General features: G+C 50.6%; 7 protein-coding genes and 1 long non-coding RNA gene across 29 annotated transcripts in view; 3 read left to right on the plus strand and 5 right to left on the minus strand.

Annotated features, from left to right (window-relative positions):
- Nucleotides 1-2286: 2286 nt before the first annotated feature.
- Nucleotides 2287-7053, plus strand: LOC102945470 (natriuretic peptides A). The gene is made up of 3 exons (XM_007053694.3): nucleotides 2287-2514; nucleotides 4350-4635; nucleotides 6881-7053. Exons 1-3 carry the CDS (start codon nucleotides 2395-2397, stop codon nucleotides 6895-6897), a joined length of 423 nt encoding a protein of 140 aa, XP_007053756.1. The 5' UTR covers nucleotides 2287-2394; the 3' UTR covers nucleotides 6898-7053.
- Nucleotides 7054-15468: 8415 nt separating this feature from the next.
- LOC102934895 (natriuretic peptides A) lies at nucleotides 15469-18568 on the plus strand. Its single transcript, XM_037881468.2, has 3 exons — nucleotides 15469-15829; nucleotides 15977-16306; nucleotides 18278-18568. The coding sequence occupies exons 1-3, from the start codon at nucleotides 15704-15706 to the stop codon at nucleotides 18281-18283; spliced, it is 462 nt and encodes a 153-aa protein (XP_037737396.1). The 5' UTR covers nucleotides 15469-15703; the 3' UTR covers nucleotides 18284-18568.
- A 1971-nt stretch (nucleotides 18569-20539) lies between these two features.
- CLCN6 (chloride voltage-gated channel 6) lies at nucleotides 20540-45846 on the minus strand. Of its 3 annotated transcripts, none has more exons than XM_037880977.2 (23): nucleotides 45599-45846; nucleotides 43453-43512; nucleotides 41835-41900; nucleotides 41388-41453; nucleotides 40513-40579; nucleotides 39515-39621; nucleotides 39140-39266; nucleotides 38411-38478; nucleotides 37412-37470; nucleotides 36810-36942; nucleotides 35786-35899; nucleotides 35281-35447; nucleotides 33981-34107; nucleotides 33450-33579; nucleotides 32974-33127; nucleotides 32717-32876; nucleotides 32438-32544; nucleotides 30848-31034; nucleotides 30039-30196; nucleotides 28961-29117; nucleotides 28133-28240; nucleotides 27441-27566; nucleotides 20540-24976 (listed from the first exon to the last, which is right to left on the minus strand). In XM_037880977.2, exons 1-23 carry the CDS (start codon nucleotides 45677-45679, stop codon nucleotides 24896-24898), a joined length of 2610 nt encoding a protein of 869 aa, XP_037736905.1. In that variant the 5' UTR covers nucleotides 45680-45846; the 3' UTR covers nucleotides 20540-24895. The 3 variants fall into 3 exon arrangements, with proteins under 3 accessions (XP_037736905.1, XP_043387827.1, XP_043387828.1); XM_043531892.1 differs by having other exon boundaries at nucleotides 20540-25081; nucleotides 45599-45796; XM_043531893.1 differs by lacking the exons at nucleotides 32974-33127; nucleotides 33450-33579; nucleotides 33981-34107 and having other exon boundaries at nucleotides 45599-45826.
- MTHFR (methylenetetrahydrofolate reductase) lies at nucleotides 45804-62083 on the plus strand. Of its 4 annotated transcripts, none has more exons than XM_037880980.2 (12): nucleotides 45804-45947; nucleotides 50925-51158; nucleotides 52523-52761; nucleotides 53165-53275; nucleotides 53473-53666; nucleotides 54467-54717; nucleotides 55612-55746; nucleotides 56174-56354; nucleotides 57126-57308; nucleotides 60205-60312; nucleotides 60636-60755; nucleotides 61294-62083. In XM_037880980.2, the coding sequence occupies exons 2-12, from the start codon at nucleotides 50935-50937 to the stop codon at nucleotides 61489-61491; spliced, it is 1944 nt and encodes a 647-aa protein (XP_037736908.1). In that variant the 5' UTR covers nucleotides 45804-45947; nucleotides 50925-50934; the 3' UTR covers nucleotides 61492-62083. The 4 variants fall into 4 exon arrangements, with proteins under 4 accessions (XP_037736908.1, XP_037736909.1, XP_043387829.1 ...); XM_037880981.2 differs by having other exon boundaries at nucleotides 45889-46002; XM_043531894.1 differs by lacking the exon at nucleotides 45804-45947 and adding an exon at nucleotides 46514-47172.
- Nucleotides 52205-55612, minus strand: LOC122463289. Its single transcript, XR_006286490.1, has 3 exons — nucleotides 55274-55612; nucleotides 54473-54782; nucleotides 52205-53823 (listed from the first exon to the last, which is right to left on the minus strand). It is a non-coding gene; the product is annotated as an uncharacterized LOC122463289 (long non-coding RNA).
- Nucleotides 62084-64079: 1996 nt separating the features above from the next.
- C18H1orf167 (chromosome 18 C1orf167 homolog) lies at nucleotides 64080-95098 on the minus strand. Of its 14 annotated transcripts, none has more exons than XM_037881367.2 (22): nucleotides 94233-95098; nucleotides 90644-90862; nucleotides 85120-87074; nucleotides 84422-84465; nucleotides 83586-83805; nucleotides 83214-83389; nucleotides 82572-82669; nucleotides 81953-82136; nucleotides 80520-80701; nucleotides 79922-80108; nucleotides 78772-78982; nucleotides 77532-77713; nucleotides 77254-77377; nucleotides 76771-76925; nucleotides 75321-75529; nucleotides 74299-74443; nucleotides 69731-69998; nucleotides 68326-68434; nucleotides 67840-68077; nucleotides 66806-66941; nucleotides 65837-65947; nucleotides 64080-64630 (listed from the first exon to the last, which is right to left on the minus strand). In XM_037881367.2, the coding sequence occupies exons 2-22, from the start codon at nucleotides 90771-90773 to the stop codon at nucleotides 64571-64573; spliced, it is 5124 nt and encodes a 1707-aa protein (XP_037737295.1). In that variant the 5' UTR covers nucleotides 90774-90862; nucleotides 94233-95098; the 3' UTR covers nucleotides 64080-64570. The 14 variants fall into 14 exon arrangements, 11 of the variants coding, with proteins under 11 accessions (XP_037737295.1, XP_037737294.1, XP_043387817.1 ...); XM_037881366.2 differs by having other exon boundaries at nucleotides 81953-82139; XM_043531882.1 differs by lacking the exon at nucleotides 94233-95098 and adding an exon at nucleotides 91643-91747 and having other exon boundaries at nucleotides 81953-82139.
- Nucleotides 95099-96835: 1737 nt separating this feature from the next.
- On the minus strand, nucleotides 96836-117687 carry LOC102945926 (angiotensin II receptor associated protein). 3 transcript variants are annotated; one of them, XM_037881161.2, is made up of 7 exons: nucleotides 117473-117553; nucleotides 113220-113411; nucleotides 111073-111107; nucleotides 103625-103730; nucleotides 100762-100960; nucleotides 100489-100527; nucleotides 96836-97786 (listed from the first exon to the last, which is right to left on the minus strand). In XM_037881161.2, the coding sequence occupies exons 2-7, from the start codon at nucleotides 113241-113243 to the stop codon at nucleotides 97677-97679; spliced, it is 513 nt and encodes a 170-aa protein (XP_037737089.1). In that variant the 5' UTR covers nucleotides 113244-113411; nucleotides 117473-117553; the 3' UTR covers nucleotides 96836-97676. The 3 variants fall into 3 exon arrangements, with proteins under 3 accessions (XP_037737089.1, XP_027682481.2, XP_007053758.3); XM_027826680.3 differs by lacking the exon at nucleotides 113220-113411 and having other exon boundaries at nucleotides 117473-117687; XM_007053696.4 differs by lacking the exons at nucleotides 100489-100527; nucleotides 113220-113411 and having other exon boundaries at nucleotides 117473-117599.
- Nucleotides 117688-128657: 10970 nt separating this feature from the next.
- The window catches only part of DRAXIN (dorsal inhibitory axon guidance protein), a 19465-nt gene continuing 9055 nt past the window's right edge, over nucleotides 128658-139067 (minus strand). For both annotated transcript variants that reach the window (XM_043531706.1, XM_037881268.2), the window contains exons 2-7: nucleotides 137800-138281; nucleotides 135765-135952; nucleotides 134826-134937; nucleotides 133684-133773; nucleotides 133269-133358; nucleotides 128658-130485 (exon numbers count right to left, since the gene is read on the minus strand). In XM_043531706.1, coding sequence (XP_043387641.1) covers nucleotides 130373-130485; nucleotides 133269-133358; nucleotides 133684-133773; nucleotides 134826-134937; nucleotides 135765-135952; nucleotides 137800-138259 — 1053 coding nt within the window. In that variant the 5' untranslated portion in view covers nucleotides 138260-138281 and the 3' untranslated portion in view covers nucleotides 128658-130372. The remainder of the gene's footprint in view (nucleotides 130486-133268; nucleotides 133359-133683; nucleotides 133774-134825; nucleotides 134938-135764; nucleotides 135953-137799; nucleotides 138282-139067) is intronic.

Raw genomic sequence — 139067 nt, forward strand, 5'->3', positions numbered from 1 at the left:
TACATTTGAATGATACAAAAGTAGGGTGAAAATCGGGAAAAACTGAATAATGCTTTTCGTAAAACCGGGAAATTTTTTGGTAAAAAAATGGTTTAAACTGAAAACAAAGGGGCTTATGCATTAAATAAGAGAATCAGGTCTGAGGCATCTCAAATTGGGCACCCAAAATTAGTGGATACTTTGGACCTTAATCTCTGTCTCAGCTCCCCCACCTGTAAACCAGGAATAATACCCCTTCAACTCACAAGGGTGCTGTGAAAATAAATGCATTAGCATTTGTGACGCACTCAGATACCATAGTGATGAGTGTCACAGAAAAGCCCACGAGGGCATTAATAATTCTTCAGAACAGGGTTTGATCTGTGTGGAGCAAATAAGGCCCAGGGCCACACACTGAAGAATGAGGAGGGAAACTATTGAATAGCTGCTCATTAAGTGAGCACCCGCCATCCTGTGCACAGAATGAAGGAGAGGGTTCGGGGGGCGGGGGGAGAAATAGTCTTTAATTACACTCTCACCTACTATCATAAAGCACAGCACAAGGGGGCTAATTTAAAGGTGGACAGTCACCCTTAATTCTGGCATTTCCTAACTTTTGAGGGCTTGGCTTTGTAATTTTAATGAAGTTCATATATATATATATTTTATTACACACACATACAAATATATTTATGCATTGTTAAATACACACACTTTGTGTGTGTATGTATACAACTACATTATACACACACTAACAAATAACAGTGATAATTATGTAAATATTTATAAATATATACATAATTTGTAGGGAGATTCTTTTCAATCATTGATTGTCTTTTTAATATGATGAAACAAATTCATTTTAGATTAGGCTGGGAAATCCAATTCCCTCAGAAATCCACTCCCCTGCTCCAGCTTTATCTGTTCCACAAGAACCCACTCAGTAAGATTAGAAGAGAACGTTGTGTGTCGGCGCTTAGCTCTCTCCTGCAAATCTGTAAATGGAGTAATTTTTATGGGCTCTTGTGTTGTATGCACAAGGCTGAAGGGTGAATTCATGATAAAGCAGTATTTTCCTAAGGCATCTAATTTGACAATCATACTTAAGTATTCTGGCTTTTAATGAAAATTGAAAACTTAAGATCTCTAAGAAAAATCATGCCACTAGTCTAAGAAAAAAACAAACAAATGTTTTATACCATATATATGCTTGTGTGTGCACCCCACACATTTTCTTAGGGCCAGAGTCGGATGCCCTGACCCATGCTGAGCAGCACCTGTCACCATAGCAGTTACACGGAAATCAGTGCGACTACTTGTGGAATGGGGTGCTATTCTGCACAAGGGCATCAGAATCTGGCCCTCAGAGAAGACTATTCCTGAACCTGTGATTGCTTATCATGCTGTAGCCAAATTTATTTAGGGCCAAACCCTGCAATTCATGCTTAGACAAGATACCCGCTGACTTTAAAATGTGGCCCTTGATACATATTATACACAGAGAGAGAGAGCGAGAGAGAGAGAGAGATTTTATAGCTATCTAGACTAGTGGCATGATTTTCAAAATGTGCCAAGTACCCACAATTGCCGCTGAAGTAAAGGGGACCTGGGGGTACTCAGCACCTCTGAAACATCCGCTTAAAGATTCCATTTGTGTTGCAACGGAGGGGAAAAAGGAGGAGGAAAGAGGGATTAGGGTCCCTTTGTGGTAGGGGCTGTGCAAACTAACAAAGACAATCCCAACAGTGAGATTCCACTCTAAAGCTACTGAGAAGAGAAAAGCCCCAGGTCTGGGATTTTCAGCACAAGCCATGGTATGCAGCAGCTGCAGATATTCCATATATAGAAGGGAAGATTGTCCAGCACTTCAAATTTACTTTTAGGAGCTCTGTCTTCTTCAGATTCTACCTCCCCAACGCCTGGGCCTGGGATTTTTTCCTTTCCCTGTACAAGGTGATTTCCCTCCGGAAAGCTCCTGATTAAGAGGCGTTCAGAGCAGTTTCAGGGCTGTTTCCCCCATTTCCATGAATCTGACCACAGGGGTCTCTCACAACAAAATTGCTAAGAATTTCCAACTGGACTATGTAATCTCAGCGCCTGGTATCAAGGGGGCGGGGGGGAGAGTGACATGAAATCACTGACTTGTGACATACATTCCTCAGCAGCAGCAGCTGCCTCCTAATGACAGCTAATAAAGGGAATCTTCTCCTGACAGAGCTGCATGCCTGCCATGGGACTGGAATGTGCCCCCGATAAATCCACAGATAACCTAGGAAGCAGGGATCACACCCAAATGGTATAAAAGACCAGCCAGGGGAGGGAGAAAACAGGACAAGGAAAAGAGAGAAAGAGAGACCTGAAGGGACATCTCAGAAGAAGCTTGAACTTTCCCATCGTCCAAACCAATCCAGAGGGATGGACACTAAAGGTTCATTTTCCTGCGGGATCCTGTTGCTGCTGCTCATCCAGTTCCAGTCCAGCAGAACCAACCCCATCTACGGCCTCAGCCCTGCCAAAGAACTGGCCAGCATGGAGGTGAGGACCCTTTGCTTTGTGTTGTTAGACTTTCTAGAGTTCAGCCGAGCGCGGTGTGGTGCCAACACCATTCTCCAGTGCAGTAGTGTAGCTAGCATAGACTCACAGGGGACAAGCCAACTTAAGACGGTTTGCACAGTCAGCTCTAAACCATATGAAGACGGGGCTCTCACTTCAGAGAACCCAGAACCGTTGAGGGACTGATCCCTTCAGCTAGTGGGTTCATCTGGTGATCCTTGGTTGTGGCAGGGAAGAAGAGGGTCCTGAGGCTATGGAACATCTGCCTCTTCAATACAGAAACCGTCTCTCCTTAAGGCTCTAATAGAACTTAGGGACATTCCTCTAGAAGGAATTATAAAGGGATCAGTGTAGCTTTATAAGGGGAGACAATAGGTTTTTTGAGATGAGGTCCCTCATATGATTTCTTTTGCTAAGGTACAGGTGCACCGAAGCAGAAGACAGTGTGTGCATTCACATTTGGGAAACACGAGGAAAGACCCAGGGCTTGCATGGGCAGGAGATGAGCAGGGGATTGGGGCAGATGGGTGGGAACTTTTAGAAGATCCATTACTTTTAAAAAATGAATGGTTTGATCACAGAGCTGGACTCCCTCAGAAAAGCCCCCAGATCTGGGGAACTATTATGCACCTGTGGGATTTATAGTGTCCATTGCCATAGCAACCAACATTCAGGTTCCATCCTGCATGATGAAGGATCCCAGTGACTTCAATAGGATTATACATTTGCTTAAAGTCAAGCATGTGCTTAAGTGCTTTGCTGGATTGGGACCAGCATGAGCAGCCCTGCACCGGTCCAAGCCCTTAAAGAACAAGCTCCCTAAAAGTATTAGAATAACCCCCCAGAATAAAACAGGCAAATGTTAAGCCAAACTGCTAAATTTTGCATGGAGCCTCGTAGCTAGGTTCTGGCTCCCACAAAGTGCCCAGAGGAGAGAATCCCACAGACAGCACCCTCCAGAAGGTAGCGGCTCCTGCAGGGGGTTGAACCCTAGGAAGGGATAGCAAGAGGCTCTGAGCTGTTCTGAGCTGCCCTGAAAGTGAAACCTGATTCCACGTTATTCAGGGCTTTAAAACTCATCTTGAGTGATGAGTGACCCTCAGAAGTGAGCAGGAAGCCAGTGCAAAGACTTGCGTGCAGGCTTTCTAGGTATGTGCACCCCATGCTACCGTAGGGGGGAGCAACACTGTTCGACACCAAGGGCAGCTTCTGGGGGAGATCAAGAGTTTCTCTCCGTAAAGCCCCTCGCAATAGCCTGGCAGGTGACAGCTGTGGGTGAGCCCTTCTGAGGTCTGCAAAAGAATGGGAAAGCAGGCAGCTTTTTGGCCAGCTACAGAGGACCACTGCAGGTCACTGCTGCTAGCTAAGAAGCTAAGAACTTGGAGCAGAGATGGACCCAAAGGGACATAGAGGCAGTGAACCACCCCTTCCATCTTAGGGGATGTCTACACAGCACCGGGGAGGGTGCTTCTCAGCGGGGGTAGACAGAGATGTGCTAGCTCTACTCAAGCCAGGATGCTAAAAATAGCAGTGTGGCTGGGGTGGGGAAGGGGGGCTCAGGCTAGCCACCCAAGCACAACCCTGCCCAACCCCCTGGGTATGTGCTCACACAGGGGCAGAGTGACAAGACTGCAGGGTCTGGGTTGGACAAAGAGGACAGAGGTGACCCTACAGCCCAGCCTTGCACACAGTCTCCCCAGGCCCTGTGGCAATGGGATGACTGCTATTTTCAGAGGTTAGGCAAAGGTTGAGTGGGTAGGAAGGCAAGGGGGAAATCCACAGGGACGGCTGTTTCAGTCTGTGCCCTTCTCTCGCAGGCTCTATTGGAGAGGCTGGAGGACAAATTCTCACTGATGGAGGCCCTGGAGTCCAACCCTGATCTTCAGGAGCCCGAAGCTCAGCAAGAGACTTCACCAGAACTCTTCGATGACAGCAGTGACCAGCAGCCTGAGCCCAGGCCAGCCCCCAGCGCCCCTCTGTCCTATAGGGACCCCATCCTCAAGCAACTGAGGGGGCTAAAAGCTCCCAAGATGATGAGAGACTCAGGCTGCTTTGGGAGAAGAATTGACAGGATCGGCTCTCTGAGCGGAATGGGCTGCAATGGTGAGTCCCTCCTAACCCAACTCATTATAAATGGATTATTATTTATGTGGGTTACCGTAGCTCCTAGGAGGCCTAGTCATGGACCAGCCCCCCAGTTGTGTTAGGTGCTGTACAAACTCAGAACAAAAAGATGATATCTGAATGGACCTTACAGCCTAGAGACAACCCAATGGACATCCCTGTCCTGTCAGACCACCCTGTCATCTGTTCTCATTCCCATTCCCCTCCTTCCTGCTCATTACACATCTCACTCCTTTTGCCTGAGCCGCTCTTCCTGTCTTTTCCCAGCTCTTGTCTTTGGGCCTTTTACCATCTACCCCTAGGTCTAGAACAGCCCCCTTGCACCAGGCTCCCTTTTCCAAATCCAGCCTTGAAACCCACCTCACCCTCCTTCTCCTGAACTGGCAGCCTGTGTCCTGCCCAAAGTTTATCTCACCTTATCGAGACTCTATGCAGTGAGGACCTTCTTGTCTATGGCTCTGATCGTGCTGTTCAGCTGAGAGCTGCATGGGCACAAGGGACCATATGCAGGATCGCAGCCTATTTTTGCACATCATCATGCAAATTAGTACCACTATGTACACTTATTTAAATAGTGATATTAATAGCATAGGGACATGGCAAGGTGCTTGGATACCACGGTGATAGGCACAGCATAAAAACCTGGATAGAGAGATGCTTCTGCTACCAAAGACGTCTTGCTTTTAAAGAAATGATGCACATTAGCGTAGGCCTGAATTAGGCTTTTGCTTTTAAAAAATAAAAATTAAAAAAAAAGGAAAACATTTACAATAAAAGTGTTCTAGTGACATTTGTTTAGAAGAATCTCAGTATAAGTGTTTGGTTTGGATGTAACGGTGATTGCAAACGAGTCATTGCAGCATTAAGCTAGGGCACGAGAACCTGAGAAAATTAGACGAACTGGTCTGTTTTCATTGACTGGTCTGAGCGAAGTACGAAGTGTAAACCCAACCACAGAAATGGGGAGAAGTAATTTAGTAATTCTGGTCACACTACAGACTTCCGCTGGCATGGCTGTGTCGCTCAGGGCGGGATGAGGTATGATTTGTGACCGACCGAGTTGTGCCAGAAAAGGCCACTGGTACAGATGCAGTTATCTCAGCGAAGCTGTGCTTTTACAGGTAGAGCTTGTTTTGCTCAGGACGGAGAGGAGGAACGGGTTGGAATAAATTATGCCGGCAAAAGCCCAGCACTTTACTGGTACAGGAAAATACCAGTATACTATACAGACGAAGCACTCCTGGGGAGGACATGGCCTAAGATTTTTACAGTTTTCAGAGGCAGATCCTCAGCTGGTGTAAACTGGCTTCATTAACTCAACAGAGCCACGCTGATTAACAGCAGCTGAGGATCTATTTTTAATAATCTATGGTGGTTATAAGTAACAAAATAAGTTTATTTGCAAGTTTGTTTTATTATAATTAGGCTTGGCAGAATTTGATATTCTCAGTTGGAATTCTAAAAAAATATAGATGTTTATTTTTAAGCATTTTTATCCTTTCAATTTTAAGTGGCAGGAAATTAACAGGGGGAGGGGACAGACAATTTATGACAGCAGACACGGAGATTCAAAAGTTAAAGTTTTGTAACTGTCAGGAACACAAGTTGTCAACATCACATGTCAAAACATATCAAGTAAATATCCTTAAATCAAACTCCAGTAAGTTCTCAAGTAGCATCTTACTTTGCTTAGCTGTAAATTTCAATGATTAATCCATGGCAGTATTTTTTGTTTGTTTGTGCGTACGGTGAAACTGCCATCTACCGACATTTACCGATAAAAATCTAATCCTTCCAAGCCTAGCTATAATTTTTAAACTGACATTGTCCTTTAAAAGCAGCCCTGGTAATGATTTCTGACACCATCACAGAGAAGCATCTTTCTTTAAACCCTCCTTTCCCCAGACAATTTATATTAACCCAGGATTTAACAATACTGCTCAGCTCTGATTTCGTGATTTTCATCCATAGATCTTAATGTGCTTTACAATAAAGTCTCATTCCATTCCCATGGGAAAACTGAGGTACAGCAAGGCAAAGTGGTTTGCCAAAGGTCACCCAACAAAACCACCTTCTGTGTTTTAATAAAAGGACGCAGCTTGGGGATTTGATTTTCAAAGCACAGACCTAGGATGGGAATGGCAAACACTGCAAGACAGAGCAAAGTGCATTCAAAGTCTCTCCATTTTCCTGCCATAACTCTTATTTTGTGACTTGCTTGCAGGTTTCAGGAAGAATTAAGGTGACTCTCCAGTGCTGCTGTCTCCCAGGACGCTTTCCATATGCTTTCTAAACTCTTATGGAGAAGTTATTCCTATTTATTTATATTTATTTATTTATTTATTTGATGTTTTATAAGAACATTTCTTACTTTAGCACCAAAAAAAATCATGTTCAAATAAAACTAGCACATTAGTCTTTTATGTTGAATTTTTTTTCCTGTCTGTTGCATTAAAAAAAATCCATGTATTTCCTGAATTCAAACGCTTACATTTTATTAGGTGCACTGCCACCGGTGAGGCAGGATCTCACAGTTTAGAGACTCCAAAGCAATATGCTTGGGAGAGACGGGACAGAGATTTTCTATCACTAGGAGTCAGTTTGTAAAATACTTAGGGGTGGTGGAGGATGGATAATTGCTTGTGTTTAACTGTGCGGACCAAATTAAGGCTCTAAGCACCAAGGGAGAAATCCATTATCAGCTGCTTTTAGATTCACAGCCCAAGTGTGGCATTTGCAGCATTAACACATTCGGTTTGAGGCAGGACTTTTGGGACTTTACACCAGAGTTTCCAGGGTCTGGGGGCAAGGTTTCTGAACTCGGCAGGTTCGATTACCATGATTCTGCAGCCGTTTCTGTTTAACGTTGGCCAGCTTCAGTGGACACCCCCTTGCCCATAATCACTGCCATATGCATACTGTGGGCTTGATCCTGATTTCATTTACACTCATGTAGTTGCTGTCCTCAATGGATTTAACTCCTGATTTACACCCATGATCTGAATCAGGCCCAGCCCAAGATTTTTTTTTTAAAAAAAAAGCTATCTAAAATTAGGCCCCTAAGTCCATGGTTAGGCACCTAAATCAAGCTCATAGGCTAAGTAAGTAGCTTGATTTGCTAAAGTGCCTAATGGGTTCCACGCACTTTTGGAAATAAGGCTACTTATTTGGGTGCCAAACTTTAGGCACCAATTTCTGAAAATCTTGGCCCCAGCATCTTTTCCTCACAACACACCCCAAGGACAGTTCTGGCTAATGGAACAGGAAGATATTGGTCTCTGCACTGCTGCTGAAATATATTTGGCCCAGCAGGTCTAACCATGATCTCCAACGCACCAGTGGAAAACAGGAGTAACCCCACTGAAGGTGATAGAGTTATGCTGGGGAAAGTCAAGCTACCTGGGAATTATACTTGCTCACACTGAGATTAAAGGTGGCCGAAAGGGTGCAACCACAAATGAAAGGATGTGGATGCGTTTGCTTTGTCTCACACCCTCCTGCTAGCTGCTTTTCCTGCTACACTTCACCATCCCCCTTCTTCTCAGCCTGCGCGTTTCACACATCTTCAGCATGGCAGATCCGTAGGAGTTATGCTACCCAGCCAGCTACACCGGGGTTCTGACCAGCTGTCCCCGATGTTCAACTGACACCCTTTATATTACTGCTTACATTGGCACAGAGATTACCACTTGACTTGCACCCACTACCCCCGGCTGCATTTGGCCTAGTGACTCGTACCAGGGGGCAAGATCAGTAACATGCTGCCCAATGATACATTGCCCCAGTTCAACAACAACCCTAGAGCGATGTGATTTGTGTGTTAGGAAGAGCTGCTTCTTCCCACCGACAATCCACGCTGGTAACATCACCCCCAACACAAGGCCACGAACAGAAAAGACCCAGGAACACAACGTAACAGTATCAAAGCAGGGGTCTTTGTCCATACCATGGTCCGGGACTAGCCGGGGCCGTTACTTCGCGGTAGCTCTGAACTGAAGAGCTGTGGGCTCGGGAATTCATTTCCTTTCTATTAAACAGAGGAGGTTTCACCATTTACCTCCTTAGGGTGCGTCTACCCAGCAGCGACACAGTGTCTGTCCACCCGCTAAAACTAGCTGTGCAGGCAGCAGCTTGGGCTCGCCACTCCTGCACGTACTTGGGGGGCGGGCAAGCCACCACCCATGCCGCAGCCACACTGCCATTTTCAGCACGCTAACCTGAGCTGAGGAAGAGCCTCTGTCTACCTGCACTGGGAAGCATGCTCCTGGCTGCTGGGTAGACGTACTCTTATCTGACGTCAATGTCCCTCTGTTTACACAGAGGAAGCAATGCCAACTATCCAGTGCCCCTGGTAACCGGATCTCTCTCACCTGTTTCTTAGCCCCGATGAGGGTCCTGTCAGGAAGCGAGCACAACTCTGGTCTATGGTTCTAGCCCATGCTCTTCCCGCCAATGATGTAAGGCCTTTTCCAACTCTGCCTACCCTTGTGCCACTACTCCAGTGGTCCTACGGGTGGGGCACTGACAACCCCGCTGCAATAAATACTCAAAGGGGTAACAGAGGATGGGGTGACCTGGGGTTTTCATAATGGGCTGCGGAGTTCTGTTTCCACATCTAGGCCCGTCGCTCAAATCCCGCACAGGGCAGAAGCAACAGAAGCTGTAAGCGCATGACCTGCCCAATGGCTTGCCTGAAGTGAGCTGTTGGTCTCACTTCATTTCCTAACTGCGCAATGCATCACAACGACTGGCGCAATTACCGGCTGGCTGCAAAACGCAAGAGCCTCTCCTTACTGAACTAGGCTCCTGGCTATGCTACAGCAGCTTAGCTGGGGCCCTGCCGCTGGAGCATAAATGCATCCTACGGTGACAGAAGGCATTTCTCCATTGCTGCAGGTAATCCACCTCTCTGAGCAGCTGTACCCTTGTCAACAAGCCTAGCCAGGTCTACAGCAGGGCATAGCTTACAGCTGCCTGGCAGGGGTGTGAACTTGTCTCACCTCTGAGTGCCATAGCTAGGGGAACCTAACTTTTAAGTGTAAACCAGGCCTTTTACATTGGGACATTTACTTGGGTTTAAAGTCTTGCTAGAATAATAGTATCCAGAAACTGCCCGGATGAGAGGGGTTGGGAGATATGGGACGGAGAACTCGGGTCACCGCCAATACACATGCAGGCGTAAGGAGAAGGGGTATCCTGTTCTACCCTCCCTTACCAGCCAGCAATTTTTTCCTTTTAAGCTGGTGTGACCCCAGCTAACCCAGACAGAGAATACATTGGGGAAAGATAGATATTTACACCAATGCATATTGAGATGCTTTGAGTACCAAAGGCATTAATGCTGGGAAGAGTAAATATGAGACCAGCTACACGAGCTGCCCCCCCCCCCCATTAATTGTCAAGAAAGTACCTTGTTGTGTTGGTAAAGCTGATTACGTGACTGATTGTGCCATGGGATGATCAGAGACAGCTGGAGCAATGTTGCTTCATTGCCTCACTATCATTGTGGTAGCAGAAACACCCTGTAATGGAGTTACATACAGAGGCTGGAGCTTTTATACTTGGAAAGGAGTATGTGAACTCTGACCCTTGGCCACTGGCATTCTGGGAAATGAAGTTTAAAAGCTAGGTGGACATTTTGTTCTGGGCACGTCAGTTAAAGAAGATTCTTATAAGAATTAGATTGTTCATGCAAACAGAATGATGAGTCACCTGGTCCCAGACCCTCAAAGGTATTTGGGTGCCTAATGCCCATAGCTCTGCTCAGTTTGTATCACAGATGAGTATTTGGTTTTCAATGAAAGCTTTTAATGCTTTTCTGCTGGGGTCAAATTGGACTGGCTCACAGTGGCAGAACAGCCAGGTTTCTTTGGTGGGGTGAAGGGACGATATTGCCATCTTGTGATCCAGAATCTGTGGTTTCATTTTAAAACCCCAGCTTGGGAACTGAGTGTAGCTGAAGCCATGATGTCTGCCTGAGTCTGCTCACAGCCAGCGCAATAGCTCTGAACTGCCCCCCATTCACAGAATCATAGAATATCAGGGTTGGAAGGGACCTCAGGAGGTCATCTAGTCCCACCCCCTGCTCAAAGCATTGATCTGAATGGAGCATTAACTTTGCATCCTGGCGATGAGGAGGATAATTCAAATGTCGCTGGAACAACTTTGCTGCTGCTGAAAGCATTCTCGGCAGAAAGACAGCTGTGTTATGCACAATCTACTGTGAGTGGTGTCACCAGTGGGTGGAGTTTGGTTTGGGGGCACGCAGAGCTTGGGGGAGACCCCCCCACCCCTGAACTATTCTATCCTATGAAGTGGTTTTATACTCCCAGTCCCTGCTTCCTTACTGAGACAGCCTGGCCTCCCACCTCTCTCGTTAGCAATCTCAGTGGAGATGACAAGCATAGATGGATCAGTAAACTCCATTTTCATCCCTAGAGGTGGTTCCTCCTGGAGGGTCAGCATGGAGTACGCTGGCCCTGCTGCACCAGCCCCGGGGACTTCATTTTCTGGTGCAATCATGAGGCACCTTTTCATGACTATCACACTATCACTGGGCCCATTGGAGTGAATGGGTATTCTGCCATTGTCTTCAACGGGCACAAAAGCAATACACCACACGAGGCCTACCTGATGTTTCTCTCAGAGGAGGGCATTTCATAAACAGCCCTATCCTACCCATCCACCTCCCCGACGGTAGCGAGACAGGCGGAAGCTGCCAGAAACCAGCCCCACGCCCCAGAGTGACCCCACGTGAGGTGCTCCAGGGGAAGGGAAGGTAATAACAATCCCAGCTCTAGCAATCAATCCCGTCCTCGCTGGATCTGCATGTCACCCAGTCAAGCAAAACCTATGGAGACACATCGAGGCTTTGAAAATTATTCCTCCCCATTCAGCCCCTCCCAGGGGCAAAATACTAATAAAGTCAGTGGAATGTGCTAAATATGGAAGGAAGAGTCTGGGAGAACCAGACTGCAGGAGGAGGCTGTCTAGGAAAAGCATCTTGCTGGGGCTGGGTTTTTATTGCTACACATATAAACACACCGAACTGCAAAACTCCCCCGGGGACATGTCAGAGCCAGGTCTGAGAGGAGATAGTCTGGGAGATATAAATCAGGAAAACCTTTAGCATTGATGGGTTCTACACGACAAAGGCATTATCCCCTAAAGTACTTGGCAACCGCCAAACTGCTCGACGGAGTCCATTGGGGTGTCACCGACGCAGTGACCAGACCCAGACAGGTCACGGTCCGCTCTGTAGAAGATCAGCCCCAGAGAGGCAATGCTGTGTAGTGGTTAGGGCTCTCAAACCCATTCCCACATGTGTTTTGGGTAAGTCACTTCCCTGCTCTGTGCATCAGTTTCCTCACCTAACGGTAGGTACACTAATACTTTCCTACCTGAAAGGAGGGTTTGTGAGGCAGAATTAACCAAGTTCAGAGAGTTGGGTGAAAGGTACTATAGAGAGTAGACCAGTGTTACTAGGTTTGCAGCATATTTGAAAATATAGATAGTCCCTCGTTACTCTGGAGGGTTTTTTCGTTTTGTTTTTTTCAGCTCTCTTCACTGCACTTTTCCAACCCTTTAATCCACTTCACTGATACCCATAAACAAAATCCCAGCCACTTATGCAGCTGCAATTCACTGTGACTCTAATTCCTTCCCACCAAGGTCTCTGCTCTGTCCTGAGTTGCACTTTGTGCTCATCACCACAAATTTAAACTGTATGGCAAGATCTTAAATTGCCTCCTGACTCTCTGCTTTTCTTTGTCTAAAAGATCCTTTATGTAAGTTAGGGACAACAAGGTCTAGTTTTAAAATCCTTATAGGAAACTTCAGAGTTCCAGGGCCCTGGATCTAGCCTAGCTGAAACGTACTACCTCCCTGATGGTTGTTCTGGGCCTGCATATAATAATAATCATCAGACCGAGCTCTTACATGACTTCAAACAAAGTCCCCATCATGCAAGGGATTGAGGAAGATGATCTGGAGAAGAGCTCTGTGTAAGCGTGAAAGCTTGTCTCTCTTACCAACAGAAGTTGTTCTAATGAAAGACATTACCTCTCCCATCTTGTCTTGCTAATACTTAGGGTCACCATTTTCAATCCTGGCTGCCTGAAGCCTGGTTCCTAAAACTATATTTGGGCACTTAAATATTAATGGCCTAATTTCCAAAGGCACTGAGCTTCCAGCAGCCTCCACTGACCTCAGGGGGATTACAAAGAGCTCAAGCACCTCTGATAATCAGGCCAGTTTTAGTCTATGGGATTTAGGAGCTTGGCTTTAGGCACCCAGCATTGAAAATTGTAACCTCTCTCTCTGCTGGCGTTAGCTAGCAGAACTCTTCCTTCAGCATCACGAGCACAGCACATCTCTTGCCCAGATTCTAGGACCAGCGCCAGCCTCTCTGCAGGACAGCTACCCACCACGCTGATGGGTACCTAGCTAGCTAGAGAATGCAGTCACACATGTAACGAGGCCCCCTTCATTCGGCAATTCCCCATCTTGAAGCCCCGCAAAAGTACCCCCATGGTTTCCAATGCAATCGTGTTAGAGACCAACCTTTGTTATTAATTTATATTGAGAGTGACGTAGGTCCCAGAGGTCCAGGAAGGAGCAGGGCCCCATAGTTCTAGGTGCCGCACATACACATATGCAGGCCCAGTCCCTGCTCCAAAGAGCTTACACTCTGAGAAGGTGATTGAGACACAAAAAGTAAAAAAGAGAGAGAGACACACACACAAAGAGCTTCAAACAGACATGATTTTACAGCCCAGTGCCTCTATTTAAATTGTGTGTCTCACGGGGAGGCCCACACTGCCTCTCAGTCTAGCCCTGCTAGGTGGCTGATTTCTTACAGGCATCATGGCAGAGGTGTGTGATGATGGGAGACTGGAAACAGCACAGGGCAGGGTCCTTATGGATCCGTTCAGGGGGGATGTTCCACGCATAAGGGCTCTTGGATAGACTTCCACTGTGGTTTAGCACGGGGCTTGCATTGCCTCTACTTAAGAAGTACGGTGCACGTATGCATAGAAAAACCCATTGCCCCCAGCTGCCCTTTCCATGGCACATGGTCTTTTGGTTGGGAGCTGGAGTCCTTGCTCTGGGCTAGGAGGGAAATATAAGCCCTTGTGCAGCATACATTAAAGTCTTTGCTGCTTAGACTCACTCCACGGGCAGAGTGTGGGCCCCACCATAAGCACCGAGTCCTATTCGTCACCCCACATGGGCTTATTAGTTAACTAGCAGAGGTGCGGGTGCATGGTGGAAGCTGCTGGCGCCTGGAGATTCAGGAGACTGCTCACCTGGCACCTTTCAGAGACAGTTAGGGGAAGGGATGGAGTGAATGAAGGGCTGAAATCGCTGGAGAGATTCTGTTGGGCACAGCATGGGCACTGGAGCGGAGCAAAGTCCCCCCCCCCACACACACCCCACTTCTCCCACACTCTAAAGAGACCCCCTCAAGGGGAAGACTGAGGTGGCAGTATTGGTTGGGGATTAAAACTACAGTTAAAGACCAGGCGTGGGTAGTCAGGCAATTGAGCCAGTACCACTCCTCCTCTGCAAAGTGTTCAGGTGGAGAGCACTGCAAGGCGATGCAGAGGGGAGAGGGGGACTCGGCCTAGCTTGGAATGGCAAACACCCTGCAGACTGTCTAGCCCAGGCTGCCCTTGGGGCAAACAGCTACCCCAGCAAATCAAGGGCTGATGTAAAAACCAGCGACCCTGGATTTGATTCCAAGTAACAATTCAGCCCAGACACGGAAGCAGCTTAATATCTCCGAAAATATCTCCCCTTCCTCACCCGAGACTCTTTGTACGCATTATAAACAGCAGTTAAAGCTCACAACACCCCAGGAGGGAGAGAAGTGTTATCACCGCCATTACCAAAAGGGGGAGATTGAGGCAGAGAGATCCCATTACTTGACTAAGGTCCCCTAGGGAGCCAGAGGCAGCTGGCCAGAGAGCCCAGGCCTACAGAATCCCCCGTGCCTTATCCTAATGACACCTGACTCTTCCTTAAATGCGACAGTAACATCGCCAGAATCACTTGCTAATGTATTCTAGTGGTAAACGTGAAAGGACATTCAAAATCCAACAGTGTCTTGTCCTTCCATTTACAGAGTCCAGTTACAAGACACGGGTCTGAAATACAAAATTACCCTGGCACCCTACACACCTCTCTCCCCCCCGGGCTGCAGTCTTTGCTCAAAAAAGGAGGCTGGATCTTTTCGAAAAAAGCGTCTGAAGAATTTTTTCTCCTCCCGCACACTTGACTACCCCTTTCCGGCTCCCTTCCTGGCACCATTCTTGAATGAAATCCCAGGCCTCCGGAAGTAGGAGCTGGAAGTGCTGTCATCACACTGACAGGAGTGTTAAACGGTTCTGGGTCTGCAAGGAATGGGACAGATTCTCAGCTGGTGCAGGAATTAATGGAGCTCAGTCAAGCTATATAGATCTGGCCCCAGAGATTTACACTAGCTGAGGATCTGGCCCCAGTGTCTAGGTCATTGGCTTTAATGGTAGCTCTGCAGCCAATTCTCCTCCATCCTTTCTCAGTGCCTCCCTCACATATCGGGACACCACCACGATGCCCATGCGAGGCTTGCTGGCCAGTTGTCCAACACTTGCCTCACTGTTTCCATCGTTAAGGAACAAGAATCCAGAGGCACTGCTGAGAGATAAAGGGGGATGTTTTTCGGTGCTTCTCTCACACCTTTGAAGTGTGAAACCTCTTGAGACAAATCAACAGGAATGCGGCCCTCGCAGCCACAGTCCTCGCACTGTCATTCCCGCTGGAGCTGATGAGCCTTCGCCACCCCAGAGACGGCCAGGAAGGGGATAGATAACTTTAAAAGGGAATCTTCTGCCAGCTCCGGTCTCAGATCCTTTATCGCGGGCAAGTGACAGAATGCGGCGGGCTTCATTCCTTGGGCGTTACTCCTTCTGACTCTGCGCGTATAAAAAGGGAGGGGTCAAGATCACAGCCCATAAGCGAGAGGGGGCAAACCCTCTGGAGGCAAGAGAAGAACTTGGACTACAACATGGGCTCGTTGACTGCTGCTGCCCTCCAGTTCCTGCTGCTGCTGCTCACCATGAAGCCCCAAGGAAGAGCCAAAGCTCATCCCATGTACGGCTCGGCCTCCGCTGCTGAACTGGCTGACTTCAAGGTAAGGCAGCAGGCATCACTGGCAGAACACAATGCAACCAAGGGCTGGGGGAGCAGGGAAGGTGTGCACTGCTTTGCCATTCACTCCATCCCCTAGGGTGATTCTAGGGTAACGCTATCTCCCGCGCTCCCTCTCTCTGCATTTCAGACTCTGCTGGACCGCCTGGAGGACAAGCTCCCATCAGAAGAAGCAGAAGCAGGTCTGTCCCAAGAAATGAATGAGCAGAATGAGGAAGCCCCAGGAGATGCCTCACGTCCCCTCGTTCCCTGGAACAGTGAATACATTAGACCCCAAAGAGAAGGCCTTGCCTATGGGCGCAACAGCTGGGAGCTGCCCGAGAAACCTCCATCCGCCCAGAGGAGCAAACTACGAGCTCTGATGAACTCGCCACGCAGCATGAGAAGGTTCTCGGATTGCTTTGGCCAACGGATAGATAGAATAGGAGCCCAGAGCGGACTTGGATGCAACAACTACAGGGTAAGAGGGAGAGGGAATGGCTGAACTACTCAAGCACAGCTGGGGCACTGGATACAAACTAGAGTAAGGACGAAGCAATGCTATGCTCTGGGCAGAGTTCCTGGGAAGTCACAGATGGACTGACTGGTCTAGGTTAAAAGCTGGACGATGGATTTTGAGGGGTCTCCTACCCCAACTCTCTTGTTCTTGTGCTGCAGTGTCCAGGTGGATAATTTAGAAAAAACAGTGGGACTTAAAATGGGTTGGGAGCTCCAGCTCCAGTGCATTGGGTGACACTCTCTCTTAACATGTCTTTTCTGAACTTTTAGGAAATTTTCATTTTTAGAAACAATAATGAAGACTGCGTCCTTTTCTGGCTGAGTCCCGAGAAGTCAGTTCCCTAATTTAACATAAAGGGCTGCAGTGAGAACACATAACCCTAGTGGAATGGTGCACTCAGACACCAGCCATAAAACCCACCCTAGACAGAATCCTTTCAAGAGCGATGCATTTGATTCCAGAGCAATGGAATTTTCCACGGTGAGGACCATAAAAATCAGAGCCCATCTCTTGGGGGTCAGTGCAGCATTGTCCCCCTTCAACATCTAGCATTCTGCTCAGTCTAATTTTTACAATCCAAACTGAGGGGGTTTCTACCTCTTCTTCCCATGGGAGATTCGTCTGCTATTTAAAGGTATCATTGTCAGTCAGTTTCCCTCACTATTCAGACTCAAATGCGGCCTTTTCTTAATTTCAGCACATTGTTCACAGGGCATGTCCTCAATGCAAAATTTTACTGGGTTAGAAAGTAAAGGATCGAAGGATCAACCAGCATGAGGCTGACAACTTTGCAGTCAGCATAGACCAGGGCAAGCCCTGTACAGCATCATGTTCCTTAGTCCTGGTTACACCCCAGTCCCATAACCTTAAGCCAGCATGGCACCGAACACAACTGTCTTCATCTACACTGACTGCACAGTCATCACGGTAGCTAATTCGCGTCTTCAGGGTCCTGGTCTCACCTGGTAACACTTTGTAATGATGAAAAAGCCCGTGGTTAGCCCCCTGTGAAACACACTGAACAATTCCAGTGCCTCATGGCTCTTTATGTGATGCAAGGATTTAAACATTTATGGCTTAACCGCCACATCTTACTCCTGTCTTAGCCAAGCTCCATCTGTTCAGCTCATGTAGCCATGCTCTGGCATTGTTCAGGATCACGTGCAGACGACAGTCTGATGTGTTACCTTCCCACCACTTTAAGATCCCAGCTAGTCACAAACCATGGGAAGGCTCCTCTCAAAGCTTAAAAGGAAACAGCATCCATCCTCTCTTGTGATGAGTTCAGGACAGAGGGCCCCAAATATTTAACACTGCAGAAGGCCAGCTGGAGGATAGAGGAAAAGGGATCTGGAGGGGAAAAAAAAAAAAGGGATGCTGGTGGACTTCTCAAGGGGAAGGGGCTGCTGATGCACCAGTAGCTGGTTAAGTTGGTCCTGTCTTTATCCACCCTTTAAAACCATGCCTTGCATTTGTTCTGATTCACCTGATTTTAAGAACAAGGATTGTTGAGTGGTGGGACTCAGGAGATCGAGGATCAAATCCTGGCTCTGCCACAGATTTCCTGTGTGACCTTGGGCAAGTTTCTTCCTCTCTTTGTAACCCAACTCCCCTTCTGTTAAAAAGGGATAATAATTCTCCCACTCTCCAGCTGCCTTGTCTGTCATCTCTTGTGTTCGTCTATAGTACCTAGCGCACCAAGATCCCGCTCTCCATACCTTTAGGAGCTATTGTGATGGCCGTTGTTTTAAGCAACACACCGGTGACTGAACCAGGGACCCTTAGAGCTAAAAGCATAAGCTGATATGCTTGAGCTAAAGCTCTGTACCTGTAACAAGCTCACCAGCAGGTTATGCTCTGATAGTACAAACAACCCTCCAAAGAATAAAGAAATTTACCACCCCTACATTTACTTGTCTTTTTCTCCTTCAGTTTTGAAGCTCTACGTGGAGATGGGGGCAATCCTGATCTTCTTCCTCAGAGTCCTGGACATCAAAGCTCTTCCAAAGTCAACTGCATCTTCTTAGCTCCTCGCTGGTAACTTATGTTGCAGCAGGGACAGTAGGCAAAACTCAGCTGCCATCTGTCTTCACCCATTTGCAAACAATTCCCCCCCCCCCCAGCACCATGAGTCAAACAATGTACAGGCTTTCTCCCTGAAGTGTAAGGGAGAAGGGATAATTTTAGTCCATTGTCACTGAAAAGAATTCCAGCCTAGATTTCAGCACCTTGGACAGAAAGTGCAGGTCTGTTTCTTTCATCAAATAAATGAGTGCAATAAAAGGCTATGGTTAATTTTTCCATACCCTGCATGACCTGTCTGTGTGTGTAAAAATGTAGCTCATATGTAGTTAAGAGAACCATAGCAAAACCGCACTGGCCTGCACTAATGCACCTGGTAAATATAATCAATTTAAGGGTACTGGGGGTCTCCTAACAAGTGCTCTGATTTAATGGGCCTGTAAACCCCATTTAAGTCTGAGTACAGGCACTGGGCTGCTTTAAGTGTAACCGTATTATAGCTGCTGTATTAACTCAATTGTGCTTAGTATAAAACCAAAGACCAAGAGCTATCTATAACCAGCTTACTCCTTTCTTCTCCAAGCAAGACACTTGCTGTTTCTGTCCTATGACAAAATACACCTCCACATACATACAGTCCTGATGTTACATACATACATACATACACACACACACACACACCTGAGTCCATACATACACCTCAGCACAGTCCCTAAGCTGACAAGGCTGTAGCCAAGCGTCTGGCATCTGTTTCACACCTGCTGGGGATGTTTTTAAACTGCAGATGCACTGAGCTGTCAAGTGATGTCCCATCGCACAGGGCTGCCTCGCTCCCTTTTAAGAGAAGTAGATCCTGTTTCCTCATTTTTTACATTACATCTGAGAGAGAAATTGAAAAAGAGGCAGCTCCCATTCCTGCCTCCATCCCCACGCCAGTGCATTTGGGAAAAGGAAGAGGAATAAGTGTAGATTGAGTAAAGGAGTTTTCCTCCCAGCCAGCACGTCTTCCCCGTCTCCGGAAGCGCAAGAGACTAGGACCAGATTTAGCCCACAGCCACTACATCAAATTTTGAATTTCCCCGCTCCCGGGGGGGGGGGAGAGGGGGGCGGTGCAGGTGGGGGGGTAGGTGTGTCCCTGTCAGTCCCTCGGGCCCAACCACTGCAGATACTCCCTGCCAAAGGATGCTTGGTGCCAATTTCCAGCCAGCCTACCCAGGAGAAGCGCTCGCTCTTGGCTTCACTGAAGCGTAGGTTGGTGACTCAGCAGGAGGCAGAGGGCGGCATCTGCACACAGTTGAAGGATAAAATAAATCCTCGCACAGCAATCGTGTCACACAGGATGCAGAGAACGAAGAGGCTGTTACTACCGTTGTCATGCTATAGCTCACATGCCAAGGGGGGGAGGGGGCTGCACTTGCTACTGCCCCCTCCACAAATTACATTTTAGGACCTGCCTTACGGCAGCTACTGCTGGGACTAGGGCTAAACGGTTTTGTTTCAGCTCGTGTTTTCTATTGGACAGAGACAGTAGCACAGCTAAGCCAGCCCCAGCCTCCCTACAAGCACTAAGGATGAAGTTAGGGCACCAGCAACACCCAAACCTACCTTCGCTGGATACTTACTGCCGTACAAATCCTTTTATAAGCTTACTGGGGTGGGGGAGGGAGGCCACCTAAGAAAGCAGAATATCATCTCCACTGCAGTAGGGACCATCTCTAAACCATGGGGGACCAAGCCTGTTGCCATCCAAGTCAATGACAAAGCTCTCCCCGAAGCCACCGAGTATGGAATTGGGTCTCTGAGTGGAGGTATCATCCTGCTGAAATTAATATATTTGGCATAAACTTAGCAAGGATTTCAAAAAGGGATCAGGCACTGGAATAGGTAGTTAAAACCTCCAGAATTACCCAAACCAAATTCTGATCTCTGGGGCAGAGGGGCGGCAGGGTGAGGAGGCAAAGGTTGCCTGGGGGCAGGTGTCCTCCTTTCTTATAAGCAGCTGGAACTGGCCACTGTCAGAGATGGACCCAGACTGACCATTTATCTGAATCAGGAGGGTGGTGGCTAGTTGTAGCATGCCTTCCAATACAAACAACCAAGGGCCCTAGCCTAGAACCCTTATAGCAAACAGTGTTCATAGCTCCCTACCTTGAAAACATAGGTGCTTGGATCTAAGGCTGTTAGACCATTTTTATTATTGGGATGAAAAAAGTCAAAAATAAAATTTAAACAAACCATACAACGGGGAGGAAGAAGATCACAGAGCCCAGCAGGTGCAGAAGGACACACAATGACATTTTACTCTCAGACATGTTATGGTTACAGGATGACATCCCAAGTGCCAAAGTTCAAATAAAAAATATATTCATACAAATTTAACAAAAATACAGTTTATATACAACGTGGAATTAGCTTACATCATCTCATAACAAAACAGTGCAAAAAACAAAACAAAAAGAAAATAAGTGGCTGCCCTGGCATGGCTCATAGTACAGAGAAGTTAAGACTTGCTACCCGGTGTTAACACTGCACAGGAACCCAGGAAGCAGGAGACAGCCCCCTCTACTATCCTGAGCTTTTGACATCAATACTGATCCACTACGTGGACTCTCTCCCTTAGTGTTACTCTGATAAGAATTACAGGCACCTGTATAGTTTCTTTGTCAGCTGTTTAGCAATCGGTGCCAGACCAGAAGCAGTTAAGGTTTGCGAGAAGGGAGTTCAGTGGTCGGCTGTCTGAGCAGTCTTGGCTGAGAAGAGGATCCGGGATCCTTTGCACCCCTCGTAAGTGGCACACGCGAGAGCCCCTGGCTGTGTTGGATGCTCTTCTCTGAGTGGGGTTCTGAGATGCATGAACCCCTTCATTTCTGAAAGAGGAACTTGCCCTGCTCTGGGCCATATGCAATACTGTTGAGCACACCTGGTGAGTCCATTTGTAGATTTCCCTTTAAAGAGGCTGGCAGAGTGCCACAGTGGCCAGTTATGTTCTCCTGGCTGCAGCAGTGAAAGGAACTGCTTTCCTCGAGCTCTAGGTTTTTAGTAAGATGGATGCTTAGGCAGAGCAGGTGCGGCTGAGCACGGGGTGGAGTCCGGCAGCCTTTGCAAGGTAAGGCATGGCTAGTGCCCAGACATACCTGGGCAAGATGTTTCAGCTCGGCTTGCCTGGGGCTCCCAGCTCTATGACTCATTAATGAGGCCAAGATATGGTGTGGCAAAATATACTGCCATGACTTATGTACTGAATAAACAGGACATGACGGGCAAAGGCGACCGACACAGAGTTAAGAAGCCCTATTTTAGTGGGTGGGGGGAGGTAAGTGAACTCTCATATAGCAACTGAGTAGAGCGGCAGGGACCGGATCTCTCACTGGGCTTATGAAGAGATAGAGGGAGTACATGGCTGCTGCATCTTGTGGTTTGTGCCTTAAATGCCTGAACTCTAAGGTAACCCTAATGAAGTGTGATTGTTTTACTGCACATTGGGACTGTCCAGGTGCCAGAACCCTTTGGAATGGAAGCTAGTGCAACACAAGTATATTTCAAACTTCCAGTTCATCTTGGGGGAGAATGGGGGAGGGGATATGTCCTGGAGTTTCTTGGACCAGTTCAGTCTCTTTCCAGCCATGGAAACCAGTGCTCCTCCTGCCCCAAAGCATAGGGAAAGCGAGTTACTAACAAGCCCGCTCTAGATATGGGTGAAACAGGCTGAAGACCCTTAGTCCGCTTATGTAGAGCAAGGCGCCCCCTAAAAGTCAAAAGCACAAGCCAAAGTCAACCCACTTGACAGTCATTTAGACTCCGTTAACCAAAGATCTCCCTGAAGAACTGCACGGGCAGCTGGGACTGAGCCATCTTTCCGACAGGCTCAGAGAAGTACGAGCGTGCCACTCCCACCACAGCTGTGGAGCCCAAGTGGAAGGAGTACAAGATAGGTGCTGGCCCTGGGAAGATGCCTTTACTTCGCTCTGGGGAGCTGAAGGATCAACACCCACCATTCGGGCTACCCTGGAAGGTTCTCCTGAGCACACATGCTATTTGGAATGGTGGAGGAGACTGAACAGCTGACGCAAGCTGGGGGGGAAGGTGTGAGGAACGTGTTCCATGCATGCTGGTCACACAGGACACCACCCGGGCTGGAATGCAGAACTTGGATGCTATAACCAGATGGACCCAGGAGGGTGAAAGTCACTTGCTGAAGGGAAGTTTTGCACTACATGTAGCAAGGCTCCTCCCTCTCCACTTAGCAGGATAGGCAAGGAGGGCCAAGACCTCTGCTCCAGACTCAGGGAGGAGCAGGGCTTCACAGGAAGTCTGCTGCCAGTCTCGTAAGAGGAGGGGGAAAGACGAGGCCCAGGGAAGGGTTTGCGAAATTTCACTGGAAGTGACTAAAGAAAATCTCCAAAGTGAATAAACCAATATGCAGCTGAGCCCTGCCCTATATGCGGGGGGGCCTTTCTCCACTATATATGTCAGAACAGAGTCAGGGGACCTTCTTTCATCCTTTGGCCGGTTACAGGCTGTAATGCAGATACGACAGAATTATCTCCTATCTACAACACAAACTCCTATGATCTGGTTCTTTGTATGGTGTAGATACCCCCAGAGACTGGATCTCCCTGTACCAACTCAGCCCCCCGCAACCTGGGCTGCAGGGGAAAGCTTCACCAATTACCAAAAGAGACTTGCCTAATGAAGGGTACAGTGTGCGGCACTTGTGTTCTGTGCACGCTACCTGTTACCTTAGAGAAGTCAGAGCACAGCAACCTCGGCCACAGCCCAGCATGGGAACACACAGCTTCCCCAGACAAACTCAGCTTGCAGATCACGGACTCTGCAACGGACATGTGAAAACACAGGTTTTGCAATCCCTCTATGCTTGGAAAGAAGAGCCCTCAAGATGGCTCAGTTTTAAAATAAAACAGACTCCTAAAACAGCAGCTCCTGTCACGGCTAGCTAAAGCCCGGTATGGCGTGGAACAGGTTAACCGAAGGGCTGGTAAGAGGGCTGTGGGGAACCTTTCCTGGGATGCATTCCACAGGTTAGCTGGGCCAGTCTCAGAGGAAGCAAGAATGCTCTGTGCTTTATCAAGCCAATCAGTTCTGTAGCCCCTGAAGGCATGAAGCTGGCTTCCCACAGTTATCTGAATGCAAAACCCACAAGGGCAGGAGCCTGCTGGAATGACACAGGTGCTGCCAGGATGGTACCTGCCAGAGCACCAGACTGGCTGTGACTGGCTCCTAAATGCTGACTTTTCCCTGCAGGTGGATTCTGCGGTTGCAACAAACATCCCAAGTGCTCTTAGAGCTGCCAAAAGCCCTTCCACTAACTGCTCTGCGGAGCGCTGGCTGGCAGTCTCAACCTCCCAGAGCCCCTTCTGGCTGGCCGCAGCATGAATCGCACCTTCTCTTTCCGTGAAGCCAACAGAAGCCAACCCTGCTGCTGTCGCTGCTGAATCGGAGCTGGAGGAGTAACGCTCATGCTCTTCCCCGTAGTGAGCTCGGGGCTTGCCGGGCTGAGAAAAGAGATTTCCTCCATCTCCACAGCCCTGACTGTAAAGATGCCCCTGGAATCCAGAACCCCCGAGTGAAACCAGGCTCTTATCACTGGATCTCTGCGGGAGGGCACTACATAATGCTCCAAAGAGGTGCAACATAGCATTACAAGGAAGGGACAAGAGTGTCTTATAAAAGACTTCTCTTCTAAGGGGAATCATTGGCAACAGCTGATGAGGTTGACGGGATTTCTCTCTTCCGAGTTGTTTTGTGGGGGCATTAAGGGTTTCTAATCCAGAACAGTAATTAGAACCAAGCTGTTTTGGATTCTTGACTTGCCCAGATGCTCTCAGCAGCCAGCTGCTGTCAGACTAATCCATAGCAGGGATTCCGGCACCGAAGGACATTAAGAAATTAGGAGCTTTAAGAACTGAACTGAAAAACATGAAGCCAGAGTGAAAAACCTGGACAATTAAGAGTTCCTGATGGCAGAAAATTCCCCACGCCCCCCAAGGAGGTGTAGTTTTAATGCCACTGAGAATAACCAGCAATTTAGTGTTTGAGGATATTAGCAAATTGCAGGGGGTGCTCTCAGCTTTGACAATGACCCCTTCTCGTGCGAGTAAGGCAACTACTTCAGCAGAACTGGGAAGGGAAAAGAAATCAACAAGAGAAGGGAGGGGAAATTTGCTGCACTCCTCCACGTGGGACATGGCGTAGCTGGCGATATTGTTACCCTCCAAACTGCAGGCATTTCTATAGGAAGAGCAGCATCAGGGCAACTTCTGATGAAAGGAGACGGCAGGAGAGAAGAGAGCATTCTGGCCAAGAGCAGTCAAAGCAGCACCTCTCTGGGGCTGGCCAGAAGCTCTGGACTCAGATAGCTCCTCTACTCTCTGCCAGCGAGATGTTCTCTGGTCCCCAGACTGCGTGGGAGAGAAGCCATCCGTCATGTCCTTGGTCATGGGGCATCCAAGCAGAAAGCGAGGGCATGTGCAGGCTTGGAGGAAGGAGGGAGCCATACCGACAGCAGGCTCAGATGGTTTGGTAGTGCTGTCTCAGTCTTGCCTGCAGAAATTCATGAGTCAGGTTGTGTCGAGTTATTATTCCAACAATCTGGTGAGGGGAGAGAGGAAACCATACAAGTCAGTCTCACCGACTCATGTTAGGAGACACGGGCTTGGTGGAGGAGAGGAGGCAGTAGTGTTTCTTCTGGCTGACCTGAAAAAACCAGGTGAGAAGGCTTGGGCAATTCTCCGAGAGGCTTGGTCTAGACACAGGGCTGGGAGCGGGTTCAAGTTCTAATCCCTGCTCTGACAGGATTCTCTTTCTTAGGGTTTGTCTACACACACAAGTCACGCCAATGTATACTGGTATAATGGTAGCACAACCCTACCATGGATGTAGTAATAGCAGTATGAAGGTACTTTATAACCATGTGGAAAGGGGAATAAGCTGTACTGGTATAAGGCAATTTTATATCCATGGGGCTGTTCCTACATCTGTAGGAAAAATCAGACTGCTAACCAAAATAGTTACATTGGTACAAAATCTGCATCTAGTCGAGACCACAGACAAGTCACCAACCTCAGACTTCCTCCATCTGAAACTGGTTTAATACTGCCCATATGGGGTGGTGTTGCTTCGTGCGCTATATAATGATGTGCATCGAGTTGGGCACCTCTGCGGCTGGAATGTCGGAGGTGCTGAGTGTATCACTGGGAGCAGCAGGCGCTCAGCACCGTGGGAAAGAAAGGATGCTTAAAGTGAAGCAGCTAAAAGGAACGCTTTGGGCCAATGTGTTAATGATCTCCAGTCTCCGCGGAAAAGAGTGAAACCGTCTCTAGATCAGTTTCTTTCAACTCACCTTCCGTAGGGTCCAAGTAGCCAGGTTTCTAGTCACCCCCTCTATAATATCATGCATAATCTGCTTCATCTATTTTCAGCCGTTTCTAGATTGTGCTAGTTACATCTCAGAGTACCATGTCGGAAAGAAACTCCTCTGTCCCGTATGTTAGCTTGCTTTTGGACACCCACTCTTCCGAAACTGCCTGTCTGGTCACGGCCCAGCTGTATGTGACCGGGTCCCCAGCACCCTCTTTCCTCACCCCCGGGAACAGCTCCATGCTCAGAATAGGAAATCTGAGGGAGGGAGGAACACAGCCAGGGAATACTACAGACTACAGCTTCAAAGGCAGCTAAAGCCAGGATCTCCCCACACTTCTACCCAGCTTAACTTTTACTGTAAGGGCCAATAAAAGGGCTGACTCAGGCCCGGAGATGTGCTGGACTCTCCTCATGAGCCAGCAGCATTCGGCACTTCTGTATCAAGACATTTTAGCTAATTTTGTTAATTGCCTTTTTAGCCTCAGAGTCCATCCGCTGGCTCCTCTGGCCAGCAGAACCCTCGTATGGGTGTACTAGAGAGACACGCCCATGAACCCCGTGGTGGGACATCACATGGGAGACTTACGGTAGCAGCAATGCATTCTAGCCAACCCAGGAGAGCTAGCGGACTACGACTAAACAAGGTAAAGTGCTGGCTGCTTCCTGGTCTCAGAGAGAAGCCACCACCGCCCTCTCCTACAGCGCTGCTCGGGGAAGATTTAAATCTCGTGAAGTGCGGTCAGTGGCAGAAACACCAGGTGGTGTTCAGCAGAATGGGAATGCATTTAAAGATTAGCGCTAGGATCCTTTCATATACTCTGTAGGGTCACAGTAGAAAATGCATAACCGCTCAATAGCCCTTGCTTGCAACGTTTGCTTTCCACTAGCAGGCTCAGTGGGGCAAACATCGTAAATCCTGACATTCAGAGAAAGCTTCTGCAGCCTCATCCTTGCCTACCACATCAGTTATGTCCCTGAAATACACCTGAGCTAATTCTAGGCGTTAGATAAGAGGATGACATGTATAATCTCTGGGGCAACTTGGCTTCATGTCACATGATAAACCCTGTCAAGAGACCCACCAGTGCAACAGCTCACCCAATACATGAGCAAGACCCTCTCCCGCACACATTCTGCGGTTAGTCCTGGTATGCTTTCCGGATTTTCTTATCCGGCTCCAGCACTAGTGAGGGGATGCTGACTCTTTACTATGTTTATGGGAAGCTGAGGACACCTGCTGGGCACTTTGGGGCACTGCAAAATGCCACAACAGTTCTGGATAATTGGATTGGTTCTATACTTGACTGTCTCAGCTCTTACGAAGACAATGTAAATTCCTGTTTAATAGACGGATGTGCCCAACCTGGACAGATCGCTCCCAGGGGCTTTCAGTCTTCTTTGGCTGCAGAAGCTGCCAAAACAGGGGGCAATTAGTGCCATTTGTGGTGCGTTTTGTCAAGTGGACCCTGGCCCACTGGAAAGTGGACTAAGACCCCTGCGCTGGATCCAGACTCGGGACAGGTGAAGGTTTCAACTTTATTACCAGAGAGAGAGGTTTCTCCAACCCCTGAAAGTCACATTCTGCTCGCTGTCAGAATGGGTTTGTTCAACATCAATCTGGGACTGAAATGGAGCATGGGGCAGGCCCCATAATGCCCCACCCAGCCAGGACATGGCCGCAGTATGGACTCACCTCTCCCACTGCATTCACCACTGGTAAGTGCCTGAGCCCCATTGTCCTAAACAGGTTGAAGACTTGCGAGGCATGGGTGTTAGGAGAGACCGTGAAGGGAGATGGGTTCATGTAAGGGGTGACATCCTGGGGAGAGTCAAGAAGAAAACACCAAGGTCATTTCTACCAGGTAGTTTCCAAGTGAATGTCCATTCTCCTGGAAGCGAGGGGATGATAAGGGTGCTTTAGCCCTGTAGACTCCATGAGTCTTGGGCCCTTTCAGGCATGCTGGCTGAGCCTGCTGGTCCAATCCAACGGCAGGGAGATTTTGAACAGGTACAAGTGAGATCCATATTCACTTAAACCAAGAGTCAAGTCTAGTGAGAACAGGAGCTGTTGTCCCACTAACATTCAATTGATTTCTTAAATCCAGGCAGCTAGGAAGTGGTCGGAAGAGTAGTTCAGACAGAGATGTCAGAGGTGCAGGATTTTTAGTCACTGTCACCCGGAGTGGATTTGAACCTGGGCTCACCCTAAAGCAGCAGCCTGGGGAGACCAGAATTGGAATTTGGGAGTAAGATTAGGTATAAAGTGTCTCCATAACCCCAGGCCAGGGAAGCATTTTTAAGAGGTCTTTGGAGCATTCCTGAGAATGTGCATCAGGGAGAAAGGGCACCACAACACGGCAACAGGGTCCCCTCAGCATCTCTTACCACTATCATGCGGGGGTTCAGCAGCGTGAGGTCCAGGTCATGAATATCGGGGTAACGGGGGTAATCCTCAGCCATCTCGGCATACGACAGTCGAGGCTGGCTGGTGCTCTGCAGTTGAAAAATGAAAAAGCCTCGCTGAGGAGAAGCATCGCCCTTCCTAAAGCAGATGAATGGCTGAAGCCACACAAGGGCATAGCTGAGACTGGTGCTCTCAGCAACCCTCCCAGTCCCGCCGACAAGCTCAGGGAGTTACACACGTCTGGAGAGGGATTCTTGGCAACAATTCACAATGGCACAGGGCACATTTAAACAATACAAGGAGTCACGCTTTTGGCAGAGGAGAGGAAAGGACTGATTTGTTCTCCAATCCCATGGAGGGTCTATTCCCACCTTTGGAAGGCGGCACCAGGATACTTTGTGGGAGTTGGGCACCAAACAGGCTGGATCATTTCTCTTGCTACACGCCTGGAGATACCTCTGTCCAGCAAACCACTGAGATGCAGAGACACGGGGGACAATAACACCATGCTGATGGGTGCACTATGGGTAGTCAGACCTCTCCCCTCCCACAAGGGGATGTCACCTCTATGCAATACACCGGGTATATTCATAGACAAGCTGCTATTGTTTGGTAGCTGCGCCTTCCCCTGTGCTTGCACAGTTACATAACAGGAATAGTTCTCACTTTGCAGACAAAAGGGAGGATTCACTGTTCTACGGGGACGATGGAGTTTAAAATACTGCATGCCAGCCCCTGGGGATGCCGTCTTCCCAATTCCTCCCTGCCCACAGAGAATCCTCATCTGCCCCAGAATCTGCAAGACCCACCGACTGACTCTCAGAGTAACAGACTCCTCGGACGAGCAGGGTAACCAGCTGCGAGCGTAAGATCAGGCCGTGGAACGTCAGAGGTCGGAAGCGTTCCTCCATGGTCCACTCTTCACTCGGGGACTGGTCTGGGTACAGGTTGGGGTAGGGAGTGTATCTATGACAGATTTCACACCACTTGTTACAATGGGTACTGCTTGGAAGTACTTAAAGTAACAATGGCAGAGGAACAGAACCACCAGAATAGATACTGTCTGACAGCTGTGAAGTGCTTGGTCCACACTGAGTGCCTTTCATGCAAGCATTTCAAAGCACGTCACAATGGAGAAAACACTTGCCCATCTCTCGTACAGATCAGGAAACCGAGGCAAAGAGGTTAAGTGACTTGCCCCAACACAGCAACTCAGTGGCAGAAGCAGACCAGAAACCAGCCTTCCCAACCCAGAGCCCCTGCTCGGACCATTAAACCACGCATGTGTGTGAAAATCAGCTGGGGGTCCCAGCCCAGGTCCCAGCAGGCTGCTGTCCACATTGTGAAACCAGACCAGCGCAGTAGGACACTGGCTGCAAGCTCAGCAGGGATCACCCAGGCCGGGCGAGGCACACGAGGGGGGAAAACTTTGCACTGCCACCGCCCATGCTGCAGATACAGCTGGCTGGCTGGCCTCACATGCACCACGTCCCCTTATGAAAGAGGGGGAGATGCTGCTAGGAGACTCCCAGGTACACCAGGCCCAGCAGGAGCCCGGAGGGAAATCTAGAGGAGGAATGGAGAGGATGGGGCTGGAGTACAGTAAAGAGAGAGGAAGAATGGTTCAGTGGCTAAGGCACCAGCCCTACAACTTGGGAGACCTGGGTTCAAGTCCCTGCTCTGCTGCAGACTCCCTGAGTCACTTAGTCTCTCTCAGCTCCCCGTCTGTACAATGGGGCTAACGGCCCGGCCCTGCCTCACAGTGCGTTGTGAGGATAACGACAGTAAAGATGTGAGGTGCTCAGTTACTATGGTAACGGGGACCACATAAGCACCACAGGTAAACCCCACTGTATTTCCAGCCATCGTCACCTCCAAGGGTCTCACCGTCTCTCCAGCATCTGCTGCAGCAGATCCTCCTTCTCAGGCGGCTCCTCTGGTGCGATGTGCTCATCACACATGTTGCGCAGCTCGCTTGAGGGGTAAGATTTCATGGACTGGCTCCGCTTGCGCTGCTCTCCAGCTCTGGTGAGGATGCTGGATTTCTGCGGGGGGGTGGAGGGGTGGTGTGAGCAGAACCTTTAGACAAGGGACATGGGTCTCGTGCAAAACAGGGGGTCAGGAACCACATAAAGTGCAGAACATCTGAGTGCTCTAGGCACGGAGTGCAAGAATTAACCCTTTCTGATCTCAGTTGCCAGCAAAGGACCATCTGCTCTAAAGCTCTCCCAGGAATGGTATTTGTAGAATTGCCAGGACTGCAGGATCCACTCTCTTAAAAATGAGAGAATCTAGAGCTGGAACAGGCCTGGGGCTGCTCAGCTAGTCCAGCTTCTTACTAGCTCAGGAGTGCTCCATACGGCACATTCACGAGCATTCCACACCCTCCCGCCCACCCCTGCCCGGTGGTAAGTGTCCCAAAAGAACGAGTTTCCACCACTGCCCTTGGGAGAGAATTCCTCATGGAGCATGATGGCTTCACTCCATCCCTCCTGCCACATATTTAGAATATTAGGAAACTTCCTGACAGCAAAATGTATTCGGCTGCAGAACAAAGTCATGGACAAGCTGCAGACGGAGGCAAGCATGAAGCATGCACCAGCCACAGCCAGGATGACACAGGAAGCTGCCTCCCTCCAGGATCAGAGAAAAGCCCCTTATCCCTGAGGTTACTGGGCAGCCACCTCCCTCCTTACCTTGAATCTAATGTTGTTGCTGATCAGCTGGTTCCCCTTCATGAACTCCTTCTCGTTCCCCCGGTTCTCTGTCACCACAGGGAAGGCGTGATGGACCGTCGTGCGGAGGATACTGACCAGCGACTGGATCCGGGTGTGGGGATACACGTACGTCAGGTTGGGCTCCATGATATCGCTGGCTCTCAGCCTGAGGCAATGAAGAAAATGCACTGCTGTAGGTGCCAACATACTCGCTGCAAACAAGCATGGTGCAGAACCAGCACCAGAGAGAACCCCAAGGAACCTATTCCACATTAGTGCTGCCTTTGCCCTTCCTACAAACCCTGTTTGCAGAGAACAGCTGTAAGATTACTGAGGCAGCAACATTATCTACATAGCATCACAGGAATTGACAAGATGACAAAGGCTCCTGTCCTAAAGAGCTTACCATCTAACTTAGACAGACAACGTGAGGATTTCTTCACCACCACCACCAGGAAAGGGAAAACCAATGAAGAGACACTTCACATGAAACAGCAACTGTGTACTGCCTCAATGTTTTCACCAAGCCCTTCGTTGCTGTGTTCTGTCGCAACCTCTAGGCTTTGCGGTTTGACAGGAAGCAAAGTGTACGAGTACATGGGGAAGCACCCATAGGACAGTGATTTTCTAGCAATGTCAGACAGAGCCTGCCCCTGCTACCTCCCTTCACTACAAGAACAATAGGTTCTTTAGCTGGACATAAGAGTGGCCATATTGGGTCAGACCAAAGGTCCATCTAGCCCAGGATCCTGTTTTCCGACAGTAGCCAATGTCAGGTGCCCCAGAGGGAATGAACAGAATAGGTTATCATCAAGTGATCCATCCCCTGTCACCCATTCCCAGCTTCTGGCAAACAGAGGCTAGGGACACCATCCCTGCCCATCCTGGCTAATAGCCACTGATGGATCTATCCTCCAGGAACTTATCTCCTTCTTTTTTGAACCCTGTTATAGTCTTGATCTTCACAACATCCTCTGGCAAAGAGTGCCACAGGTTGACTGTGCGTTGTGTGAAAAAATACTTCCTTGTGTTTGTTTTAAACCTGCTACCTATTCATTTCATTTGATGACGCCTAGTTCTTGTGTTATGTGAAGGAGTAAATAACACTTCCTTATTTACTTTCTCCACACCAGTCATGATTTTATAGACCTCTAAAATATCCCCTCTTAGTTGTCTCTTTTCCAAGCTGAAAAGTCCCAGTCTCATTAATTAACGATGCATTTCAATCAACCAACCAACCCTGGTGAGATATTAGCCCACTTTAAAGATGGGAAAAGGGAGGTCCAGAGAGATTAGGTGACTTTCCCAGTCCACAGTGGCAGAGAAAGGGATAGCACTCAGGAGTGCCTTTACTCTGATCACTCTGCCATCCACCTTTCTCAAGAAAAGCCCCAGGCTTCACACCCTACTGGGGGCTTTATGCCCAATCTCAAGCTACTTCCCCAACGCTTCCATGAAGTCCTGTAGGGAGGGAGGAAGGGGTGTCCCACCCCCAGGAGCATTTACCACCAGGCCAGAGAACCATAATCAGTTCTCAAACACAGGTACAGTCAAGAGCATTGTCCTTACTTGTCCATTTCCACCTCCGTCTCCCACTCCAGCAGCGGCACCCCTCGCAGGGTCACATGGATGTCATAGATGCCCTTATTAAAGAAATCCCCTGTCCATTTGGCTACCTAGGAAGACAGAAAAGCACCAGTTCAACCGCTTTCCAAGCACAGGACTCCTGGTCCTCAAACCTGAGAGGAGGTGGATAGGATGGACATGCATAGGAGCCTCCCTCAGCCAAGCAGAGAACAGCCAAAGTCCGGCCAGGAACCAAGAGAGGGGTGTAGACATGGTGCTCACCATCAGGGTGATCATTATCGGAAGCCCATACGTGATCTCATTGGTGGATTCTATCAGGATAACGGTGAGGCTAATCGTCATGCGGACTACGCCTCCCAGGAACGCCGCCGCACCAATCAGCGCAAAGGTCCCCGAGTAGATGTGGTCCAGCCCAATGTAGCTAGGGAGGAAGCACACACAGCTCTGGCATCAGGACCAAGCTGCTCAAGTGTCTAGCCAGCTTCGGCAGCGTTCTACAGCACACGCACGCAATGCACCTTTTGAGGAGGTTGGCGACCAGGCGTCCGAAGGCAGCCCCACAAAGCAGCGACGGTACAAAGAGACCACTGGGCACAGAGCTCCCATACGTCCAGCAGGACAGTAAGAAATAGAGAAGGAAGAACAGGGAGAGTGTGACTGGGCTGAAAGTACCTGCAACACAAGAAGAGTTATGACCCAGGGGGCACAAGCCTCCTGGGACCTCACAGCGTCCTCCCTTGGGATCAGAGCAGACTCTCCTCTCCACCTCAAAGCAACTCCTTAGTCTCAGAGTCCCAATGAGCACTAGTGAGGATGACGAGACAGAGCGAGGGGGAAGCTAGGACCGCAGGCTCTATTCTCAGCAGGCCCTGAAAGCTGCAGGAATTTGAAGACGCTTTTAGTTCTCAGATTCCCGTGGAAGCACAGGTAAGGCTTAGACCAGACTCTGATGATGCTGGTGGGGACCTGAGCACGACATCTCCTGGACACTCACCATCCTGGTGGAAGAGCTGCAGGATGGCTGACTCCTGGGGGTTGAAGAAGAGCGTTGCCATGTCGTTGTAGGTTTCATTAGGGCAGAAGAAAGTCTTGATGCTTGAATTCACGTCCTCCGATGAAGAGCCCTAACCAACAGCAATCAGACATTATGTTAATTTATAATCTGGTCACGCTGCACTGGGAGTTGCCAATAGGACCGGAGTAAAAAACACACACCCCTTTCAGCATTGCCTTTGGGGAAATCTCATCCAGACAGAGGACACAGGACTTGAAATGAGCCCAGATACACAACTGCCACCACTTTGCCCCAGGGGGGCAATATTCTCTCATGCATCCAGCTTTCATCAGCACATGCAGGCCTATCGGCAGGTGATGGAGTCTGTTAGTGAAGCTCCGTGGGTACGTCTATGAAGGGTGTATATTAACGTAAGCGAGGTTGCGTTACATGGGCACACTTTACAGATGCATGTTTCCTGGGCCGGTGGAGACTGTGCAGGAATGTGCCCCTCTGTAGGACGAGTGTTACCTGTAGGCTCAGAGTGCTGTTTCCACTAGGATTGGTGGAAGACATCTGCCGGCATTCTCCTAGAATCATGGACGCTACGAACACCACAACGGTGGTTGTTAGACACACCAGCAGGCTCTCCAAGACTCTGCAAGCACAAAGCAGAAACCATGCAGGGACAACCATGCTCAGAGTAATCGAGCCCTTGGTCTTTGCACACAGCCCTGCATCCCAACGTTGCTCTGAAAAAGCGACAGTAACCAGCAATTTGGGGCTCCACTTAGCAGACAGCAGGTCATTTTAGGTTCTGTAAGACAGGCTGTCCAGTGATCATGTTCATTCCGACCAGCCACACTGGCTGGGCAAAGGGATCCATCCAATCAGGAGTAAAAAAGCCAGTGCAGGCCAGGAGGCCACTCCTCTGATATGGGATGACAGGCTTTGAAAACTCTTTGGCTGGTGAGAGTATTTGGACACAGTGTCATTTAACTCTGCACTGGGCTTGCACTGTATAGACCCTCTCTGCCATCACATCAATCCAAGAGGCCCACACTAGGATCTGAGAGATGTTGTTACAGCCTTTCCTCCAATTTCAGTCACTGCTCCTCCTTATCCACATGCCCCCTCGGGTAGGGCTCTTGGCCCGTACAGCACATGGCGAGGCTACATCCATAGCAATGTCTGACAGACAAGCTTTTAGCTGCCTTCCATGGGCTTTTCTGGATCATTCAGAATTGGTCTCTTCCTTGTTAGCTACATGGTAATTTCCTGTAACCAGAGCTTGAATTATGCACTGATTTCCTGCACCAATGGAGCGGACAGTTTGACTTCAGATGTTCTGATCAAATGAACTGATTAAGTAAAGGGCACTGTGGTATAATCAGCTGTTCCTGTCACGACTACTTCACCCGAGCCAAGACCTAGGGAGACCCCCAGTGGTGACACAAAGGCAGCACAAGCTATATTGTTAGTCTAGGAACTGAAGAGATCTACAGGGTCTGTCCGTACAGCAGCCTCAAAGAACCCCCTTCGTACTCATCATAAAGGTATCCTGGCTCCTGTATACCACAAGGGTCATTACAGGGACGTAGTGGGATTGTAGCAGCTGAGGTTAGCTTAGTGTTTTGTGAAAATGCTATACGGTTTGCCAGGTTTTGTTATTTCACTGGGATGGATTTGCCTCCTCTCACCTAGTTCCAATTTTTCAGTATTTTAGCCTACGTGGCTCTTACTCTTTGAGGCGCTGTGGACAGACAGACAGCAGGGACAGGCAGCCACACACAGAGATGACACCAAGGCAGGTGGAAAGGAGCACTGATACCTGACTAGCTTCGGCTTTGGATGTACGTTCCGCATGCGGTATTTCGCCAGCCTCTTATTCAGGCAGTTGAAGGTGGCTCCAAGAAGGCCGCCGACAATCCCCATCATAATGAAGAACCCCAAGTCCATGGCCGTCCAGAGGTGGCATTTTTTATCAGAGTCAGAACACTGGGGAGGGAGGACAGGGGAGGGAAGAGAGAGGGAGAAATGCAGGAATGAGACCAGGCAGCAAAAGAGCAGATGGAGACCTACCAAAGCAGGCACCCAACACCGCGGCCACTTCTACCTCAGGCAGGAAACATTTAACAGCACCGATCACAGAACAGGATTCATTCCCTTTGTCAGACCAGAGCAGTAATTTTCCCCTTTCTCCAGGGAGCAGCTAAGGCATTCCAGCCAGAGCACCTCTGCTGGATTTCAACTAACAGTGCTGATTCGTTTCACACAGCAAGCCAGGAGCTACAACCAGGGGCGACTGGAGAGGCAGTAAAGCAAGCACAACGCACCTTGAACTCCCCAAAGTTTAGCAGCCCAGGTAGCTGGAAAGATCCCCAACTTCCGAACTGAATCCCGGAGCGGAAGAAGTTCAGAGTGAAAGTGGCAGCCATGGAACAAAAGAGCTGGAGAAGGAGAGAGGCAGGAAGAAAAACACCCAGGTCAGTGGCGACAAGGCCAGTCTCTCCACACAAATCATGTCTGGGGAAGGGAGCTTGCAACCTACTGGCACTTCCAAAATTTAATCTTTTTACTGTGTTCAGAAAATAAGGCCACAAGAGACCATTGTGATCCCCTATTCTGACCTCTTGCATAACACAGCTCCATAGAATTTAGCTCAGTAATTCCTGCAACAAGCCCCTCATTCTGGTTATGGGCACTGAGCTGCAGCAGCTAGAATCAATTACAGGGCACGTACACAGCTTGTTGGTGTGTGTAATTTATAAATTGAGGCCTAAATTGGCTCTGGATTGGATTACAATCTTGGGGAAGCCCTCTGCTCTTTTAATCCACTCTGGAGATGGGAGTCTGCCACTGCTTCCAAGACGCGCAAAGTGTTTGGCAAAAAAAAAAAAAAAAAAAAAAGGCCAAGTCACAACACCAAAGATTGCTATTCTAGTGCAATCTGATGTGTTCTGAGAACTCTGCCAACTCCAGCCCAATGCAGCAATTTGAGTCAGAGAATTTCTCCAACCCTAAGGCAAAGCAAAGGCTCTTTCTCACAGCACATGGGGACGCAGGGATCGAACCTCCGCCTACTGTACTCCCACTGCCTGGAAGAAACACAGGAGCAAAGCCATTTCTCAGAGCTGCCCCAACAATGTGGAACAATTCCTTCCCGACTGCATTCCTGGGAAGCACCACTGGCCCCCAGCTATAATTCTCTAGCATCGACACTGCAAGCAGTTCACATTGTGCCAGGAGAGCTCAGCTTGAGAGATTCAAGAATCTCAGGTTCTTCACAGCCGAGCTCTCTGGCTTCCAGCTCGAGTCCCTCTCACGGGGAAGGGGAACCCAAAGAGCCAAAGTTCTCACCACTTTCCACGTGAGCCCCTGGTTCCAGAAGGAGGAACCTTCTTCCAAGCTAAACAGAGTGCCCCCGATTGGGGCCCCAAAGGCTGCAGCAACCCCCGCAGCGGCCCCTGCAGATACAAAGTCCCTTTTGTCCCTAAGCACAGAGAGAAACAATGCGAGTTTATCAAGGCAGAATCCGGAAGGAACTCGGAAAAGGGGAATCAAGCCTGGGACTAAACTAATTTCTTGATGGGGGCAGGAAGGAGTCTTATTGTTGCAGCCAGCTGTGCCCAGTGGGCAGCATGATGCAGTTAGCTAGCTGCTGTCGGGTTTATCATCCCTCCCGAAAGTAGAAAATACTGGCCACAGCCAGACGTACAATATGGGATTGAAGGGACCAGTGGTCTGATACATTATGACAAACCTTGTGTCCCCAACACCTTTTGGAGGGGGCTGCGCACCAAGAGGATTGTGGGGGAGGCCAGGTGCCGCAGGAAGGAGTCTCACCTGGAAATACAACTATGTACCCTCTCTCCATTGGGCTAACAGGCTCCAACTGACTGACCCACCCAATCTAGCACCCCCTCCCCACCCTACCAGGCCCCCCCTCTCGGGTACAGTACCTGTCACTTCGGAAATAGGGAAAGTTAAACTGGATCTTCCTAAAGGAGATGCTCTGGAACTGAAAAACAAAAGGACAGAGTCAAAACTGACACAGTGATGAACCAAGGCAGCCCCTCTCTCCCACAACACCCCTTTGGGAGCAGCCAAAGCTTGGGAAACACTGCACTTTTCTGCCTACATCTTGTTACTCCAACTGTACGCCCTGGCGGAGGGAAAGCGGACAAGGAAATGTACTTTACGATAAGGTACTGGTTCCTCTTCTAGCAGATCCTATTTACAGAGCTCATCGCATGCTGGGAGCTTTGTCCCGGGAGGGTTTCTGCAAAGTACACACTACCTGCTTCTGCTGACCAGTCTTCGGGGTTTTCTCTCCTCTCACCGTGAGAGAGAGGAACGTCCAATGCTCCCTTCCCTTCCTGCAACATCTTGGCCTAAACAAGCACTGCATCCCATTGGGGATTAGAGTTTGTTTCCTTTTCGTCTCTCAGCACGAACAGAGAGGCTCTCCAGACACCCCAGCACTGGGGTCATGAAGCCAGCATTCACACGCCAGAGGCTGCGAGGCCGAGCCAGGAGGCAATGTCTGCCCTCAGGAGAAAGGACTCTTCCGTTTGTCAGCTGTTCTGGCAGAGTGCGAACAGCTACACTGTGCTGCTGTTTGCCTTATTCACACGCCTAGGAGGAGCCACTGCCCGGAAAGGGGATCCCATCTTTATCCCTGCTCAGTGCTGGGTTCCTCCTGAGCCTGTTGCAGCCCTCACCAGGTGGTTGAGGGAGGAGGTTATGGCGCTTATACGGATTTAAGATGGCCCAAACTTGTGACCTAGAAACGCACAGCGGAGAGGGTGCAGAACGGGGCCAACTCAGCCCCATCCCTCCATCATTACTTTAGCTTCTAAGAGAACACATCTAACAGACACGACACCTGAACTTAACCAAGGGGCTGAGAGGGGCAGAGCCCAAGTCGCAGAGCGTCTCAGAGCATTTCCAGCACTAACCTGAGGCAAGCCAGCCCCCACAATAGCGCCACTGTGTATCATGGGGCCCTCCTTCCCTACAAAGAGACCTGAAAAACAGAAAGCGTTCTCATTGCAGAAGTTCGACGTTTGCAGACAAACCCAGCATGCTCCGTCCTGTTCTGCAGTACTAGGAGAGGGGGCCATCACTGCTTTGCCATGGGACACAGAAACCAGTCACCCCCGTGCCTGTGTAGAACTAGTTTCCAACATGGAGGCTGACTGCAGACCCCCCAAAGTAGGAGCACTGCCTGCTCCTGGAGACGTGATCAAAGGGAGAAATTCAGGAGCAGCATGACTCCAGGATGTCAATATTCCAGGCAGCGTCAGGCAGGCATGGCCCAGCGGGGGGGCATATGTGTTTGTGCCAACACATGCTTCTGCACAGTGAGGACATCAGCCATGCACCTGAGGCTTGGCACTGGGAGTGCACTAAATACACCCATCAAAGAGGGCTGTTATCCCCAGGTGTCTGCTCTCTCCCAAGGCATAGTGGGTGAAATGCTTCCTGCTGCTTGTTCAGGTAGCTCTAGGCAGCGTATTCCTGGCACTCAGACAGCATTTACCGACCAGAGTCTCTGTTCTCCTTCTCATCACTGGCTATAAAGGTGCAGAGCCACTACTGACCTGCCCACCTCGAGATTTTCAGTCAAACTCTGTTCCCCATTATCACACACTTAGTCCATGATGCATCTGTCAGCTTCCTCTTACCTCCGGCTACGCTGAAGAGTACTCCCAGAGCTTTGCACACCAGTGTCCGGAGACGGACTATCCCTGGCACCTTCACTCCGTTCAGGTAACATTTAATCTCCGGAATTCCAGAGCCAGCTGCTACGGGCTGTGAGGAGGACACATTAAACACCACGCTGTGTCAGCACCTCAGCAGACTGATGAGCCCCCACCAATGAATGCAGAAAGGGACTATGGGAAACAGCGCATCGAGAGGCTGAATTCATTAGTCTTTGTAAAATGCTCTGAAATCTTGGGTCGGAAGGTGCTGCAGGAGGGCAACAGACTTCATGGGCATTACCTGTTTGATAGCAGGGACAGAGAGGGGAGGAAAGGGTATATTAAAAGCAGTCTCACCTCGATCAGGACAAGAAGGCTGGCAAGGAAGATGAAGGTCAGGTTAAATCCCAGCAGCTCCAGCAGGGACATGGCAAGGCAGCCCTTCTCACTGCACTCCTCCACCGCTGCAAGGAGGGAGTCAAGGCAACAGGAACACACACACCTCAGCCAGCACACTCTGTAGGGCCCATTAACAGGACCCAAGGCTGAATCTCCTATTCCAGCCACCTGCCTTCAGAAAGCAGGCTCCCATCACAGCCCCCTGACCAAGCTGGTCTAAGCCTAAGATGCCCAAACCACAAGCCAGCAAGAGCATCTGACAGGCCCATGATGTTCTTTCATGGATTGGTGTTTCCCAGAAAATGGCAGCCCACTCCGTGGTTACTACACCTAGCAACCACAAAGTGGTCTTGACTTCCATCTTCACTGCGAACACCTTATGCTTTCCCCTTTTACGTGCTGTCCAACTGGACAATTCACAGGGCCCACAGAGAGGGACAAGGAGAAATGCTGATGGCACCTTCTGTGCACGAAGTATAAGGCAGCTCCTCTGAGAAGGAGCCAGGGAAGCATGAGGATTAGAGAGCCACAGGGTGGGTCTAACAGACAATGCTGACGATTTCACGTCAAATCATTCTGAAGGCACTGCAGAGACCCTCCATGGCAAGGATTTTTTACAGCATTTACTGGGGCCGGTTCCTCTTCCAGAATCCAGCTCTTGGTCCCAGTGATTCAACGCCCAGATCCGGGTGAACGGAGTTTTGCCAATGGCTTCAGTGGTAGGAAGACTGGGCCGGAGAGTACCCGTAAACCATGCTACTCATGGTCTGTCACCTCTGCCAGGGGGACTTTCCCAGCTACTGAGCTGAATCCACAGTAGGAAGTTTAGTGGTTAACAAACCCCTCCGCCCAGGAGAGTCCTTTAGTGGAACTAACCCTTTCAAGACCAGGCTCTGGTTTTAAAAGAAAGAGGCCACCTGAGTCCAACAATAAGACAGGAACCACATAAAGGATACAGGTTTGTACCACATGGAATTTGAGTTGGGAAAAGAGTCGCACAAAGAAATCCACAAATAGACCCACCTGTGAAAGAGAGAGAAGAGGAGAGACCTGGCATCAGAGATCAATTACTTGCAAATGCCAACAGATCACCCCACTGAGACAGCTGCAGTCTGACAGAACACTGGTAATGCAGCAATTATGCATGACAGCTCCTGTACAGGCTGCTACATCCCACAAGTGGGGAAGGAGAGTCAAGGCAAAGTAACTCCAGGTACTCAGACTCACTCCCTGCTATGCTCTTCTCAGACACATCCACCCCCATCCTATAGCCAAGATGAGGCAATGAGCTTTCCATATGACTGCCTGGGCAAATTGTTAAGAGCTAGGAAAGAGATACTCCCATGTGAGCATATCAGCAGTAGGAGCAAGCTGCAGCTGAATCCATCAGCTTTGTCAACAGAGTCCAGGTCTTGACAGTCTGTATTAAACCTGAGACGTGCACGAACCACCCCCAACTTCACAGGCACCCCAGAAGACCCAAACACGTACACAGTGAAGCTAATATTCACAGTACATCTGAGGATACAATTCTGTCCTATTTGATCGTTCCATTAAGTGGTTTCTTAAGGCAGGTTTCACTGCAAGCAGACTATTAGCTTTTGGGGATCTGCAAGGTAAACCTTGTAAGGAAAACACACCGAGATGACTTATAGCAAAAAAAACCCTGCCCTTTAGAAAGAAGATAATTCAGATGCATTCCGTTGTGATACTCAGAAAGGCCCAGCACCAGCCACAGACAAAGCAATCTTCTTAATGAAACACTAGGCACTCTCCTAATGGGTCTTTGGTTCTAATAATTTCCCTGCTTCCCACCCAATAGGCTCCTTACCAGTCCAGTGCAGACTCCAATGGCGAAAACCATCACCCACTTCACCGCTTCATACCTCCGGCCTTTCTGTTTAGGGCAAGGCAATATAAGCAAGTCAAAGTATACACAAATGGGGACCAGAGAAATGTGACATCAGTCACCAGCTGGGACAGAACTGGAGAGATAAAACAGTGGGCACAGACAAGTATCCTGAGGAGCATCAGAGGACTGGGGAGAGAGAGTTTGAATGATAAATATATCACATTAAACCCGAGGCTCAGGGAAGGTCCTGGGTGCTGTGGGAGCCTATTTCTGCCCTTTTGATATAAAAGCTGAGCAGAGCACAAGGGTAAACAATACTTCTCCCATGGGAATGGGGGTCAGCCAAACCTGACTGCAGTGGAGGATATTTCTATGGATTTAGCTCTCTTAAACCAACAAAATGGGAGAGAGAGAACAGGCTCCTACCTTGTTGTCCATGCTTTCCAGTACTTCCAAGTAGGGGTCATTGATACACCGGTCATAATCCAAGCTCTGGCAAAGAACACCACAGGGTTAATGGGAGATAAGCAGCTGAAACTGATCATGCTGAGGCTTATCTAGAACTAGGAGGCTCACAGCAGGGGATGGGGAAGCACCTTAAGGGTCACTGCAATAGTTCAGGCCCTATATGTAGGCTTGGCAGACCCCACTAAGAATACAAGTGTTTGGGAGCAATTTCAATTAAAACAGAGGTTTTGAGAGATTGAAACATTACCCCTGTAGGGCTGGAAACCCAAACCCTACAGCATTATTAGGGCATGTGAACCAGGAACGGAAACAAGCCAATCTAGTTTACTGCCCAAACTGTGTGAAATACAAAACTAACCAAGCATAGGAAATGGAAAGCAACTGAAATTTTCAATCCGGTTTTCATCTAAAGTAGTCGTAACACACATGATTTAAACAGGATTTTTAGCTTGACAGAGACTCCAATTTCACAGCGCTATGGACTGCATCAAAATGATATACCTAATCCTTCTCCCCCTAAAAGCTATGTATTACATGAAGGGTTCTACAGGGCCCAGCCTCTCTCCCACTCCTCAACCCCCCAGAAATATGAACTGCTTGAGACAAAGGTCACCAGCTGAGAAATCCCTCTCCAGGCAATTGGAGAGATTCCAGGAGAGATGACAGGCCCATGACGTGCAGGATACAATGCACAGGGTCTTAACCATATACTATAAGAGATGCAAAGCAACATAGAGCAGTATCATGGCTGGAGTGCTACACTTGCAAAGCACAACTCGTCTCAGATGTCTGTTTGCAGCATCTTCACCTTTACAAGCCAAATGGTGACAGGATGCCCTGGTGTCAACCCAGCTGACAGCAACAGCTACCATGTTCGCACCCTTCCCCTGCCACACTAAGGGAAAATGAAAGGCTCCCCTAGGAATCAGAACCTGATGAGTAGAAGGGGCTGCTCCTGGCCAGGATGCTCCCAGACATTTCAACGAGGCAGCTATGGCCAACTTTCAATATATGCAGCCTACAACTACTAGGAAATAAACAATAAGACACTGAACTACGGGCTCAAGTGAATATAACTTTGGTGAAAGGGGGACAGTGTGGTGGTCCTGGGACCCTGACCTCAGAATGGTTCCCGCCTAGATGGCAGCTGTACAGTCTTCCCTCAAACCATCAGACCTGAACCCTGGCCTAGCAAAACCATGTGTAGTAGCGAGAGGCAGTTCTCCATACCCACCCAATCCTTGGCATCTGTGATGGTGGTTTGGTGCTTGTGCCACTACAAAAGGAAAGAGACCCAATCTCCCCCCACCTCTTCCCACACACATTTCACAAGCTAAAAGAAAAGGAGGACTAGTGGCACCTTAGAAACTAACCAATTTATCTGAGCATAAGCTTTCGTGAGCTACAGCTCAGCATTCCGATGAAGTGAGCTGTAGCTCGTGAAAGCTTATGCTCAGATAAATTGGTTAGTCTCTAAGGTGCCACTAGTACTCCTTTTCTTTTTGCGAATACAGACTAACACGGCTGCTACTCTGAAATCTGTCATTTCACAAGCTGCGACTATTTAGTTTCTCACCTCATAGTCCTTGCGTGGAAGAATTTCGTCATCTTCTTCCTGTGTTTCCCCGAGGATAGTCTATGAAACAAACCCCAGAGGTAGGAGGAGAATTATCAGGAGAGCTAATGTACAGGCACCAGATATTGTGCACTGACTGGTGTTTGTTATCATTGCACTGGTTAATCCAGGTCCCCAGGTTGTAGGGGGCCTAGTGCAGGGAAGTGCTCCCAAATGCTGGAGAGGGGAGTTGCCACTTCCCCAGGTCCTATTGCTGGAGAGAACAGTAGAGCCAGCTGTGTGAGGCAGAACTAGCATGGCACGCCAAGCAGCAGGTGAAGCGTAATTCACATTCTTGCACTCCCTAAAGCTAGCACAAATGAAAAATGGCCTCCCCATGCCGCTCTGCAAGGGTAGCCAACCCTCAATCCAAGAACATAATGGGAAGAAGGATATTCCAGCTTGTAGACAGCCCAAAGAAAGCAGAATCTGGAGCTAGACTGACATATTCAAACCCAGCATCATAGTAATGAGCCACACTTATAACGCACCTTATCAAAGTGCTTGACAAACATTAACTAACCCATACAAAGCACCTCAAGGCAGGAAAGTATTACCTCTTTTTTAGAGATGGGGAAACAAACACAAGAGTTATAGGACTTGCCCAGATAAACATCGGCACAGCCAACACTATAACTCAGGAGTTCCTTACTCTCAGGGCATGTCTACACAGCAGCTGGGAGGTATGATTCCCAGCTCAGGTGGACATACCTGCACTAGCACTGCTCAAGCTAGCATCTACAAATAGCAGTGGCTGCTCAAACTACCTGCCTGAGCACAATCCCTACCAACCCCAGGGTACGTACTTGGGTGGCTGGCCCCCAGAGCCGTAGCCACACAATTTTTTGCTGCTCGCTCAAGCAGAGCTAGCAGACGTCTGTCCACCCCAGCTGGGAATTACACCTCCCAGCTACTGTATAGACATGTACCCTTCATCTCGTGTTCAATTCCATAGAAACGTATTCCACTTTAGCTGTGATGAATTTCTGCTCTCACCTGCCTGTGTTATTTTAGATTTCGATACCTGCAGTATGAGTGGGGCAGAAAGAATAAAGGAAAGGGATCTACAGTATGAACACCAGAGGTGTCAAGCCAGGAACACAGTACAAACAAAGACAGCTGAAGGCAGATAGGACAGAGCCACGCGCGTCTGTTTAGAGGGGGGATGATTTTGCATGGCACACAGGTGAAAGGTTAGCAAGAGAAACTGAGGCCAGGGAATGGCTCCTTTTCCCCTAACCCATTTAACTCCGACCCTTTTGTCTCATTTCAAACTCCCGCGCCCCTTCCCACCGGCTTGCTCTACTGCAGCGGAGAGCGATGAAGAGACAAGACGAGTTAACGGAACGGGCAGCCCCAACCCTGAGTTGTACGTGAGACAAAGAGACATCACAGCCAGGCTGAGGCAGGGAGGAGGTGGGAGAAGCAGGGGAAAGCCAAGGGCAGACAAAGAGCCATGGTGAATGCAAAGGACTCCCGGGCGGGAGGGGTTAGGAGGGGCAGGGGGCGGGGCGGGAGGACTCCGCCTGCCCTCGCTGCCAAGGAGACAGAAAGCCTCATACAAGTGTCTGGGGCTATCTGCATAAAGGAAAAGGGGCCGCTGCGCTCTGCTCCAGACACCCCCCGGCCCCTGCCCTGCAGCGGCTCCCCCACGCCGAGCCCCGCCCCGCTCCCAGCGGCTCCCCCCCCCCCGCTCCAAGCCCAGTCCCACGCCCAGCCCCCCCCCGCCCCACGCCCAGCCCCCCCGCTCCCAGCGGCTCCCCCCCGGGCCCCACGCCCAGCCCCCCCCCCCGCTCCCAGCGGCTCCCCCCCAGCCCCGCCCCCTCGGCTCCCAGCGGCTCGCTCCCAGCGGCTCCCCCCCCAGCCCCGCCCCCTCCCGCGCCCCCCCAGCCCAGCCCCCTCCCGCTCCCAGCGGCTCCTCCCCAGCCCCGCCCCCTCCCGCGCCCCCTCCCGCTCCCAGCGGCTCCTCCCCAGCCCAGCCCCCTCCTGCTCCCAGCGGCTCCCCCACAGCCCAGCCCCCTCCCGCGCTCCCCCAGCCCAGCGGCTCCCCCCACGCCCAGCCCCCTCCCGCTCCCAGCGGCTCCCCTCCTGCCCCCCAGCCGCCTACCAGCTCCTCCGGGGTGCGGCTCTCCCTCTCCCCGCAGCACGGGCAGCAGCAGCACCACCAGGGGGCCCCGCACCCCGCCATCTTCCTCCGCCGGCCGCCGCCCACCCACCCACCCTCTCCTCACGTGACCCCGGAGCAATCACGTGATGTCTCCCTCGTCCCCGCCGGGTCTCGCCCCACGTGCGAGGAGACGCGTGAGGTGGGCGGGGGGAATGGCGGGTTCTGGGCCACGTGACGAGAGGGAGTCCGGCTGGGCGACTCCTCCCCCCGGGAGAGGAATTTAACGCGCGCTCCCGTGGCAACGGGCACGCGCAGGAACTTGGTGGAGCTGAGACAGCTGGAGGCCGGGGTACGTGCGGGGGGAGCCCGGATCCGGGGCGGCGCGGCCTGGCTCCTCCCTCTGGGTACGGGGTCCGCGCGTGGGGGGAGACCCCGGATCAGCCCCCCCCCCATCCCCGGGCCGGGTGCGCGCCTGGGGGGGGAGACCTCCGATCAGCCCCCCCCATCCCCGGGCCGGGTGCGCGCCTGGGGGGGAGACCCCGATCAGCCCCCCCATCCCCGGGCCAGGTGCGCGCCTGGGGAGGAGACCTCCGATCAACCCCCCCCCCCCCCAATCCCCGGGCTGGGTGCGTGTGTGGGGGAGAGACTCCGGATCAGCCCCCCCATCGCCGGCCCGGGTGCGCGCCTAGGGGGGGAGACCCCGGATCAGCCCCCCCATCCCCGGCCCGGGTGCGCGCCTGGGGAGGAGACCTCCGATCGGCCCCCCCATCCCCGGGCCGGGTGCGCGCCGGGGGGGGGGAGACCCCGGATCAGCCCCCCCTCCCACCCCCAATCCCCGGGCTGGGAGCGTGCGTGGGGGAGAGACCCCGGATCAGGCCCCCATCCCTGGGCAGGCTCGGTGGGGGAGCTCAGATGCATTGCAGGGGTGGAGCTGAAAGAATAGGGGACACACAGAATAGGCTCGGGGACACACAGTGAGCACCCAGATCCCGAGGGAGCCCCGAGGCAGGACAGCGCGGAACCGGGAAGGGGGAGATTTAGGGGAAAAGAGAGGGAGACTCCTGCCTTGAGCTGGGTGGGAAACTTGTTGTTCCGTCCAGAGGAAAGGTTTGAGATTTCAAAAACGTCCCCTGTGCAGGACTGGCACAAAACGGTGAAAACCTGACAATTTTCACTGAACTGAAATTTCATGTTTTGTTTTGGAAACTGAACCGGGGTGTTTCCCAAATGAAATGTGCTCCCAGGCTGGCTCCATTGGACCAAGCCCTGACTGACTTCCAAGCAGGTTGGCAAGGAACCCAGCCTGGGAGCTGACAAGAAGCCTATGCAGGTTGCCTACGAACTGTCCAGACAGTGGTAACTGAACTGTTCCTGTAAAATGGCTCAATTGATGAATCAGCAGATTCTGAAACACCCCCTCCCCAGCTTCCCCCAAAATGTTTAGTTTTTTTTATTTTAGGGAATCTTTCTGACCAGCTGTACTCCAGCCCTTATGGGGATATCTTCATCCTGGAGTATGGGCAAAGGGGCATGGACCCAGCCTCCCTAGGCTGGCAGCAGCTGCCTGTTTGGAAGTAGGGGAAAGGGGCTTGTGCACTGATAGAGATGGACAATACCCCCCACCCCCATTATTAGAAATAATATTAGTCCCATTTTACAGATGGGGAAACAGAGGGATCACATTCAGTGGGAGAGCCGAGATTAGAACCCTGGAGTCCTAGCCTCCCCTTCTTTAATCTGTACAGTACTCGCAGCCTTTCCAGACTCCTGTCCCCTTTTCAGGAGTCTGATTTGTCTTGCATACCCCCAAGTTTCCCCTCACTTAAAAATCGCTTGCTTACAAAAATCAGACATAAAAATACAAAAAAGTGTCACAGCACATTATTACTAAAAAATTGCTTTTACTTTCTCATTTTTACAATATAATTACAAAATAAATCAGAATATAAATATTGTACTTATATTTCAGTATAAAGTCATTGTCTGTATTAAACTTTAGTTTGTACAGACTTCGCTACACTTTTTATGTAGCATGTTGTAAAACTAGGCAAATCTCTAGATGAGTTGATGTACCCACTGGAAGACCTCTGCATACCCCCAGGGATATAAGTACCCCTGGTTGAGAACCACTGTGTTAGGCTGCCTGGCTTAAGATGCACAGGGGAGAGGTGCACCTGGCTCAGGAGACCTGGGAGAGTGGACTGCTCCCCCAGGGTCAGGGGAATGTGGGACCCAGCCAGGATGCCTGCTATACCTCCCATCCCAAAGCTGGGAAGTAATGTCCATCACAAGCCCTGCCTGGCAGCACCCTGTTTTGGTTGTTGGTTCTGCTCTGCTTTAGGGAGGGACAATCTGTCTGAGCAGCTAGGCATGTACTCATATGCTCCTTCCTGTACTTGCCTTGGGGGTTATTTAAGGTGAATAACTGATTAGTGTGGCCGGGGGCCAAGCTGTCCTGATCCAGTCCTTGGAAGAAAAGCCACGTTATCTCCTCTTTCACCACCACGGGATCTAGCTCTGAAGCCTGGGCGAAGATTTTTGCCTCTCTGAAACTTTTCACCTCCTGACTTCAGAGAGCAGCAAGTCCCAGCCTCAGGGCCTTCTATCTCCAGCCCCCTTTCCCCTTGTAACTCCATTAGTTACTCAGGCTGTGTGAGCTATTATCCTCTCTCCTGCTAATGCTTTTGCTCTCCAACCTCTCCTTGCTGTCTCGGCTGCGGCTGTGCAAGCCCAAGCAATCACGTCCATAACAGCCAGTGGATACAGGGAATGAACTAAACCTACGGTGAAGGCAGAGGCTGGATAGATGATTGTCTCTCACCTGTTACCGGCCCTTGTCTGGCTTCTCTTGCCAATAAGCCCTTATTGAATCTGAGGATGAGGGCGTGGCCTGGCATATTGCTGGTGGAGATACCTTATCTGCAGGCTCCTTTTCCAGGCTTACAATAATCAATTGTCCTCCTCTTGCCCCTTTCATCAGAGGGCCTCAAAGCACAATACAGACCCTAATGAATGAAGCCTCAACCCTTCCCTGGAGGTGGAGATATAATCCCAGATAGGGAAACTGAGGCACATATGTGACTTGCCCAAGGAACTGCAGCAACTCGGTAACAGAGCTGGGAAGAGAACCCATGAGTTAGGATTCCCAGTCAGTACCTTTGGTCTAACCCAGTGGTTCTCAACCTATTTACCATTGTGGACTGCATCCAATACGACCTATATTGGCCCCTGCGGATGTTGCATGGGCCGCAGCTGTGCTGATTGGGCTGCGGGTTGAGAACCACTGGGCTAACCACTAACACCCACTTCTGTGCTGTGGGTTAGAACAATGATGGTGGGAGTGGAGAGGATCAGGCTTCACTTCTCAGTTACTGAACGCCAGGCTCAGAGTTTTTATGCTGCTTTTGGTTGTTTCTGCTCCAGTTGTAATTGTTACTGTGACTGCTCTGTACACACATCTGGTCTGTATGCACACAAGAGATTGGAGGCCCAGGTCCCTCTTGGCATCAGCAGCCTCCCTGCTCCTTTTTCACAACTCCTGCCAGCTGGATGGGTCCCCAGAGGCGAGGCTAAGCCTTTCTCCTGATCCTTTCAGCCTGAGCCCTCATGCAAGCAGCAAAGGAGGAGCAAAGTCCGCCTGCCGGTGGCTGGTTTGGGTGACACGGACAGGTTGTGCCATAAGTACAGGATTTGTGCTGTCTCTTCCTCCAAACAGAAGTTAAAGCAGCCTGTCCTGGGATGAGCTGGACTGTGTGCTCCTTCTTTCCAAAGCACTGTGTGGAGAGCAGCTGAGAGGAGACACTTATCAAGGCACCTCTAAGCCAGGGAGCCATGCTCCGAATTGGGAGTTAAGAGGCCTGGAGTCTGTTCCCAGCTCTGCCACTGACTTGCTGTGTGTCTTTGGGCATGTCACTTCATCTCCCTGCATCTCTGCGTCGCCATCTGTAAAGCAAGTGTAAAGTGCTGATCTTGCTACAAGACCAGCAGCAGGCCAGGCTGTTTTCATTCCCGGGCTCAGGTTAGACTTGCCAATCAGTCAGTTCATCCCCATTTTGAAGGGGGCTGATTGGCAGCTTGTCCCCCAAGGAATAACTACATTCCCTTTGGCCGCCCTGGCAGACAAGAGGACTTTTCCTAGCTTGCATCCAGGCATTCCAGCATGGTGTTTTGGGAAGAGGTTCTCAAGGGACGGGAATGCTGAGTGCATGGACAAGGAGGCTGTGTGTAGAGGGGAATGCGGGATGGGGAGAATCTCATTCGAAAGGAATGCTGGGTGATGGGAGAGTTCTCAGCTGAAGGCAGATTCTTGTGATGCCAGACTGGACACAGCACTAGGTAACAGACAGTAGGGAACACACATGGCACATGTCAGGCCGTTGTGACTAGCTGACCGTGCTGGACTTTTCCATCTGACTTCTGACAGAGGAGAAGGCTATGGGCTTGAGGGCAGGGTTCTGAGGGTAGCGATCCAGCCTCTCTCCCCAAGCTATTTTAAGAAACATTGCTGTTTGGGAATAAACAGAAGAGAGACAGCATGGCCCTGCTGTGGGCACATCTTGTGCTAGAGAGGTGGGCTGGACGCAGCCCACTCTGGACAGAGCTGCTGGCAACCCCAGTCCCTGTCCAGAAGGTCAGACTGACCTTCACGAGCTGCACGAGGACGCTGCGGTAAATAAATTGTAAAGCATTCAAAAGTTCAGAAAGAAACTCTTAAACCTACTGATTCCGATGAGGGACAAAATCACTCCTGGTTTAACTTTAGGCTTTAGCAGAGTTACACCAGAGGTGAATAAGGTCCACTGGCTGCTCTCCATCACTGCATACTCAGGCTGATCTCCACGCGCAGCTGCTAAGTAGGGCTGACTAGGTCTTGAAGGAGCTAGCTTGGAGGCAGGGACTGCCGTACCTGCCAGAACTCCTTGGGAGCATTAGCAGGCACCAAGGTCATTCAGCTGGCCCTGCTGTTCTGGTGAGGGCTCAGGACCCATTGCTGCTCCTCAGATCTTATCACTGCTCAGTGGGATTTCTGTACTGTTAAAAACCATTGAGCAGACATGGACGGTGAGTTCAGGGAAGGGAGGGTGTGGAGTGAACAACAACCCCTGAGTCTCCTTCCAGCCCCACTGAAATCTCCAAGTGTGGTGGATCGTTGACAACAGGGAGGCAACATGCATTCCTCCTACATCCTGTGCCCTGTGATCCCCTTGTCTTCCGGCACCCTCTTCCAGCTCCTGCTTGGAGCAGCCTCCCATAAACTGCATTCCTAGTCACCCCACAAAAGGCCCTAGGCAGTGACACCCACCCTCCTCCCCTCGCCCCCTCCCAGAGAGCGCATCATGGTCAACGAGGCCCACAGTGCCAGTTCCAGGTCGGAGGGCAGCAGCAGCGGCAGTGAGAGCTCCAAGGACAGCTCGCGATGCTCCACCCCTGTCCTGGATGCTGAGCGCCACGAGCGGCTGCGGGAGAAGATGCGCCGGCGATATGACTCCGGGGACAAGTGGTTCTCCTTGGAGTTCTTCCCCCCGCGGACGGCCAATGGTGCGGTCAATCTGATCTCCAGGTGAGCCCTGTGGGGTGGGGGGAACGGGGAGGAGGTGTGATGGCTTTGACTGGGGGACAGCCTGATAGAGCCGGTTCAGGCCTGTGCTCTGTCTCCCTTCCAGGTGAAGAAGCAGGTAATGGGTCTGTGCTTCCCTGCTGAGAAGGGTGATGGACTCCAGGTAATTCATCTTTGCATCCCTGTAGAGTTAAACACCATGGTGAGATTACTAAGGGGGCTGGATCATTTTGTATGCGAACATATTCCTGCTAAAGGTGAATCCACTCTCATGCTTTAGAGTCTGAGCTGATCACGGTGGGGTCAGGCAGGGGGGCAGAAAGGAATCCTCCACTTGCTTAGTGTGCGCGATCCGGTAGGTGCATTGGTGGGGTGTGTATGGGTGTCTCTCCAGGAAGCATCGTGTATTAGTTTTTGCCCCTGGCAATGAGCAAACTAGATGGACCAGTGGCTGGTCTAGTCTTGCGGGGCCCATGGCCTTGGCAACGTGAATCCTGCTTGCTTTCCGGTCATCTAGATGCTTTGCTTTAGGCCCCTGTCTTTTCCCCATCCTGGTGGGAGTCTCTCCCTGCGTGTCCAGGCCAAACCCCTGCAGTGCTGTGTAACGTGAACACTCTGCCTCTTGTGCCCAGCCCGTGCAGAAAGGGCCTCTCTGGTCACAAATCACCGTGGCAACATCGAAAGGGAAAGGTGTGGTTTGAAAACCTCCGTGCTGTGCTAATGAAATAGCAGGGCCCCGCTTTCCATGCCGTGGCCAGGTTCCAGCCTGGGGTAAGCAGGTGCAGCAGCGCTGAAGGCAGGGGAGTCTCTGGCATCTGGAGCAGGCCTCTGTTTGGAATCTGGACTTGGATTAGACCTATTAGTTCCCCTCCCAATGGCCCCAGCAGCGCCTGCTTATTCCCAGTAGTCCCCATTGTACCCTATTCCCTAGGTGTGTATCATAGCCACGGGCCTGCCACCTTCTCCTTTGGAAGATGATGCCACAGCCTCCTAGATGTGGCTGGGAGGAAGCTTCTGGTAGATCCAGCCTAGAATTCCCCCTCTTTTTAAAAAAAAAAATATCTTGCCCAAACTGCTAGTTCCACCTGTTTGGATATCCCTGAACATGGTCTCGCCTCTGTGGTGTTGATCTGCCAGTGGCCCTTAGTGGTTCCTTCACCAACCTGGAGCGAGTTAGCTCTTGGTCTCTTCTCCTGAGGTGGCTGCTCCAGCCCGGTAATTGTTCTTGCTGCTCTGATCCAAATTCCCTCCCATCTGCCACATGCTGTCTGGTAGTGAGGTGCCCGGCGCTGAGTGCGATATCCCAGGCGTGCGGGTGGCAGCACCCCCATAGGCTAGCAATAAACTGCTTCTGTTCTAATCTGCAGGTTCGACCGCATGGGGATGGGCGGCCCCCTCTTCATTGATGTGACTTGGCACCCGGCAGGGGACCCAGGCTCCGACAAGGAGACCTCCTCCATGATCATCGCCAACACGGCCGTCAACTACTGTGGCCTGGAGACCGTCTTGCACATGACATGTTGCAACCAGACCAAGGAGGAGATCACAGGGCACCTGCAGAAGGCCAAGCGTCTGGGGCTGAAGAACATCATGGCGCTGCGAGGAGGTGAGCATTCCTCTCTGCCCTGGGGATAATGCCAGAGTTACCCTCACCTCCAGTGAGCGACTCCTCTGTGGGAGGAGCCGGAATGAACCAACCTGGCGATCTAACATCCCTCCCAGTTCTGGGGCGATGTGGTTAAGCATCTGTCTGAATCTGTTCTCCCTGTTGCCTCAGGCCTCTGAATTAGGGCTGAGAGGAGTTAACCTTGACCCAGAAGGCGTGGTGTCTCCATCTCGGGGGCAGGGGCGGGGAGGTGAAGGGCCCATGGGTGGAACCAAGTAAGGAAGCCAGTGAACTTGGAGACTCCATTTCCTCTTCCTCTCTAATGGGCGGCCCATCTAGCGCTGGTTGAGCTTTGCTATACGCAGGCCTTGGATCAGACCCATCTCCATGTCTCCTCACTCAGACCCCATTGGCGAGGAGTGGGAGGAAGAGGTGGAAGGCTTCAACTACGCCGTCGACTTGGTGAAGCACATTCGCTGCGAGTTCGATGACTATTTTGACATCTGCGTGGCAGGTAAACGCATCTTTTTATGGGCCAGCTGTGGTGGGGTTTGCCTCTGACCGTGGGGATCGGCAGACTGTGCTGGCAGGACTCTGAGCGACGGCTTGTGGGTGCTGGACGGTTCAGACATTTGATGCCCCAGCGTGACTGAGGCTCTGGAAGAGTGAGCAGGCTGCCTCCTGGCTCAGCTCCTCCTCTTCTCTCTGAAGGTTACCCCAAGGGCCACCCTGAAGCCGAGAGCTACGAAGCTGACCTGAGGCACCTGAAGGAGAAAGTCTCTGCTGGGGCTGACTTCATCATCACGCAGCTCTTCTTCAGGTCCGAGACCTTCCTCGCGTTCATGAAGGACTGTCAGGCCATTGGCATCACCTGCCCCATCGTACCTGGCATCTTTCCCATACAGGTGAGATCCCCAGCCCTTGCCAGGAGGGCGAAGTGAGCAGCCAGGAGGGGTTCATGGCTGGATTTTTGAGCTAAATGCTGCCAGCTCCCAAGCACTCTCCACTAAAGCTCTAAGTCACTGGGAGATGAGGGTGCTGAGTGTTGTCTGACTCGTGTCCCTGCAAAGCAAAAACATAGCAGAACAAAGTAATGGAAGGATGGTGGGAGCCACCTTTCCAGGAGGTCTTCATTAGGCATGTCAATAAGCATGCATAGCACGATGCAATGGGTAAACTGGAGCCATTGGCTGAACAGTGCCAAGCCAATAACCACATGTCTCTTCCCTGAAGAGTTTTACAGTCTAAAGACACCAGCCGGGATGCTACAGTACAGAACAGCGACTTGGAGCTTTGCATTCCTCTTTACGCTTCCGCCTTGCCTGCGGAGATCTCGAGTGCTTTTCAGACATGAATTAACCCTCGCTCTCGCTCCCGCCCCCCCAATTGCCTGCCCCCTTTGAAGGGGGTAAATACTTCCCCCTTTTTAAAGATTGGGGACAGGGGGAATGGAGTGCAGACAGGTTAAAGTGATTTGTCTGAGGCTGCACTAAAAGTCAGTGATAAAGATGGGAATAGAACCCAGGAGTCCTGATTCAAAGTCTCCTGTTTTGACTACTATAAAAACTCTTTCCTGGTACAGATGTTACCTTGTCAACTGGCTGGGGAGCAGAAATAGGTCTGAAAATTGAGAGACCTCGTTAGCCGCCTTGACCCTTTCCTTTGGGTATTACCCTTCCCTGTTCCCCTTGTATCCCATGCCCAGGGTTACCATTCTCTGCGCCAGCTCGTGAAGCTCTCCAAACTCGAGGTGCCGCAGGAGATCAAAGAAGTGATCGAGCCCATCAAGGACAACGACGCAGCCATCCGGAACTACGGGGTGGAGTTGGCGGCGTCCATGTGCCGGGAGCTGCTGGACAGCGGCATGGTGTCCGGCCTGCATTTCTACACCCTCAACAGAGAAGTGGCCACCACTGAAATCCTCAAACGTCTGGGCATTTGGAAAGAGGACCCCAGGTGAGCAGAAAGCTACTCCTGGGGCATCTTCCTCCTGTCACAGCTGCACCTTCAATAGATATGACCTGTAAAGGAAAGAAAAAGAGCTGGTGGCTTTCTGCCCGCACACCGCCACCCTCTCCTTCTGTTTGTATCGATACATTAGAAATTTCGGTCCGGCCTTCCCTGGAGTACTCTGTGGGAGACTGGAGAGCTGGGAGGATTGTGACCTCTAAGTACCAAGGGGGTGAGAGTTGCAGCAACTGAGGGGAAGGTGGTTTGTAGTTGGACTGGTTAAACCTATTGGCAGGGTTTTGTTTTATGGTGTATGTGTGGGTTTGTTGTGGCTTTGTTTGTTTGGGGTTTTTTGGACTAACGCTTAACGCAAATGCCTGACGAGCAGCCAGGAGACAAGAACTTTTCATCTTCCCTGCCCGTTGGTGTTAAGTGCTGAGTAAGGTCCTACTGTGATCTCCGGCAGCAGTAGGGAAAATGTTCAATAGTCGAGCAGGGGGCTGCCCAGCAAGGGTGGGAGACACAAACATTGGGGTCTTTTTTTTCTTTAAAAATAGCCAACCTTTCAGGCCTGTCTAGCCCCCAGAAAAGGGCAAGTGCCCATCCTGTGTATTTCATCTTTAACAAACTGCCCAGCTGCCTGGGAGCATACGCGAGAGGGGGATAATGAATGCCTTGGAATGAGCCGCCATCTCCTGAATAGGGGAGAGGTGTCCGCTCTGGAGGGAAGTGCCTCTCTGGATGCAGCGACGTCTCTCAATTCTGCTTCAGCCCTTGCCGGTCAGCCTGCCCCAGAACCCTACCTCTCCCGCAAAACGCATTTACTCGCGGTGCTTTCAGTCCCAAAGCAGGGAGTCCGTTACAGAGAAGCCATCCTAATAATCTCTATTTTCCCCCAAGGCGGCCTCTGCCCTGGGCAGTCAGCGCCCACCCCAAGAGAAGAGTCGAAGACGTCCGGCCTATTTTCTGGGCCTCCAGGCCAAAGAGCTACATTCACCGAACTCAGGAATGGGATGATTTCCCCAATGGCCGCTGGTGAGTCTCTGGCCTAGGCCAAAGGGGGCTGGAGCCAGTGGGGAGTGGAGCAGGAAGCCATTTGAGTAATGGGACCATCCGCTCCGACATCACTTGAAATTGAAGGCGTCTCTGTAGGACAGGCAGAGGCTGCTGGACTCGTTTCAAGACCCTTCTGGAGTCCCGTCATTAGACCATCTGGTGATACTTTGCTAGGAGAACCTCTGGTGGTGCCCAGTAGCTCAGAGCTGCATGAGGGGGTGAGCTGCTGGGTGGGGTTGAGTGGGTGGCCCCAATGTGGTGGGGGTGCAGATCTCTGGTTGATCGTATTTGCGACTCTCCCCCCCACCTTCGGGGGTGGCTTTTTCCCCACCCGCTGGAACAGTCAAGCAGGTCACATTCCACCACAGACAGCACGTACACCTTGTCTCTCTGCGCCATCCCGCAGGGGGAACTCTTCCTCGCCAGCCTTTGGCGAGCTGAAGGACTATTACCTCTTCTACCTGAAGAGCAAGTCGCCGCGGGAGGAGCTCCTGAAGATGTGGGGGGAGGAGCTGACGAGTGAGGAGAGCGTCTTCGAGGTGTTCACCTGTTACATCTCCAGAGAGCCCAACAGGGAGGGGCACAAGGTGAGTGAAGGCCTGGGGCTGAGAACAGAGAGGGAGGCTCATTGGAGAGGAGGGCAGTGCAGCACCCAACAAGGACTGGCTCAGAGAGAGACAATGGTGCTTATCTCAAAGGTGTCAAGCACCCTGTGACATTCCTTTACACAGGGAGTCAGGGCATTCCTCTGCCAAACCCACTCTGTGACCGTGGGGGAGGGACTCTCAGCACGGGGGAGCTAGGAACAAGCCTGGATAAAGATGTCCCTGTGCTGTGAAAGGGCCAAGATCAGAGTAGTGGTGCACCTGGTAAGATGGGACAACCCCCATGAGTTCAGCCCTGGGGACCGCAAGCTGGAAAGACCCCTGGTTTGAAAGGGGTCTCAGACAGGGTGCCCTAGACCAGGGATCCTCAATGTGGCACCTGCCAGGGCATTTTTGTGCGCCCGTAGGACACCCCACTGCCGAAATGCCGCCGAAAAGTGTTGCCGTTTCTCGGCAGCACTTCGGCGGTGGGGTGTCTGGCGCCTGCCCAGTATGCTATTCCCACAAGAAAGGTTGGGGACCACTGTCCTAGACCATGTAGGGCTTTAAAGAAGCTGTCTGGGATTTTGACTTGCACCCAGAAGGGAGCTGTCAGCCTTGTACAAGGTAAGAGCACTTGTGGGATGTGCTCTCACTAGCTCATCTGCCCTATGAGGTGGGCAGCCATGTCCCCACCCACTGGAGTCTTGTTTGAGGAGGCATTGCCTGGTGCTGTGAGGTTATGGTAATGGATAGCCTCTTTCCTTCCTGCAGGTGACCTGCCTGCCCTGGAACGACGACCCTCTCGCTGCTGAAACTAACCTCTTGAAGGAGCAGCTGGACAAGGTGAACAGAAGAGGAATCCTGACCATCAACTCCCAGCCAAACATCAATGGCAGACCGTCCACTGACCCCATCGTGGGCTGGGGGCCCAGTGGGGGCTATGTCTTCCAGAAGGTACCAAACCATAGATGCGTACGGCTAGAAAGGACCCTTAGCATCTAGTCTGGTCTCTTACGCAGGAGATCAAAGAACGTTGTTCGATTTCTGCATCCAGCCCGGTATCAGCTGGTTGAGCTAGAAGCACCTGTGTAGAAAGAGATCCAGCCTAGATTTTTGAAGCTTCACATGATGACCCCATCTCTAGATAATTCATTCCAGCAGCTAATTACCCTCACTGTTAAAATATGGGACTTGATTTCTAGTCTGAATTTGTCTAGCTTCAGCTTCCAGCCATTGGATCTTGTGACGCCTTTGCCTGCTAAGATTGAAGAGCCCTTTATCATCAGGAATCTTCTCCTCCTAGGCACTTCTAGACCATGGTCCAGTCACCTGTCAATCTCCTCTTGGATAGATAGATAAAGCCTCTCACTGGAAGGCAGGCTTTTGCCATCTGGGGAGTCCTACCCCAATGCCTGTGTCCCAAGGCTGCTGTACCAGCCTCTTCCATTCACCCCTCTTTTCCAAAGCTACTTATTTCAGAGCTGGGGTTTGTTGGGCTAAGGACACATCTAGTTTAAATTCCCTGAGCTCCCTCCCAGACCTTTCTGCTCGTTGCTTTCCAAAAACCTGCACCACAGGAAGTGATAGCATCTGGCTATATCCCCAATAAGGGAATTTTCTGCCAGCTTGCTGTGACTCTGCCGTCTTGTGCAAGAGCAGGCAGGGAGATTGGGACTGTACTTCTGGCTCTTCCACTGACTTGTTGTGTTGCCTTGGGCAAGCCAGTTAACCTACGAACCTCTATTTCCCCATCTGTAAAATACGGACAGTGCCACTTACCGGCCTTTGAAGTGTTTCACATCTGGGGATGGAGAGTGCTACTTATGTTTTCCTGGGATGCCTCCCATCCACTCATGAACCAGGCCCCACTTTAAGTGCTGCCTGCAGGGGTATCCAGGAGGTGGCGCTCTTCCCTCCGAGCCAGTCCTGACCCAGTGCCTCACATGGTGGCGCAGGAAGTGCTGTCCTTTGGATGAAATAGAACACTGAGAAGGTCATGGGGATCTTTAATGACCTTAAACCCAGTGTCCTGGTCAGCTTCCAGCGTGTGTCTTGGTATTCTGCTTCTCTGAACTCTCCCTGCAGTTTTACTCAGAGGGATGCCTCACTCTTACATAGCATATCTCATCAGATCTCAAGGCGCTTTACAAAGGCTGATTATCCCCTTTTTACAGATGGGGAAACTGAGGCACGGAGAGGGGAAAAAGTTTGTCCAAGATTACCCAGCTGACTAGTGACAGAGCCAGGAAGAGAACCCAGGTCTCTGGCCTCCCAGATCAGCGCTCTGTCCCCTGACCAGGGGCGGGCAAACTTTTTGGTCTGAAGGCTGCATCGGGTTTCTGAAATTGTATGGAGGGCTGGTTAGGGGAGGCTGTGCCTCCCCAAACAGCAAGGCATGGCCCGCCCCCGCCCCATCCGATCCCCCCCTACTTCTTGCCCCATCCAACCCCCCCTGCTCTCGGTCCCCTGACCGGCCCCGGACCCTTCACTCCTGACTGCCCCCCCTGGGACCCCTGACCCATCCACCCCCCCATCCCCTGACGGCCTCCCACCGCCCCATCCAATCCCTCCTCTCCTTCCTGACTGCCCCTCTGGGACTCCTGCTCCCATTCAACCCCCGTTCCCCACCCTCTGACCCTATCCACGCCCCTGCACACCCCCTGAACTCCCCTGCCCTCTATCCAACCCCCCCTGCTCCCTGCCCCCTTACTGCGCTGCCTGGAGCACCAGTGTCTGGCAGGACGGCTGCACCAAGACGGGCAGCCGCACCGCGCAGCAGAGCACTGGGTCAAGCTGGGCTCTGCAGCCCCGCCGCCCAGAGCATTGTGCCGCATGGCTGCAGGGGAAGGGGGACAGCAGGGGAAGGTCCAGGGATGAGCCTCCCGGGCCAGGAGCTCAGGGGCCGGGCAGGATGGTCCTGTGGGCCGGATCATTATTATGATTATTGTGGGGTCCCCCATAATCAAGGTAAACAGTGGGAGCAGAGCACATGGTGGGGAACAATACAAACTAATTCAAAGGGATTTGGATTGTTAAAGCCGCTGAGCCAGCAGATGGCAAATACAGTTGAGTGGAGAAAGATTCCCCAGGAGCAAGGAAATCAATCATCCAACACAATGGCCAGGAAACCGAGCTAGTGCTGTTAGGAGAGAGGCAGTTGCTGAATCCAGCCCAGAGCAGCAGCCAACGGGGAAAACGAGGAATTAGGCTGTGTTAGGCACACGCAGAGGACACCAGACAAAAGAGGTGCTGCTGTGAACGACCAGGCCCCCATTAGAGCCCAGCTGGGATAACCCTCTGCGGCCTCGCTCACCGGACCACGGGGGTGAAATTGCCAACGAGGGCGCAGCACAGAACAAAGATATCGAGCCTGAGTCTCGTAGAAACAGCCAGCACTTGCTGCTTTATGGGCGCCTGGAATGACAGGTGCGGAGGCTGTGGCTTAGCTACCTGGGTGCATCCCCTACTGTAGAGCCTACAGGGAGACTTGATTTTGGACCCCTTCGCTCTGAAGGACCGAAGCTAGGAGGATGGGTAAGAGGCTGCCTGCAAAGGATTATTAATACATTGGGCTTGTGCCCTGTGGTACCCCTGTGTGCTGGGCACTTTGTTTCTTTGGCCATTCCCAGCTCTACCACGGACTTGCCTCCATTTCCCCATCTATAAAACGGGGATAGTATGGGCCTGTCTCGAGGGGTGGGATGGATGGATTCTTCTTAGTACCTCCCCCATGTTAGTTACTGGGGCTTCAGAAAACTGGATGAGTCCTCAACAGCTGGGTTTCCCCACTGGTTCCTCCCTTCCCTGCACTGCACTGAGTTTTGGCTTCTGTTTCCTCCCGCCCACGCAGGCATACCTGGAATTCTTCACCTCCAGCGAGAACATCACCGCGCTGCTTAAAGTGCTGAAGATGAAGAAGTACGAGCTCCGAGTGAATTACCACATTGTCAACGTCCGGGTAAGAGCGTGCTTAGCCGACGCTTCCCTCCCGCCACGTCATGGAGACGCAGGCGGCCTAAGTCCTAAGGAGAGAGGGCGAGTCTGCCAGCAGGGCAGGAAGATGGGAGTTGGTAATGGGGCAGGGCGAAGCAGCACTAGCTATTCCCTGCAGCTCCTTCCTGAGCCGTTGGCTTTTCACCGTTTGGTTGATGGAGGGTAGTTTAATTTCAGGGAAGTAGTGCCCATAAAAGCACCTTTGCACCAGGTCCACTGCATCCACTTCCCACTCAGGACCATCTTGCTCTAGAAGGCGCTTCCAATGTCCTGTCCTCCTCCTGGCAGGGTGAAAACATCACCAACGCTCCTGATCTGCAGCCCAACGCCGTGACCTGGGGCATCTTCCCAGGCAGAGAGATCATTCAGCCGACGGTTGTGGATCCAGTTAGCTTCATGTACTGGAAGGTAAGAGCATCACGCCAGCTGACCTTGAACTTATCCCCACCCGGTGGTTAGAGAGAGGCTGGGTTTAGGGGTTTTTGTCTCTTCTTTATCAAGACCCACTGGAAGGTCACAGGGCCACATTAGTGCCTAGATGGAATCCATCCTGAACTCTTTAGTCCTTATGCAGTGGGAGCTTTGCCTGAGTGAGGACTGCAAGATTTTCCCCCTCCTCCCCTGTTATGTATTTGTTATCTATATGAAGTGGGTGACGTGAGTGCCAGCCCCAGTATTTCTGGGCCAGTTCCCACAGCAGCTGAGGCTGAGGCAGTATTGAGCAGCACTGGTGAAAGAATACGCACGCACATGGTTTCTAGAAAGCAGGAGGATGCATTGGTTTACTGCCCAGCTCCTCAGCTGTGGGGTGGGGCAGATGCGAAGCCATACGCACTCTCTTCCCCTCCCAAGACTAGCTGCCCTAGACGACATTGTAGGAGTCGCAGCTAACGTAACGAACGTGCGTGGGGTGACTGTACCATGCTCTCTGCCTTTGTCCCGGCAGGATGAGGCCTTCGCTTTGTGGATTGAGCAGTGGGCTAAGCTGTATGAAGAGGAGTCTCCCTCTCGCATGATTATCCAGTACATCCACGACAACTACTACTTGGTCAACCTGGTGGACAACGAGTTCCCGCTGGAGAACTGCCTGTGGCAGGTCGTGGAGGACACTTTCGAGCTCTTGAACTGTCCCACGGAGCAGTGAGTCACAGCCGCTCACTCCGTCCATCCACCCACTCACTGCAGGCAGCACAACTGCCAGGGGGCAAGAGGAGCCCGGCTCGGCATGACATGGAGCCAGACACTCCGCCCAAGGGCCACGTCCACTCTGCTCTCGCCTCCTCATTGAGCCACGTTCTCTCGCCTGCTCTGCCCGAGGCACATGCTCGTCTCTCCCAGAGCGAGACTCCATCAGGGGCTTCCCAACACCCCTCTCTGTTACAAACGAAACGTGTCCCACTGTCTGTTTTCATATGCTAATGGCAGCTAGAACCACCTGAACCTCCTAGCAGAGCTGTAGGCTGCATTCTAAGAAACGATCGAGCTGCTTTTTCAGTGTCCTCTTCAGGGTTTGTTTCAATGTGATCCTAGTGGAGACTCACCCACTCACTGCAGCAGAGACAGCGTGCTGGGGTAGTTGGACACTACATGGTCTAAAAGACTTGGTCAAGTTTTCTCCCAACCCCCCCCCCCCCTTTTGTTTTTTAAAGGAACGGGAATAAGGGAATTCTCCAGGTCAGTTTAATCTTTAGTTTGGTGATTAGGAATTAATTAATAAATAGCAGACACTAGGCATGCCTCATTTCTGGATCAATAAGATGGGGTGCACACTCTCTGCACTGGATTTGTATTTTAGCTCAGTTCAGCTCTACCATAGCTGAAAGTGGTTTTTAGACTCATGCCAACATCCTCTCCGTGCTCAAGGATGACAGTGAGATTGCTTATAGGGAGCAGTGTTTACCGTGAAGGGTGGGGCTAGCCAAGCCAAGCTGCTAGGAGTTTGTAGCATTGGGGCTAGTGTGTTTCATGCACCAGCTGCTTGGGGCCTGGATTTTACAGCCCATGGTCTCCACTGGTACAGGTGCAGATTGGGGTGTGCGCACAACCTACCACTGGGGCTGGGCTACAGAGCTGGTTGAGCCTGCTACAGTCTGGCCAACAGAGCTGGGGATTTTACCCTCCGGCAGTGGATACTCATGCTTTATAGTAATTCAGGGGAAACCTTAAAAGTGTCACAACATGATGCACGGTTGGTGTGTGAGCTTTTTCCTTTTCCCGACAGCTCAGGCCAGGATGAACTATTCCTAATCCCTGCACTGTAGAGGTACCTGGGTAAACACTCTAAGTCTCACAGAGTTAAAACATGGTTCACTTTTGCAACGCTGCTGGGACTGTACCATCTATTGTACCATTCTGTACCAGTCTGATCATGTTCCTCGGTTGTGCAGTGTTGTCTTCTGTGCTGCAAGATCAGGCCAAACCATGTTGTAACTGTCTCTCCAAGCCGGAGTGGGAGTCCAGCCTGGCAGAGTCATTCTGATGTGCTGCATGCACATCCTTGAACACAGCTGATGCTGGCAGGGGGGCCAGCCGTGGGTCCCTGAGCACCACAAGCAGGGACTTTGTCTCAAACTGCTGTACACTTGCAGCTAGGGGGAGGCTTGAGCACAGCACTAGCTCAAAAAATAAACAGCCCTCAGGCAGCAGCAGTTGTATTTAAACTTAGCAGCTCATGCGGTCAAGGATTCAGTCCCCCCAGGGCCTAGCTAGGCAGTGGGAAAGGCCCATTCTGTACAAGTGCTTGTCCCCAGCATTACTACTGGGGGGCGGGGGGGGGGCCATGAAGCTAAATGAGACTTTTGGCCAAACCTCAAACCACGCTGCAGAGTTGATGTGTCATGTCCCCTATGCCACAGTGCATTGGGGGTGTGGGGGAGGAGAAAGATGCCTTCACCAGAACACGGCACTGACAGTTCAAGGCCCCATCACGCAGGGGGATGTGTCTGAAACAAGCACCTAAGGGAGCAGCAAGAGTCAGTTGCCTGCTTCAGCGACACCAAACGTTGGACAAACCAGGGTTGCAAAGCTTGGGCCGATGACCTACTGCCATCAAAGACAAGCAAGCTCAGGGCAGCTTCTGGAGGGATTTCAAAATCCCTGCCCAGCTGGGTGAATGCTTTTTGCCATGAGCACTGGGCAGAAGTAGTTTCTGCATCCTTCTGTCCCTCTAATTTTAGCCTCGTGGGGAATGGCTGATGCCCTGTAATCACCCTTGATAGATCAATCACTGCAGGATCTAATGAGGGGCAGGGGCAGCAATGATTGGGGGCAGACGTGCCCACCTGGCCTCAGCAAAGCTTTTTGATGCTCAGCTGTTCCCAGCAGGTTTCTTCATCACAGACCCATTCAGCAGAAAAAGGACCCTGCGGGAGGCAGAGGGTCAGAGGTTGGCCACCCACCGAAGGGCTTAATGAGGAGCTGATGGACGGGAACACATGCAGGAGCTGAGGGCTGCACAAGAATCCCCAGTGGGAAGAGGCAGATCTAAAAATAAAGCCCCTGTTCAAGCCAGCTTGGGCTGCCCCTAGCCAAGTATCTGACGCTAAGCGGAAGCGGGGGCTGGATGAGTTGGAAGGCTCATATCCACAAGCAGAAAGGGAACTCCTAGGCAGGAGCAGAGTTTGATTTCTTCCCCCCCAGATCAGAGAACTGGATCCTGGCATAGCCTTGGCCAGGGTGGAGCCGTTTGTGATACAGGGTCACAGCTGAACCCCTGATTCAAAGGAAAGAGTGCGTGGCAGACCGACCTTTAATCAGAACTCACGTTCAGCACAGCCGGCAGCCTGCAACAGACAAGCTGCGTGCCCCCAGCAGTCCATTGGTCCTGCCCTGCACCAACATAGGCAAGGCCAGTGGGCAAGGAGAGTGCCCAGCTAACTCAAGCGAATACGCCCCCGCCGCAGGCCAGGGAGGAGACAGGGTGTCCTGTGCTTTGAAATTGAGCCCGGGGCTGGATACACTCTGTTCCGAGGAGTTCCTGGGCTCTTGCCTGGCAGGCCGATGCGGCCCTAGCAGAGCAGGGACTGGCTCTGCCAGAAGCTGGTACCCATGGCAGCTGCCCGGCGGGGATCGTTCTGAGAAAGCACCACTGGCCCGCATTCTTGATAAGTGTTCAAAGGAGACACACACACACACACACACACACACACACCCCTTCCTTTCAATACCCAGCCATGTTCTCAGCTGGGCCAACGAGGTGAGCTCTGGCCAGTCCCTCCAGAAGCTCAGCAGAGTCCTCTGCCCTCCAGACGGGCCACCGTGAGCTGGTGCCACCTTCCAAAGGCCTGAAATGGAAAAAGGGAGAAGTCAGACCCAGGTCAGAGCTGGGTGGCCCCCAGCATTCTGCAATGCAGCCCCAGCCACCTTCATCTTGACGACGACAGAGGTGGACTAGAGGTCCTGGTTTATAGTGCTCCACCTGGATGCCCTGGGTGAGACTGCATGGCCTAGTGGGCCCTGCCACCTCTACACACTGCGTTAGGCTTGGGCCTCCGACTTCTAACAACGGGCTCGGCGTGGCCTGGGCTCATGCAGCAGGATGTGACTGGGATCCCCTTCTTTTACGATAGGGCCAAAGAGCATTTGTCTGGATGCCTCCCTGCCACCCCTAGCCCTGGGGCTTGGCTCAGAGACCTAGCACTCAGGGAGACTGGCTAGAGCACAGAATCTGCTCCCAAGGCAGAACGATCAAGTCACAGCAGCAGAGCCAGCCAATCTGCTGCTCACAGGTCAGCGTTAGACACAGCCTGTTTGTACATGACCCTGACATTCCTCCACTTTCCCTGCGATACAGCGAGAAGGGGCCTGCAGTGAGATTTCCACAAACAGTTTATCCTGCAGCTTACTCTCCTTCCTGCACCCAGCCGACTGCAGGAGTGATCCAGGGGGAAAGAACTTCCCCTGGCCCAGGCAAGCGCCGTGGGCTCTGGGCTGGGTCAGCAGCATCTCCCAACCAGCTTTACTTGCCCTGCTAGTTAGAACAGCATAAAACTGAGTCCGTGTAGTTTGGAAACAGCCTCCTAGTAACAGAGAGCGCAGGGCATCTACCAATGGCGTTGTCACACGTGGAACATGCTAATCCACACACCTCCCTAGACAACAGCAACCCCTCGGCCAGATTGAATAGCAGAGTCTCAGATTACTAAGGCTTCATTAACCCTGTGCACCAACAGGCCTCAATCTGCTTTCCTCTTTTCCAATAAGGAACACACAGAATGGAAATACCCCAAAACCGCCATTCCCTTCAGTGCCCTCTCTGCTCCCTCCTCTTCCTTGCCGTTCTGCCCACCTTCTACCAAGCCTTTTTAGGCTATAAGCTCTTTGGGGCAGGAGGTGTCTCTCACTAGGCGTTTGTGATGTGCCCAGCACGATGGGGCACGAACTTGGTTGGGGCCTCTAGGTGCTCCCATAATACAAATAATTTGTAGTCCACAGAACCGAAGCTTCAGCTACTAACTGGGAGATCAAGCGGACGAGCAGTAAGCTCCTACCCTGGCAAGCAGGCTCCGGTCTTCACCCTCCAGGAAACTCTGGGCCACCTGGCTTTGCAGGTAGCGCCTCCTCCAGATCCTCCAGCCCCATTCCAGCAGCCTCTGCCCAATCTGCGAGGAGAAAAGGCGGCACACAGAGGTTAGCTCCCTCTGCCCAACACAGTCTGCCTCTTCGGCTTCCAGGTCCCTGCCCCTTCCAGCCCCGTTCTGTGCAACCTCTTCTCTGCTTCACACAATAACTGCCTTTGGCCAAATCTCTCTAGGTCCTCCAGAAGGCCCCCATGACCTGGAAATGCTGCTGCAGAGCAGCTGAGCCACCTCCTCCTAAAAAGCTGGCCAGCCTCCCCTCATCACTCATACCACATCCCTTCTACTGAGCTCACAACTAAGCTGAACGCTAACCAGGCTCCTGTGGAAAACTGCTCAGTCACTTGGTTTGGGCCATGCATCTCCTTCCCCCTCCTCAGCCAGCGTTCAGGCTGTTTAGACTGCAAGTTCTCTGGGGCAGGGGCCCCTCTTCTTACCCACTGGCAAAGCAGCCTGCACACCAGCAGCACTCTAGGAGCAGTCAGCCAGGGGCCAGAGGCCAGCTGAAGGAGCACACCTGTTACTGGGACCCTCAGGTGGGGCTCAGAACAGGTCCCAAATAGTCACTTGTCCAAGGAGGAGGAGGACAGAATATGGGGACTGCAGAGGTAAAGGGAGGAGGGAAGACACTGAGTAAGGAGGAGTGTGGGTTAGTAGCTTGTCAGCGGCACAAGGCAGGACTCCTGGGTTCTCACGCCACCCCTGCCAGGAATTTGCTGTGTGACCTTAGGTGCAAGCCACTTAATCCTCCCTGGGCCTCAGCTTCCCCAGCTGTGACGCGGGGATGGGGACTATCCACTCACCTCCCGGGAGGGTGGGGCTTTGAGAGGACAGACACTGCAGGAGCATTCCCCTCGTGGATGGGCCCAGACATTCACTCACCAGCGCCCGCACGATCAGTGCCGTCCTGCTGGTGTCCTTCCACCGCAGCCACCCGCTCTCTAGCGAGCGCATCCTCCTGCCGGCCCGGAACTGGCGGAGCAGCACATTGCATTGCCATCGTCTCAGGTACTTCATCCTGGAGGCAGAGAAGGAAAAGGAACGTGCTCGTACTGATGGCTGCACTCACCCCAGCTGATGTTCTCCCTCGGCACAGACACAGCCGGCCTGACTGCTTCCCGGAGGACCTGACGCCACTCCAAGGCCAGGATCAAGTGACGCCGGCAGTTCTTACCTCTAACCCGCACTCAGCTCCTTACATCTAGTGACTGGAGACTCGCGGCGCATCTGTTGTGTGCTCTCCGTTAGCCGGAAAGGGGGCAGTGGGAGGAGGGGGGACAAGCTGGGACTCACTGCCCCCTCCTCTAACAATGACACAAGGCTCATCCCGGCTTATCTGGTTAGCACATTTAGTGCAGATAGGGGGGTTCAGTTAACAACGCTGCAGGGTTAAGGCCTCTGTTTATCCACGCAATAGGTACGAGTTTCCCCCATGCTGCCCTGCCAATGTGCCTCAACGCTGACCTCCTATCAGGCCTGGACTGACACCCCCATCTTACTTTTGTATGTGCCACAGCTTTCGGTCACTGCCCACCTGCTCCAGATTCGAACCAGTGACCATCACCAGTCCACTGCCCCCGTCCCCTTCCCTGCTTCAGAGCCCCCAGAGCACAATAAATTGTTCATGGCGATTCCTCATGCTGACTGCCCCCCAGCAGAAGTATGGAAGCTAGGCACATGCACATAAATGAGACCTAAGAAATGGTCCTTCCATTTAAACAGCCAGGCCCTATGGTCAGGGCCCCCATTGGGAAGGAAGAAGAAGAACGGGGATTTCAAGGTCTTGCTCGGTCAGATACGTCCATCTTCATGATCCGACGCTTACTGAAGGAAACAACCTGAAGGTGACAACACAGTTACCAGCGATTCCTTCTCCAGATCCCTTGGTGCTGACCGTGTTCAGACCCTGTGCTTACCCGAGCCGTTTTCTATACTGCTCATCTGGTACCAGCTCGGTGCCACCCTCCTGGGGCCAGGCATGTCCAGGTGCCCAGCCCACCACACCAGGCCTCTCCAGAAGCTGATGGACTGGCAGCCTCTGTGTCCTGCTTTGGTTTCTGTAGATCACCAGCCAGCGACAGAAGGCGCTGGGAAGGAGCCTATGGTAAGTCGCTGTGCTTGGTCCAAGATCCCTTTTTCTGCATCGTCTCGGTTCTGTGGAAGGAGACACAGCAATCATAGAGGGCATGCCACCGTGGCAAGGTAAAGAGCCGGCAGGTTCTGTTCTCCCTTTAGCTCCAAAAGCCCCCAAAACAGACCACAGCCACCATCCTATTCAATTAATCATTTACAGAAGAGCTTGAGTAGATGGCTCCCTTCTAGACAGACACCCCCATGCTCCAACAACGCCCTGCTGTTCCCTGTACAGCCCCCAGACAGGAGGAAGCGGATTTGATTCTTACTGATTGACCAAGACAGGGGCATTTTCCTGCACTTCCTGGCTCCTATGAGGGTGCCCCGCTGCCGGGAGCTCTGGGACAAGGCAGCAGCTTTCGTCCAGTAGTTGCAGGCCTGAGGATAGAATTTACAAGGCAGCCATCAAGACCTAACACAAAAGTAAGGAGGGGGGAACCCCTCCCCTCACACACACGGCAGTCACACAAGCTGAGCCCAGGTGTGACACACCATGGTTCAGATCCCAGCAGGGCTGACTAAATCCTGAAAAATAAATGGAGTCTCGTGCAGTTTGCTGGCTGTAGGCCTGTCAGAAAGGACTGTAATAACCAAGGTCCGGTCTGCTCTGTGGGGTAGAAATTGTCCCGCGGCACCTTTCTTAGGAGCAGAGGATTTGTTCTAGTCCTTTTGGCTTGTGTGTTGTGCACCAGCTGGTTGCTGCGTTTCAGCAGGGAAGCAGCAGGTCTATAGCTTGAAAAGCAGAGTCACAGTCCGTCACGTAGCCAGTCACACCATCAGAGCCCGTGTATCTAAGCTTTGAGACAAGCCCCATCGCCAGTCTCTGAGCCAAGTCACCCAGCGGGGCTCTTCTTCAGAGAACAGGGAGTTGTCTCATATATAGGGCTCTACCAAATTCACGGCCATGAAAAACCCGTCACGGACTGTGAAATCTGGTCTTTTGTGTGCTTTTACCCTATACTATCCAGATTTCATGGGGGAGACCAGCCTTTCTCAAATTGGGGGTCCCGACCCAAAAGGGAGTTGTGGGGGGGTGGGGGGGTCGCAAGGTTATTTTGGGGGGGGGGGGTCACGGTATTGCCACCCTTCTTTCTGCAATGCTTTCAGAGCTGGGCGGCTGGAGAGTGGCAGCGGTTGGCCGGGCGCCCGGCTCTGAAGGCAGTGCCCCGCCAGCAGCAGCGCAGAAATAAGGGTAGCAATACCAGACCGTGCCACCCTTACTTCTGCACTGCTGCCTTCAGAACTGGGTGATGGAGCGCGGCGGCTGCTGACTGAGGGCCCAGCTGTGCAGGCAGCAGTGGAGAAGTTAGGGTGGCCATACCAGACCCTGCCATCCTTACTTCCGCGCTGCTGCTGGCAATGGCTCTGCCTTCAGAGCTGGGCTCCCGGCCAGCAGCCACGGTTCTCCAGCTGCCCAGCTCTGAAGGCAGCAAGGCCACCAACAGCAGCACAGACGTAAGGGTAGCAGGACCACAACCCATCCTAAAATAATCTTGCGACACCCCCGCCCCCAACTCCTTTTTGGGTCAGGATCCCTACTGTTACAACACTGTGAAATTTCAGATTTAAAATTGCCGAAATCACGAAATTTACAATTTTTAAAATCCTATGACTGAAATGGACCAAAACGGACTGTGCATTTGGTAGGGCCCTACTCAGACAGAACCTGCTCACCTGTTTCACCACAGCCATGGAGTCTAAGTGCAGGGCTTGATGCCCCCTAGTGGCCACTCTCCAGCGCTGAAAGGATTTAGCCCAAGCAGGTCTCTGTTGTTTGCTTTCTCTCTCTTCTTGTTGCCACTTCGTAGCTCTCAAGAATTCCATCCTCCAGCGGGCAAAACACAGTGTGAGGCTACGCTGCTGTCTGGCGAGCGCAGTCTGGGTGAGGGCTTCATGCTGCATGGCTCCACGCCTGGTAACCTGGAACCAAGCAACTAGGACCCTGGAAAAGAATCCACAATTACGGGTTCCTGAAGTAACATTTCTGCATCAGAGACAAGCAGGCACCAGTCCGAGTCTCCTCTACCTGGTATCCTATGGGGTTATTTACAACTGCTCAAAGCAAGTGCAAAAAGCTACCAGATCAGATTGCTCAGATTGGGGATACACCCACTTTCACAGCTGTGCTGTCAAGTACTCCTGGGCAAAGGCACTGGGAGGATGAGGTCAAATAGCTCCAGACTTCTGGACTGTAGCTACTTTCTGCTGAATGGTCCCAATCACTTCACTTAGCCTTTCCCAGAAGGTTGCCTGCCTGTACTTCCTGTGATTGGGGGAACATCAATTTCCTTCTGTCACATTTTAATGATAAGTCTTTGGGGTCCGTATTAATGCAAAGGCACCTACAGAGTGAATATCATGCTCACAAAAGGTGTCCGAGCAAGAGCCCTGGATACTAAAACCCTGCTTTGCCCACAGAACAGATCCTGCATGGACACAAGCTACCACCACGCTGCCCTGCCACTGCATTGAACCCCAAGAAGTGGTTCTTTCAGGTCAGGGCTGTGATCAGCCTCTAGAGTCTATCAGTCCTGGCTTCTCTACCAAAGACTGTTTCCAGTGTCATCAACTGGAGGCCACAGCGGTGGATTAGCTGTGGGGGGGGACTCTCTCCATGGGGAACTGGAGTGAGAACACCCAACACTCATTTCAGATAGAACACCGACGAGCTATCACAATACTTGGCCGTTACACACGTGGGCTGGATTGGAACTGGTTGATTAGAAGTGAAAAAAGGTGGTTTTATCTCTGTTTTGTTTAGTATACGGCTCAGTTACGGGTTTGTCTACGCAGAGAAACTGGGCACAAGAGCTATTCCACAGTAGCGATCTGTGTGGATGCTCCTATTCCAGAATAGCTATAGCACTTTCAATTCCCACCCTACCTTATTCCAGAATAACTTCCCCTTGTAGCCAAACAGTAACATACTGACACGAAACACATCAGAGCCTTCCGCTGCAGCTTCACCAGCCCATGCGTTTTCAGCTTCTGGCCTGCTCCTTTGTTCCTCGTTCCCCCAGAGTTCCCATTATGCAAATCATTCCCTGCGCTGTAGGATTGAGGTGTAAATATTCTCCACTTGACGGGTCTCTCTGGAGATCAAGAGCATCTATAGTGGGTTATCCTAGCATGAAAAATGCCCCCCTCCGGAGGCGGCACAGCTCAGCCTGTAGCATGCCCAGGTGGGAAATCGGGAAGTGCTTCCTTATCAAAGACGCGCTCAGTGGAAAGATTATTGATAGACAGACGCGCTGCAGGCAGAGGAAAGATTGCATCTCTCTCAAACATACCTTCTGGGGCGGTTGCTACATGGACTGAATTGCTAAACCAGTCAGGGTGAGCTTGTGGGCACAGGATATTTGTTTCTGCTGCTTTCTAATGGAAATTTGGCCCCTCACAAATCCTATTCGGGCCAAAAATCTATTCGGGCCAAATCCTGCAGTCCCAGAGCAGGGCTGGCCTTTCAGTGCACTGTAGCAGGATCCACATGGGGCATTAGTGGGTGGCCAGCTGGTTTGCAGAAGAGTCTCACGCTGGCTTGCCGTGCAGTAACTTGCCCCGTAGACAAGCCCCAAGTCCTTATCCCTGTTGACTTCAACGAAAGATAAGTACAAAATAGATGCTATATCGTGCCAATCGTTTATATGGAGAACTCCTCGTTGTTCTGCTTAAAACGTGCTGGTCCTGGCTGAGGATCTCAGGGTCTGGCCTTTAGCTTGGGGCTCTGAGACAGACTACCAGCTTTACCTAGGGTTTAAACCACAATCTAGGTAAAAGGGGTCAGGATGAGACGTTTGTGATAGTTCAGTGTATAGTTTCATGTCCTTGTGTTCTATGGACACTGCTTCTCTCCACAGGATCCTTTATTCTGATTTTTCACACTAACAGAAATGGAAGCCAACCCGTCAGGTCCAATTCATCCCCAAATTTAGATTTTGTAAAAAAGAGATTTCACAAGAGCTCAGGCCATCAGAAGTATTCCTGTGCAGTGGGTACTGTGCAACTCCAAGGGGAAGAGGGGCTTGCTTTTTAAACAAAGAACCATCTCTCTTGTTGTGTTTGCAACACACACACTGCAGCTGTGAGTTAGCGCAGGAGGGCTGGCAAGCGAAAGTGACGAGGGACAACCGTGCCTCGTTTATCTGTGCTGCCTGCGCTGAGAAATGCAGAAATAGGGGATGGCAAATTAGAGGTTTTAATAATCTACCAAGTTATTTGTAACACAGTAAAAGAGAGGAGCACTTGCTTTTTAAACAGGATTTTTAACCTGATAGGGTGAAATTCTGACCCTAGTGAAGTCAATGGGCCTCAGTGGGACCAGGATTTCACTCAAAGTGGAAGAACAAAAATTCCCCTGTACCCAAGGCATGTCGAGTTAATTTTATTCATCCTTCGGGGTTAGTGAAGCCTGCACTAAGGACCTCAACCTCCACCCTGCAGCCATCACTTCCAGTGTTGCTGGGACAGTTCAGTCGGATCTTGCCTTGAAGACCCATCTCTATTAGGTAACCAATTTTACAGGCCCTCGGGTGATCGCTTAAGGCAGGTTTCACTGTAGTTTGATAATGGTGCCGCTCTCCCCATTCCTCTCCTCACTGCTTGCTCACAACCTTGATGTAGTCTGCTCTGCTGCACACGGACAGCATGTGCTGGAATAGCCACAGATTCCAGTACTTCATTGCACAGCCCTCTGCTTTTTCCTTCCGGATCTCCCAGGACCCCTGTTCCCTTTGCCGCAGGGTCTGCTCGTACCAGGAAGAGCGAGAGGACGGATCCGCCTGTATGCCCCACGTCTCCTGCTGAGCACCAGCTTCCAGCTCTGAAAGGCCCACAGGGTCTGTGCCTGTAGAGATGCCCGTCAGCTCTCCTCTGCAGTACTGCATGTCTCCAGAGGCCAGCAGCCTCCTCCTGCTTGTGGGCTTGGAGAGCAGCGGCTTGACGGACTCTGAAGATTCCTTTCCTCTCAGCAAAGACTGCCTCTTCCCGCTCCAGCCAGCCTGAAAGGCCTGGAGGTTCTGCCTGAGTCACTGGCTCATTGACACTGTCCCATGCCAAGCTCAGAGATGCCTTCAAAACAACAAACCTCTACTCTGAATACACCAGGTAGGGGGAGGGATTCAAACTGTGGGAGAGTCAGATCCACCAGAACAATCACCTATTCCACAGATTCTTTCTACCAGCCCCACTCCCAATACACTCTTGGATCTTCTTCTCCAGCCCCATTCAACAGACTCTTCCCTCTTGGCTGATCAGATCTTTCCTTCCTGCCCTGCTAGACGGACTCCTGCAGAGAGATTTTGTTTCTCAGGCACTCGCTGCTGCCTGGGCTCCCCTCTTGCTGGCTGGGCTGGGATCCCAAGGATCCAGTAATAATTCCCTTCTGTTAAAGGATCTTCAAAAGGAAAAGCCTCTTGCTTTCGGCCATCAGAGAGCTGCACCTGGCTTAGTAAATACAATTGCCTAGAGCAGAGGCTCCTGAATTGGTACTGGCCACTAGGGGTTTATTAACCGAAGCCAAATGGCTGGAAGGCAACCAATTAACCTTTCTAAAGGCAGTGGGGTTCCTGGCAGCCGATCGAGGGGGCGCAGATGAGTCATTAGCAAGGCCTAGCTGTTACTGTGTGTGCCCTGACACCTTCAGCACCGAGACTGGAGTGCCAGGCTGCCAGCGCCTTGTGTGCACAGTGGGCCCGATTCATCCCCAGTGTGACCCCATTGCCTTCACTGATTCAATGTAGTCTCGCAAAGGAGGAAGACAACCTAGAGAGAGCTGTTCAAAGAGGCTCCAATGGGACTGACCCTTTGTGGCAGAGATCAGAAGAGATTCTCTTGCTGAGGCAGAATAATCCTCCTCCTCTTTGCTCTCCCAGTCCGAGAGGAAATGGTCTAAGACATAAGAACTGGGCAGGCCTTCACAATCGCTCCCTCAAGCTGGGTCACTTCTCCCGGGATGCCTTGTCCAGTCAGGCGCGTGCTTTCTCTCTGACTTCCTGAGAAACATCCAGCAGGGAGTGCTAGGCTATGGGTCACAGGCACCCTGAAAGAGCTATGCCACACCAAGTGCTTCAGCAGCGAAGCAGGGGCAAAAGAGCGGAGGAGGGGGAAGTATTTCTACAGAAACATCATTCATGCAAAATTCCCCTGAACTTTCACATCCGGCTCTACCCCGCGCAGATCAGTTCCAGCTCTAGTAAATTAAATTTCTGCTCCCAGGAAAGGCCTCCCAGGGGGAGCAGACAAACCTGCGCAAGAGGAGACGCTTCCAGCAGCAAGCAGCGCTTCTCCACTTCACAGCTTGGCAGTGCCAGGCCTGTAGGACTGTCCTCTTCCTCCCCTGCGAGCTGTGCTGGGCCCAGTGCAGCTGCAGGTCCCTCAAGGTGCACTGCTCTGGAATGGAACACAGGAGTCAGGCCAGAGCAGCCCACGAGATGCAGCTACCTCACCAAGGGCAGGCAACAGCACAAAGACAGAACGGATCTGACGCACGCCCCACACTCTGACAGACAGACTTGTACAGGCTTTGAAATCATTCCTTCCACACAAGCAGCTAGACAGGCTTTTAGAAAAAAAATTCCTAGCAGTGTGGTCTAGTGGTTTGACAAGGGAATGAGGAGTCAGGATTCATCTCCTGCCACCAGCACATTGCGTTATACTGGGCAAATCACTTTGCCGCTCTTCTGCATCTCAGCTACCCCTGCTATAAAAGAGGATCCTTCCCTAACTCCCTGGGCATCATGGGAACTTACTGTTTGTAAATCACTTGGAAATCCTCTGATGAAGGGTACTATGGATGCAGGATTCTTACAGACTGCACAGGGCTGTATCTTGCTCCCACTGAAGCCAATGGAAGTTTTGACAATTACTTCAATGGGAGCAAGATCCAATCCATTATGTTCAGTTCAAAACTGTGGTCACCCAGGACTTCCAAGTTGTCTCTACACATCACAGCCACTTGGAACTTTATAGTGACAGCAGGAGTAGAACTCAGAGCCTCCTGGTCCAAACTACCTGAGCCAAAGGAGAATCTCCATTAGCTATAAGCAGTACAGGGCATGTGACACACAACCAAGCAATTCTGGTTGCAACCAGCAGAGGGCAGTGGTGCGCATACACACTAGTCAGTTCATTACGTCTGAGATCTGCAGAGCCCAACACTAGGACTACAAGCAGGATTTCCTCCCAACCAGTTTGATATCATAATATCCTTCCCCTTCAGCCCCTTCTACACAGCATTCAGGGCCTGTTATGCCATGGCGTAACTCACTCTGCCAGCAGGTATGCCAGCACCGCAGGGCATCTGCTGCCTTTTGGCGGATCCAATGCCTGAATCGCCTGTCAGCTTCCACTTTCTGAGTTAGCCTCCGCTTCCACAGGTCAAAGGCAGCCTGGCAGCAATGGAGACCATGTTGTCTGGATGCCATGGCTTTCCGATTCTTATCTTCCACAACCCACTTGTGCCAGCCAAGAAACGCCCTGGGGTTGGGGGGAGGATGTAGGACACGTGAGAGGCTGGAGGAGCAGCTCGAAGAGATTTACTTTTGTATGTTAAATTTAATGAAATACCCACTACTGGTGGGAGATTTCACTAACTTCCCGAATTACATCCGATTTGTTTTTAAACGGCAACCAGCTAAAGTACACCTGGAATGTTACTTGGTATTACTTTGCTGGGGGGAGAGTTCATACCCAACGTACTCACACTTGGCATGTGTGCCGTGCCTCCCAGTCAAGAGCTCAGTATTTTACAAGCATTAATTAAGCTTCACAACACCCTGGGGAGTGGGCGTTAATATCTTCCCACATTACAGGTGGGCAGACTGAGGAACAGAGGTTAAGTGACCTGCCCAAGGTCACAGGTGAGTTGGTGGCAGTGCCAGGAAGTGACCGCAGGAATCGGGACTCCTAGTTCTCTGCTCTAACCAGGAGACTATGCTGCATTGTACTTGACAATGGTGGAATGTTGGCTTTGACTTTTCAGCTGACATTTGTTTAAAACTGCCTATGGATTTAGACATACAAATCCCATACATTCAATGGAAACCATGTGTCTAAATCCCCTAGGCAGTCTTGATCATCTGAGCCTTCATGTTTTGGGGTTAATTTAGGCCCTAATGTTTCCTAACTGAGACACTTTGCTCAGTGCAGCTCAAAAAGGATTGGTCACCTACACAAACGAGAACAGTGGTGCGGGAGGGGACCTGCACCTGCTTCCTGAAGCACCCAGCACTTGCAGACAGCGGACAAGCTGGTCCACTGCTCTGTTCAGACTTGCCAGTCTCTACGAGGAGGTTCTCGGCCCAAACTAAAATGAGGGGTTCTGGAGAGGGGGAAATGAAGGAAAAGAAATACATAAGGTGGGGGAGGGAACCCTGGAAAAGCAAATCCTAGGTCCAATTCAGAGCTCAAGGTCCAGTTGGCCTAGTGCACAGAGCACAGGGCTGAGACTCAGGAGACCTGGGTTCCATTCCTTTAACTGCCACTGGCCTGCTGGGTGAGCTTGGGCAGGTCACAGCAGCTCTGTGCCTCAGTTTCCCCCTCTATAACATGAGGCTAATGATACTGACCTCCTTGGTAAAGTCCTTTGAGGTCTATTGATAAGAAGAGCTAGGGATTATTACTATTGCTATTTTCACCCAATAGACATTTCGACAGATGCTCTGGAAACAATTACAACAGAGTGTCAGAAAAGTATAAACTGGCTCTGGGGCCCATACCGGGACAGCAGAACGAGCCTGCCATGCTGCTGGATCTTTAGATGCTGCTGAGTCTGAGTTGACCAGACCAAGAAATATCTCTGCAGGAGTCGTAGATCTGCTTGGTGCCAGAGGGAGCCACAGGGACTCTCCAGTTCCTCTCCAGAACTGTAACCCTGTAATGCAACGAACCAGAAAGGGGTCTGAAGTCCAGCACAGACACTGGACCCCATTCATCCTGCTTGCTCTCAATGCTGCTGTGACCGCACTCACCACTGCCAAACTCCTCCAAAGTACCCCTTCAATTTCTGAGTACCAGGAAAATCTCCCTGCTCATCTGCCACTGAGGCTGGCAAGAGGAGGGGGACGAGATGTGCAGAGATCTGCCAGTCATGGGAACCTCTTTGCCCAACTGAGAGCAGACTGGTGAGGGGTGGGGTTGGCAGGTGATTAAACCCAAAGACTTTTCCGTAAATTGAGCAGCACGGAGAAATCCTTCATTACCTGCAGAGCGTCACCTTGGAACTGCATTTCTTCCCATGCGAAGTAACTGGTGAGAGGCTCGATCCTGCTGTCTGGTCTCCACAGTGCCAAAGCTTGGAGCTGGTCTCCCATAAACGGATTCTCTCTGCAAGACACAAGCACCAGGCTGATCTCTCTTGCCAAGCAAGGTGAGGAGAGAGCAGCTGGAGGGGCACTGGGCTGGGAGTCAGGAGAAAGGCAGCCATCCAGGCCATGTCTATCCATACAGAAGAGCCATCTCTTTCCAGGATCCAACTCACCCGACTCGGGGACTCTGTGGAGGAGAGGAGGCCTGCAAACAGAGCTCTCCCACCAGCTCAGCTGGAACCACTGGGCAGCAGTGCTGCTGCAGAGAGCAGACAGACCGGGAGAGGTGTGTGGTGTCCTCGGAGGCCATGAGGGAGGAGATGCTGTTCTGACTGCTGTCACAGAAGCTGCTCTCCTGGTCAGAGGAAAGCACATGGCTATGAGTTTAGTGCTCCGAGCAATGATCCCTCTGCTAATGACCTCTAACCTCTACGTTCACTCCTCTTTGCAGCGGAGCTTGGGGAGATCCAAGATGCATCCATCCCTCTGCTGCCACAGGAAACACTCATCGGCCACTATGTGTACAGGAACGTGGGCACACCTTTGGTGGAAAATAGACCTCTAACTAGCTACTTACCTGCCCTGACCATGGATTGCCCCAGTACTCTGCACAGTCAGCAGGCGAGTACAGCAAAGCCTCCCATCTTGATGGCTCCTCAGAGGCTGGCAGCATGGTGGAAAGTAGAACAGAGCCCAGCAGCTCTGCAGTCCGTTTCCCATGGCAGCCAAGCAAAGAGGTCCGTGTATCCCCTCCCGCAACTGGCAGGGATCTCTGTACCCTGTGCCTTCTAGCTGCCATGCAGTGAGTATACAGCAGAACCCACCCACCATCAGCTCCCTTGTGCCTGCCCTCTAACCCCTCACTTAGGGGACTGGCGTGACCGTATCTGGCTCTGAGGACACTTAGCACATGGATTCCCCGCCATCAGAGCCTTCAAGTCTAAGGCCAAGGCAGATCAGCCTGTTAGTGTGGGGACTGTGTCGAAGCAGAAACTTTAGATTCAAATCCCAGCACTTCAGTGCTGTAAGGCAGTACCCCATCTCTACTGAGCCCTTCTGTGCCTCGCTTTCCCCATCTGTGAATGAGGACAATCATATTTACCCATCTGGGCAGGGCACTTTGGGATCCTCAGGTGAAAGGCACCAGGTCAGTGTGACGTTGGCATGATGAAGGTGAAGCACAGAGTGGTCCAGTGGCTTGCCCAAGGCTGCACAGCTAGTCAGTAGCAGAAATATAATCTAGGTCTCCAGACTGCCAGTGCACTGCTTTCACCACTAGACAGGACTGCCTCAAAGTATTATCAGCCTGAAACAGACCCCCAAGGTCCCTGCTGGATCTGAACTTCCCTGCTTTTATATTTGCATCAATACTTCCCTGCAGCACAGAGAGGACTGTCAGCAGGACTCCCTCACCTTTTCCAACGAGCCATGGGAAACAAGAGGAGCAAGAGCGCTGCTGTGGAAGCCGGAAGAGAGAGAAGACTCCTCAGAATCCAGCAAGGCAAGAGGCTCCTCAGGAGGTGCCCTGAGATTGTGGTTCAGAGGATTCAGCTGAAGAGTCTTCTGGTGCCACTGCCTCAGAGCGTCCCGCAGTCGGCGCTGCTCCGAAGCCTGAGAGAAGGAACTAAGGAGGAGGAGAGGGTAAGGAAAAGTTTGCACAATGGCTTAGCAGACTGGTGCTGGCTAAAGGGTCTTTCACCTCAAGGTTACCCATTTAAACCCAGCCCAGGTGAGCAGTGACGAGTTACCATGGGTGTGGTCTGACCAGGGAGCCACCTGATGGAATCCACCATGGTAACTCGCACTAATAACCCCTACGCTGGCAGTCTCAGCAGAGAGGCCAAGGACTGAGTGGAACGTGGAGACTGCTCCACTCTCTAGATCACTGAGACACGCTGGTGGGGCAAAGCGGGGAAGCCTGTCCCGTGCTGATTTCTGAATCGATGGGTGATGGGTTCTAGCACCAGCGTCCACCCCTTCATTTCCAGACTCACTGCAGCAGCAGGTCCTGGTGATGGTCCTTGAAGAGCCAACAAACTGTCCTTTGCAATGTTTGCCCTTCACACAGTGACGTACCTGGTACCGTGGGCAGCAATGGAGACATCTTCCCCATTGTACTAGATATACGACGCAGGTGTGTGTGGCATAATCTCTAAAATTCAGAATCGACGAGAAGGAAACCTCACAGGCACGTTTCAGGGGAGTACCGCAAAGGCACCTTCGGCAGCAATTCCTCCCCCCGCTCCTAGAGAGTGCCCTCTCCTGGCACTACAAGCCAGAGCCCCTCCTGGCACCGTCTTTGGTTGGCATTGATAGCGCACATACACAGACCCACTCTGGAAAAGGTCTCACTGGGACACAATAAGCCCCTTATAGGCTTTCAATAGGTTAGACGGATCCCTTCAGTTCATTTATTTGAACGTAATTTCATCTGTGTCAGCAACAGAGAGACTCTACGGCAGACACAATTTGAAAGGCAAAGTGATTTCTTACTCAGAGACCCAGAGGAAATCTGGACCCCAAGAATCAAGGTGTTCCCTAAGCATTTGATTCTAACACTCACTTAGCTCGCTGTTGCTGACGGAGCCTCGCCTTCCACAGCAGAAATATCCTATGGAGCTTCATTCGCTGGTAGAGGTCATCTAAAGAGACACCTCTTTTCCACAGGTGGCTTCTCCTTACAGCCAAGCATAGCTGAGCTTCATCCTCCTTCACCGCAGGCCCACTGGCAGCTGAGCTAGCTTGTTGTCCTTTACAGGTCACAGACAGACAGGAGAGAGAGAGAAAAACCATTTGTCAGGAGTGACTCTTCAGTGCTCAGAAACTCAGCCTGACACAGGGGACAGCCACCGACTCCCCCACCGCACAGCTTCCTTTCTAGATCTCAAAGTAAATTATTGCCAGGCTTTCTTCTAGGCTTATCAACAGGATCTCAAATCTTCCTGCAGCAACACTAATCTGGCCAAGGGGGACAACCCTCTTCCTGACTCAGCACTTCATGTTAGTATCACATTTCATCTTGAGGGTAGCAGACTTGTCTCATGCTGCCCTGCAATAAGCTTCCATCCAGTCTCCAGTGCGCCACATGGGGAGGGGAAAATGTAGAGGCACATTAGTATCTTCTGATCTTAAGATGATTAGATAGGCCCTCAACGCCTCACCACAACATCTCCTCTGCCTCAAGATAAACAAGTTCACAGCTGTCATCTTGTCCACTTCTCTGAGCTGCAGCATCAGGACCCATTGCTGGAAGCACTTCCTCAGGGACGCGGCCCTGTGATGCTCCAGGTTCTGCCTGCACAATGCCTTCCGCTCAACAAACTGCCTCCAGGCACTGAAACACCTGAAGAGACCAAAGAATAAAATAAATCAAGCGGCAACAGCTGGTTCTCTGGTTATTTCTGCCATGGAACTTTTGTGAATCAGGCGTCTCTTGTCCTTAACTTATTCCTGGAGTGCTTGGGTAATGTAGGGGTCTGGGGAGAATGCCAAGCACCTTCCACTTCTAGGTCCAAGGTCTGAGTCCAGATCAAGACATCTTACCATTGGATGGCTATTGGGTGGCCTACATGAAATGAATTGGGGGTTTCAGGCCAGTTCCCAATGGATGGGAATCCACTGTACCCAAACTGTAACTAGCAACTGGCCCCCTTTTTGACAGTCTCAACAGAAAAGTCAATAACTGGATGAGCCACAGAGACGGAAGTATCCTCTCAACCCTAGTTGTGCTCTGCCCAGGTCAATGGTGAGGCCTCTGAGTGGGGTTGTGCAGGGAAAGCTTGAACCAGTACGGCCTGTGTAGTACCTGGTCTGTGGATAAACAGAGGATTCAGTCAGACGGAACCATTGCAATCATCTACTCTGATCTCTTGTATAACACAGGCCATAGGACTGCCCTGAATTAATTCCTGTTTGAACTAGAGCAGATCATGTACAAAAGTATCCAATCTTGATTTAAAAATTTCCAGTGATGGAGACTCCACCCCAACCCTTGGAAAGTTGTGGTAGACTTCGGCCTACAACACTAAATTCATACACACAACACATTTAGTCTTTAATGTCGGTGCTGTGAGAAAGGGACAGGGTGAGGCACTATCGAGTGAAGGGAGACCCCAGTGCTATTACCATACCAGCCTTTTTCACTTCTGGAGACCCGGGTTCGAGTCTTGGATTGGGCCAGGAAAGGAAAAGGAGTTGGGTTCTTCTCTCCTAGTCCCCGTTTGCCCGCATCACAGACTCGCTGTGCTGGTTGGAACAATTCCGCATGGTTGGCAGTCTCAGATTTGGTCACTGGACTAGCGGAGCTCAGGTTTGAAGTGCCTTGGCTGAGTTATGCAAAGCAGCTCGCCCCGTATTGGTCCATGCTAGATCTGTCTTTAGCCAATGTCCTCACACCCTCCCCATGAGCATTGACTTAATCCTCAAATATTTAGAGCAATAAGCGAGTGGGACGGGCTTTGTCTAGAATTCGATAAGAGTCATTCTGGGTCGCATCTCTCATTGCCAGGCTCCTGCCTGGGTTTTCACAATAGAACACATTCTAGACTGAATCCGACATCCCCAAGAGAAGGAAGATGGGTCCCATTTTGCTTACCGGATGGCCAGCTCTCTCCGGATCTGAGTCAGCAGTGGCAAAATCTGCTCGGTTTCCAAGCTCCGTGAACGCCATGCCCAGAAAAGGTTCTGTAGCTGCTTCTTCTCCAGCAAGGCACGAGCTTCCTGCACTCTGGCCTCCTCTTTGTCCAGCAGCTCCTTCTGCAGGCGCCACAGTCTGAAAGCTGCTGTGTTACAAGACCAGAGAGAGAGAGAAAAAAGAAGAGAAAAATCAGATCTGAAGAGAAGAGCTTAGAACATTTTAGCACCATCAACGCAAACATCCACCGGCAGGACTCCTGCTGGGAATGGCCAGGAACTGCTGGGAGGAAGCTCACATTGCTGTAGCCAGAGCATCCGCTACAAGCTAACCTCGCCGAGGAGATGACAGAGGAGATGTTGAAACAGAACAATAGGCGACCAATCCTATGAGATGCTGAGCAGCCTCCTCTCCCACCAGAGTCAATGCCCAGCATTTCACAGGATCAGGTCCTGAACGGGCAAAGACAAGGCAGTAATTAGACATCAACAGAGAAATCTCCTGAAATGCCACCATCCTTCCAGCCTGGGAGCATACTGTTTAACTGCATTTGTTTGAATGCTCTGGAGCCAGTGCTTACCAGCCAGCCGCCTCAGGTCCCTGATGGCCTGTGCCCGCCGACAGAGCTCATCTGCTCTCTGCCTGCAGTGAAGCTGCATCCACAGGTTTGCCTCCACCCTGAAAGAGTCCCAAGCTTGCGTTTAGACACAGAACCTGCCAGAGAGGGAGCTCACAGACCCAGACCGGGGGAGGGGTTACAATCAAGGCCTCCCTTTCCACCAGGGCTGCTTCTAGCTTTCTGGATTCAGCTCTTCTACCATAGAACCTGAGCAAATAGGTCTTTCCCTTTCCTCAGTTCATTCCCCTGCCAGGGATTGATGACAAGTCTGATTCTGACTCACCAACCCCTGCTCCACACGTATGGATCGCAACTGGACCCAAGAAATGGCCCTGGGTTTCCCTCTTGTCCCCTCTATCAGAGGCACAGAAATTTTACCACAGCTAGCACGGACGAGCCTGAGGTAGGATCCTCCAGTGCTCAGTAGCTGTAAGTGTAAATTCCCACCCTGGAAATCTCTTGTATCCACAGAGGTGGGAAGGATTGTGCCATCAGCTCTTCCTTCATCTGAGGTCTTCTTGCTAAAGAGAGTTCCTCTGCCTCCAGCTCCAGCCCCGCAACCATCCAACACAAAGAGTCATTGATGAGAAAATCCCAGCTTACCTACTGTGCCGTGCAGCTTCCTGCGAGGACCCTGCCGTCAGCCGGCACCACACTGGGGCTGTGACAGCTGGACCTCTCCCCAGTCCGACAAGACCCACTGGCGACTCTTTGGTGAGAGACGCTGGCTCCTGCTGGGAGGTTAGGCTTTCGTTTTGCTTCACCACAGCTGACTTCCACTGAAAGAGGAGCGACACGGCGAGACCTGCCTGCATCAGAACCCCCAGCTCCGAATCCACTCTGCACTGAATGTAGTATTGTGCACCCTTTCCTCATCATGTGTGTGAGCAGCCATTCCCCTGCCACCTCCCTCCCTTCTCCTGCCCTCCTTACTGCGTGACAGCATTTCCTCTATTGTCCCCTGCCCATCCTTACCCTGTGAAAGCTGGCGGCCAGCACAGCCAGGGAGTGTCTCCGCTGGGCAATCTCCATCTGCACCTTCCTCAGCTGCACTGCCCACTGTAGGGCCCCAAGCCCCTTGCGAAGCTGCTGCTGTCTGTAGAGCTCCCTAGCTGCAGTCCTCTTCTTGAGGGTGTGGCTGCTCCAGGCTTGGAAACACCTGGCTAGTCGTCGCCTATTGCCCAGCAGCTGAGAACTGAAACAGAAACAAGGGACTGAACTCCAGTATGAGCAAGGAGGGTCACATCCAGCCAAGACACATCAGCAGGACTCCATCCACCTGACTAGCAATCTCCACCTCAGCTAGTCCTCTCATTCCCAGGGACTAAGTGATCCCAGGCCTCTCCAAAGCAGGTTCCAGACCACGTACTCAGCCACAGCCCTGCACCAAACATGGGCGTAAGTATTGCCAAGTTAGTGGCGCTCTCCCCTCTTACCCCAAAGGTTGTGGGTTCAAGTCCCTTCTCAAGGCCTTAGCTCATTGATTGCTCTCTGCTGACCATGCAACGAGTTCAGCTGAAGAAGCTGCACTGCTAGAGGGGAACATTAAACCGAGGGTTGCCTTCTGCCCACTGCTGGAGCTACCCAAGATGGAAGCCCAAAGACGTGCCAATTTTTTTTTTTAAAAGCATACTCAGTTCTGGATGTTGCAGCCATTTATTCTCCAAGGGCTAACTACTCTCCCAACTCTACGTGTTCCAGGTAATATTGTGGCACATTCCCTGGAACCATAAGCCCCAGGCAATGTTCCATGGCCACACATTTCCAAAGGCAACTCCCCACTCAACCCCCTCACCCGAAGCCCTTTTTACCTTCTCTCCTTCATCTCCAAACACGAGACATTGTTCTCTGGATCCTACAGGTAAGAGCAGACAGTGACGCACTGGTATTAGCTGCAAGAAGTGCCGGTCTCACAAGTACTAACAACCCCCAGGTGGAAGAATCAGGCTGTGGTCACATGATGTGCAACCTCACACAGCCATTGTGGTTGGGAAACTAACGCTCAGCCATGAGGCAGGGCCGTCCCAGCTGACTGCCCCAGCTCATCCTATGCTGAGTAGAACCTTGCTTTGCAAGTGCTTCCTTTTAATTTCAGCACAAAAGAGAATGGGAGAACTGGGCCCTCTGTGCTCCATTGCCATGCCTGCAGCAGAGTTAGCCATCATGGTGCTTTCCTTCCCCTGAGCCAGGAAACGTAAAATGCAAAGGTGATCTTTGAGAATAAGACACTAGAGAGAGGGAAAGGGAGATGGTGACACTTACTCTAAGACCCATGTCAGAGATACGATACAAGACCAGATGGGCCACTGGTCCGTCCCCTGAGGGAAGGGAAATGATGGCTGCAATTATTCCTGGGGGCTCTCCCATGGCCCCGTATGGAGATTCATCCCCACACATCCTTTCCCTCAGCACCTCCATTCTTCACCTCCAGCTGCTGCTGGTGAAAGGTGGAGACGAACACAGGAGGGTACAGGAGAACCTGGATGCTGTGCACTGACAGGGTCCTCACCCGTGGTAGTCTTCTGTCCTGCACCTGGCTGCTTTCTTCACAGTTCTGCAGTTCCCTGTTGCTCCTTTCTGCAGGAAGCTTCTCAGATTGGTCCCAGTCTGTGTTGAGCCCCTGATCCATGCAGAAGGCCTCCTGGGAGCGTTCTTCACTTCCTCCCTCATTGGTAGCATTTGTATCATCCACGGCAGCGGCAACCAAAGAATATTCACCAGGACCTTGCCTGGCTGTTACCCTGAAAGGGCTGTAGCTGGGACTAGGCACAGACTGCCTGTTATTCACCATGGCTATTCTCCTGGCTGCAGACGATATGATGTCACATGCCTCTGCTGACTCTCCCTGGTCTTTGTCATGAGGCTCAGAGGTGCCGACGTCTATGGAGCTCATATTGAGCTGCTGGACTTGACCGATCCCTGCACCTCCAGAAGGAGACTGGACTCTCAGATGCACTTCCCTTGGAGTCCCATACACAGCTACACTGACATTCATTGGCGCCCCACCCTCTTGTGTCTCCAGTGACAGCTGCAAACCATCTGGGTCTGGGCCAGATGGAAGGGCCTTCCTCCAATGCACGGAGCAGGGTGACTCTTCCACTCTAAGTGGCTTTTCAGGGAAATTAGTTTTTACATGGCTGAACGTGCTGTTCTTTTGTGGAGTGTGCTGTACCTGAGATTTATACCTGAGGTAGGGAGACCAGTCATAAGAACTACCTGCGTCTGTATCAACCAGGTAGACCGAGCTGGCACCGGCACAGAGGGTTTCTGGCCAGATTCCACCTGAAACTTTGGTTCTTTGCGCATATAATTCAGTATTTCTGCACCTGTGACAGAGAGAGGTAGGTTCGGCATCCCCCACGTCACCAGTCACTGAACCAAGACCCCAATCCCTAACAAATGGGGGACCCCATTTCATTCTAGCCTGCTTAGCACTGCTCTGTTCTCTAGCAAGGTCCTCTCCCACACTCAGGACAGCAGGTGTAGAGACTTCGGGGGCAAAGCACAACCTGCAAGCTAGTGGAGAAGACCTGGACTCCAAAGGGAGGGAACTCCATATCCCCATTAAAGCAGCTTCTTGCTTAAGCCTCTGGATTGAGCAGTGCAGGCTGGCAGAGGTCTTGGAGGACTGCAGGACAGACTGAAGGGCCACAGAGCGAGGAAGGGACTCGGCCAAGCTGCGGGGACCCAGTTCGTCCAAGGTGAGGGCAGGCCCAGGACAACAGGAGTTCACACTTCCTCTGGAGCTCCCTGGAGAGAGACATACCATTGGGCTGTGGTGGGGGACAAGCCCAGCAGAGGGGATTACAGGCACTACAGCTGGGGAGAGGGAATCTGTACTGGCTAGTAAAGGATTCCCATGGTCTGCATCATAAGCAGCAAAAGGTCCATGTTGCTGCTTTTTCACTTGTTGCTCATTGCTCTGGTTTCCTCCCTCTGGAAGGTTATGGCAGCTGGAGTGCACAGAGGACTGGTCCCAGGGGCTAGACCCCTCCTTTGGTTTCTTCTTGTACTGCAGGCTCCTCTCCGGGAGGTGGACACTCACATTCTCCTCACTCCCTGCTAGCCCAGCCGTGTCAAAGCGGAAAGGTCTCCGCTGAAGATCCACGTGGGGTGGAGCTGATGAAGGCGGCAGGGGATTACCACACGCCACCTTTCCAGAGCTGCCCCGCTGCAGCCTGCAGTAGAGGTTATTTTGCTGCTGGGAGCAGGAGGAGGAGAGCTGGTTGGTAGCAGCCCGGAAAGGCTGAGAAGAAGGGCAAGAGAGATTAGTCTGTATCAGGCTGGGATCCCTCTTCTTGGGGCCTTTGCTTTTTACAGCTGGTGCACTCCTGCCTTGCTCCGCTTGCCAGCCAGGGGTTACAGTGAATGCAGCAGCATTGGCCCAGCGATGAGCAGCTTCAGCTCGGCTTCCAGCGCCCAAATACAGATTTATGTTCACGTTCTTCTGGACTTTTCCGTGCTCTAAAGAAAAACAAGAACCGTTCTTTTCAAGGGAGCATCAATAATTCATCACCACATCCCCAACAGCTTTCCATGCACCTCAGGGACTCCCCATATAATGAACCTCTTCTCTCTGATCAGCCTCAGTCCCAGCACTGAAAATATCATGTACACTATTGAGTTCCTGTTAAAGAGATGAAATTCCTCCTGCCCTGCCAGAAGGAAGTCTAAGGGGACAGCCCGAGATCTTAACAGGAGCCTAGGGAAAGTGGGATCTCTCCCAGCATTATTATTCTTACACCTGCAGCCACCAATGGATAAAGCCCTAGTTACTTTTCAGCTCAGAATGCTTTACCCAGAACCGAGACTAAACACAGGTTTTTGCTAGTAAGATGCGAATACAGTTGTCCCCTGGCCAGTGCACACACTAGTCTGTAGATGGTTTTCTATAGCATGGGTAAGCCCAGTTGCCATCAAACTAACACGTTTCTAGCAAGAACCATGTTTCAATAGTTCTGAACAAAGTGGTTTGAACTGGAGCGTGGACACTCCCTCATCTTTGTCTGCAGGGCTTGGGTCTCTCATCCACATGAATTCCTCCTGGGCTGGGGTTCATGATAATGCCCTGAGCTGTTTCAAGTACAGTTCAGTCTTGCCGCATGAATGCGACTGAACTGCGTTTTACCCAGGTTCCCAAATCATGCTACAGTCTGGCAAGAGTCCAAGGCTGCAGCACATTTAGGAATCACAGTTTAGTCTCATCTACATTACAAGACCAGAGCATGTTTTAAGTAGAACTACAGTGCACACAGGTCCCTAATTAGCAGTCTTGCCTCTGTTCAAATCCCCTCCAGGATGTACGCTCATACCCATTGCTGATGCTGCACTACTAGGGGGTTGTGTGCTTTCATTCCTCTGTCTTCTGTAAGAAGAAACTGTTGCCATTCACCCCCTTTTTAATGCTTACAAGGAGGAGTCCCCACTACTCCATCTCGCTGGACTGCTGGTTGATTAAAATTGGAAATCACCCATTTACAGCCACACAAGGCAGAGCACCAGAAAAAAGTAGGGGGAATTGAAGGAACAGCTTGAAGTCAGCAGTTTAACCGTTACTTTTTTTTAAAATGGGCAGTGAATGTGAGCTGAAAAGTACACATTATGAAATATACTCACACCTGCACCCCTCTCTCTTCAGCAAACTCAATGAATCAGGGGGGAAAAACGCCAAAGCTGACTGTGAAATGAATATCAATCATCTTTGTCACATCAAGAGCGTTTTGGAACAATATGCTCGAAAGCCAAATACGTATCTTTAGTCGGGTATTACACACTAAGGCTTAATTTCCAGGCTATGTACATTTCATCCTGTCTCCCAGAAAAAGGCCCAAACAGCCAACTACCAACCTCAGCTATCTCTCTTTGCAAATGGGTTGCTGGTCCTTCTGACACAGAAATTCAGCCAACAATCTGATCAAAGCCAGGAAGGAGACACTCATTCACTGATACTCCAATTATCTTTGGGAACGGCTGTCACTGTCTTTCATATGTTCTCAAACATATTGCAAAGGGGAAGATTTTAATTAGGGGCTGGCATCGCAAAAGTGAACAGACTTTCCACAAGTTTCCAGAGTGGCACTGGCTTCTCAGTGCCTATTCTTGCATAAAGCGTAATCACAAAGCACAGCACGCTGGCGCTTCAGAAAAGGATTCATTGCATCCCAGGAATTTCCACACAGCTAGCAGCATGTTGCTAAAAAGGGGGTTTAATAACAGGCCCAGAATCACAAAGGGACAAGCCCCTTCAGGTGCTATGTTTCCTTCCATCAACGCTCACCACAGGGTCACATCAGTCTGCTTTTAAGTTTGAGAATCTAGAAGTTACAAGCAAATGATCTCTCACAGATAGACACATATGCTATCCCAATCCTCATTACATTTCTTTCTGCCAAGCACTAGGTCCTTAACACATGGCCAGGATTAGATTTTAACAACTATTTTTACCCAACTCATTTAGACCTTGTGTGGACTAGAAAAAAATGGTGTCTATTAAATCCACAGTTACTAACATGTGTTAACTAACCCTTCTAGAAACACCACTCGGACCCTAGTGTAGATGCAGGTTAACACTTTTAAATCAGGATTAATTGATCAAAGCCAACGAAATTTTTAAAAATGTCTAGACTAGGAAAAGAAATGGCTTAACAGGGACATAGGTCAAACTCAGCCCCAGATTTAGGCTTTGAAATAAAAACAAGTATTACAAATCCTACGACCAATGGACTTTTTGTTGTTGTTGTAATTCCAATGACAATAAGCAGGATTTAAAAAAAAACAAACAAATAATTGCAAACTAAGTGGTGCAGCCTTGAGCTAGTGCAGGGCAACTGGAAAACGAAACCGACTAGAAACAAAAGTGAAACTGACCAGTCTATTTTCAATGTCCACACTGAAAGGAAACAAACAGCATAATTAACCAAAAGTCAACTGGATTGTTTTCAGTTCATCCCCTTTCAATACTATGAGACGTTATCAATAACAAAGGGGACCTCTATTGTTAAAATACATAACAAACAAACATGCAGCACTTCGATCAGATCAGTGGGTTCTTTCCCCATCCACAGAGACTTAAGGTGGTAGATTTTACATTTCACAGGTGAAGAAACTGAGACATAGAGCAGTGACTTGCTCAAGGTCACACAGTGAGTCCGGAGTAGAGATGTCTTGATTGCTCAGTGCACTAGACCACCATGCACATGTAGGGCTTTTAACCCAATATCGTCCCTTGAAGTCTAAGAGAGACTCACAAACGTTACTTTGCTGAGCTGGAAAAAGGGTGGGTCTGCCATGGCTGCTAAGTGATGATCAGACCCTCTCTCCCCATCATCTTGCAGCATTGTATGACTTGCACACTCCGCCTGCCAACAACCAGACTAGCTCCGGTGGTGATCCACCCGAAGCACTAGAAACTGTACCTGGTTGGGTTTGAGGGAAATCTTTCCCTGGGCTGAGCCTCAAGGAGCCATGCTAAGCTTTCTCAGCAGGAAATCGCTCTGGCACACATCCCAACCCCCACAGCCGCACATCCCGGTGTAGTTCATATCGACCGTGGGATTGTCTCTCCTTTTGTGCTAAACCACCTCTCCTGTATGAAGTTACTCACTCCGATAGCCACCACAGGACATGCCACTCGCTCCAGCCAGAACCTCAGGGACGAGAACAAACGTCTCTTTGTGTTTGATTCTCTGAACTCACTGCAAACCTGCAGCTTTGTCCACTTAATGCCCCAAATCCCAGCAGCAAGCGCACCCCAGCTGAGGCACTTTAAGGAGCTTATCGCCCATGATTAGTGATGCTGGCTTGTCATTGTGACTACAGATGTCCATGGAAAAGGAGCTTTGACCCATGTCTAATTAGAGCTACATCCTCAAGATGGCACAGATAAATTAGCTAACCCATTGGGGAGGGCTAAGGAAAAGTGGTGGGCCTCACTTCCTGACACCCAGTTTGGTAGGTTACCTGGATAGAGCCCCTAGGTAACAGAGTGATATACACCCTGGAAACCCTGCAGCAGACAGGGCAGAGTTGCTTACCTGATTTCAGACAGCTGCTCAGGAGAGGGGGGATGTTTTCTTTCTTCCTGCTGCTCAAGCTCCTATTTGTGTTCTCCATGCTCTCTACACAGTTCAGGGGAGACCTTGGCACCCTGCAAACTGGCTTCATGGAAAGGCCTTTCTCACAGCAACGCAGGTTATACGCCACTGCAGGCCCATGATATGGGAAGTCAAAACCACCGCATCAGGGGGAGCAGGCTGTAATAACAGACAGATGTGTTTGTTCCAGAGCTACAGACCCAGGTGTCCTCCCCACGTCCCACACTATTGTGAAGACCTACGGGCCAGGGGAGCATCTGGCTATCCCACTGAATCAGCCAGAACGATGTTTACTCATTAATAGCACAACCCTGAAGTTATCCCTTGGCCTCCTATAGGGCAGGCCCCTGTGTGTGTGCACCTCAACGTAGCCCTCTGCACTGCTGGAAAATTAGCCTGCCTGGGCCTGTCTCCCTCCCCGCCCCCGCAATGCACAGCAAGCTGGGTCTGTGCTGAACAGTCAGTCTGTCTGTCTGAGCAGCAGGCTGAGCCGCCTCTGGTCTCCTGCTGTCTCTGTCTCTCACTCTTCTAACACCCTGGGTTCTTTTTCTTTTCTGTGTATTTCAGTGCATCTGTGCTGAGGGGCGGAGGGCTACCGCTGTGTCTGTCTGTGCTGCGGGGGAGCTGTCAGGTGTCTGTCTGTGCTGGGAGGGGTGGGGGAGCTGCGGGATGTCCGTCTGTGGCAGGGATACGGCCGGGTGTCTGTGCTGGGGGGGCGGGGTGAGCTGTTGGGTGTCTGTGCTGGGGGAAGGGCTGCTGCTGTGTCTATCTATCTGTCCTCGGGGTGGTGGTGGGGGGAGCTGTCAGGTGTCTGTCTGTGCGGGGAGGGGACTGTGGGATGTCCATCTGTCTGTGGAGGGGATACCACCGGGTATATCTCTGCCTGGGCAGAGGTGGGGGGAGCTGATGGGTGTCTGTCTGGGGTAGGGGGGGTCCTACCTGGTGTCCGTCTGTCTGTGGAGGGGATACGACCAGGTGTCTGTCTGGGGTGGGTGTGGAGCTGTTGGGTGTCTGAGTACTGGGGGGGGGGGGGTTAAGGTGTCCATCTGTCTGTCTGTGCTGGGGTGGAGAGCTGGGGGATGTCCGTCTGTCTGTGGAGGGGGTACGGCCGGGTGTCTGTCTGTGCTGGGGGGGCGGAGCTGGGGGATGTCTGTCTGTCTGTGGAGGGGTACGGCCGGGTGTCTGTCTGTGCTGGGGGAGTGGGGGGTTTAAGGTGTCTGTCTGTCTGTGCTGGAGGAGGGGTGGAGCTGTTGGGTGTCTGTGGGGGGGGGGGAGCTGGGGGACGTCCATCTGTCATGGAGGGGTACGGCCGGGTGGGTGTCTGTCAGTGCTGGGGGGTGGGGGGTTTAACGTGTCTGTCTGTCTGTCTGTCTGTCTGTGCTGGGGGAGGGGTGGAGCTGTTGGGTGTCGGAGCTGGGGGTTTAAAGTGTGTCTGTCTGTCTGTCTGTGCTGGGGGGGTGGAGCTGTTGGGTGTCTGTGCTGGGGGGTGGGGGGGTTAAGGTGTCTGTGCTGGGGGAGGGGTGGAGCTGTTGGGTGTCTGTGCTGGGGGGTGGGGGGTTAAGGTGTCTGTCTGTCTGTGCTGGGGGGGTGGAGCTGTTGGGTGTCTGTGCTGGAGGGGTGGGGGGGTTAAGGTGTCTGTCTGTCTGTCTGTCTGTGCTGGGGGAGGGGTGGAGCTGTTGGGTGTCTGTGCTGGGGGGTGGGGGGTTTAAGGTGTCTGTCTGTCTGTGCTGGGGGGGTGGAGCTGTTGGGTGTCTGTGCTGGAGGGGTGGGGGGGTTAAGGTGTCTGTCTGTCTGTGCTGGAGGAGGGGTGGAGCTGTTGGGTGTCTGTGCTGGGGGGTGGGGGGGTTAAGGTGTCTGTCTGTGCTGGGGGAGGGGTGGAGCTGTTGGGTGTCTGTGCTGGGGGGGTGGGGGGTTAAGGTGTCTGTCTGTGCTGGGGGAGGGGTGGAGCTGTTGGGTGTCTGTGCTGGGGGGTGGGGGGGTTAAGGTGTCTGTCTGTGCTGGGGGAGGGGTGGAGCTGTTGGGTGTCTGTGCTGGGGGGTTAAGGTGTCTGTCTGTCTGTGCTAGGGGAGGGGTGGAGCTGTTGGGTGTCTGTGCTGGGGGGTGGGGGGTTAAGGTGTCTGTCTGTCTGTGCTGGGGGGGTGGAGCTGTTGGGTGTCTGTGCTGGGGGAGGGGTGGAGCTGTTGGGTGTCTGTGCTGGAGGGGTGGGGGGTTTAAGGTGTCTGTCTGTCTGTGCTGGGGGGGTGGAGCTGTTGGGTGTCTGTGCTGGAGGGGTGGGGGGGTTAAGGTGTCTGTCTGTCTGTGCTGGAGGAGGGGTGGAGCTGTTGGGTGTCTGTGCTGGGGGGTGGGGGGGTTAAGGTGTCTGTCTGTGCTGGGGGAGGGGTGGAGCTGTTGGGTGTCTGGGGTGGGGGGGTTAAGGTGTCTGTCTGTGCTGGGGGAGGGGTGGAGCTGTTGGGTGTCTGTGCTGGGGGGTGGGGGGGTTAAGGTGTCTGTCTGTGCTGGGGGAGGGGTGGAGCTGTTGGGTGTCTGTGCTGGGGGGTTAAGGTGTCTGTCTGTCTGTGCTAGGGGAGGGGTGGAGCTGTTGGGTGTCTGTGCTGGGGGGTGGGGGGGTTAAGGTGTCTGTCTGTCTGTGCTGGAGGAGGGGTGGAGCTGTTGGGTGTCTGTGCTGGGGGGTGGGGGGGTTAAGGTGTCTGTCTGTCTGTGCTGGGGGAGGGGTGGAGCTGTTGGGTGTCTGTGCTGGGGGGTGGGGGGGTTAAGGTGTCTGTCTGTCTGTCTGTGCTGGGGGAGGGGTGGAGCTGTTGGGTGTCTGTGCTGAGGGGTGGGGGGGGGGTTAAGGTGTCTGTCTGTCTGTCTGTGCTGGGGGAGGGGTGGAGCTGTTGGGTGTCTGTGCTGGGGGGTGGGGGGGTTAAGGTGTCTGTCTGTGCTGGGGGGGTGGAGCTGTTGGGTGTCTGGGGTGGGGGGGGTTAAGGTGTCTGTCTGTCTGTGCTGGGGGAGGGGTGGAGCTGTTGGGTGTCTGTGCTGGGGGGTGGGGGGTTAAGGTGTCTGTCTGTCTGTGCTGGGGGGGGTGGAGCTGTTGGGTGTCTGTGCTGGGGGGTGGGGGGTTAAGGTGTCTGTCTGTCTGTCTGTGCTGGGGGGGTGGAGCTGTTGGCTGTCTGTGCTGGGGGGTGGGGGGGTTAAGGTGTCTGTCTGTCTGTGCTGGGGGAGGGGTGGAGCTGTTGGGTGTCTGTGCTGGGGGGTGGGGGGTTAAGGTGTCTGTCTGTCTGTCTGTGCTGGGGGGGTGGAGCTGTTGGCTGTCTGTGCTGGGGGGTGGGGGGGTTAAGGTGTCTGTCTGTCTGTGCTGGGGGAGGGGTGGAGCTGTTGGGTGTCTGTGCTGGGGGGTGGGGGGTTAAGGTGTCTGTCTGTCTGTCTGTGCTGGGGGGGTGGAGCTGTTGGCTGTCTGTGCTGGGGGGTGGGGGGGTTAAGGTGTCTGTCTGTCTGTCTGTGCTGGGGGGGTGGAGCTGTTGGCTGTCTGTGCGGGGGGGGCGGATCCTACCGGGTGTCCGTTTGTCCGTCCGCCCGCCCGCGCTGGGGGGAGGCGCCTCCTGCCGGCCGTTGGGTCTCGCGCCCCGTTTCGAAGCGGGCGCGGCGCTCGGCGCGTCGCCGGCGGGGCAGCGCGAGGGGGAGCCGGGGGCCGCGGCCGAGCGGAGCCGGAGACGCCCCGCGGGGGCCCCGGCAGGGAGCCTGCGACGCTCGACGCTCGTACCCCGAGCCTGTGGCTGCCGCGCCCCCCGGGCGGGCTCTGCAGAACCGGGGCCGCGGCTTTCCCCGCCCCCCGGCCGGCGCCGCCGAGCTCCCCAGAGCCGGGCCCTCTCCTGCCCGCAGCCCCGGGGCCGAGCCCACGCAGGCCAGGGACAGCAACGTGGGGATTCAATGAGCCCCGGGGGTAAAAGCTCTCCGGTGAGCCAGCAGACTTGCCTGATCTTGTTTCAAAACAAAACCACCAGAAGAAGGGGGGGGAGGGGAGAGGAGAACCTCTTTGTGCCTCAGTTTCCCCATCCGTGAACAAGGGTCATAACATCCACTTCGTAGGGGCCCTTACCAGGAGTATCTTGCCAACCCCCAGCAATCAAAAAAATCTTGAGTCTGAACCCTCCCCACAAAATCACCAGATCCACTTTAAAAGTCTCTAGATTTTAAAGAGAAGACACTGCTGGTTCTCTTTATCTGCAAAAGGTGCTGGCTCCAGAGGGGGGAGGCAAGGCACCAGAGGAAGGCTTGCATTTACTTAGGTCCTACAAAAGCTGTGCCTATGTTTTTTTTAATTGCTATTATTTTTTGTGTTACTAAGTTGTGGGACTCCTAAGTAACACAACAAAAAAGATAACAAGGAGTCCAGTGGCACCTTAAAGACGAACAGATTTATTTGGGCATAAGCTTTTGTGGGTAAAAACCCCACTTCTTCAGATGCATGGAGTGAAAGTTACAGATGCAGACATAAATATACTGACACATGAAGAGAAGGGAGTTATCTCACAAGTGGAGAGCCAGTGCTGACAGGGTCAATTCGATCAGGGTGGATGTGGTCCACTCCCAACAACAGATGAGGAGGTGGTGACCCATCCACATCAGCCTCACCATCAGAGGCTCATTCACCTGCATGTCTACTAATGTGATATATACCATCATGCCCCAGCAATGCCCCTCTGCCATGTACAGTGGCCAAACCGGACAGTCGCTACGTAAAACAATAAATGGACACAAATCAGACATCAGGAATGGTACGACACAAAAGCCAGAGGGAGAACACTTCCATCTTCCTGGACATTCTAGAACAGCTTTGAAAGTAGCTATACTTGAACAAAAAAACTTCAGAAACAGACTTCAAAGAGAAACAGCGGAACTAAAATTCATTTGCAAATTTAACACCATTAATCTGGGCTTGAATAGGGACTGGGAGTGGCTGGCTCATTACAAAAGCAGCTTTGCCTCTCCTGGAATTGACACCTCTTCATCTATTGTTGGGAGTGGACCACATCCACCCTGATCGAATTGGCCCTATCAACACTGGCTCTCCACTTGTGAGGTAAACTCCCTTCTCTTCATGTGTCAGTATATTTATGTCTGCATCTATAACTTTCACTCCATGCATCTGAAGTGAGGTTTTTACCCACAAAAGCTTATGCTCAAATAAATCTTAGTCTTTAAGGTGCTACCGTACTCCTTGTTGTTTTTATGGATACAGACTAACATGGCTACCCCCTGATACCTAGCAACAAAGATAGTTTTGAATCCAGAAAACTATCCCCAGCGGATAATGAAAAACACCTTAGAACCGAAACCCTCCAAATCAAAGGGTGTGGGTGTATTCCACCTGGCACCTTCTGCATTTCTGTCTGAGTGTATCCTGCTGCCAGTTTAAAAAGGAGAATCTCTGGGAAATCCTGGATTTTGCACACTCCTGCAGGCACAGAATAAAGCCTGCATTCAGAGCCGAAGCAGCGGTATGCATGCTGGCATAGGCTACATTTGTTCACTTTTGCTACATCTAGTATATCTGAATACAAGGGCACTTGTGCGTAGATTCAAATAAGGGGTCTCTTTTGACAGTGTTATTTAATTATCAGCATAAATCGTTAGTAGCCAAGATTCCAGGGTTTTATCACTAGCTCTGCCACTGATTTCCTGAGTGAGCTGGGGTAGGGATCTTAGGCGCTCTGGGTCCCTTTAGCAATCTGTTGAATACGGAGCTCCTGCCTTCCAGGAACGTTGTGATTTGTTTGTAAGCCGCAGCGATTTGCCCACAAAAGGCACTAGAAAAAATGTGACATCTGATGATTAATAATAAATAGAATACAAGAGATGGTTAGAGGATTTGCAGTATCTTTTTAAAATGGGATACCCACATGAGACAGACCTTTATTTGTGTGGCAGTCCCAGAAAGACACATCATACCCTCCACCCTGATTAACTACAATGCAAACTTCCCCACAAGGGCCTGTGCTGGACTTGAACCAGAAACCTAGTGGAAATAAAAGCCTGTTTTTCTCTTTTTATCACTCTCCCATGCCACTGGGCTTAATTCTAACTCATCAGGAATTTCCCACATTACAGATGAGGCAGTGGGGCGAGTGGTGTAATTTTTAACACAGAATTCTGTCAGTGCTAAGGTGCTCCTTTTATTTTAGAAAAAAAAATTAAGTTCTATTTAGATGCCAAGTGAAGGCAAAAAGTGTGTTTTAAGGCACAACATATTTACAACGCACAAGTAACAGTCATTGCACAGGGTCCTTGTGGACTTGAAACCTGCATACAAACAACAAATGAAAACCCACGGCTAGACAGAGGGAGCATAAGAACTCCTTGGGCCCGCAGACCCACCTTCTCTCAGCCCAGCTGTGTGCAATTACTCTCAGCTAGCCTGGGCAGTTACCAGCATGAACACAACTTTATGAGCATCCACCACACCTCACTGAAACTGGAGAGTTTCTGTGAACACCAGCAGTAATCACTTGTGAGCTTTATCCATATGACCAAGGTCCCCCCCACTGGCTCAGTAGACTGCTGCCCAGTCAGATGGACATTTAAAAGAGCCTTTTAAGCTAGCTTCTTCATGAACATCTTGGGTAGCGGGGTGTATCACTGATGCAGGAGCTGCAGAGCGTTGGATCTGGGAGACTACAGGGAAGGTTCTTGCAATTACTCAGACAATAGTGACATTGTGGGGCAGGGCGTGGTAGGGTTAGACAGACCTATGGTTCTTAAACTGACATCTCCAGGACATTCTGAACTCACTGCAGGACCCAGTCCACCTAAACACCTTCAGGAAGGGATGGATGCTCAAAGGGAGGAGAGTAAAATTAGATCCTCTCCTGCTTGCTCATTTTAGAGCCTACTCCAATTGGGGGGGGGGGGGAAACAGGGAGGGGTAGTTTTTAATTTCTTGTTGGGTGGGGGACATCAGTGAGATCCTGCTCTCTGTTTCTGGCAAGGGGGAGCCTCAGAAGGGATGTGGGGCTGGCTTGCTGTCCAGATCAGGGTACGGGCAAGGCGCATCTTGCTGATCAATCGACTGGTATGAGCTGCGTTCCCGGCCCACGCTGAGGAAACCTGCATGGGGAGGAATAGATGATGCTTTCAGACAATGCCAGCTCAGGAAGTCAAATAAACGTAGTTCAGCATTGCATCACATTCATTGCACCCTTGTTCTCCTTGCACCTAAGGGATTTTGTGACACGTGCTACTTGTAATTATGCTCATTCAAACAAAAGCACTCTTCCTTCTGAGTACAATTAGCACTGGGGGCAGGCAGGACTCCCTCACCCAACCTCCTTGCTTAGCAATGCACCATTTGCCAGTTGCATTACGAGTTCTTCTGAAGCAGAAATGGGCACTGGCCAGGTGCAGGATATCAGAAGGGACAGACCAGCGTGCGGCTGCAGTATGGCTAATTCTAGACCCCTCACTGTTGCCATTAGCTCTGTATAACAAACACTGATGCCCCAAGGTCCTCTACAGTTACAACTGCATGTCAGGTGTTTTAATAATGGTGTAGTACAATCATGCTATAAGTGCGGCCCCAGTCCAACTACATTTCTCATGAAGAAAGGGCCTAACACTTATGCAGAGAGACAGTTCCTAGAAGGAGTATGGGACCAGGAACAAGCTGGAGAAGGGTTGGTCCAAGGCTTCCAAAGCAAAATAATTTTAATAGGTGGACGTGATGAGTCCTAGATCCTCACTCAGAACAACAAGCCAGGGCTGCTTTTCGTTCCCTGAGAGGTACTGCTCTTGCAGCCATGAGGCTGAGTCGAATAGCCAGACCCACAATTACTGTTTGTTTCAGCCTGTTTGAACAGTTTCCTGTGGGAGCCAGGGGAGACTAAATCCACGCTGCAATACATGAATACCTGGGGCACAATGTCTGGCTGGTGGAAATCAGTGAAGAGCTGAATGCATGATTCACCATCAGTCTCTCTTCCTAATAAGCCCACCTCATATCTCTGAGTTACAAAGCAAAGTGTATCACACTCAGGCACTGTCTTTTAATACAACCGTGCCCTGATTATGTTACAAACATGGTTTGCTGTGTTAAGCATCTTACAGAGCCTTGATGCAGTCCCGTTGCAACGAGAGAAAGAGAGAAGCTTTTTGTCTATCTAGGCTGATCAACTATCATGAGACAGAAAATTATTTAAATCAATGCTAGCCACCGACACGTGTGACAACTCCTACTGAAAGCAGGCAGGGGGCTGGGGGAGCTGCCAAGCAACAGACGGCTATTCTGCATAGAACGAAACCGACTATGAAGTGACCAGGAAAATACATAAGTGGAACAAAGTGGGATAGTTGCACTGCGGTGGGACAGACCTAGTGGTATGAAGGTGCCACTAGGAAAAGCTAAAAGGAAGGGGCGTTTGGTGAATGCGCTAACCTCACATCAGTGACTCGCACCTTGTACCGAAAGGCTGCAGTGAAGCCAGTTTGGGCTAGCGCAGGAAACTAGTGCTACCGGTTTTATTGAGTTCGGTCTAGTGACGGAGATGCCTAGGGCTAGAGACGAGATCCACGTCCCGGGCTCACCGTTGGGCTGGAAGGGATAGCCCCGAAAACAGAGAGGTGAAGGGAACAGCACTCATTGCTCAATGACACCTACTCTTCCTGCCGCAAGCAAGTAGATGGTTACGTCTGGGTTACAAGCACAACAAGCAGCTGATGGATGTGGCTTGTGCCAAGGTGCCTGGCAAGACTGTGCTGAGAACCCTCGGGGGCTGGGATCTCTGCATTCTGCTGGCAGTTTCATTAACAGCGTGGCAGGAGAGAGACTGGCAGGCATCAAAGCTGTTCCCCATTACACTAGGTGGGATGAGACTGGCATCCTGCAGCTGGCATCCCCAGGTGCCCAAGCTGATCCCATCTTCTGGATACTACAGCGCTCCCTTGCATGGGAGGCCTTACCCTCTGCAGGAGCCCAGAAGCAGCAAAGCAAGGACCTTCTAATACATCTCCACTTTCCTAGCAGCCAGGCAGTTCAGAGCCAGGAGCGGTGGAGTGGTGCATTAGCCCAAGCTGGTCTCCGAAGAGACGAGGGTGGAAAGCCGCTGTTCAGGAGGTTTTTTAGGAGGCAAAAAGCAGGCTCCAAAGTGCATGGTACCTTCTGCAGGAATGGGGAGGAAGGCAGCAGCAAGGCTAATGACTGGCACAGTCCAACAGGGCCAGAATTTGCTTTGCAGCCTCTGCTTGCAGGACCCTCTGCCAAGGACGCCCCAAAAGAGAAGCTCAGTGGGGATTTGCAAGCCAGCTAGTTCAGACTCAGGGCTTGCCCTGTACACACTGCAGAAGGTCATTTCACAGCAGGTAACACGCTCTTGTCTCAGCGGAGGTCACTGAGGAATTGTCAGCTAGACACATTTCACCTACCCAGGACATTGGAGACATCAGCTATTCCTCAGAACTGCCCCCCCTCCCAGTGAGGAACATATTAGCCCCATGTTTCAGAAGGGGAAACTGAGGCACAGATTAAAATGATTTGCCCAAGGTGTCACAGCAAGGCTGGGATGAGAAGCCAGACTTTCATATCCATGCTCAGTTGACCCCATATCCTGCCCCCGTTCTCTCAACATGCTTTCATTTCTCCCTTCTCCTCCCTCCTTCTGCCCCAGTCACAGCCAGCGGGAACAGAACTAGTCGGTGAGGAAGAAAGACACAAAGGCTTCCAGCCCGGCCATGGAACACACACAGCTAAGGGAGAGGGAAGAGGAGTCAGGCAGCTCAGTTACGCCGGACAAGGGGGATATCACTGGAGTCAATACCGTCACAGGTAAAGCGACTGTCGGACGAGGACTCCAGGTCTGCAAGGGAAAAGAGGGAGAACATAAAAAAATCCACAAAGCACGAGACCAAGTGGGAGCACAAGAAGGGGGCAAGGGGAGAACACAGACTGGGCAAGAGAGAGACCCGCCAGAACAGACAGAATCCAGCTGTGCGTATCCCAGACCGAGAGCAGGCGTGAAGGATCCAGAAGACAGAATAAGCCCAGACTGACAACAGGAAAGGGCAGACGACATGGACGCGTGGCCTCCTACCTAGGTTGACGACGTACTCTCCCCCACGCTCCCGGTACATCTGATAGACAAAGAGACATGACAAGGGTTTGAGGAGGAGGCTGAAGATGGCCATGCCTGCATCGAAGCGCTGCAGGTCAGTCAGAGAGCTATCCCGGGGATAGAAGAGGCTGATGTTAATGATGTCCAGGAGGATCGTGATCAACAAGCCAGTCAGGAACTGGAAATCAAACACAAGGACATTGATTGGAAATCTGATTCACCACCAAGAGCCAAACAGCCCAAACCAATGGAAATCAGAGTCTCAGGATGTAACGCGTCTCCATCCTTGACGACCTGCATTCATGTGCCACCGGCTTTACTTTACCTTACCTCACCTCCAGGCCAGCCTGAAATTGTAACCATGGTGGCGTCTAGCATATGGAATCCACACCCCCTTGACAGGTGTCTCACCCCCTTCCTGCTCATCTCTTAACACCTTACACTTTTCCCTGTAAAAGATGGATTTTCCTAAGAGGATGACTCGGTCTCATATTTACAATTATCTCTCCTCACCTGTCAGGGACCTTTTTTCCCCTCTCATTTGTATTTTCCAGGGTAAGAGAGAGATTTATTTTTAAAATACATTCAGCACTTTGAGCTTAGGAGGGAGCAGATCAGTATCTTCAGTGGGACTCTTTGCCAAGTCAGGCTAGGTCCAAAAACCGTTGGTATGAAATGAGGTTTGACATGTCTGAGGTGGACAGAAATTTCATATTTGTACTGCAGTAGCAGTTCCAATGAGGGACTCAGGTGGTATCGGATTTAAAAGAATACCGTATGTGAGGATTTCAATATTCCTCTGAAGTGGTTGTGGCCCTAACAGTAGCTTTGTGCGAGCACGAGAGGCAAAGTGAAACTGAGTCGCTTCTCTGCACTGTCCACGCTGAGTGAAATGCCGAGAGCAAGCATGTAGCATTAATGGTCTATCCTAGTGCTTTTATACTGCCACCCCTCACTGTGGTATCCAGGTCCAAGCACAGAGAGTACATTACATTCGTTTAATTTTCAGATTCAATATTCTGTGTTAATAAAATAAAAAACGTTTGTCGCTTAACAGATTAAGTTAACCAGCTACTGGCTCTTGGCAGGCGTTCTGTACCATAGAGTCTAAGGCCAGATCATCTAGTCCAGGGGTGGCTGGAAGTTAATATGTGGCTCCTTGTATAGGCACCGACTCCAGGGCTGGAGCTACAGGTGCCAACTTTCCAATGTGCTACAGGGTGCTCACTGCTCAACCCCTGGCTCTGCCCCAGGTTCAGACCCCACTCCCCTCCTTCCCCCAAGGCCCCTGCCCCTTCCCCTGAGTCTGCCGTGCCCTTGCTCCTCCTCCTGCGCCCCGCCCCACAAGCCTCCTGCACACCACAAAACAGCTGATCGCGGCCGCAGGAGGCGCAGGGATGGAGGGTTAGGTGCTGATAAGCGGTGCTGCTGGAGGGTGGGGCGGGGGAGCTGACTGGGGGCTGCTGATGTGTTACTGTGGCTCTTTGGCAATGCACATTGGTAAATTCTGGCTCCTCCTCAGGCTCAGGTTGGCCACCCCTGATCTAGTCTGACCTCTGACATAACACAGGTCATAGAACTTACCCAAAATCATTCTTGTTTGAACTAGATTCTATCTTTTAGAAAAACATCCAGTCTTGATTTAAAAATGGTCTCTATGGAGAACTGGTAAATTGTTCCAATGGTTAACTCCCCTCACTGTTATAATGTATGCCTTATTTCCAGTCTAAAATTTGTCTAGCTTCTACTTCCAGCCATAGGATCTTGTTAGATCTTTGTCAGAGAGACCAAAGAGCCCATTATCAAATATGTATTCCCTATGTAGGTACTTATAAATGTATCAAGTCATCTCTTAATTTTCCCTCATTAAACCGTTCCTCGAGTCTATCACCATAAGGCAGGTTTTCTAATCCTTTAAGCATTCTCCTGGCTCTTCTCTGAGCCCTCTCCAATTTATTAGTCCTTCTTGAACTGTGGACATCAGACTTATACACATACTTAACTTTACTGCTGTAATTCATCCCATAGACTTCAATAAGATCACTCACAATGCCTAAAGATCAGTATGTGTGTAAGTTTTTCCAGGATTAGGGCCTAGTTAATTCAAAAAGTTAGCAGTACTTTCCCTGTCCTACACCTGCCTAAGTCCCCCTGCCAATTTTTGTGGCTTCACAATCAAATTTCCTAATTTTAAAAAAATATTTCTTTCCCTTATCATCATTTGAAAGGCCTGCACAAATGGGAGGGAACAACAGGACTAACTGCATATCAAGGGGAAACACTGAAACTGACCAGACAAGATGCTGTCAAATACACAAGACTTAAAAAGGAGAAAACATTCTCTCCACCATGTTTTAGTTATAGTCATCTTCGGTCTTACTTCTACCAGCAGTAGGCAAAAAGTTGAAAGACTGTTTTTTTAATTAGAACGTGTCCCTTTCAAAGAGGCAGTCCCATTTATTTCTACGAACAAGCTGAACACTTGTGGTTTGTTTTAAAGCCGTGGTGGTGGTGGTGGCATCATCGTCTTTTTTTCTCACGAGTTTAACACGATGCAAGGTTAAGGGGTTCAGCTAGGAGTGCTCAGCAGCCCGCAGATCCCACTGGAAACAATGGGTACTGAACACTTTTGACCTTCAGTTAGGTGCCTGAATGAGAGCTGAGCTATTCTGAAAATCTGGCTGCTTGAGAGTCGGAAGTGCCCTTTTCAATTCCGAGCACAGCTGAAAAGTGGACTAGACTCTCAGGAATTTTTGCTATCCTCTCCTTAAAAGCAGCGACGTCTTCCCCACAACACCCTCTTACAGAGCCTGTTCAGGAAGGTGCCTGCCCCCAGACTTACCATGATTATTGCATCGATGGACTCTCGCTGAGCAATTGCCCACGCCCCCACTGCCAGGACGGTGAAGTTTCCCCATGCGTAGGATGGCGGAAGCCCCAAGCATCCCCTGGCAAACAAGGCACAAAAAAAACATCAGAACATGTCTGACGTGACTAGTGAGAGTTTAACCACTGGAACTCAACCCCCTTAGATCTGTGCATTGCAAGATTTCGATACGGAATGCTCGATCTGTTCCAGCAATATGCCGGGTTTTCCCCTGCGCGTCAGACTCCGGGGTTATCCTAATAACTGACTCCAGCAATACGAAAAGATTATTTCCCCACCCCTAGAATTCTATATATATAGGAATTATAGGCTGTCTGGATCAATCATGAGTAAGAGCCAAGAATTACTACTGCAAGATCTCTCCATTTGCTACTATAGGATCTCTGTATCAACACCCGCAAGAAGCCGATGATTCCCCTGCAGTCTCAGTTAACCTTTCCCAGAGTTATATCTATCATCCCAACATCAGCTACGAGGCCAATTAAGCTCAAGCATTTACTACAGCACACACATGCAATTCACACAATCAAATCCCCTACACAGGATTAGGATTTTAAACAAAACGTAAGTTTCTTTAGGGTCTCTTGACGTTTGTTCAGAACATTGTTCCCAGCTGGCCTCCATTGCAGCTACATATTTACCTCCACCCTGTTATGGATATTTATTTACATCTAAAAATCTAATCACATATGCATGCTTGGCAGAATTCATTTTTTTAATAATTTCAACAGCTAAATATCAATGTTTATTTTTAAGTTTTTTTATTTTTTATCCATTTAAATTTCCACAGTCGCAGGAAATTATGGAGGGAGTCAGACTAATTATTAAATGACAGTAGAAGTTGAGATTCAAAAAGTTAAAACGTATTGATACCAGTCAGCTCTGTGTTCTTGGGGAACCAGGGCACAGTATCTAGCCTGTCTGACTCATGAAAGACACACAACAGTCTCTGCTTGAACCAAAACCGATCAGAGAAAAGACTTGCAGAGAGCAGTGAAGGGCATTGGGAGACACACCTAGACCCCTCCTGACAAGGGTGACAAGATTAAGGCATCGCCATTAGTATACAGAATGGAGAACAGAGGCCACTCCCCTAGCCTCATCTGCATGAAAGATGGGACAGGGAGACATCTCCATTAGCATACAGAATGGACAACAGAGAACCGCACTGAACTCTGGGACTAGAAAAGCAGGGAAGCACTGCATCATGGGGGATCTCTGCTCCAGATGTTAATGAACCTACGCCTGCACACATCCAGCTCAACAGTTATCAGACCAATTCTAGTAATGAATCCTTGATTGATATCCAAAATACTGAAGCAGCCTAATTGCATTGTGAGTTTCCTGCAAGGAACACCACCCATAGCCAAGAGTGATCAGCTCCTATTGTCTAGCCTAAAGAAAACCCTTGAGTCATCAGTTTACCCCATAAACAAATCTAGTGTTCTCCCTTGAACCATTGTTGTTTCTCTACAAAAACCCCAACCTATGTTAATGTAAGTGTTCTGATGCATGGACCCAAACTCTGTATCAATTCCACTGGGACTCCATCTCCTGACTGATCGTGCTGGGGGCTCTGCCTGTCTCCAGCACTCGGGACCCTGAGCTACCACCATCACCTGGGAACCCCGACCAGTTCAAGCCTCATGGAGTGGCTGAGATCCCTTCCTCTCTCTCTCTCTGTTCTCTTTTCTACCTCAGGTATTAACCTTTAATAATGTAACTTATGTTTGTTTAGCCCTCCTTGTGTAGTTATCACTATTATCCAGTAAATAACTTTATGGTTAAGCTGGTTGCTTCTCTCTCTCTCTGAACTTTATTCTTGTGTTTTCAGCTTCCCCATTTACTCTGCAGCAACGCTTCTTTTACCTAAGCTAAAGATCCCTGTAGCATCCCAAATTCTGTGGGGTTTGCTCACCAAGTGGGTTACTACCAGTACAATTGTAATGTGAAAGTGGGGACAGGGACGTGCTGAACCTGTGGCATATAAAGGTGGCAGTTGAAAGTGCTGCTTGACCCAGCCCGTTGAGTCCAGGGACATATAAGGGGGTCCGCTTGAGTTTGCTGATTGACCCGGTCCACTCAGACTTGCTCTGTTAGCGGGGGGGTGTTCATCTGATTCTGGGCTGGAGGAACCCAGCCCTGGGGAACCTAGGTCCTGCAGGATAGCTCCATTGGAAGGGGACTTGCAGAAGGGAGAAGTAGAGCTCCTATGAACACACAAGTGACACAAGCAGTACATTAATAGAATTACAGAACCCTCCCCCACCCAAGAGTAACCCTAATAAACGAGCATACCCCAAAGTAATGGGCACATCTGGTAACAGTATAACTGTTAAAACACAAATTGTCAAAATTTTAGCCTTAAATCAAACTCTAAAGTCCTCAAGCAGCCTTTTTCATACTTTGCCTATGTGTACATTTCTATTTTCGATAGAAATAATTGTTCCTTAATTTGTGTGTGTACGGTGAAATCAACGTTTGACGTTTACTGATAAAAATTTAACGCTTCCAAGCTTACACAAGAATAAAAGTTACAGACAACAGTCAGGCTAATGCTCTGATTCAGGATGAAGTCAGTTGAGACTTCAAGCCTCATGGGGCAGAGACCATCTCTTGCAAGGTGTGGGTACTGTGCCTACTGCAATGGGGCCTGGACCTTGTTTGGTACTGTCACAGTTTCAGAGTAACTGCACCTGTATCCCCACCTCCATAGTCCACTCCAGGACTGCCTAGTCATGTCTCCAGCCATCACCTGCCTCTGGACAGAGAGCCTTGTCCCATTCCCTTCTGACAAGGGGATTTTAAGGCTGCACAGCTCCCTGCCTTACACTGTGATATCCTCAGCAAGCCAGATTGCCTAACAGCCAGCCCCTAAGCATGGCTCCCTCCCCAAGGGCTATGAACAGTGTGTTGCCAGCACTTACACATTATCACACAGCTCTTTCAGACAAGCACATTTATTCTTAGGGTAAAAGCATCATAGAGAAAACATAATGGAAACAATCAACAGATTTAAACACATGCACTAAACATACCAGGAGTTATCAATCAGACTAATGGTGTCCTAGAGGAGGCCAATGTCTTTCCAGCCCTTCCACAAGGGTTGGGGGTCCCACCATGGACAGAAGGTTCTGTCCATTTGCTGGATCAGAAGGAAAGCCCCAAGTTAGTTTTAACTTAGCCTTTTTATGCCAAAAGTCCTTTCTTTGACCATTGGTCTCTGAAAAATCCAGTTTGGCCCAGCATATACAAGCCTCCCTCAGGGTGGTACCACTCTGGAGTGGCTTACAAACTAAGCGATTCACCTTAATCGCCCCCCCCCACACTGCTTTTGGTTCCTGGAGGAGTGCTGGTAACCCTCGCCCCTGGAATCGCATATGGTCTCTGGCCCATATAAATAGGCTTGAAAAGGTTCGATTTGTATTGGTAAATGTTTATAAACATCTATTTCACTATACACACATGCGCGCGCGCACGCACCCCCCCCCCCCCAAAAAATATTTCCATCGATGATAATCAAAATGTACAGACAGGCAAAGTAAGAAACATGCTGCTTGAGAACTTCCTCGAGTTTGATTTAAGGATATCGACTTTGTATAGTTTGACATGCGACATTGACAGCTTGTGGTTTAACAGTTATCAAGCTTTAGCTTTTTGAATCGCAACGTCTATCATCATTAAATAATTATTACTGGACTCCCTTCATTGTCTGACGTCCCCCATAATTTCCCACAACTGTGGGCATTTACACTGATAAAAATCTAAAAAAAAAATGCTTCTAATAAAAAAAATTGACATTGCCCATTGAAATGAGCAAAAGATAAAAATTGAATTCTGCCAAGCCTATACATAAGCCATTCATAAATGTAATACAATAGGCCCCACAGAAACTCTCTGTCACAGGGACCTTTAAGCACTGCTGCAGTGTAAATCAAATAATTGACAGCTTCTTACGTTCATTATGCACCTGGAATGCTGAAGGATTCCAAAGTGCTTTAACAGCCCCACTCTCTCTCTCTCTCCCTCGACCTATACAGATAGTGTGATCTTCACCCGTCACTGAAATGCAGCCACCCCCGTGGTGAAATATGACAGCTGTTTAGCAGCCCACAACAGCGTGGAGGCAGTTTAGAATGAGAAATGAAGGATATTGCAGTCAATTAAAGCTACAGGGGTCACAGACAAGATGCACTGCAAAACTTAGCTTTTTCCAGCAAGCCTCTTCCTAAGAAACTGGCTGGTGGAACTGGCCCCAGCGATCTTGGTTTGATTCTTCTTGAGTAGCATCTTAAATCTGAAAGGTGGGAGACTGGCAGGGAGTTCTGTTCAGCCATCTGGAGCAATCTTCTGCTACTTCATACTGATATAATTCATATCCAGATACTATGACACACAATGCCTCAGAGATGTATTAATACACGTGCAAGGGAATTCAGGCAGGACACCTTAGTTAATCTTGCTTGGGCTAACCATGGCAAGAGATTTTTAATGACCATCTGTGGTCAAGAAAGGATGATTCAACAGTGAGAGACCAGCCTGGGAGACCTGGGTTCAAGTCCCTGCTCTGCCATGGACTCCCAGTGGTGATCTTGGGCAAGTCATTAGCCTCTTGGTGCCTCAGTTCCCCACCCGTGAAATGAGGGCTAATAGCACTGCCCTACCTCACACGGGGGTTATAAAGACTGAGGTATTCAGACACTACAGTGATGAGGGCCTATAACGGGGTATACTGGCCCCTTTCAGAGGAGAGGGGGCCAGAAGACCCTGTTCCAAGAAGCTGGAATGAGCAAAGGCTCAGGAAAAACCCTGGTAATAGAAGAGAGAAAGCACTCCCAGGGAATTAGGAGTTTGATGGGAGGAAAAGAAACAGTGTCTTGGGGTTTAAGGGCCTGGGATCAGGAGCCCTGTAGGGTAGGATGGGTCAGGACACCCCTCTCTTCCAGCCAATAGGAGGAGCTTCCTTGAGGCAGGTAGTATATAATCAGCCTTCTTCCTCAGCACAGGGGAAATGCTGGCAAGAGAAGGAAGCCACCACCAGAAGGCTACACTCCAGGGAGAGTCAGCAGTGAGCTGGCTGTGGCAAGGGACGAGCTCTGTGTGGACGGCAGAAGAGCCAGAGCTAAGTGCGAACTGTTGGATTGTGGTGATGGGCTCGACTGGTGGAACCGTTGGGGGTCATTAACGCAGCCCCAAGTGGAGGGCGGCAGGACTTATAAGAAAGGCTGTGGAGAGGCTGTGAGTGGCTCTAAGAGGGAGAGAAGAGTGGAGGGAGGCCGGCGCAGAGGGAACTCCGGGCACAAGGGACTGCTCAGTCGGTGGCAGCCCTCCTGCGAGGCCATGTAAGTAGGTAGGAGATAGACAGAAAGCCGTGGGCCTGATTTCCAAGTCGTTCTCTCGAAGCCAACAGAACAAAACCGATTTACACCAGCCGAGTGTTAAGTTCCGTGCGATTGGTCATTTTTACCTTGCATCTGAAAGACAGCACCCCAAGCAGCAAGGTCCCCCCAGCACCACGCTGGAGCACTAGCCAGGACTGACACAGAGAGAAGAGTCATCAGTGAGTCATTCGGAGACACATTTCCTTGGCTGTTGCCCTATGCTGCCACCCAAACAGGACCCAGCTCCACTTGTGAAAAGGGTTGTGGGGCAAGGCCATGATTTAAGAGCGAAGCCACCCCAGGTCCATACCAATGCCACTATGCTGTGCTTATATTACAGCCAGGCAGAGAACAATGCTGTGCGGAGAGTGCTTCCCCCCACACCAAAACAGCTGTGTGACGTTACTGACATGAACTGTGACCATAGAGATCATTGTTGCAACCAAGGTCTTATAGCTGCACCAAAACATGTACAAAGGAGGTCAAGTAAGGTGTCTATAGAAAGGTTGTAATTTGCTGGTCATGATTATGCTGTCTGTATGTGTGTATCATTCTTGTATTTGAAGTTATGAATATTGGCTACGTACTTGTATCTCAACGTGTTTGATTCTAAGTAGCCTCAGTGAAGCATTTGGTCAGCTTCTTGAGAAAGGACTATTCTCAGTAAGTGCCCAATCAAGAAACACTTAACTGACAATGGACTTTGGAAGACGTCAATCCAAATCTGAGCTTTCCTGGGAACGTTCAAACTAGCATGTAAACAATGGCTTCGGCCAGCAAAAAGCTGAATCATTCATGAACATGTAACTTGCCCAGGTGGCTACAAACTCCATCTTGTTGCTGTGATTTTGCACAGAAGAACAAAGGGGTTTCCGCCCACAAGAAAGAGAATATAAATGGCCCTGGAAGCCTCTCAATTTTGTCTTCAGCTGCCTCAAGAGATGGTCTCTCCACCTCAAAGAGGTGCCTGAAAGAAAGTAGAACAAAGGACAGCAACTACGGGGGTGAGAGTGATTTCTGGACCCAGGCCATAACCTACAACATTGGTCGGAAAAGGATTGGGCCCAGACTAGGAAGGAGTCCAGTCTGTGAAAGAAGCCTATTGGAACATCTCTAAGGGTGAGATTTCATCTGTAATCAGTTTCTAAATGTATTAGGCTTAGACTTGCATGTTTTGCTTTATTTTACTTGGTGACTTACTTTGTTCTGTCTGTTATTACTTGGAACCACTTAAATCCTACTTGTTATACTTAATAAAATCATGTTTGTTTATTAACCCAGAGTAAGTAATTAATACCTGGGGGAGCGAACAGCTGGACATGTCTCTCTATCATTGTTATAGAGGGCAGACAATTTATGAGTTTACCCTGTATAAACTTTATACAGAGTAAAATGGATGTATTCAGGGTTTAGCCCTGGTCTACACTGGGGGATGTGGGGGGGGAATCGATCTAAGTTACACAACTTCAGCTACGTGAATAATGTAGCTGAAGTCAATGTACTTAGATCGACTTACCGTGGTGTCTTCACTGCGGTGAGTCGACTGCTGCCGCTCCCCCATCGACTCCACCTGTGCCTCTTGCGGCGGTGGAGTACAGGAGTGGACGGGAGAGCGCTCAGGGGTCGATTTATCACGTTTAGACTAGACGCGATGGATCGATCGCCGATCCGGTGGGTAGTGAAGACATACCCTTAGGCTCCCAGAAAGACTGAATACTGGGTGCTGGGAAAGTCCCTGTTAACTGAGAAACTCCTGGGCTAAGTGAATCTTAATTTCTGTGAGCTGCAGGGGAGCGTGGCCCAACCTCTTGGTCAGTGCTGGAGCAGACTGGTGCGTCTAGCTCAGCAAGACGGAAGTGGAGGGAAGCCTTTTCTGGCACAGGGGTTTGTTCTCAGTGGGATCCCAGCACATCTAGTGACAGTCTTGAGGGAGTTTCTTTGACCCAACCCGTCACAAGCCGACTCTCGGTTCTATTGAACCCCCTCTTCTCACCACGTCCGAGTAGCGTACAAATGACTCACCATGTCGTGAGCAGCCAGTGCACCAGAACGATTGCCTGCAGGAGAGCAGAGAGAAGACAGGTCAGCAAGTCTGAGAAACGGTGGAGAACTGGAGTGAAATGGTACTTTCTGGCTTCAAAGGGCAAGGAAAGCAAAGAGCGCCAGCCAGGCCGTAGAAATAAACCAGTTCAAAGAGCTGGTTTGCAACTGCAGAATGGACACAGCCATTCCCCTTGGCCTCTGCTGCTGGGCTTTTTCCAGTCTGGTCGCAGTTTGTTACTGTTCTTACCTCTTTGAGCAGGTTATCCAGGGCCTGGTTAGGATTTTTAAATGGGTTATTGATTTTTGGAACCAGAAAACAGTTTGAACAGAAAGCCTGGCAATCTGATCGACACTTGATTAGCACATTTAAAACGCCACTGAATAGGTGTTCCAGCCCGGGGGCCCCAGCTCCCACTGCAAGGCCATTTTGTATCAGCTCTAAGCAGAAGTCCCTGCCTGCTGGAGCAGAGGGTTTAATACTTTTTCTCCCTTCCCCTCCTGCCATTCTGTTCAGAGACGTAGCTCAGCCCCAGCGAAGCCTTGCCAGGTCCAAAGACAGCAACCGTGACATTCAGCCTTCCCAGATGCCTGCTAAAAAAATCCAGGGCCAATCCTGCAAGGTGCTGAATTCCCTCCACTCTCACTGAAGTCAATGGAAATGGAAGGTGCTCAGTAACTTACACAATCAGGTCCCAACTCCTTGCATGGCAATGACATTCCAAGCAGTGTCACAATACAAATATTTACATGAATGGCTCTTACCATTGTGTTTAATTAGGCAAATGAGAAATGCTAGGAGCTTACAACAAAGCAAATGCTTGTGCTGCTCATTCTCTTACTGGTGATCTGAGATTTTCTGTAACCAAGGAGACACTCATTCTCCATGCATTGCAGGATATTTTCTTGCCATTTGTGTTTAATTTGATTTACAGCTGGGCAAGGTGCACAGAGCCTCCACTGTGAACTTCCACCAGCTGCTTTGAAACAAACAGAGCTTCACTCTTTCTGAACTAACAGCAGGATGAGAAAGGACACACTGAACCTGCTGAGTCCAAACAATTTGGGCTCCGTTACCGCTCCCTAAGACACGTTTGGCCTGCAGATAAACACAGGCCGTAGGTTCCATTGGTACAAGGTATGGGTGGGAATCTCTCTAAAACACGACAAGCCTCAATGTAGAACCACAGGGGAAAAAAATCGAAGATGCAATCAATTAGCTCCTACTGACTGCAACACTTGTTTCCAGATCTCATTTCAGAGTTTTCAATCACCAAAGGTATCGTAAGAGAGAGGTGCTTAATGAAAATTACATCGACCCCAACACGCTTCATCATTTAGGGCCACATGGCAATACCTTTACTTACGCAAGCAATCGGCCTATTGAAATCACTGGGACTTCTCAGTGGGTCTCTATCTAGCCCTTACATTCCACATGCATTACACTCAAATTTAGGAACAGTTTTGGCATGTCTAGATATTGTAGGGATTGGGCGCAGAACTGTTCTGATCTCATTGCATTTACTGATCCATCTAATATGTAACGCATACACTAAAGTGTCATTCTTTGTTCACGGGGGCACCTAGAGGCCTCAAGGCTCGGCTTCGTGCTAGACACCATATAAACACAATAAAGGAACTTCCCTTCCTCAGAAAACAATCTAAGAGACAGGATGGAAAAAGGAAGTCGTAGCATTACCACCTTACAAACGGAAGTACAGAGAGGTGAGGTGAGGTGACTTGCCCATGGTCACAGAGATAGGCTGTGACAGAGCTGGAAACTGAACCCAGGGTCATTATTTATCTGTATTACTGTAGCACCTAAGAGCCCCAGGACGCCCTAGTGCTAGGGGCTGTGCAAACACAGGACACACTGACAGCTCTGAGATGCTATTGGTCTCTCCTGGATCTCAGCACAGTGCCTTGGTCATAAGACCTTTCCTCCACTCTCTCGTTTAATGCAAAGACTGTTGCTTTTAAAAATGTGAATAAAGCTGCAACACAAACAAGCAAAAACCAGGAAATTCAAAATGAAAAGTGGCCCCTCATCCTTAACTTACCCCGTTCTGCCTAGATATCACAGTGCGCACGACTTAAGATGCAATATTGTTCCTGTATAGATGCAGTACCTTGGCATAGCTGGGACTAAGCATTAATGCTGGGTAGGCTGGATTTTGTCACAACACCAAAAGCCATTTAAACAGGTTTTTAATGTTGATTTTTATTTCAGTTGTTCACGAAAGGCTACAAAATGCTGCTTCTCCCCCATTTCACCCTGCAGACCAAACGGAAGCTGCTAATCAGTAAAACACAGGATGTGCCTGTATAAAAAGGAGAAATGCAAATAGGATTTACTCAAGAGACTATCACAATATCAGAGCAGCTCTTAATTATGTAGAATTTAATTGCACGTTACATACTCACTAGACCCCCTAACACCTCACCATTTAACATAATTAGGTAGCTCCCCCCGCCCCCGAAGCTGTCTGTTCCAATATTGCCGTTATTAAATTAGGAGGCATGCTTAATCACACAGAGGAGGGAGGGAGGGTGGGTCAGAACCTTGCTATGCCAGGACTGACCGTTTTAAGGGACTGGCAACGCGATATGGGGCCTTTTCCTTCCTGGTTACTAGGCTTGGCTGGTAGTGACAAGATATCCTTCTCTGACAGCTGTGAGGTTAGTTGGTGGTCTCAGTACAGTACAGAGCAGCATCTTAAATCAGTATGGTGTCAGGAATACCTGTCTAATGGTATCTTCGCCTATACCAGATTACACAAGTCACTTTGCAGGCCGGCTCTTACAGTGGGATGTGGGAAGGATTAATTCCCTTCTTTTTGCTCAAAGATTTAATCCCTGATGGCTGAAATGTCTTCCTCTAATGAAACAAACTCCATTATTAAGCCTCCGTCTAGAAGTGACAGAGACGTTAAAGGTGGAAAGGTTTTTGGATGAGCCCCTGTACCCACGCTTCCTTTTTAAAGGCTTCCAGGCTGAACGGAAGGATGATCGCTTGGAAACTCAGGAGATCTGGGGTCAATCCCTAGCTCTGCCACCGATTCCCTGTGTGTGACCTTGAGCAAGTCACTCTATCAGGTCCCAACATGTGAAGTGGGGATAATATTTCCTTCCTCCCTCCCTCCCTCGGTCTATCTTCTCTATTTAGATGGTAAGCTCTTTGGGGCAGGGATTTCTCTAATTATATATTTGTTCGGCTCCTGCCACAATAAGAGCTTTAGGCGTTACTCTAATATGATAAGGATCCACAACACAACAGGCAGGTTCAACAGCGACAACAGGGGTGAAGAGATGACAGGGAACTAGTCATCCTCCCACCGGAGTCTTAATGGGATACACTAGAAAGGCAGCACCGGGGGAAGCTCCTGCACCACATACTCTAAAGATAAACAGATATCAGTTTGTATTTCTGTCTTGCTGCTCGTTTTCACAAGTCACTCAGGGGTGCTGGAACAATCTGTATAGTGTGGATGCTAAGAGCCATTGAACCAGACTGTAAACCCTATATACAATGGAAACCACTTCAAGCCAGGGGGTGCTGCAGAACCCCCCGCACCTCTAATTCCAGCACCTATGAAGTCACTTAAGAAAAAAAAGCCACCAAGATAATTCCCAGGGCCCTTGCTTCCCAAGGAGGCCGAGCGGAGCCAAACTTTAAAGAGACAAATTTAATTCAAAACAGCTTTCCCCCCTGTCCATTGTACAACCAATACTTAGTCCATGTTTTGTTTACTATCTTAATTAGATGTCCTTGTTTCTCACTATTATGCTTTGTGTTTATGGTGCTCAGACAACAAAGTTAAGATGACTTTAAAAACATGGACTAGAGCAAGATCTTTCAAGTGTTCCCCAGCACCAGAAATTCTCATAATAGCCCTGACTATCCAGAGTAAAAGTCATCCAGAATTCACTGTTCTAAAAACGCCAGAATGTGCAAGCCACATGACCAGCACTTGAAAACACCATTTCCTTACTTGTCTCTAGCAAGTGAAAAAAGCTTTCCTTGGAAAGGGAAGTGGGAAGCCACGAATCTGTAAAATCTAAACTTCCGTTTTAACATGCCACATAAAAGCGTCTAGAGTTTATGGTTGTGAACTCAGCCTTCGGGATGCAAACTTAACCAGAGGTGTTTTCCCAAGTCTGCACACTGACGGCTCCAGTGCTCGTTCCCCTAACTTCCTCAAGCTTCAGCCAAGTAAAATTAACAAGACTGTGGTTAATTTCACAGCTATTCCTAACCCCTGGGAGAGCAACAAAAATGACAAGATCCATATCAATTTCATTCCTGCTACAGGTTGGGCAAAGCTGAAAGCAGCTGAGGAAGAGCCTGAAGATATTAATGCAGAACAGGATACCAAAAAAAAAATGGAAGTTAGGGAAAGATAAACTAGACCTCAACACCACTTAACAGCCAGGGAGCTCTGAGGAGAAAGGCATTGCTCTCTTACAGTGGTGAAAATGTGCGGAAAGTCTCAGATTTATCAGACAGCCAAGTCAAACACCAGTTCAAAGAGTCCCTGAGCAGAGTCCAAGGACTCACCCCCCGCAGAGGAATTCTAGCTTCCTCCCCTTTCCTGGCAGCTGGGGTTTCTCCAAGGAGGACAGGCTTCTCACCAAGGTGTTGACTCTGATCCATACTGGGAGGGGCCTCTCATCGGCATCTGTCTCTGGCCACTAGCTATCCAGTAAAGGTTTCAAGCCCTACAAATTAGAAACTATGCCCTACAATTTAAAAATACATAGCCGTTTTCAGCTGTACAAAGCCAGAATAGAATCATAGGACTGGAAGGGACCTCGAGAGGTCATCTAGTCCAGTCCCCTGCACTCAAGGCAGGACTAAGTATTATTTGGCTCACTTCCTAAAACGCTCTGCCCAACAGCAGCCAAGCCTATTCTGAACCTGAAAACTTGTGCAGAATTTTATCCTGGATCAAGTGTTGGCCGCTAAAAAACACAGTTAATTAGCCAATTGTCGCTGCTGCAGTCTTCTTGCCCCCAGAACTTGCCCTGTAGTTAAAGGGAGCTTTGGGTAGGTCAGAAATGCATGACAGGGTTAACAACAAACTGGGTTAATGTTGCAAGAAGGAAACTTAGTTATAAATACTCCCTCCTTTCTTGAAGGAAACGTTGTGCCAAACATCAGAAAACATGCACAAGACCCTGTCCTGGGTGGCACAAATACATGACAGGAATGTAACAGAGTTTAAGGAACTTCTTTGCACTCTCCCCAAAACCAGTTGGCACATGCCAGCTCTGTGAGGGCAGAGTCCTAGTCCAGTTTCTCATCCCAGCACCCCATCTGGCCTCCAAGCTTCTAGTTGGCACAAGTCAAATTAGAAGCACCATCGGTTGGAGCGATGGGAGATTCTTGCAGAGGTTTGAAGACAAAAACAGACTGAGCGAGACAGCAGGTCTCCAGCACCCATCCCCCAAGATTGCGGCTCCCTCCTGAGCCACAGAAAAATTTGCTCCTCTGAGGGGAGAATGAGTCACTATCTTCGATAAAACCAACATCCAGCGTCAGCGAGAGAGTGACAAGTCACACTGCACTGTGCGAATGCAGCTCTCTCCAGAGTGCACAGCCGGGGCATCTGTATCCCGTGCAGCCTACAGCAGAGGGGGGATTATGATCCTTGCTTGGGCAAATGCTTGGTCAACAGCAAGAGTCATGGGACCTTCACGGGGAGATTGTCAAAACAAAAGCCACCCTCCGGTCTGAAGTGTCCTCATCTATGGGGTTAGAGAGTAGCCTCCCTGGGGGCATAGCTACACTGCACCCAAGCCAGGGTTTGAGCTTCCACACTGCCCTGGAAACCTGGGCTTAAGGCTGCTGGCCCCAGGGGTCTCACAGCCACGCTAACACAGCCCTGCTGGCTTGGGTCTTCAGCTTGAGCTATGTCTACATTTTAAAAAATGACAGACTTTGGATCCAAGTTACAGAGCGACCCAGGCTCTGACCCACCTCCCTAGCAGCGTCCTTAGGAGCAGGGGTCCTGAGTGCTTGGGGCCCGGAGTCAGACTGATCTGTGTGTGGACAGAAAGGGGGCGGTGTGTGTGTGTGGGGGGGGGGGGGGGCTCAGGGCTGTGCACCAGGACTGCAAAGGTCAGGTGGGATTAGCCCTTTCCCCCGCTCAGAGGGTGCGCTGTGCCCCTAGGACAGCCCCGCTGTCTGCCCCGTCGTTCGCGTGGGCTCAGGAGCAGGGGGAGGGTTACGCTAACCGGCTGCCGGGTGCTCGGCGCTGCACGGAGACCCCCTGCACACGCCTCGAGGGAGGGGGCCTCAAGCTCCGCAGCCTCCCGGGGGATCCAGCGCCACCCCCACGGGTCGCTGAGCCGCAGCCTCTGCGTCCCCCCGCCCCGGTACCTTGAGGTTCACAGCGGGCACCTCCATGTTTCCAAACTTTCCGCAGCCCCGCCCTGCACCCGTGACTGTGCTGGAAGCGCCTCACGTGGGCCCAGCTGGGCGGGGGCGGGGCGCTGCTTGGCTGGCTCTGCCCCCGGGGGGGAGCCCTGCGCCCTCCTGTGACTGCCGCTGGGGCGGCCGGGGGCTCCCCGCCGGGGATGCACAGAGCCGCCCCCGCCCGAGATCGGTCATCCCACCCCTAAAGAGGGAGAATGAAACCCCCTCCCCGCGAGGAAAGGGACCCCGGCCAGGGGGGAGCCGGGAACGTGGGGCAATGACCCAGGGCCTCCAGGTGGACAGAGAGTGGGACTGGCCGGGGGGCTGGGGCTGGACAGAGGCAGTGCTGGGGCTGGACAGTGGAGCTGGGGGTTTCTGAGTAATAGGGAGTGTGGGTGCCGGTTGCCCCCGAGACTGTGGTAAGGGAGGATGCCATGGCCCGGCTGGCCACCTGCCCCGTATTCCAAGGTGACCTTTGGGATCCAGGCAGGTAGCGCACACCCACCCACTGACATGGCGTTTTGTGCACAGCCCCCTTCGCATGGCTGCGCCCGTCTCTCCTGGCTTGCAAATCAAACGTGACAGTGAAAGATTTTTGCAGGTGCAAACACTATTGTTTAAAAGTCAGCGTGCAAAAAACATCCTGTCTGAGGCCAGACCCTTTTGGAAGCTCTTGGTGTGCATATTCCTAAAGGACCAGGGCCTTTCAAATGTCACTGCACATCCCTCCATTGCTGCCTGACTTCTTAGGGCCCCAGCCAAAAGGGTGATAAATCCTTCTCCTGACCTAGAGAAACACCCGATGAAGTGAGCTGTAGCTCACGAAAGCTTATGCTCAAATAAATTTGTTAGTCTCTAAGGTGCCACAAGTCCTCCTTTTCTTTTTGTGAATACAGACTAAGACTGCTGCTACTCTGAAACCTCTTCTCGGTGGCTAGCCTCCTTTAGGACTCAAGGACATTGATTCTTGCTGGCTCTCTCTGCTTTAAAATGTCCCCGCTGCTCCAGCTGTACCCCTAGTACAAGCTGAGGGTTTGCAAACATTGGCTCAGTCAGTTGGTTTATTAAAACCAGTATATATAGCAGCAATATAACTAACCCAAGACTGTACAAACTGTAAACTGAGCCACCTGATATCACTAATCTTACTGGCTGAAAAAGAAGAAAAGCAAGTCCTCTGAATAGGATTCAAATCCTCTGAAAAGCAAGTTCCCAGAAGAGGAGTTTACCCTACAAGGAATTCCTACCCAGTGAGAGGTTTCAGAGTATGCATCCGATGAAGTGAGCTGTAGCTCACGAAAGCTTATGCTCAAATAAATTGGTTAGTCTCTAAGGTGCCACAAGTCCTCCTTTTCTTTTTACCCAGTGAGAGAGTAAATTCTCCTGCTCTATGAGCCTGATCCAAAGCGCATTGGCTTTCATGACAAAAGATACCCACTGACTTTACTTGGGCTTTGGATCAATCCCTCTGTGTATGTGGAGAGGCAAGTAGGAAGAGACTCAGGTGGTGAGATTCACTCTATGCAATGCAATGTGAAACCACAGGGCTGCCCAATCTGTAGCTCTTGGAACTGACTGCCAAATATCTACAGAAGGCTGGGAGAAGGAGACCAAGTCAAACTATGTGGCACAGATCATCACTGGAGTGTCTGATCCAATACATAAATGGAAAACAGAGATGGGGTGTTCATGCAGGGGACAGTGGGTCTGCACCAGCTTGTTTAAGATTTACTGAGTTTGATTGGTCAGGAGTTCATGTATGTAGGGAGAAGACTTGTCTACACTGGAAAGTTTAGCAGCAGAATTGCTATGGACATTGCTATTCTCGCAGATTGCATTCACAGTGGGCTGCCTTTGCCAGTACAGCGTGTCTTCACAGAAACAGGCAGGATCGGCAAAAGATGTGTGGCACTGTGGTAGGATCCCGGTGTCCCCCATGCTGCTGTCTGGTGTGCTACCTTGTGGAAATTTTTGCAGTGTAATATGGGGCTGTCACCATGTATTGTGGGGTAGCATCACCCCTCCCAGGGAATTGTGCAAGTCTAGGGACAAATTTCCAGAGATCTGTCCCATTTTATAATCTACTCTTTCACACTGTTTCTCCTTCTCACTAGCAGAAATCTGGATGCCGCACTGATCAACGCAGCTGTCTTGTCCATTTCAAGGACAGGACAAGGCATACGGTACCAGCCAGCCATTCAGCAGCAGCAGGGATACTGAAGATGAGTGGAAGATACAGATGGAGGATGAAGCTGACCACCCGTTGCAGGCATTCACTGACCGACGGCACACGGAGCAGCAGTTTTGGGTCCATACAATGAGCCAAGTGGTGAGGCTGGATTGTGATACAAATCTGAGACCACCAGAAGTGGTTGCAGAACTTTCAGACGCAGAAGGCCACATTCCTGGAGCTGTGTGCTGAGCTCACCCCAGCCCTACAGATACCAAGAGGAGAGCTGCTCTGACAGTAGAGAAACAGAGCTGATCACTATCTGGAAGTTTGTAACACCAGATTGCTATCAGTTGGTGGGCAGCCAGTTTGGTGCTGGAAAATCTGTGGTGGGGGCAGTGGTGTTCAAGGCCATGAAGTGTGTCCTGCTGCACAGACTTGTCATGCCGGACAATCTCCAAGAATTACTAGATGGATTTGATTCGATGGGATTCCCTAACTGTGGGGGGCAATAGATGGGATGCACGTCCCCAATTCGACCACCCTCTCGCCTTACCTCTGAGTGCATAAACAGAAGGGGTACTTCTCCTTGGTTACGCAAGCATCAGTGGGTCACTGTGGATGATTTACTGACATTTAATGTTGGCTGGCCAGGGCAGGTCCACGGTGCTCTGGAATGCAGGACTTTTTGAAAAGCTGAAAGCAGGGATGCTCTTCCCGGACTGTCCGATTGACTTTAATGTCGTCGCAATGCCAGCTGTGATTCTTGGTGACCCAGCCTACCCTTTGCTTCTGTGACTCATGAAGCCATGCACTGGCAACCTGGACAGAAGCAAAGAAAGATTTAACTATCACCTGAGCCAGTGCACGATGGCTGTGGAATGGCCTTTGAAGGGCCAATGGAGATGTTTCATGTCAAGGCTAGGTCTCAGTGAGGAAAATATTCCTAATTCAGAGCGTCCTCTGACGGTGTGCGTTACCCAGTGTGTTACTTTGTGTTAGTGTACATACACTAATGGGTTTATCAACTGCTTTTGGGGAAGCGGGGCTATTGCTTTGGGGGATTTTCCCCTCTGTATTATAAGACAAGGAAAATAAAGCTGGGTTTTCACAAACTAGGACTTTTATTAAACTTCATTTACAAAGAACTAAAGTGCAAGTTGGCCACGCACAGCTGCAGCAAAGCAGGAAGTAGGAGCATTCAGAGCAGTTCTCATTATTGTCTACTCAGATTGAAGGCTGGGGACACTGCTGCTGGAAGGATTGGAGTCTCAAGGAGGAAGTGTACGACCCTGGCCAGAAGGAATCGTTCTCAACATTGCTTAATGGCTGCTAGAGTGCAGGGGTTTGGGTGTTTGCTCATTAATGTGCTCTAGCATCTGGGTTCGTTGTTTTAAGTCCTTCAGGATGATGTGGTGCACCTCTTGATCCTGCTGTCTTTCCTGTTGGTCTGTCTGTCTCTCCTTGAGCGTACATTCCCACCTTTCCCGAGTCTCACTGGTTTCAGACTGGGCAGTCCAAACTAATCAGAGAACTATCTTCTCTTATCCTTTTCATTTGCCTCCTTATCATGCTGAGTCACTCAGCAGGTACCCTGGCAAGGTCCGAGATAAGGAACCAGGCAGAGAGCCATTGTTAGGTGAAAAAGGGGGATCCCAGACACAGGAGAAGATAGACGGGAAAACATAGGGAGCTAAGAGTGTGTAAAAATATGCAGTCTCACAATCACCATTGCTTCATGAGCACACAGAGAAAGAGACCAAGAGAGTGTGTTCCCCCTTTAAAGGTCTCTTCTTCATTCTTTTTGTCTCTATCACTGTCAAGAGAAGGAACTGTGGCCACTTTGGCTTGTAAGTGTACTAGTGTACTGTGGAGAAATGAGATGATTGAACTGCTATGACTTCCTCAGCAAATACATCAGTCTCCCCTCTCCTACCCTAGATCCTGTCCCTCCCCCTCCCTCAAGCTAGTCTTGTGCCTTTGGGTTTAGTTTCACTTTTGCAGAGGATATAAACTGGCTCCCTTCCGAAGCTGGTTTTTGGTTAAAGTGACTTGCCCAAGGTGATACGCTGTGTCAACATCAGAGCAGGGAGTAGACTTCATGATTGCCTGCGTCCTAATAAGACCACTAGACCGAAAGTCTCCCTGAGTTATTTCAAAGGAAATAAAAAGGCCAAAGAAGTTAGGGTGACTCCCTTTTGAACCCCAGAAGACACTTTACTAGTCTACACCAAAAGACTGAAATGTTTGAATCAATCAGGGGCTGTTTTGTAACCAAGTTCCAAAATGTGGTATATTTTCAAAGTGTGGATGGGCCACGAGAGAGAAGTCAGAAGTTCACAGCTGACACAGAATGTGAAAGTGCATATATCATTCCTTAATCTCTTGTACAGTTTCAGAGGTGTAACACAAGGTCGTGCATGACACATTGCTGTGATCCTTGCTGGTAATTTATATAGTGCCTTGTATCCAAAGAGTCCAAAACATGCCATAAGTTTAGAGTTGTCTCCTGCTCATGTGACCAGTCCTTCATCATGTCTCTAGTTCCCTTGACTGTGGAGTTTGTAGCGTGCTTTGGATATCTGAGTAGAAAGTGCTGCTTAAATGCCCAAGTGGAACTACCTATTATTTATAAACTGCTAATCTAGTAAAACCACTCAGAGAATATGTGGATTATAAATAACAGATCCAGCAAAGGCGGTGGGGGCTCACCAGCTAGATTTAGATGCCAAACATTGTAGCTATTACTATTTAGTTCTGTTCGGAAACATACAAGGCAGGACGTGTTAGTAAACCCAGGCTTTTGCACCACTTCCAGCACCAGACGAAGCTTGGCTGTACATACAGATCAGAGCAACTGCTATAATGAACCAAAAAAGACTCCCGAATTCTCCCAGATTGCACCACTTCAATTGTGTAAGAGACTGAAGCATAACTCACTATTTCCACATTCCATTTTGGCTAGGATATGCTTCTCTTTATACTCTCATTTCCCTGTTTCACGCAGGGGCCCTGTCTACACTACAAAAATCTGTAGCTGAGATTTTCAAAACCCTTCTGAAAATCAGGGTGCCTCAAGTTGGACTCCTAAAAATGGAGACCACCACAACGAGTAGCCACTCTTAAAAATCTTGGCCATATAGGATTGCACGGCCATGGTACAGAATGGTGGTAGCTGACACATTCCCAACACAAGTTGGTCATCTGGTAACAGTAACAACTTGTGTTTTTATGGGGTTCCTGGACTGTGCTACAACCTTCGGCCTTGCAGGGCTGTAGCCCAGGTTGGGCACGTGATTCAAGGGGATCTCTCAGGTGAGGCAGGACTATCTGCCTGAGTAAAGTTTGCCGGACTGGTCCCTTATACCAACCACACGCTCTTACAAGGGTGTAATTAATGGCTTCATTCGGCCAATCCTCATAGCAAATTTATTACCTTTGTTTTATTTATTATTTGTTAAGGCTCTGCAATTATTATCGGTATTACTGTAGCACTTGGAGACCCAAATGAGGGCTCAGGGCTCTATTGTTCTTGGAGCTGAACAAATATCTAATGAAAAGACATTGCCTGCCCCAAAGAGATTGTGCTTGGCCCTGTACAAAACCCAAATTGGCTCTGCCCTGAAGAGTTTATAATCCAGGGCTGCATCAGCACTCGGATTATTTCCATAGAGTGTCCCCCTGGGGCAGCTCCACCAAGGGTAGCAATCGTGGGGGGGTGCTAATGCAGACAGGAATCCAGGTGAGTGATTGCATTTTAAGCATGAACCCTGTGACATCGAAACCCTGTTCAGGACAGGTCTAGACAACACAGTGGCTAAAACACAGATGGCAGCAAATGCCTTGTCTGCCAAGGGACTGTCATTACTATGTGATTATACGGAGCCTAGGACCTTGACCTGGTTAGCCTCTAGGTATTACTGCAATATAAGTGTTAAATAATAATCATACACCAGCCTTTTCACCTTCACAGCCAGCCCTGGAGCTGAATTAGTGATAGTAACTGTGGAAAATGTTCATACTGAAGTCCTAGGGTGAAAATCCAGTCTCTACGGAAATCCACGTCAAAGCCTTCATTGACTTCAGTAGGGCCGGGACTTTGGCTCAAATCCCCAAAGGTACTTAGATACCTAACTCCCATTGATTCCAATGGGAATTAGGCACTTTTGAGGATTTGGGAACTTCATCCCTAGTGTAGAGATGGAATGGAGAAGATGGGACAAATGGGAAAGGAAGATAACTTAGTGGGCTTTGTTGCTGGCTTACTACTTTGTGGCGCATTGTGGGGAGCGCTCCTCTTCCTGTCCAGCGGACTAGCCAGCCAATGCCTGGGAAACCCCAGTACTGGAGAAAAGGACACTGTCATATATATATAGAAAAATCTCCCCACTGTATTTTCCACTGCATGCATCCGCTGAAGTGAGCTGTAGCTCACAAAAGCTTATGCTCAAATAAATTTGTTAGTCTCTAAGGTGCCACAAGTCCTCCTTTTCTTTTTGTGTCATTCCAAAGACAATTCCATGCTATTGTTGCAATCTATTCTCCATGAGAAGTGTACGCAAAAGCAAGATTTAGATGCGGCACTGTGCAGGTCTCCTGACACCCTTCAACACTTTCATTCAGTCCAGAGCAAGACATCATGTACTATTATAGTTTATGAGTGCCATCACTTGGATTGATGTGATTGCCATTTAGTGCATGCCATTCATTTCCTCTTGTACAATCAAGCATTTTCCTTCCCTTTGTTCTTCAGTGTATTGTGTAGTTCATTCATCCCCAGTTATCATTGTGGGATTGTGTGCCATGGACTCAAGTGACTCAGAAATGTCTTAATGATCCCATGGATCTGAAAACAACTAGAGCCATTATATGCCTGGTGCATTTGCACGGCTCCCACGCGGATCAGGGCTATTTTTGATCTCTGCTGTGTTTTGCTTGTACCTTGTAAATTGCCTTGCTGTCTAACTTTGTTGCACTCTCTCCGGCTGCCCCTGTTGCATTCCCTGGGCCCAATAACTAAAGCAACACAAACACAGTGGAAGAGATAAGCAGGAAGCTCCAGGGAGAATCCAGCAGCACAAAAGCTCGTTAATGGGGCATGGAGCTCTTCACGGCTAGCTTCCTGGTTCAGAATAGCTCAACTTGAGCTGTGACAACCTGCAGGCTGCTTGGTGGCCTATGCCAAATATGCTGGTGGTACCAATCCAATTGCTACTGGCCTGGAATTTATCACTCAGCTGGCTCCCTTCTTGGCGGTATAATAGGGAAGCTAAAGGCCACTGAGCGTTCTCCCCTCTAGAGTCTGATCCTTCAAGGGCAAGGTTGAAGCACATTAGCAGGGCACTGGGGGAAGCTGGCACTGGTGCCCATGCTGTCTGTACCTGTTCTGTGGTGATGGAGAGACCCTCACTCTCCAGGGCTGTCAGTCTTGCCTTTCTCTCTATTTGCTCAGGGTCTGAGCCCAAGACAATGTGAAAGACCCTAACTGACTCTCATGGGCTTGGATCAGGCCCTGAATTGTTTTGTATTAATTGTGAGTGGGATTTCCATTTCTGCAGAACCCGTGGCAAGACATTTAAGCTTCAAACACTCACCTCTTGATCCCGGGGCACACAATATGAAACCAAAGAGCAGATGCAGGATTTGAGCAAGTCTCTTCATCTTATGAAGCCTTAATCAAAAGCCTTGAGAGATCACTCATGGGATACTTCCCTGGGGTTGATCGTACCAAGGTAGGTGAGAATGCCTGATGGAGGCTGCTTTTAGGGACTCGTGACACACATGCTCACGCAAGGCGCAGCCAGGGAACCAGCAGCCTTGATTCTTTCTAATGGAAACCATGTACAAATGGCAGCATTTCCACCATGCTTTATGACACACAGACCCTGAATAGCATGGGCTTCAAATGTGCAGTGCTTCAATGGCTTGAACCTGAAGCAGTTGCCTGCACTGTGGGTTGACCAGCGTAATGAGCAGTAAGCCACCCCGAAGCTAAAGTTAGTTCAGCCCATTACAGAGCAGAGAGAGATTCCCAAATGGTTTAATTTGTGCCTCTCTGGGGCTTGCAAAGAGCCTCCTCATCTCCCTTTAACTCATCTTTTTGGCAACTGTCACTTGTGGACAGGAATGGCCCCGAGGTTCAGCAATATTTGCAGAGCAGGCAGCTGCTGACATGATTATGGCAGATCAGCAGGTTGGCCTCTCTCTTTCATTCCTAATGACGCTCACCTTGGAGCAGCAGCTCCACACCACGTGTCATTTCTCTAGAGCTGAATTTTAGGGGAGACTCTCTCACTCCCCTTAACAGCATGTGCACTCCTTAAGGAAGGGCGCTTTTGAAATTGCTCCATGAAGTCCTGCTATGTTTGGTTTGGGGATTGTCCAAAGCCCATTGAGGTCAGTAGGAGACCTTCTAGAGCACATTGGGTCAGGCCCAAAACCGCCTGCAGCCGTAGAGAAGCTGACCCTGCATGAATGCTTCATCTGCAAGAGCTTAACCTTTGAAAGTGACGTGCAGAATTGGGATTTCTTTGATTTTCCTTCCTCTGATTTTTCTGGGGTTAATGCCCCAAAGGCAGGCGTGGCCATTGATTGCTGCAGCGGGGCTGGGACACCCTGGAAGAGAAATGGAGAATCCACAGATGTAACCAGCATTAGCATCACTCCTCTTTCTCTGCAAGGGCTGTCACGTTCCCGAAGACATTGCGCGGGCTAGCTCGGAAAAGCTTTGCGGCCCCTCAGCAGTAAGTCAGGTCTTGCAGCCTGAGCCAGGCTGCTCTGTGGTGGGGTCTGAGATGCTGCTGGGCTCAAATTCAACAGCTTGGGGTGTTATTTACTTGACAGCTTTTCCTTCGGTTGCACTGTAATTCAGAAGGCGGGTTTTGAACTGGTGCCGGTGTCAGGCGGTTGCATTCCCATCTCATGCTAACTCAGCTGAACACGGCGCCCACAGGCTGAAGCTCACCTCTGGGTAGAACTTTTCTAGTCAATCCCCTTAACATCATGTCTTGATCTGGAAAGCTTTTATCTTTTTGCAGTGGATTCTTTGTTCCCCCTGTCCCCACACCCGAGTGATAGATCTAGCCGTATCCCTTGATTTAGAACAGCAGCATCCATTTTTGCAGGCACTAATCGCCTAATGTATCCTTTAAACAGCTAACTAATCCTGCCAGCCAGGGAACTGGTTGTCTAAATGCTGCCCTTTGCACCCGCACTTAATTGCATCTATGAAAACAAAAGCGAGGCTGAGGTCCCTCGTAAAGCCTAACAGCACAGTGATTTGTCACTGCCTTTGCTGCTGTTTGAATCTGCTTACAGCTTGATATGATGATTTGCACCCACTAGGGAATACACACTATGGCCCACATCCTGCAGTGAGCTCTACGTGGGCAGACCCCTTCCCCTACACAGAGCGCCGCTATCTGGGGCGGGGCTTCACCAGTGCACGGGGATCTGCGCCTGCAGAGCTCACGGCAGAATTGGGGCCCATGGCACAATCAGACTAGCAACAACCATGTTGGAAAGAGGTGTCCTGGCGGAGCCCTATCAGCTAGGTTTTGAACCTGGTTATCATCAGCAAACTAAGGGCCAGATCTAAGAAATCTGCAACTGACTGATCAGCTCAGAACTTTGGCCTTTAAACTCCAGGTGTTGGCTATAACATTGGCAGCGCCACCCCTTATTATGAATCTGGGCTGTTAGAGAGTCTAGACTTCCCCTGCTCTGTGTTGGCTAATTGCATTCTTCCTGCTGCTTGGAGCTGGACCCAAATACTCATGCTTTAGTCCTAATTCTTGGACAGAAATCATACTACAGTGTAGCTACTGCCACCCGAATTGTGGGTTTGTCTTAAGGGTTCCTTCACAAATTCCTCCCTCAAAATCTCTTTTGGCATTGAGGATGCGCTTGTGTCCTATTTCTTATTATATACACAGCATTATAAAGTTGTCGTTATTGGGCCTTTAGTCAGACTTTACACAGCGGAGCGGGAACTTTGTGTGTGCTCTTCCACATTTTCCTATCACAGCGCACGGCAACATTACACAAGGGCAGAAAATGGAGACGAACATATCCTGATGAAACAGCAGAGGGAAGTTAGGGAGGTAGAATATAATTACTCAAACTGGAATCTGACCAGACCACCAGGGGTAATACCCTCACTCCTGCAAAAAGGGCTGAGATCTTGGTTTTACAGCCACAAGACATTACCTCAAGCCACCCAGAACCTTTTCATGCCACACTGGGGTGGGTGACCATATTTCCCAAAGAGAAACAGGACCCCCCGAGCCGGTTGCCTGAGTGCCCCTCTCCCCACACAAGACTGTTGCCCGTGGCTAGAACCCCTGGGAAGGGGCCCTCAGGCCGATCAAGTCAGCAAGAGCAAATGCTTCCTTTCGAAAAAAATGTTGGGATGGCAGGGACAGGGCGTAAAAAAGGGACTGTCCTGTGCCGTGTGGTCACCCTTCTGACCCAGTACTGACTCAGGGAGAATGACACCTACTGTCTAACCAACACCACTCTTTCCCACAGTGAAGTTAGCCTGGGCAACTCATTGCCACAAGATATTATGGAAATCACGAACTTAGCAGGGTTTAAAAAAGAACTGGACATTTATATGCCTAACAAGCGTATCCAGAGTTATAATGGCAAGAACAACAAAAAGAATATTGGAAGGACTATAAACCCTCATACGTCAGAGCATAAGACAGACTCCAGCTATTGGGAGTTGGGAAGAAACCTTTGGGCAGGTTATTCCATAGCTGCCTAGTACCAGGCTGGTTTCCAATCTTCTTCGGAAGCAGCTGATGCTGGAGATGGCATATGGGACTGGATGGAGCCCCAGAGTAGTGCAATTCCTATGCACCATTGTCAGAAGCACCTAGGTGTTCCTCAGAGGTCACGGACCTAGCCTCACAAAGGCTCTCTGGTGGGCTCCTGTCCCAGGGATGGAGGCAGGCAAGGAAGCAGAAAGAGTTTGGGAAAGGCTAACTATCATCTCTTTATTTACATCGCAATCAAATGCGCATGCAACACGTCACAGGATGTACTACAAGGTAACAGCCCTGCCCCACCTTCCTTCACCGGAAACTTTATTGTCTGTTCACTAGGAAAACTGCATTTCCCCAGAAAACTCCTAAAAATAATAATTAAAAAACCCCACACTCCAAAGGAGAACCAAATGAGTGAGAGCTGCAGGCCAGGATGTTATCTTCAGCCCGTCCCAACCAGCTTGTCCTCCATGGGAGAGAGAGGAAGGGATGGGGAGGGGACAGCCTCGGGAACACATAGTCTGCTAACTGCAGTGGGAATAAAAACAGGGCATGGCCTCATGGCTAGGTGACCCTCCTTCCAGCGTTGGCTGCTGGTTGAAGAAAAGCAAAACCAGCATCTCCCTGTGTCCCAATGCCGCGGTGCTGACTCCAGGGACGGACCCTCTGGCTAACTGCACCAGCCCCCAATGGAGTCCTCTTGCCAAGACCCCCATCATGAACCTGCCTGGTCACTCAGATTAGATTGCATGCTGAGCAACTGGTCCTCTGAAAGGCAGCATGCCGGCTGGCACCCCTCGCCAACCGCAATAACTAGACTTTGCCCTTCTGTAGCACAGTGCACCTGAGGGTCTGAAAAGTGGGTCACCAACATGAATGAACTGAAGGAGGGAGGGAGATATCTCCATTTTACAGAAGGGGAAACAGAGGCACAGAGTAGAGTGACTCACCCTGGCCCCACAGCGAGTCTCTGGCAAAGCAAGGAGCAGATCTAAGATCCAGTGACTCATCACCGGCACATTTAGGCCCAGATCCTCAGGTGGCGTGTAAAATGGGCCCAACTCCCCTGAAGTCAGTGGAGCAGCAGCCACCTACACCGGCTGAGGTTCAGGTTCTTATCTTCCTAATTACCCCACACAGACACTGAAGTGAGGGTTCTGGACAGAGTCACCAGCGAAGGCAGGTGTTTGTCTAGTGTGTGGCAGGAGGTATCACTAAAGCACTGCCTAGCCATGCATCACTGTCCCACAGTCCTAGGCAGAGAAAAGAGACTGACTGGCTGTGGGCGATAAGCCATAGGGAAAGCAAGAATTTCAGGGCTGCAGAGAATGGGCATGTCCTATGCAATGGTCCGGCTCAGGGTATCCAATTTCCTGGTCATCTTCTCTGATCTCCCATATAGGTTCCAAGCAGGAGAGAACAAGGACACCCACCCACCTGTCCCAGAACCCAGGATTCCTAGGGGAGCTCCTCCCAGTTTTCTCACAAGAAATAACCAAGGGGAAAGACTTAAGCCCTGGCTTCCATTCGACCTAAAGAAAGCAACTTTAGCTGCAGTGAGAGAAGAGTCTTGGATTCTCTTTCCCTCTCAGCAGAGAGGATATAAGGCCCCTTTCCCCTGTTTCAGAGGCTCTCAGCTCAAGGGTCATGAACAGGTGTCAGGGGACCACAATGTCTCTGCTAGATGGGAGAGGGGGTCCCAGCGAGATGGGAGAGATGTCCGGGGAGGGTGGGAGGGGCAGTCCTGGGATAGAAAAGGTTGAGAACAGCTACCCTCATCTCATCATCAGAATCAGTCTCATTGGGGCCCCGCCCGGTCAGAGCCTGCAGCTTCAATCATTTGGTAATTTCCCCACCCCTCCCCACTGCTAGTTATAAATAACTCGTCCCTGACCCTCCAGGCTGGAAATGAATCTCTGCCCCCTTCTACACGTTAATGAACGATCCCTGATCACCACTGGCTGACTCCGGCTCCACACAACGCCCTTTCCTCCGGGTCACTCTTCGGTTCCGGTGAAATTTGGCGTAGCAACGTAGCCCTGCACGGAAGACACAGATGAGGAGTGTGAGATGGTCCAACTGCTCTGGGGAGTAATCTGGGTGTGCGTGCGCAGACACACACACACACACACAGAGAATTGTACTGGAGTCTGTGTGTGTGCTGCTGAATAAAGCTTTCAAGGAATTAGGCCAGTCCTCATCTTACAGTAGGGGAAGCGGAGTCAATCTCAGCAGTGAGCACATGTGACTCATGGTGACACACAGGGTCAATGGCAGAACCCACCACAATGGGGACTGTCCCATGAACATAACGTTGGGTGAGCCATTTGGACCAGAATGGCAGAGAAGTCCCATCACCTGCATTGGACCTCGTAGGGCTTATTGTTTTCTTGTCTCTATTTAGCTCACTGATCAAAGGTTACGTCTGCTCGTTTATGGCTGAGATTTCATTGGTGCTGACAGAGCGTTTCACAGGCTCTTCAGAATTTCCATAAAGCGCACTGACAACAGTAAGGAAAATCCATAGGAAGTTTTGCTTGGTCTCCCCCGATTACTTCCTATTACTGTCTAAGTGATGGCTCCACTGGGAAATGAGGGTTAACGTGTGGCTGTGATAGCAGCAATGGCCGGGGAGCTCCCCTCGCTACTTTATCGCTCTTAAACTTCACGAGAGGAGGCAGAGGCTTCTGGCAGCAGTGACTGGGGCCCGATCCAGAGTCCACGGAAGTCCATAGGAGTCTTTCCATTGACTTCTGTGGGTTTCGGATCAAGTCCTAAAGTGTAGGGAATATGTGATGCTGGTTGAGGTAGCCTTTGGTGAAGAATACCTGTATACTGGGAAAGCAGCCTCTGTTTTAAGAAGATACCAATGAACAGCCTTCCTAATAAGGGTGTTTCACTCTGGGAATTTGCCCAGGTAATTCAGCTGTGGCTGGGACATGGCACATTTGTCTTTTGGTGCCTCTTCTTAGTTAGCCTCTTGTCAATCAGAAACATGCTTTACAAACTAGGAAAGTATTGTGACAAAGTTCCTCCTCTGCCGTGGTGGGTCCTGGGCTTTTGGGGGGATTTGCTCGCCTCAGAGGTTCACAGCAGCCCTCAGTTTGGCCGCTTCTGCTAGAGGCTCAAACCTGCCGTCCGCTCAGCTAACCTCGTCACTGGCCAGCATGGGGGAAATGGAGAACAATCCCCGCAGTCTCTGGGTCCCACCTAGTGGGTCGGGAACAGGCCAGATCCCTTTCCAAATTAGACCTTCCCTTCTGGCGTTTCTCACAGACCAGGTCAACTCCTCCTGTGTCCAATCAGGAGTTGGGGGGATAGGGGGAACCCGGGCCCACCCTCTACACCAGGTTCCAGCCCAGGGCCCTATGGATAGCAGCTGTCTACAATGTCCCCTGTATCAGCTGTGTGACAGCTACAACTCCCTGGGCTACTTCCCCATGGCCTTCACCCAGCACCTTCTTTATCCTCACTGCAGGATCTTCCTCCTGAAGCCTGATCACACTTGTTCTCCTCAGTCCTCCAGCAGCCTGCCTTCTCACTCCCTGCGTGCCCCCTCACAAACTGATGGGAGGTCCTTTTTAAACCAGGTGTCCTGATGAGCCTGCCTGCCATAACTGATTCTAGTAAGTTCTTAATTGGTTCCAGGTATCTTAATTAGCTTGCCTGTCTTAATTGGTTCTAGTAGGTTCCTGATTGCTCTAGGGCAGCTCCTGCTCTGGTCACCCAGGGAACAGAAAACTATTGATCCAGTGGCCAGAATATTTGCCTTCGACCGGACTCCTGTACCCCACTGGTCTGGGTCTGTCACAGTAATTACAATGTTGGGCCAGCTGGTGCAAATCCAGGTAGCTCCACTGAAGACAATGAGGTACGCTAACTTAGGGGCTGGCCCTTGGTATTGCTGGAAGGCGCTGCGTGGACAGCCCGGGGAACAAGAGCCCTCTTTTGCTCCACAGAGCAGGGACAGCACAGGTTGGGCAGTGAAAGCTTCCCCTAGAGAGAGACCTTTTCGGGGGTGAGAGGGGACTTCAGTCTCCCTGGCTTCTGCAACGAGACAGCCAACAAAATTGCCTTTGAGTGATGGATTTTATGATGTAGGCAGTTGTCCACTGGGAACTAGACTGATGTCACAGGTCACTGAGCAGAGGGCACTTGTATTTGGATACCACTGCTCTGAGCTGCATTCAGACCTGTCTAGCAAGAGGGGAAAGGTTCTGCCTTTCATTACCAATGCCCCCAGGCCATTCAGTTCCCTCATAAGAAAAACACATATGATCAGAGCTTCGCTCAACTCCAAATTTATCCTACCACCGTATCTCATGGGATATCGACATACTTGTCGTTAACTTAACCAGCCTAAACATGAAACAGGGCCTGGGGCAGCCCCACTGGGATTTCCATAGGAGCATGCTCCTGAGGCCAATCTAGAGCAGCAGCATGTTTGAATAAGGTCCTGGGTCTAGAATATCCTGCTACCATGTACACCTCTGAGAAAAATCTACCTAGAAAGTATATAGCACGGTGCATCTTCAAAGCCCCTTACAGACATTAATGGATTATTGCTCACACTCCTCCGCCGAGACTGGAATGGAGGGATTAATTTCCCTACTTTGCAGGTAAGGAAATAGAGAGATTAAATGACTTGACCATGGACATGCAATAAATTAATGGCAGAGACAGGATTAGAGCTCAGGGGTCCCGGCTCTCAAACTGCTAGACCCCACGTCCACGCTATAATCTCTGTAGCCAGCCACTGAACCAGCGATAAACAGAAAGCAAGGACTTGGGGAGTCTCCCACCAGTGATGAGCTGAACTCACCTTGAGTGCACATGCAGTCGTCGTAACATTTGTTGTTAAGGCCTCGATTGTGCGGTTTGCAGAGGTGCTCACGCAAGTCACAGCAGGATCCTGCCAACACAGTGAGCGAGCCATCAAGAGATGGTCAAAAGGAGAGAGAATGCTGTTGAATTATCTCCCCACCTGCACCCGCCTTGAGCAGGAATTCCTCCAGGACACAGCCCCAACGCATTGTCTGAACATGGATGTTCACAGCAGACTCCACACTCACCTTGCCACACCATCCATTTCTCAAAATTAGGATAAATTAGAGGGGGATGTCACCCCTCCCTCCCCCGACCCCAGCCACAGAATCCAGAGCTGGATTCCAAACACTCCAGAGTCTGCAACCAACTCTGCAATGAACGAAATTTGTTTTTATGAGGCTGGTGCTCACCTGGAAGGCAGTCAAGATGATGGTCACATGGCTCTCCTTCAGCTGCCATGGTTTCATTTCCACTGCTGGGGCTCTTACTACGGTGTTTCTCTAGGGAGAAGAGCAAATAGCTGATGGAATTCAATGGGGCTGTACCTTTTCCAGCAGCCTGAACCTTCCTGCCGAATGGGGTGGTTAAGGAGCAGCATTTCTCTAGTAGGTGCTAAGCTACTTTGACCTTCTCCCATGTTCCTTCTCACTAGTCCAAATGACCAGCACCCACACTGCTCACGGGGAACGGAAGGCCTTCGAAAGCTTCTGAGATCAGCACTCCTTCCTAGAGGTAGGCCCAGAACCAAACCATCCCTAGATCCAAACAGCCTCAAACTTGAGAGACGTTCTGATCTGGATCCAAACTTCTACAGTTCAAGTCTCATCTCTGCTCCTCACAGGCTTTGTTGCTTATTGAAATCTCCCTCAGCCTGAACCTAACCCAAACCACATCTTCTGGACCAGCTCAGGGCAAATTGCTCCAGAACATGAAATACAAGCAGATAGAGGGCGGGTTTAGCGGGAGTCAAAAGAATCAGCCCCAGCTAATGGAGATAGTTATAAAAACAATACTTTCAATGGCTAGATTCATAGATTAGCTCTTGAAAAATGATCACAGATTCCTTAGCCATTGACACTAACACTGTTCTCTTTCCAGCTGAACCTGACAATATCAGATAAATCACTTAATACAGCAGAGATGTAGTTCGCTCAGTATGGAGACTCGAACAGACTAGAGCACGATGTGTGTCAGATAATAAAATAAAAGGAAGAAGTTGGCAAATCTATGCCTTATGCCCTCAAAATGCCCTTCGTGGTAGACAAAGGATTCAGTACATTTTGCATGGCAGTAGAGAAATGGAACTTTATAAAGCTAATCCTCATCTTGACAAGCACGCCCTCTGGGTACAGCCATAGCAGGGGTGTGTTAGGTATAATCAGCTGCAAAATCTAACCGATGCAATAAGACCACTTAAGCTTTTTGTCTGTCTCTCCTACTCCCCAGCCCCTCAAGTCTGTCCTTCCGTTTCCTGGATAGCTGGGAACCCCAAGCCTTAGAGGGATGTTGGAGGGTATACGTAGCAATAGTAGGTCCCATGGAAGTCGGATACCTTTCTTCTTGGCAGATGGCCACATTTCTGGCTTGAGGTCTTCATAATCTGTCCAGTCAAACAGAGCCATATCCAGGGTGGGCATCACGTCCCCGTCTTGCCTGACACGGACCTGCAGGTGACAAGAAGCAAAGCAGTAAATAGTGTGCCCTTCTGTAGGGCCCCGCAGGCAAATTTCAGCATGTACTTTAAGGACACTAACCCCCCAGAAGTGGGGATTTTTACCCCCATTTTGCAGATTGTTCAGCATTGGCCTCACTCTGTTCTCAGTGAAGCCAAGGATTAAACTCCTGGCGACCTCAACAGGAGTAGTTAGGTCAATGCTGCGTGTTTCTGAAAATCCTACCCTGTGGCTCTAGAGCAAGTCAGTGACAGAGCCCAGGGCGAGAATTCCTGAGTTCCTGGCTTCTAGGCCTATCCTGGGTCCACTGGGACATGCTGTCTCTCAAGGCGAGCTCTTGTTCTATGCCAGGGCGCTTTTGGGAAGCTGAGTGGCTAGCAGGGGTGAGGAAAGATGTCTCAATCAAAGGAGGAGATCTTCCTGAGTGAGGAGGTGCTCTGGTGTCTCCGAGGAAAGGAGCTGCACTTTTTAGGAGAGCTTTTGTGTCAGACAATACACCTGGAAAGTAGATGCCTGAAAGGGGCAGGAGGGAACTGTAGCTCATGGGGAAGTCTTGGGGTCTCACACTGGTTGGGGAGAGGGTGTTTTTCAGTAGAGAGCTGATCATTGTGAGGGAGATGGGGGCACCAAGCAGCTACCTGTCTCCTCTCCCAGGATCCTGCTGTCTCCAGGTGGGGATAGCAAGGCACCATCAGCCTTTATACCACCACCAAGCATGACTTAGGGGAGCTGAGCACCTAACTCCCTTAGGTTGCTTTGAAAATTCCAGCCAGTGCCAGTGGTGGAGAGTCCAGTGCGTTTAACAGGTGCACCTTTACCTGGGGCCGAAGGGATGTGGGTGGAAGAGCTGGTGGTTCCTCAGTAGAAACTGCTGTCTCCAGCATGGTGAAGAGGAGCACCGTGGGAGCCAGACCCGTGAATCCCTCCACCTGGAGGTTTTGAAACTGCCCCTCGAAGTTTTCAGGCTTCTTATACAACGAGCTTGGCTCAGGGTCAGGGCCTTTGCCTACAGAAGGTGACAAGGACAAAGACATCATCTTCCTCATCCTTTTCCTTGCTAGGGGCCACAGAATTTCCCCTGGGGATAGTTACACCACAACACCACCTGCAGCCTTTGAATCTGGATACAGACATCAGATGCGCTTGGACCTTAAGGTCTGTGGGGTGGGAAAAGCAGTTCAAATCCATCTCACTCCAAATCTATCTCTCCGTTCAGAAGGGGCTGACACAGACTATTATTTATTAATTATTATTATTAATAATCTGTGTTGTGGAAGTGCCAAGGAGGCCCAGCAGCCGATGGTGCTTGGTGCTGTACAAACAGAACAAAATAACCTTTGCCCTGAAGAGCTTATCTGGGAACTCCATAGAAAGAAACAGGGCATGGCCACTGATTTAAAACTATATTATGAGATTCAGCCAATGCCAACTGTGGTCAATAGGAGTAGAATAAGGCTGAGTGCTTTTGAGTAGTCCACCCTTCATTAGTAAGCTGTAATAGTTTAATTTAAATCAGTTTGAAAGCAATATAGCACCACAAAGCACTGTGTGCACACATATTTCGGTTTGAGAGGAGTTTATATTGGTTCCGTGTAAATCTGTTCCAAACTGACTGTTTAAGATAAACTGGCTTAAGATCGTCCACACAGCCCTTTGTACAAGTTTAACTAAATCAGTTTAAATTTACACCTTAAGTTAAATTTATGTCTACACAGAAAGATAGCAACTGTCCGGGAAAAATACTGCCTGAAACCAGCTACTGTGTTCTGTGTTCTCCCACCTAGACCTTGTGTGAAGCAGTCAGCCCCATAAGAAAGCAACCAAGGGCTCTTTCTTTTAGGGAGGGCAGAAAGAGATTGAGGTGAGCCCAGGGAAATATCAGAGGACAAATTCTCAGTTGGTGTAAACTGGCATAGCTGCAATAGCTCTAACAGAGCGATGCTGATTTACAGCAGCTGAGGAACTGGCCCGTGGAGTCGTGCATATACACAGCTTGAACTGAGAGGCAAAGCAGCCCCCTTGTTACATTAAAGTGGCTTTTTAATTCTGTTAGTGTAATTTTGCACCTGCAAAATTTACGTTTCACACAACTTTGCTAAATTGGCTTGACTGAAAATCGTGAGAATTCAAGCAAACCTTCCCCGGCGCACACACCCTGACCCTCCCCGCACACACACTGCCCTTCGCTCCCACATTTCCCCTCCCCAGCCACCTTCCCCCCACACACCGCCCCTTCCCCACACACACTGCCACTCCAAAGCACCTTCCCCCCCACACACACACTGCCCCTCCCCAGCCACCTTCCCCTGCACACACACCCTGACCCTCCCCGCACACACACTGCCCTTCACTCCCACATTTCCCCTCCCCAGCCACCTTCCCCCCACACACCGCCCCTTCCCCACACACACTGCCCTCCCCAGCCACCTTCCCCCACACACACACTGCCCCTCCCCAGCCACCTTGCCCCGCACACACACCCTGACCCTCCCCGCACACAGACTGCCCTTCGCTCCCACATTTCCCCTCCCCAGCCACCTTCCCCCAACACACCGCCCCTTCCCCACACACACTGCCCCTCCCCAGCCACCTTCCCCCCACACACACTGCCCCTCCCCAGCCACCTTCCCCCACACACACACCCTGACCCTCCCTGCACACACACTGCCCTTCGCTCCCACATTTCCCCTCCCCAGCCACCTTCCCCCCACACTCCGCCCTTTCCCCACACACACTGCCCCTCCAAAGCCACCTTCCCCCCCACACAAACACTGCCCCTCCCCAGCCACACACACACACACACTTCGCCCTCTGAAGCAACCAGGAGACCCGGGTCCCTTTGGGTTCTTCTACCTCGGTGTTGTTTCAGCCTCTCCCTGCGGCTGTGCCGCCGGTGCTCCCGGTTTTGCTTCTTCCCCCTCTCCGACCCAGGGGACTGGTTCTCCCTCTCAGGATATGGGAACTCAAAGCCCAGAAACACGTCCTTCTGCTGCTTCAGGGCAGCAGGCCGTTGGATTGCTCCCTGGTCCTCTCCTGCTGGAGTCCCACTTGCCAGCCTGAGGGCCTCCTCTCCAGACACCTGCCCTCTGGAAGGCATGCCATGGGCCCTGTCCTTCTTGGCTCCACCATGCCTGCGGTGGTGCCCTGCTTGGGGCTGATGCTGCCACAGCTCCTGGTTTTGAAGGTTGTTGTTATTCTCTGGGATGTTTTTGTCCTGGGTGACAGGGTCCAAGGAGCCCACTGGGCAGATGTCAGAGAGAACCAGGACACAGAAGAAAAAGAAAGGGGACAAGGAGCAGGATGAAGATGCCATAATCCTGGGCGCCTTGCTGCACCTGAGATAAACATATAATCAACATCAAGCTCATCAAAGAATCCAGGCCTTATAGAGCCCACAAAACCCCCTTCTATCTTCCCTGCTCCCACATCAGGATTGAAATCAGCCCTTTAAACACAGCACACTCACTGGACCCACAGCTGCACTCCAGCCTTGGGGGATTGTATTTTTATCCCTTAATAGTACCACTCTGGATGTTCTTGTTAGCCTTATAAAAGTCTCATCCTGGTCTGAACCCTGCTAGGCTCTTGGCCTCCATGATATCATGTGGCAATGAGTTCCACAGGCCAACCGTGCAGTATGCAAAAAAAAAAAAAAAGAGTACCTCTCCTTTTATCTGTTTGAAATCTTCTGCCTTTCAGTTTAATTGAATATGGCTTTAATCTGAGGCTCTCAACATGATTTACAAAGACTGCCAAGTGTTGTGATCCCCTTTCGAGGAACAGGGAGAGACACAAAGAAATTAAGTGCTTTGGCCAACATCACAAACCGGCAGAGCTGGGAACAGAATCCAGGTGCTCTGACGCTCACTCCTGCCCTCTGCCCTCTATGCCACACTGCTGACTTGAGAGGGTGAGCAGCAGAAGGAGGGTGCCCGGAAGGCAGTATCATCACATGCTGAACTTACTCACCCCTTCAATGTCTTCTCCTGGCAAAAGGAATGCAATCCTTGCAGCTCCTGCATTTCGCAAAACCTTGCATCAATGAAAATAGCCAAAGCAAAGACATTGTCCGATCAATGAGCCTGTTACGTGGGAAAACACTGGCTCTGCAGTTGCTCTGT

The sequence above is a fragment of the Chelonia mydas genome, chromosome 18 (genome assembly GCF_015237465.2).
Source record: "Chelonia mydas isolate rCheMyd1 chromosome 18, rCheMyd1.pri.v2, whole genome shotgun sequence".
In the NCBI taxonomy this organism is placed as follows: Eukaryota; Metazoa; Chordata; order Testudines; family Cheloniidae; genus Chelonia; species Chelonia mydas.

Bases quoted from the DNA above. Each gene is read 5' to 3' on its own strand.
- LOC102945470 (XM_007053694.3), top strand. From the start codon at position 2,395: ATGGACACTAAAGGTTCATTTTCCTGCGGGATCCTGTTGCTGCTGCTC. The intron at 2,515-4,349 runs GTGAGGACCCTT...CTTCTCTCGCAG, and splicing joins AAGAACTGGCCAGCATGGAG to GCTCTATTGGAGAGGCTGGA.
- LOC102934895 (XM_037881468.2), top strand. From the start codon at position 15,704: ATGGGCTCGTTGACTGCTGCTGCCCTCCAGTTCCTGCTGCTGCTGCTC. The intron at 15,830-15,976 runs GTAAGGCAGCAG...TCTGCATTTCAG, and splicing joins CTGAACTGGCTGACTTCAAG to ACTCTGCTGGACCGCCTGGA.
- CLCN6 (XM_037880977.2), bottom strand. From the start codon at position 45,679: ATGGCGGGGTGCGGGGCCCCCTGGTGGTGCTGCTGCTGCCCGTGCTGC. The intron at 41,901-43,452 runs GTGAGAAACTAA...GTTCTTTGCCAG, and splicing joins TTCCACGCAAGGACTATGAG to AGCTTGGATTATGACCGGTG. The intron at 36,943-37,411 runs GTACTGTACCCG...CTCTGTGCTTAG, and splicing joins CCCTATTTCCGAAGTGACAG to GGACAAAAGGGACTTTGTAT.
- MTHFR (XM_043531894.1), top strand. From the start codon at position 47,129: ATGGACCCAGCCTCCCTAGGCTGGCAGCAGCTGCCTGTTTGGAA. The intron at 47,173-50,924 runs GTAGGGGAAAGG...GCCCCCTCCCAG, and splicing joins CAGCAGCTGCCTGTTTGGAA to AGAGCGCATCATGGTCAACG. The intron at 53,276-53,472 runs GTAAACGCATCT...TTCTCTCTGAAG, and splicing joins TTTTGACATCTGCGTGGCAG to GTTACCCCAAGGGCCACCCT.
- C18H1orf167 (XM_037881366.2), bottom strand. From the start codon at position 90,773: ATGAAGCCAGTTTGCAGGGTGCCAAGGTCTCCCCTGAACTGTGTAGAG. The intron at 82,670-83,213 runs GTAAGCTGGGAT...GGACTCTTTCAG, and splicing joins GAAGCTGCACGGCACAGTAG to GGTGGAGGCAAACCTGTGGA. The intron at 68,078-68,325 runs GTAAGAATCAAA...CTCCTTCCACAG, and splicing joins GCCCCTGTCTTGGTCAATCA to AACCGAGACGATGCAGAAAA.
- LOC102945926 (XM_027826680.3), bottom strand. From the start codon at position 117,499: ATGGAGGTGCCCGCTGTGAACCTCAAG. The intron at 100,961-103,624 runs GTAAGTCTGGGG...TTTGATTTCCAG, and splicing joins CCATCGATGCAATAATCATG to TTCCTGACTGGCTTGTTGAT. The intron at 97,787-100,488 runs GTATTGACTCCA...CTCCCCATGCAG, and splicing joins CAGTCGCTTTACCTGTGACG to GTTTCCTCAGCGTGGGCCGG.